The sequence below is a fragment of the Moschus berezovskii genome, chromosome 8 (genome assembly GCF_049115385.1).
Source record: "Moschus berezovskii isolate FMDL1 chromosome 8, NW_MosBer_1.0, whole genome shotgun sequence".
NCBI lineage: Eukaryota > Metazoa > Chordata > Mammalia > Artiodactyla > Moschidae > Moschus > Moschus berezovskii.
In genome coordinates this window covers 106,972,726-107,109,030 of record NC_142467.1, presented here as the reverse complement: position 1 = coordinate 107,109,030, position 136,305 = coordinate 106,972,726, and the positions used below count along the sequence as shown (strand labels likewise).

General features: G+C 53.2%; 8 protein-coding genes, 2 long non-coding RNA genes and 1 pseudogene across 31 annotated transcripts in view; 6 read left to right on the top strand and 5 right to left on the bottom strand.

Moving 5' to 3' along the window:
- PDE4C (phosphodiesterase 4C) overlaps positions 1-6,721 on the top strand; it is a 13,146-nt gene extending 6,425 nt beyond the window's left edge. For all 3 annotated transcript variants that reach the window (XM_055430682.2, XM_055430680.2, XM_055430681.2), the window contains exons 8-15: positions 1-84; positions 282-380; positions 804-968; positions 1,055-1,154; positions 1,746-1,900; positions 3,290-3,412; positions 3,663-3,845; positions 4,374-6,721. The exon at positions 1-84 is cut by the window's left edge and continues 80 nt beyond it. In XM_055430682.2, coding sequence (XP_055286657.2) covers positions 1-84; positions 282-380; positions 804-968; positions 1,055-1,154; positions 1,746-1,900; positions 3,290-3,412; positions 3,663-3,845; positions 4,374-4,763 — 1,299 coding nt within the window. In that variant the 3' untranslated portion in view covers positions 4,764-6,721. The remainder of the gene's footprint in view (positions 85-281; positions 381-803; positions 969-1,054; positions 1,155-1,745; positions 1,901-3,289; positions 3,413-3,662; positions 3,846-4,373) is intronic.
- A 3,364-nt stretch (positions 6,722-10,085) lies between these two features.
- RAB3A (RAB3A, member RAS oncogene family) lies at positions 10,086-15,691 on the top strand. The gene is made up of 5 exons (XM_055430701.2): positions 10,086-10,227; positions 11,329-11,556; positions 12,650-12,768; positions 13,768-13,892; positions 14,845-15,691. Exons 2-5 carry the CDS (start codon positions 11,329-11,331, stop codon positions 15,033-15,035), a joined length of 663 nt encoding a protein of 220 aa, XP_055286676.1. The 5' UTR covers positions 10,086-10,227; the 3' UTR covers positions 15,036-15,691.
- On the bottom strand, positions 15,201-19,373 carry MPV17L2 (MPV17 mitochondrial inner membrane protein like 2). Of its 3 annotated transcripts, XR_016038115.1 has the most exons (6): positions 18,671-19,369; positions 17,852-18,022; positions 16,771-16,847; positions 16,514-16,642; positions 15,852-16,224; positions 15,213-15,522 (listed from the first exon to the last, which is right to left on the bottom strand). XR_016038115.1 is itself a non-coding variant. In XM_055430700.2 (5 exons), exons 1-5 carry the CDS (start codon positions 18,900-18,902, stop codon positions 15,454-15,456), a joined length of 678 nt encoding a protein of 225 aa, XP_055286675.1. In that variant the 5' UTR covers positions 18,903-19,373; the 3' UTR covers positions 15,201-15,453. The 3 variants fall into 3 exon arrangements, 2 of the variants coding, with proteins under 2 accessions (XP_055286675.1, XP_055286674.1); XM_055430700.2 differs by lacking the exon at positions 15,852-16,224 and having other exon boundaries at positions 15,201-15,522; positions 18,671-19,373; XM_055430699.2 differs by lacking the exon at positions 15,213-15,522 and having other exon boundaries at positions 15,740-16,224.
- Positions 19,374-41,006: 21,633 nt separating this feature from the next.
- On the bottom strand, positions 41,007-44,383 carry IFI30 (IFI30 lysosomal thiol reductase). The gene is made up of 7 exons (XM_055430694.2): positions 44,201-44,383; positions 43,029-43,211; positions 42,864-42,938; positions 42,523-42,615; positions 41,552-41,704; positions 41,372-41,425; positions 41,007-41,282 (listed from the first exon to the last, which is right to left on the bottom strand). Exons 1-7 carry the CDS (start codon positions 44,327-44,329, stop codon positions 41,220-41,222), a joined length of 750 nt encoding a protein of 249 aa, XP_055286669.2. The 5' UTR covers positions 44,330-44,383; the 3' UTR covers positions 41,007-41,219.
- A 2,485-nt stretch (positions 44,384-46,868) lies between these two features.
- PIK3R2 (phosphoinositide-3-kinase regulatory subunit 2) lies at positions 46,869-59,844 on the bottom strand. Its single transcript, XM_088839192.1, has 16 exons — positions 59,710-59,844; positions 57,153-57,897; positions 54,338-54,430; positions 53,962-54,003; positions 53,723-53,854; positions 53,416-53,632; positions 52,842-52,927; positions 52,583-52,691; positions 52,131-52,224; positions 51,805-51,990; positions 51,556-51,681; positions 50,153-50,295; positions 49,743-49,919; positions 48,719-48,790; positions 48,378-48,548; positions 46,869-48,050 (listed from the first exon to the last, which is right to left on the bottom strand). Exons 2-16 carry the CDS (start codon positions 57,472-57,474, stop codon positions 47,843-47,845), a joined length of 2,178 nt encoding a protein of 725 aa, XP_088695318.1. The 5' UTR covers positions 57,475-57,897; positions 59,710-59,844; the 3' UTR covers positions 46,869-47,842.
- LOC148777186 (uncharacterized) lies at positions 50,193-60,046 on the top strand (annotated as a pseudogene). Its single transcript, XR_016038117.1, has 2 exons — positions 50,193-50,307; positions 59,526-60,046. The product of XR_016038117.1 is annotated as an uncharacterized LOC148777186 (transcript).
- LOC148777187 (uncharacterized) lies at positions 53,587-55,195 on the top strand. The gene is made up of 3 exons (XR_016038120.1): positions 53,587-53,656; positions 54,220-54,293; positions 55,070-55,195. It is a non-coding gene; the product is annotated as an uncharacterized LOC148777187 (long non-coding RNA).
- A 1,999-nt stretch (positions 60,047-62,045) lies between the features above and the next one.
- Positions 62,046-108,395, bottom strand: MAST3 (microtubule associated serine/threonine kinase 3). 15 transcript variants are annotated; one of them, XM_088839184.1, is made up of 29 exons: positions 108,253-108,395; positions 107,618-107,754; positions 95,467-95,498; positions 84,053-84,141; positions 83,898-83,970; positions 83,690-83,710; positions 83,093-83,171; positions 82,482-82,642; positions 82,207-82,282; positions 81,698-81,907; positions 81,486-81,587; positions 81,077-81,209; positions 79,511-79,578; positions 79,018-79,103; positions 78,033-78,241; positions 77,203-77,341; positions 72,808-72,940; positions 72,495-72,660; positions 71,539-71,640; positions 70,737-70,859; positions 69,538-69,647; positions 67,567-67,706; positions 66,816-67,060; positions 66,164-66,370; positions 65,462-65,688; positions 65,111-65,233; positions 64,235-64,371; positions 63,939-64,120; positions 62,046-62,988 (listed from the first exon to the last, which is right to left on the bottom strand). In XM_088839184.1, exons 2-29 carry the CDS (start codon positions 107,651-107,653, stop codon positions 62,456-62,458), a joined length of 3,942 nt encoding a protein of 1,313 aa, XP_088695310.1. In that variant the 5' UTR covers positions 107,654-107,754; positions 108,253-108,395; the 3' UTR covers positions 62,046-62,455. The 15 variants fall into 15 exon arrangements, with proteins under 15 accessions (XP_088695310.1, XP_088695314.1, XP_088695313.1 ...); XM_088839188.1 differs by having other exon boundaries at positions 83,898-83,967; XM_088839187.1 differs by having other exon boundaries at positions 95,467-95,495.
- Positions 86,362-93,104, top strand: LOC148777185 (uncharacterized). Its single transcript, XM_088838420.1, has 2 exons — positions 86,362-86,426; positions 92,579-93,104. Exon 2 carries the CDS (start codon positions 92,655-92,657, stop codon positions 93,102-93,104), a length of 450 nt encoding a protein of 149 aa, XP_088694546.1. The 5' UTR covers positions 86,362-86,426; positions 92,579-92,654.
- A 75-nt stretch (positions 108,396-108,470) lies between the features above and the next one.
- IL12RB1 (interleukin 12 receptor subunit beta 1) lies at positions 108,471-127,625 on the top strand. 2 transcript variants are annotated; one of them, XM_088839191.1, is made up of 16 exons: positions 108,471-108,633; positions 110,024-110,086; positions 110,972-111,089; positions 111,474-111,643; positions 114,102-114,220; positions 114,632-114,665; positions 115,383-115,508; positions 116,270-116,352; positions 117,442-117,679; positions 120,862-121,029; positions 121,708-121,845; positions 122,345-122,500; positions 124,088-124,222; positions 125,384-125,489; positions 125,783-125,864; positions 126,601-127,625. In XM_088839191.1, exons 1-16 carry the CDS (start codon positions 108,573-108,575, stop codon positions 126,970-126,972), a joined length of 2,169 nt encoding a protein of 722 aa, XP_088695317.1. In that variant the 5' UTR covers positions 108,471-108,572; the 3' UTR covers positions 126,973-127,625. The 2 variants fall into 2 exon arrangements, with proteins under 2 accessions (XP_088695317.1, XP_055287146.2); XM_055431171.2 differs by having other exon boundaries at positions 108,472-108,633; positions 114,081-114,220.
- Positions 127,626-127,685: 60 nt separating this feature from the next.
- LOC148777184 (uncharacterized) lies at positions 127,686-129,651 on the bottom strand. Of its 2 annotated transcripts, none has more exons than XR_016038118.1 (3): positions 129,153-129,651; positions 128,672-128,757; positions 127,686-127,817 (listed from the first exon to the last, which is right to left on the bottom strand). It is a non-coding gene; the product is annotated as an uncharacterized LOC148777184 (long non-coding RNA). The 2 variants fall into 2 exon arrangements; XR_016038119.1 differs by having other exon boundaries at positions 127,690-127,811.
- Between the last annotated feature and the right edge of the window lie 6,654 nt (positions 129,652-136,305).

Sequence of the window (136,305 nt, the reverse complement as noted above, 5' to 3'; positions counted from 1 at the left end):
GGACTTCCCCACAGTTCCAGTCTTTCCACAGCCACTGTCCCACGCTTTGGGGTCCAGACAGATCAGGAGGGGCCACTGGCCAAGGTGGGTTTCCAGTGGGAGTGCTGCAACCCAGGCTTGGATGCGTGCTCTGTGTGGGTACCCTATTTTGGTCCTCAGTTTGCCCACCTATATACTGACCAGGTGGGGCTCACGGTGGGACCTGAGGCCTGGGGTGGGGTCGAGGCTGCAGAGTCTGTGGAAGTTGGGCTGGAGTTAAGCTCCAGTCCTTCCTGCTTTAGGAACTGGAAGACACCAACAAGTGGGGGCTTGATGTGTTCAAGGTGGCAGAGCTAAGTGGGAACCGGCCTCTCACAGCCATCATGTTCAGCATCTTTCAGGTACCTCCCCTGCCTGTGGCTTCTGATACCCTGTGTCTCCTTCACTTCTTCCTACCTCAGGGGCTCAGGGGACACATAATCCTCAAATCCTCCCTAACATGTCTGAAGGGGGTCATTTGAGTAAGGGCATTGAAGGATGGATAGGAGTTCATTAGGTGTAACAGTTCATTGCTGACTATTAACAAAAGTCAGCCTTGGGCCAGGCCCGAAGAGACCCAGTCTGGAGGGAACAACTGTGCAGTCAGAGATGAGAAAGAGGGGAAGGACAGAGACCAAGGGAATTCAGAGGGAAAGCAGGGAAGGCTTCCTGCAAGAGGGGGCACTCAAGAGATGGTTAGGGATTCAGAAGGAGAGAAGGCATAGGAAGAGTGTGTGCTGCCACCCAGAGGCCGAGGCCCTGACTAGGGGCCTGTGATGGACCAGGAACGGGACCTGCTCAAGACATTTCAGATCCCCGCAGACACGCTTGCCACCTACCTACTGATGCTGGAGGCTCACTACCACAACGATGTGGCCTACCACAACAGCCTGCATGCTGCCGATGTGGCCCAGTCCACACACGTGCTGCTCGCCACACCTGCGCTCGAGGTAGGGGCCTGGGGCTGCAGGCGCCTCTGCTGGGTGCAGGGCACAGAGGCCCTGGCCCTCACCCGCTATGCTCCATGCCCACTCAGGCCGTGTTCACAGACCTGGAAGTCCTGGCTGCCATCTTTGCAAGTGCCATCCATGACGTGGACCATCCGGGGGTCTCCAATCAGTTTCTCATTAACACCAGTGAGTTAGGGAGCTGTGGGCCCTGCCACTGCCTGTCAGTCAAGTGATGTTAGGTGGTCCCATCCCTGCTCTGAGTCTCTCTGTTTGTGAAACAGCTGCCACAGTCTTCCCTCCCTCAGGTGCCAAGAGCAGCCCTAGATATACAACAGATACCCAGTAAATGAGAGAATAATACATGTGGCAGAGCTGATGTGAGCCCACTGAGATTCTAAACTTTAGGATCCTTTAGGAGGTGTAAGCAGTGGTTAGGTACCTCTTATATATTGATACATCCCTGGAGAGGTGGAAATAAAGAGTGGAGCCCTGACTCAGTAGTTCATTCAACCAGCACTCAGCACTCTCTCCTGCCATGCCACGTCTCCAAGGAGTCACCAGTCTCAGGGAGGCAGAGCTGAACACACATGCCCCCAGCCCTGAAGAACCAGGTCAGGGCCACGGGGAGAGACAGGGTCCCAGAAGGCTTCCTGGAGGAAGGGGGCATTAAAGTTGGGGCTTCAATGCATGAGTAGGAGTTTGCCAAGACTTCACAGAACCAGCCTTTGGGTGGTGTGGTTGGGCGTGTGGGTCTTGAGACTCTCCACCCCCCTGCAGACTCAGAGCTCGCACTTATGTACAATGATGCCTCCGTGCTGGAGAACCACCATCTGGCCGTGGGCTTCAAGCTCCTGCAAGCAGAGAACTGCAACATCTTTCAGAACCTCAGCACCAAGCAGCGGCTGAGTCTGCGCAGGATGGTCATTGACATAGTGAGATCACAGTGATGGGTGGGAGGGTGATTTTGGCACGGCTGGGGGTTCAGTTGGATGAGGGCATCTTCCCATTCTGAGCCTGAGCTTCCTGGTTTTGTAAAATGAGATGATGACTGTCCAAGCCTTGGGTGGGACTGACTGGCCCTTGGTTAGGCTGATCAAGTCTTTGATGCAATTCACATGCAAACTATGTGGAAACTCTTTCTATCTGAGAAACTCATTCTTTCCCAGAAACTTTTCTTTCTGGGATTTCGGGTGCAACTTTATCTGCATTTGATATTTTTCAAGTTGGGAGACACCAGTAGGTTTTGTGATCTTATGTCTCAAGTCATTTATTTAGCTAGCATTTATTGAGCATCTACTGTGTGCTTGCCCTTTGCCAGTGACCATTAGAATTCTTCCCTTCACGAGACTTACGCTCTGTGGGGGAGATGGACACATAGGCAGAGCCACAGTGGGGGCCCTGTAGACAGACCCTGTGATAGAGAGGCGCCCAGGGTGGGAGGACTTCCCCAAGAGGGTACACTGAAGCCAGGGCCTGCAGAGTGCAGAGGATCGTGGGATGGGGAGGAGTGTTTCTAGCAGAGGGAACAGCATGTGGGGAGGGCTAAGAGGAAACCAAGGCTGCAAGTGAAGAAGAACTAAAAGTTTGATAAGGGAGAGTGGGAGCTTTGGGCAGTAGGCACCCCCAGCAGAAGCATCATTTGGGCCAGATGGGAGGTTTGGGGAGAAGATTTGAGACTTCTGTCTGATTCTCAGAGAAACCCGTGGGTCATTCCTGGGCTGGGCCTGTAGGGGTACAGCTAAGGAACTTTTAAACAGTTGTGTTCAAGGCTGAACTCCCCTTCTAATGGCTGAAAACAGTCCTCCCAGCCACGCAGCAGCCACAGAGCAGTTTGGGGAGCACCAGGTACACCTGTGACTCCCACAGCCCTCTGGATAAACCCCCCACTCCCCCCTGAGGCCCTCCCCACTCTTATCACCCTCACTTGCTCCTCTGTTGCTCCTGCACTCATTTGTTCCAGGCACAACTGTCTCCTCTGTGTAGCCTCAGGGCCTTTGCACTGGCCGTGTCATCAGTGGGGTCTCTCTACTGCCCTCAGGCACACTCATCTCAGCCCCCAGGTTTAATCTCCTTCCTTCATGCCCTGTCCCACGTGTGGGATGCACCCCACAAGTCCAGCAACCTTGGAGAAGGGACTGTTGACTCAGCCTCTTTGTGAACTGGTTTTGCAACGAATCTCGTTACATGCCCCCATTTCTCAGGTGAGGACACTGAGGCTCAGAGGGTTGAAGAACCAAGTGGGTCCAGCGTCTGTAAGGTGGGGAATGGGGATGAGGCAGGCATTATCTTCATACCTGTCATCTTCCCTCGCCTGCCTCCAGGTGCTGGCCACAGACATGTCCAAACACATGAACCTCCTGGCTGACCTCAAGACCATGGTGGAGACCAAGAAGGTGGCAAGTCTTGGTGTCTTGCTGCTAGACAACTACTCTGACCGCATCCAGGTGTGTGGCCAGGCAGCCCTGGGCTGATTTCCACGGCTCTCCTTTAGCTCCATGTATGAAATGCCAACTGAATGCCCAACTTGAAGAAACAGAGGCACCTATGGCCTTTGTCTTAGCCACCTCTTCCCCTTCCTGGCCTCAGTTTCCCCACCTGTAAGATGGGTGTGTCCATGGCACCAGCCTCTTTAGGGCAGGTACCAGGCCTGGGGGGTGGCCTGGCCTGAGCCCTCCCGAGCCTCGATCTCACTAGGTCTTGCAAAGCCTGGTGCACTGTGCTGACCTCAGCAACCCCACCAAGCCGCTACCACTCTACCGCCAGTGGACAGACCGTATCATGGCCGAGTTCTTCCAGCAGGGCGACTCTGAACGGGAATCAGGCCTGGACATCAGCCCCATGTGTGATAAGCACACAGCTTCAGTGGAAAAGTCCCAGGTCTGAGAGTGACTGATTTGAGCTGGTGGCACTGGGGAGAGGGGAGAGAAAGGAGTGGCTGAGCTGACCCTGTGATTCCTGGCTTGACCCCAGGCTGGCAGATGAGGCGATGTGGCCTAAGGGTTTGCACTGGGCTGGGTCTGATGTGCCCTGGGATATATTCCCTCTGGGATGCTTTAAGAGAGATATGCACTTACTTGTGGAGTTTGGAAATGCTTGTTCTGGGTGATATGGAGTATTTTAGAAGGGGTCCCAGTCTGGGGGCACATTCATCAGCCCTGAGGAGTCAGGAGTCAGGGCTAAGGTGGATGGAAAGACTTAGGTGTTGGAGAAGCCTAGAAGGGGCAGGGGAGGCGTCCTAGAAAAGGGGTTTTTTGAAGAGGATTTTGAAGGATGACTAGGAGTTGGGAAATGGCATTCCAGGCAAAGGGGAACAACCTGGGCAAAGGCCTGTCTGGACTGGGCTTAAGTTCCACAGTGACTCAACATTCAGCAACCGCTACCCCCTCAACTTTGTATTACCCACAGGTGGGTTTCATTGACTATATTGCCCATCCACTGTGGGAGACGTGGGCTGACCTGGTCCACCCAGATGCACAGGACCTGCTGGACACTCTGGAAGACAACCGCGAGTGGTACCAGAGCAAGATCCTGCGCAGCCCTGAGGACCCCACCAGCCCCAAGCAGGGTAGCCCTGACAGATTTCAGTTTCAGCTCACTCTGGAGGAGGCAGAAGAAGAGGAGGAAGAAGAGAAGGAAGCATTGGATGGGGAGGCCTCAAAGTCACCTGACACTGAGCTCCTATCCTCTGAGGCCAGCCCAGACCCTGGGGCCCCACAGCTGGATTACCAGAGGACTGTGGGCAAGCCCTGCATGGACCATGAGGGCAATGCAATGGCTGAGCCTTTGGGCACCTAATGGCCCCTGATGGGTGGGTGGACTTTCCAGGAAGAGGTCCCAGGTGGCCCCTGCTTTGCCTCCTCAGGGAGACAACTGGGCTTTTTGCTACAGGCAGGTCTCAGGGTTGAATCAGAGGCACATGACTGGGGTCCACTCTGACCCTGGGATCGGCTGAGAGCGCTCTCCAAGGAGCTGGGCTGGTGGGGGGGCAGCCTCTTCCAGGGCCCTTGTGTTCTCCCTCCTGGACTTCCACCCCTGGTGTAGAAAGGGAGTGTCTGCCAGGCACCTTTGTCCATCTTGTCCAGTGGTCATTCTTGAGCCACTCCGTCACTTTATTCTTTCATGCTTTATCAGATATTTACTGGGCGTGTACTGTGGCCAGGCCTGTGCCTGTTATGTGCCTCTGGGGTACTTCTGCACGAGTAGATGGGGAATTAGTCTCCAGGAGATGACCCATCCCTTAGACACCTCCCCTAAGTCTAGCAGGCAGCTCACTGAAAGAGAACAAGAATTTGAATGGGGAGTTCTCAGCATCAAACTTCATCTGGCTCTGGAGATCTGGTGGTGATAGGGGGTGATGGTAGGGGCCAAGGAAGAGAGGGCTTGGTGTCAGGAACTGTCTCTGAACGTTGATTTGGCCTTCCCTGCTTGTGCACTGGATGCTGCTTTAAGTTGCTGTGGTTTCTATCTTCAGGTCTAAGGATCCTGGTTTTCCCTGGCCCCAGGGCCTCCTGCTGGCTCCCTCGTATTCTCTCCCTTTTCGAGAACAGTAACAAAAGTACAGAATTCTCCTTCAAGGAAGGTTCTCTCCATCTTCTGATTCCGAGGCTGTCTAGACTCCCCATAGGGAAAAGGAGGTCTCTGACACTTCCTTGTGAGTCATCACCTCTTCTGGGCTTCCGTTTCCCCTCTACGGCCTGATCCTGGTACTTGGGTAAATTTTGGTTGGAGAGTGATGTGTGTGACCTCCCTGAAATATCTTAGAAATATGGGGCATTTGCTTGGATTAAAATAAACTTTATCACACAGAATTAGTACCGTGCCCGTTTCACGAATGGGAAAACGGGAGCGGAGAGTCTGCCCTATGCTCTCAGGGCTCAAGGCCATGCTGCTGACTCCAGACGTTAGCCAGCGGCGCCCCCTGGTGGCAGCAGGCGCAGAGGGGAGGCGGGGAGAAATCGGGGGTCCTCGCCTTGCAGGAAGTCTCTCCGCGCCCCGCTAAGTGGAGTTCATCCTGAGGGTTGTGGGCCTGGGGCAGAGCCGGTGAGGTGGCTCTGTGCTCAAGTCTCAGATTCAATTTTCACTTCTGGAGTCCTCAGTATCCCCCAACCCCCATCCCCCCCACCCCGCTACCCTCCCTCCCTGCGTGTCTGAAGATTTATACATGACAGAAGCCATTACAGAGCAGCAACTGGCTTCAAGAACAGCTGGCTTCAATCCTAAATAATTTCATTAATAATTCCATTCCATTGATAATTCATCGTCATCACAATTAATCATCTAACTTCACCGAGGGAAAATTAAAGGGCATCTGGATCATAAACTTGGTACATTTCTTTCCAGGCTTTTAAAAGGCAGAGATTTATGGGATTTTTATTTATAATTTTTTTTATCCTTCCCCCTTTACTTGCAAGCAATACATGGTAACTGTAGAGAATTTTCAAATAATGGAAACATTTAAGAATGAAAATAAAATTCTGCTGTAACCTCACCCCTAGATCATCTGCCTTCAGCATTTCACCTTATTTCTGTTTTTTTCTCCCCCTCATTCATAAGAACATTCATATGTTCTTCAGTTTGGGCCACAGCTATTCCTCCCTCTCCTCCTTACTGTGAACACTACGCATGCTGGCTTTTCATACCCCAAGCACAAGGCCACCTCAGGCCCTTTGCACATGCTGTGCCCGCCACCTGGAATATTTCTGTGCCTCATCCTCACCCTTTGGGTCTCAGCTCAGCATCCCCTCCTCCAGGAAGTCCTTCCTGACTCTGCCCCTCCCACTCCAGGTTGGCAATAGTAGAAGCTCTCTGGGATTCTTTGCTTTGTTTCTACCACCCTCTCCAGACTGAGATCTTCAGACTCCCCCAGAGACTGACTTTGACAACTGCAACAAATCTCTTAACCTTCCTGAGCCTTTGTCATTTCACAGGTAGAATGGACTTGCTTTGGGCATGTATGTGTGCTAAGTCGCTTCAGTCATATCTGACTCTTTGTGACCCTGTGGACTGTAGCCACCAGGCTCCTCTGTCCATGGGATTCTCCAGGCAAGAAAACGGGAGAGGGTTGCCGTGCCCTCCTCCAGGGGATCTTCTCAACCCAGGGATGGAACCGCGTCTGTTGTCTCCTGCATTGGCGGGGGGGTTCTTTACCACTAGTGCCCTCTTTCTGCTCTCCATTTCACAGAAGTAGGAACTGAAGATCATGGTGGGGGGGGGGGGGAAGAAGTCACTCGCATGCTCCAGGTCCCCCATTTTCTCCCGTTTAGGGTCTTTTCTGGGGGACACACTCTTTGCCTTTGTGGCCCACCCTAGACCCAAAGGAAAGGAGAAGTTCTTTAGGGCCCATGGGAACTTTCAGGCCTTGACTCTAGGACCTGTTTGCCCTCTGTTTAGGGAGAAAATATTGCCTGGCCCCCCTTACAGAGCTGAAGACGGGCTGTCCCTTGAGCTTATTTAGTGAGTTCCAGCCTCAAGGCCTTTGCGCTTGCTGTTCCCTCTGTCAGAGCACTGTCCCCCAACTTCTGCCAGTGGCCAGCTCCTTTTCCTCTTTCAGATTTCTGCTTAAATGTCACTTCCTCAGAGAGGCCTTCCCTAACCTCAGTGGCCAAAGTCACCCTCCCTTCAATCCTTCATTGATTCATTCATATCAATCATCACAGGGTGCCTACTGTGTCTGCAGGTGTAGGTGCTGAGGACACCAATCCCTGACTCTCAGCGCTCACAGCTGGCTATTGAATAAAGGAGTTAGCATGACATTTCTGTTGGGGATGTGTCAGGAAGGAGAAATACATGACATGATAGGAAGTGACAGAGTGAAATCAGAGCTTCCAGAGGGAGGGGGGTGTTGACTGGAGACCTGAAGATGATGAGAGAGCCAGGCACAGGGAGAGCTAGGGAAACAGCTCAGGCAGAGGAAACAGCAGGTGCAAAGGCCCTGAGGCAAGATTGCATCTGGAACCTAAAATACGGAGTGACTCACCAGAGGAGAAAGATGAGTTAGTGTGGAGGTAGTGGGGTGGGATCTGAGAGAGTTTGGAGCCCTTCTCCCCGCACCCCCGCCCCCCTACCCCAGCTCGGCCCCCGGCTATGTCTCCCTGGCCACATAGGACACCTCCCCTTAAGTCTGTAGCGCCCACCTCCAGTTCAGCCATCCCTAACTCCAGATCCTTTTGCTGATTCTTAACAATAAAGTCCTTCCATTATTTTTACTTTACAATACCAAATACATTTGGGCAGAAGCTGGTGCACATTGTTGTGAGCTTTTACCCTTTGGGGAAAAAATAAGTGGGTATCGCCGACTGTTGCCCGAACATGCATCTGGGAGGTCAGGGAGCCTAGCAAACTCGCATGCTTTCACCTCCCCCAGGGCAACGCCTGGAGACCCCACTCCCCGCCCCAAAGTGGGAACTCGACTGCTGGTCTTCCAGTGGGGAGAGTTGGAGGTGGATTTATATTTATATTTAAAAAATTTTCCCAATTCGCCGCAGTGGGTTTGTGATACTTTTATAGTCCGAGTGAGGAGGAGGGACAAAGATGTTATCCTTTGGAAAAAATAGATATCCCAACTGCAGGGAGAGCGGGAGGGGCTTCTCCGCACTTCCGGGGCGCTGGGGGCGGGGGGGGGCGGCCTCCAGGCGCTAAGTTATTCTGGTCTCTAGGCGCCTCTGCAGCTGGTGAGCTTTTTATAAACAGGACCAGCCCCGCCCCTCGTCTCCAGAGGAGGAATCAGGGAGATCAGAATTTTCCTGGGGCCACACGCCCCCTGCCGGGTGTGGAGACTGGAGCTGGGGCGGAAGGTAGCGCCCTGCAATGGAGGCCGAGGTCTCGTTCTTCCGTGCCAACCCCCATTTCACATCAAGATCCTTGGGGGATGACGGGTCATCTTGGACCCCAGAGTCTCCATCTCCGAGTCTAGTTTTGCCAGGATGGTGGAGGGAGGGGTCCGGCAGGAGTACAGCATCTCCCCCCACCCCACTCCTTTATTGCAGGGTCTTTGAACCTCACTGTTTCCTGCGTTGTTTTTTGTTTGTTTGTTTTAACCGCAGACTTTGCGAGATTAGGGGACAGGCTGTTTTCCTGCCCTACTTCCGCCATTTGAATTTTTCTCTGGAAAATGGGGCGCAGGAAGGAGACAGGTTCCCGGAGCGTCCGTCAGCCCCCTCTTTTCCGGAAATTGGTGGCAGAGGGTGGCTCTCTTGATCCCGATTTCTCCTTTCTTCATCTCAGAAACAGGATGGATCATCTACTAGCCCGACCCCCTTCAGGGGTCCTGAGTGTGTTAGTTGCTCAATCGTGTCCAGTTCTTTGCGACCCATGGCTCCACCAGGCTCCTCTGTCCATGGAATTATCCAGACAAGAATACTGGAATGGGTAGCCATTCTCTTCGCCAGAGGATCTTCCCAACCCAGGGATCGAACCCAGGTCTTCCGCATTGCAGATTCTTTACCGTCTGAGCCACCAGGGTACATATCAGAAATGAGACGGGGTCTATCTTGATCCCTATTTCCGCTACTTCTTCTTTTATACTTACTTTGAACCCCGTAAATAGGAGATATAGACCTTTTTCTCGAACCTCGCTTCCTCTTTTCTGAAATTGGGAATGAAAGTGAAAAGTGAAGTCGTTCAGTCGTGTCCGACTCTAAGCGGTCACAGCACCTTGGACTGAACGGGGACCTCCTGAGACTAAGACCTGGGGTGCGTGGGGGCGGGGAAGGGGAACGCCCCCAGAAGACTCAGGCTCAGTTGACGCCTCAACCTCTGGGCCCTTCAATTGCCCGGAAACCACCATTGGACAGGAGGAGGGGGGTGGCAATCTTTGACTGGTTACTTACCCCGTCGCTCGAGCACTTAAGCCAGTGAGAAGGCGCTGCGCAGCCCCGCCTCCCTTATACTGAAGAGAGGCGGAGCCAGCAAGCGATTCCTCCCCTCCTGCACCGCTTCTGCTAGCTACTGGATGCGCCCTCTGGGCCCCGCCCCCTTCGCGCGTCAATCTGCGCAAGAGCCCCGCCCCTCCCGGCTCTGCCTGCGACAGCAGACCGTATCTCCATCCGTGGCTCCGCCCTAGAATGGCATCACGGCCGTATCTGCATGTGAGGCCCCGCCCCTCCCTTTGCAGGTCGTCACCGAGGACTGCAGGGGCCTCAGCCGCTGCCGCCGCCTCCGCTGCAGCGCAGCCCCACATCAGCACACCGGGGGCCCGGTCACCGCCACTGCCAAAAAAGTCGCCGCCGCTAGGGTCGCCACAGCATCAGTGCAGAACGAGGTGAGCTCCCAGGCCTCCAGGTGCGCTTCCGCGCCGAGCACCTATATAACCTTAATTTGACTGATGGTCTGGTTGGGATAGGGGTCGAAGTTGGCCGGCCTTCAATGAGGCAGAAAGATGCGGCGGTCGCGAGCCTGGGGAGGGGGAGGGCCTCGGCTCCCTCTACCTGCCCTGTCCTCACCCCCATCCCCATCCCTCCACCCCCGGCTCTGCGGTGGAGGGGGAGGGGAGATGAGGCGAGTGCCTTGCGGGAAGCGTGCGCGTGCGCGTGGAGTGCACACGCATGTGCGCGCCCGCCTGTGCAAGGGGGTCTGTGTGTGCCCTTGCTAGTTGACCAGAGTATCCTCGTGCATACCTTGCGGATCCCGACCCGAGACTGAGAGTGTTACAGGCATGTGGAGGCAGACGCGTGGACTGCGCGTGTGCGTGCACAACAATGTGCCTATGTGCACAGAGATGTGTGCCCGTGTGGGTGACGTGTATTGGGCTGCATGGGTGGAGGACGCAGTGCGCACGGGTGGGTTTGCACATTTGAATATACATGTTGGCGTGCACACAGGTGTCTGGCTCTTTCCGGTGCACCGAGCGTGTCCCAGTGTGTGCCCTGCTGTGTGCACGTGAGCGTGTGCACGCCCCGTGCCTATCACGTGATATGGCTGTCACAGCTCGCGCTCTCCCAGCCTGGGAGTCTGAGAGAAGGACGGCGGACACGCGTCCCCGCGGTACCGTACACGCGTGTGCACGTGCGCCCGCTAGGCTCAGTTCTGAGGAGCATGAATGATTGATGGGGGGCGGGGCCGGCCGCCGTTAGTCACCTCTCCTGGCGCAGCTGCAGGGCTTAGGTTACAACCGGGCCAGGGGCGCAGGCCTGCTGGAGGGGGCTGCAGGGTGTCTCCATCCCCTTCGCTCTGAGGTCCTCCCTGGAACCTCAGGCCTTTCAAGGTCACGGCCCGCCCTCTGCGGTGGGGCGCGCCGTTAGTACTGGGGCTCCTGATGGGATAAGAGTAATCTCTGTCTCTCGCTGGGAGCTCTCTAACCTGAGCCTGGGCGTTTGGGGACGGAGGGGGATCCCTCACCTTCGCTTACGCCCCGCACCCCCAGATGGCATCTGCCACAGACGCTCGCTATGGGCAGAAGGAATCTTCCGACCAGAACTTCGACTACATGTTCAAAATCCTCATCATCGGAAACAGCAGCGTGGGCAAGACATCTTTCCTCTTCCGCTACGCAGACGACTCCTTCACGCCTGCCTTTGTCAGCACTGTAGGCATCGACTTCAAGGTCAAGACCATCTACCGAAACGATAAGAGGATCAAGCTGCAGATCTGGGTGGGTCCAGCTGGGGGGCCTTCTGGCTCCGTCACTCTCCCTCTCAGGACCAGCAGCCCCAGCTCTGCCTGTTTCTTTCCTGTCTAGATTCACTCATTACACACTGAGCATTTATGAGGCGCTTACTGTGTGCCAGGGGCTGGAGGCACAGAAGAGAGTGCCCCCTCTCTCCTATCAGCGCTCTCCAGGGGTGGGGAAGGGGCAAATGCCGGGTCCTGTCCTACCCCTGACATCATCAGATGCATCGCTTGCTGAGTGCCTCAGTTTCCCCGTGTCCAAGTTCCTCCACCAGTGTCTGGATGTTTCAGAGGGTTCCTGACCCCCCAGCCTCATTCCCTGGGCCAAGAGCAGGCTCCTCCACCAGGGTCTTCTGGCCACCTCCCTCAACACTTCTGGGTCCTAAAGGAATCTGATAAATCCCAAGCCAGAGCTGGTTGTTCCCTGCTCACAGTCCTTCCATGGCTCCCACCTCACCTGGTCCGCCCCTGTTGATCCCTCATCTCATCTGTCTCCCTCCATCTCCACCTAAGCCCCTTTATTGTTCCTCAAATGTACCAGACCCAGTCCCACTTCAGGGCGTTTCCCTAGACTTTCCTTCCCCTGGCCCCCATACGACTCCCTCCCTCATCCTTCACATTTTAAAATTGTCCCCCAACCCACACTGCCCATCCTTGCCTGTTTTTTTTTTTTTTTCTTCTCCTGTCTCATTGCTTTCTGACAAAATGATCTGAGGATCCATTTTCTTTCTTGTCTTGGGTTGATTCTCTGTTTCTTGCACAGAGCCGTCAGTTCCCAAAGGGCAGTGATTTTGGCCCGGTTTGTTAATAACTGTGTCCTCAGTGCCCAGCACAGGCTGCGGCACAGGTCCATGGGGTGGAATGAATGAAGGGATGATGCTGCAGGCACCTTGGATCACTGGCACTACGTCCCCTGGGACAGGCAGCCGACTCACTCTTCCTGACCCACTGTGCCTCTGGGCAAGCCCCTGCTCCTCTGAGCCTCCAGGGGGCTGGGCCCCACCATCTCAGAGTTCACGCCCATGCTGAGGGACTCCCATGCGTCTCCTCTCTGACACCCCACCTCTTCTTCCCAGGACACAGCAGGGCAAGAGCGGTACCGGACCATCACGACAGCCTACTACCGGGGCGCCATGGGCTTCATCCTCATGTACGACATCACCAACGAGGAGTCCTTCAATGCGGTGCAGGACTGGTACGTGCGCCCCCACCCGCCCTCTTCTGAGCCAGGTTTCGTAAAGCCTGGGGTACAGGCCGAGTGCCAGCCCCTTGGCATAAATGTAAATAACAATATCAGGGTCCCAGCTCTGCTATCAATCTATAATCATTAAAACGATGTGGCATCAGCTCAAAATAATGGGAAAGAAAGACTTAGGTAGGAAAATGAAACTATAAACATATAAGGGAAAAAAAGTCTGGGAGGGACAGAAAATATAAAGATAGCTTGCAAGTTTTGAAGGTATAAACATTTACATTGTCTGCTGAGAGTAATGATAAATTTTGAGAAAATGTTTGAATTTGTTCAAGCGGGAGAATTCTCCTCTGGGGGTAAGGGATCTGGGAAGGGTGGGAAAGACTTCTTGAAAGAGGGACTCTCAAGTTCAGGAACTGTGGGAACAGGCCCCTGCAGAGAGAAGAGTGTTCCTGGCAGGACAAAGGCAGGAGAGACTGAGCTTGCCCTCCTCAAGAATTAATGGGACAGGATTTCCCTGGTGGTTCAGTGGGCTTCCTTGGTGGCTCAGACGGTAAAGAATCTACCTGCAGTGCAGGAGACCCAGGTTCCATCCCTGGGTCAGGAAGATCCCCTGGAGAAGGGAATGGCTTCCTACTCCTGTATTTTTGCCTGGAGAATTCCATGGACAGAGTAGCCTGGTAGGCTGCAGTCCATGGGGTCACTAAGAGTCAGACATGGCTAAGCGACTAACACTTTCACTTTCCAGTGGCTAAGACTTTGCACTCCCAGTGCAGGGGGCCCAGGTTCCATCCCTGGTCAGGGAACTAGATCCCACATCCCACAAGGAAGATCAAAGATCCCGTGTGCTGAAACTAAGACCTGGCATACCCAAATCAATAAATATTAAAAAGAGAATTAATGGGAGGTGGGGCTTGAACAGGATGAGTGACAAGGAGATGGGGGAGGGGGTTGGTGCTGATTCTCCAAGTCCTAACCTTCCTCTGTCACCACCGCCTCCAGGTCAACCCAGATCAAGACCTACTCATGGGATAATGCCCAGGTGCTGCTGGTAGGGAACAAGTGCGACATGGAGGACGAGCGGGTGGTGTCGTCAGAACGCGGTCGACAACTGGCAGACCACCTGGGTGAGTCCCCAGTGACGCCGGACATCACAGGCTAGGAAAGGGACGCTGAGGCCCTGAAAGGGGGAGACACACACCCAAGGCCTCACAGCTCAGCCAAGATGCAGCCCGGGTTTGAATCCCGATAACATACTCTCTGCAAGCTGGCCTTTGACCCAGGGGCCATTTCAGGTGGGTCCTGAGGGGTGTCTAGGAGCTCACTCTGCAAGGAGGTAACGATTCATTCTGATACTGTCACTGCCCAGACTAGTGCTGGGTGTTGCTGGGCCTGAGAGGCCTCCAGATTTGTGGGAGAGGGAGGGATCGGGGCTGGTGGAACTAGCAGGGAGCCGGGCTCTGCTTGGCATAGGTAAGGCTTCCTGGAAGTGGGGCACTGGAACTGGTATTTGAAGGAAAAGGGTGATCTTCAGACAGAAGAAACACTGTGACAGGATGTGGGAAGGATCTTTTTGGCAAATAGTCTTACATGACTGGAACATGGGGATCACTTGGAGGAAATATGGTTGATCGTGCAGGACCTGAACTACCAGCTGGGGAGTCAGACTCTTCAGAGGGCAGTAGGAAGCCACGGAGTTTGTGTGAGCAGGAAAGGCCTGGATCTGTGTCAGATGCTACCAGGACCAGGGCTGGACCGGATGGTGGGAGCAGGGAATTAGCCCATCACCCTATTTATTATCGTAGCTATTTATTTATTGGAGATGTCCCCCAGGGGCTTGGGCACCCCCTTGTTCCATGCAGGGGCTCTGGGGACAATGAGAAGAGGAGAGTTTTAGGGGGAGGAAAGGAGTCCAGGAAATAAAGGCTGACTCAGTCCACTGTTGCTTCACCATGGGACTTGTCCACGCCTTTAACATGCATCTGGCACTGGGAAACTCCAGGTGTTACCTGTCCTCAGCCAAGTGTGTCTGGGCGCGGGGGGATCCAGCGTCCTCACCCCTCCCTTCCCCGACCACAGGGTTCGAGTTCTTTGAGGCAAGCGCCAAGGACAACATTAATGTCAAGCAGACCTTTGAGCGCCTTGTGGATGTCATCTGCGAGAAGATGTCTGAGTCATTGGACACGGCCGATCCCGCAGTCACCGGCGCCAAGCAGGGCCCACAGCTCACGGACCAGCAGGCGGCTCCGCATCAGGACTGCGCCTGCTGAGAGCCCCCCCCGCCCCGCCCCATCCTGGCCCCGCCCCTGCCCGCCCCCTGGGCCTGAGCCAGGGCCTCTACTGGCCATGGGCGTGAGTCCCCTGCCCCGATTTAGCCCATCACCCTATTTATTATCGTAGCTATTTATTTATTTATTGGAGATGTCCCCCAGGGGCTCGGGCACCCCCTCCTCCGTGCCCTACCCTGTACATACAGCCCTGTTCTCGCTCTGCAGTGGCGTGTCGTGGCCCCGTGAACTCACCGCTCACTCTTCCCTCCAGACCCCACCTTTTTATAAATTCACCCCCATCAACAGTTATCAGTTTCGGAGAGGGGGCCAGATGAAACCCCAGGGAAGGCTGGTAGGGTGATGGGAGGTAGCCAGCCTCCTGGCTGTGGCGTGGTGGGTCCAGGCGGCTGCAGGCATCTCAACGTGGACCACTGGGTAGGTCAGAGCCAGGAAATGGTCCACCTGCTCTTCGCCCCCAAGGCTGTACCTTTTATGGGAGGAGGGTGGGGGGACTGCTGCAGATATGCACCACCCTGGGATACCACTCCCCACCAGACCTGTTCTGACGTCGTGAGTGTCAAACATGCCCCCCAGCCCCCCAGGAGATGTCATGACAACACTACACACACCCAATAAAGTGAATGGATGACACAATGTCCCTATGAGCACCGGCCTGATAACGCTGGCTCTGTTCATCCACAAGATTTTCAATTACAAAGAGAATTTAATGGTACTTTACAGTCCATGACTAGAGGATGAGACTGGAGGCTCCAAATTCTGGGGCCTGGCTCTAAGGGGATGGGCAATATCACCCACCTTGGTCCCAGCAGCCAGCCTACAGTAGTGTTGAGGGCTTGGTGCTGGCTGGCTGAAACCCCAGAGCTGAGGATGGCCCATCACAAGTCACTTGAAGCTGTCCCAGAAAGGCTGAGGTACAACTGTCCATCTTCATGGTTGTGTTCCAGAGGGAGAAACTGAGGCCTGGCAGTGGGCTTGGCAGGGGCAGCCCAAGCAGATGCCCAGGAGTTAGGGTGTGGCTAGGACTTGGCCTAGGAGTCGGTTCCCCTTCCCGCCCAGGTGGCTGGTCAGCAGAGACTCAGTCAGTTTTGCCTTGCTGTCTGGCATCTGGGGGCTCAGTCTGCATGGTGCCCAGGGCCACACAGCCTGGGGGTGTCAGGGGGCCTGGGATCTGACCGCACAAGAGCATCTGGTTACATGTACTGTTCATCCCCCTAGGCACCCCACTGAACCCTCCTCCAACCCCTTGGCACTGGGATCAGCTTCGCTGGACAGATGCGGGCTTGGTGCTCACCTCGTTGGTGATCAGCAACCTGCCCACCCACCACGGGGTGCAGGCAGGCTGTCACTGGCACAGGCAGCCTCACCCTGAAGGGTAGTTGTACTGCCATTTGGGGCTCACACATGTGCCCCCCTCCCCCAGGAGTCCCCTGGGTGCTTGGTCTGCCCACTGAGCTCACCCGGTATTTCAGGTAGGAGAGGTAGGTGTCCCACCCTAGCGTCAGGCCGTTGATGTAGGTGACTCGGAACTGGGGGGGCACGAAGAGGAAATTCACCAGCTGCGCAGCCGGCCACACGCACCAGTCAGCCTATGGGGAGGGGCGGAATGTAGTGAGGGGCGGAGCCAGGAGGGACTTGGGTGGGGCCTGAAAGGAGGGTCAGAAGCAAGATGAAAGAGAGGTGAAGGGATAGGCGGGGCCTGGGCAGGCATGCCCACCTTGTAGAATTCCCAGAACTTGTCCCGCAGCTCCTGACAGCTCTCGTCCAGGGTCTGGCCCTCCAGGCAGCCAAGGCCTAGGAAGGAAACCAAGAAATGAGAGTGTCAGGGGCTGGGGAGTATGGAGTACAGTGGTAAAGCGGGTAGGGTAGAACCCATGAGGAACAGAGCTTCCCCAATGGCTCAGCAGGTGAAGAATCGACCTGCAGTGTAGGAGACACAGGAGACTCGGGTTTGATCCCTGGGTCAGGAAGATCCCCTGGAGGAGGAAATGGAAACCCATTCCAGTATTCTTGCTTGAAAAATCCCATGGGGAGGAGTCTGGCAGGCTACAGTCCACAGGGTAGCAAAGAGTCAGACACAACTGAGCGACTAATCACCACCCCAAGCAGCGGAACAATGTCCCAAGCAGAGGAACCGGGACATTTAAAGACCTTGCAGTGGAAAGTGGGGCACAGCAGGGAGGCTGAAATGGGTAAACAAGAAGTGAGAGGTCTGTCCTGTATAAACTCGTACCCTGTGGGGTGGTGACAAACCCTTGATGAGGCGCTTTTATTACCAGTCCTGTACCTTCCTTTACCTTTACAGATAATGAAATGAAACTGACCCAGGGTGGCAAGGAATGAACAACTCTCCAGAGCCAAGGGTTAGGATGATTGTGCCCTGTCAACCTCAGTCTCACCTCCCCTTCCTCCAGCCTCAGGGCCTTTGCACCAGCTGTCCTCCTCCTCCGCTCCCACCCCCCCACCTCCCTCCCGGCCCTCTGGCTCCTTCGTGTCTCACCTCAGCATCTTCTCCTTGGGGAAGTTCTCCCAACCATCGTCCAGGGCAGCCCCCTCAGACACTGTCTTCATCCTTCCTACACGCAGCACCACTGTCTGTGATTCCGCCATTCACACCTGACTCCACTGGGGCTGTCCTGTCACCACTATACCCCAGCCTCCAGTCCCGGGCCACCCACACAGGAGGTGCATCGACAACGCATCTCCACATCCTGGACACAAAACTGGCTCTACCCGCCCCCACCCCTACCCCGGCCGGATCCAGGTGGGACCAAGCCCAAGTTCACAGGACTCCTTACCCAAGAAGTACCAGACGCCAAGCATAGGAGAGGCCACCAGTTGGTCAATGAGGACCTTCTTGAGGACGTTTGGGAGGCCAGGGAAGCCGGATGCAGGGAGCAGGCGGTCCAGCCAGAGATACCAATAGTGCAGGAAGGGGCCCATGCTGCAGCCGACTGCAAACATGCTCACTGTGGACAGTCCAAGAGTTAAGGGGGGCACGTTAGGCCAGCAACCTTCCCCCACAATCCACTCCCTCCCTGGCTGAGACCTGGGTAAGCCTGACACCCTCCCAGGGCCGAACCGAATATTCTTCCATTACTAGCCCCACCGCCAGGTACCATTCCAAGAGGTGCTTTTGCATCTTCTTCCCTCATTCCCTCACTACCCTATCAAAGGGTACTACCATCGCCCCGCTTTCCGAAGGAGGAAACAGAGGCACAGCTGATAGGGAAGTGTGGGACCATGGTGAGACCCAAGGCTGGCTGGCAGCCAGACGCTGCTGTGCCTTTGACTACCCCGGGTGCAGCATATCGTGCTCAATGGTCTGTCAGTGCAAGAGAGAGGGTAGCAGATCAGGGGGTGGGCGAGGACCTGACCGTCAGGAAGGCAGCGGACAGAAGCCCTACGTATTGGAGATGAGATGAAGACTCGAGGGGGAAGGGACGCGGAGAACGGGGAGGGGGTGTATAGGGTGCACGCTGAGGTCAAGGGTCTTGCCAGGAACTGAGGTCACGGGACACAGTCACGGAGCTCAGGTCCAGTTCACAGGTCTCCGGATCTGAAGCTGGGGGCAAAGACTTTCTGGGGTGAAAAGCCAGAAGCACCGGGCCCCTTACCTGAGCGCCGCGGGTCGAACTTCTGGCCGGGCCGGGCGCGAATCTCCCAGGACTGGCGCGCCCCATCCCCGGCCGCCATGAGAACGCCGCATCCCAGGGTGTTGGTGACGAGCAACGCACGGCCTTGGAAAAGGGGCTGACCGGCAGCCCAAAGGCCCCGCAGCCAGCGCCAGCCGCCGGACGGCATCGTCCGCGGGACCCAGGAACCGGCACCCCGGGCCGCCCCGCCCATGCCGGCCAATCCCAAGTCGCCGCCGAGTCCCGGGTACCCGCCCCGCGCGGTGGTACCCAATCGAACGCTTCCTTCGTGATTTGTATGCCCGCCCCAAATCGCTCTAGACAATCGCCGACTGCTTCGAAGCCTCACACCGCCTTCCGCGCCTTACGGACCAATCACACAAGGCTTCGCGTCACACCGCGCACGCCAATTACTGACGTTTCACCCTCGTTTTCCCGCCCCTTTCTGCTCTGGCCTATGGGTAACCGTCGTCACACTCTTAGACCGCCCAGTACCTCACAGACCAATCACTGACTTTAGGCTGGAAAAATCACAGCCCTTGTCCTGCCTCCCGCATTGAGATGGTCAATCTACGGCAGTTACCGAGTTCTCCCGTGTAAATTATCCTCCGGATTTCCAGATTCTCCCGCAATTCCTGAAAAGTGATGGCTACCGGAGAGGAAATCCAATCCCGCAGAGATTTGGGGACGTGGAGGCGGGGCTCCAGTTCTGCTGCGCGCGCAGGCTGTCGGGATTCCTGTCTGGACGTTGACCTTGGTCCTGACTACTGCTGGGCATCTGACCTAAGTTCCACAATAATGATGATACTTAAAACGCTACGCACTGTTCTGGGCACATGATGTGCTTTAAGAAATTTGACAGCAACTTTGTGTTGCTGCAGTGATAATTATATCACCACATTACCTCCTGTGTTCCTGTAGGGGAAAATCTGAGTTTCAGTGGAAACTCAGTAATCTATTCATTACTTACAGGAGCAGGGTGTCTGGAACCTGTGGGCCGAATTCTGTCGCCACCTGTTTTGGTGAGGTTCAAGAGCTAAGAATTTTCTTAACTTTTTTTGATTGGTCGATGAAAAAAATCCAGGTACTGTTCTGGGACGTGTGAAAATCGTATGAGATTCCGATTTTCGAATCCATGCTGCTGCTGCTAAGTCGCTTCAGTCGTGTCCGACTCTGTGCAACCCCATTGATGGCAGCCCACCAGGCTCCCCCGTCCCTGGGATTCTCCAGGCAAGAACACTGGAGTGGGTTGCCATTTCCTTCTCCAATGCGTGGAAGTGAAAACTGAAAGTGAAGTCGCTCAGTCGTGTCCGACCCTCAACGACCCCATGGACTGCAGCCTTCCAGGCTCCTCCATCCATGGGATTTTTCAGGCAAGAGTACTGGAGTGGGGTGCCATTGCCTTCTCCGTTTCAAATCCATAATTAAAGATATATTAGAACACAGCCACGCCCATTTTTTATTGTCTACTCTCAAATACAATGAGAAGTTGCAACAAAGATTGTATGATCTACAAAAACTAAACTTTTATTCTTTACAAAAAAAATGTTTCTTTTTTCTCTTTGTTAGAGGACACTCTTCAGTTTTCTGATTTTGATTCTATGGGAGATATTTGATAAACCCCGTGGTTATAACTCGGGGAAGGCAATGGCAAGCCACTCCAGTAATATTGCCTAGAAAATCCCATGGATGGAGGAGCCTGGTAGGCTGCAGTCCGTGGGGTCGCTAAGGGTCGGACACAACTGAGCGACTTCACTTTCACTTTTCACTTTCACGCATTGGAGAAGGAAATGGCAACCCACTCCAGTGTTCTTGCCTGGAGAATCCCAGGGACGGGGGAGCCTGGTGGGCTTCCGTCTATGGGATCACACAGAGTCGGACACGACTGAAGTGACTCAGCAGCAGCAGCAGCAGTAGTTATAACTGAAAACATCAAAAAGTAATTCTTACTTATAGGCATGCAAATGAATTCTGCCAAGTAAAGAGGCACTTACCCCCCGTTTTTTTTTTTTTGCCTTTATTTGCACGTTCATTTTACACTTCCTGTTCTGTCTCTTTGAAATGGTTTTAACGCCTGACAAATTCCCTTTATTAATAAGGAGTTAAAAGTAGTTTTTAACACATGCTCATTTTTATATCTGCATGAGAGGTGTGATTTTAACTTTTTGGGGAAAATGATCCTTCAAACACTTCTTATTGCAGTCAAGTACCTCATTCTGGTATTCCAGGCTCCAGATTTTACTGCATTTTGGTGGAAAACCTTCAAAATGGTTTAAAGAGGGGTAAGAGTCAAATTATGGTTCACAAAACAGAGTTAGATAAACTTTTTCCACGGGAAAGTATATTTCATAGTAGCTGAAGCCCTGGCAACTCCAAATGAGTAAGAGAATTTTGCTGTTTCTATTTTTCTCATTTCTGTTTTCCTTTCTCTAAATATGATTTTGATGCCTTTGAAACAGGAGTGAAGGAGGCATAACACAATCTTTGAAAGAATGACATAGCCCAAGGATACAACATAAACTGATTAGAACCAAATGGGTTGAAGATGGTGGACAAGACAACTTCTACTAGACCTTGAGCCTCAGTAATATGCTCACTGTGACACATCACCAGGCTAAGTGACACAGCCACAGGCACCATGACGGTTCCAAGGCAAACCAAAGATCAAAACGTGGGCAGTGACCCAATTCCTAGAAATTTCTGCCCGCTTCCCTAAAATAGTTGGAATAATCCTCCTGTGTATTGGTTGATGAAATTACCCAACCCATAAAAGCTAACCACAGTACATTTGAGGCTGCACTCACCGTCTGCCACAGCCCACACTCTTTGTCTTTGGAGTATGTTTCTCACTCTTGCCTTCTGAGATGGCCTACAGTCTGTCTGTGGAGTGTTTCTCTCTGGATAACTCCACTTCTTACTTATCACTTTGTCTCTTACTGACTTCTTTCTGGAATGAGACATCAAGAACCTGAGTTTCATTAGGTCCTGAAACCAGGCACCGTGGGTTTTAGCTGAGTCTGTGTCCCAGCCCCTTGGGTTTAAGTTCCAAGCAGGATCTTGGCCTAGTTCAAGTCCTGGCACATGAGTTCAAGTCCCAGTCTGAAGTAAATGGTTTTATCTGGCAACCACAAAGGGAAAGTGAAAAGGCAAGAAGAGGTTTAGAGTTAGGCCTTGGTCCTATAGAGGCCCGTGGGAAACCGGGAGCCAAGTATACAGGAGAGGACCTTTTACTGTTGTCTGCTCATTTCCCCACCCCTCCCCCAACTCTAATCCTAGGTTTATTCAACACAATTACTTTACACAACAAAATACAAACAGAACATTATCTCAAATGCTAGTGACTAGTGAAAGTTGCTCAGTCGTGTCTGACTCTTTGTGACTCTAGGCCAGAATACTGAAATGGGTAGCCTTTCCCTTCTCCAGGGGATCTTCCCAAACCAGGGATCAAACCCAGGTCTCCCGCATTGCCGACAGATTCTTTATCAGCTGAACCACAAAGGAAGCCCATCTCAAATACTACAAAGTTACAAAACTCAAAACAGAGAATTTATAGTACAATAAAGCCACCAGGGCTTTCCTGGTGGCTCAGACAGTAAAGAATCTACCTGCAATGTAGGTGACCTGGATTCAATCCCTGGGTCAGGAATTTCCCCTGAAGAAGGGAATGCCTTCCCAACTCCTGTATTCTTGCCTGGAGAATGCCATGGACAGAAGAGCCTGGTGGGCTACAGTCTATAAGATTGCAAAGAGTCAGACACAACTGAGTGACTAAACATGCACACACATATAATAAATATCAAAAAAGCAATGGACACGCTGCCAAGGTAACCTTCACCACTGCCGTGAATACCAACACAATGATGGTTTCAGTGATGATCTAGATTTAAACTCACAGTTTCAGAGAGGGTGGAAACGTGTGTGTGTGTGTGCGCGCGCGTACACGCGTGTGCATGCACACATCCACGCATGCACATGAATACATGGGAAAAGAACTCTTGGGGCAGATAACATCTGCTCAGTTTTGACCTGGTGGGTAAAATCCATATGCTTTTGCACATCTGTGAAATATTTCCTGCCGTAGGGGCAAGAAATGTCACAGCTATCCGATATTCTGAATTTCTGAGCCATGCGGACAAGGGCAAGTGGTGCCATTTCCTGCACAAAGAACTCAAGGATGTCACAGTCATCGTGACTACAGCCCTTCAGTGTGACCTAAGGGAATTCAAGAAGAGAGGAATCCTGCTATAAAAGCACAGGGTGCTGGCCCCAGATAGCTGAGACACATATGAAAGGAATCCCAGACTCTTGCATCTCTCCATGCATCAGTTCAGTTCAGTCTCTCAGTCGTGTCTGACTCTTTGCGACCCCATGAATCACAGCACGCCAGGCTCCCTGTCCATCACCAACTCCCGGAGTTCACTCAAACTCATGTCCACAGAGTCGGTGATGCCATCCAGCCATCTCATTCTCTGTCGTCCCCGTCTCCTCCCACCCCCAATCCTTCCCAGCATCAGAGTCTTTTCCAGTGAGTCAACTCGTCGCATGAGGTGGCCAAAGTATTGGAGTTTCAGCTTTAGCATCAGTCCTTCCAATGAACACCCAGGATCGATCTCCTTTAGAATGGACTGGTTGGATCTCCTTGCAGTCCAAGGGACTCTCAAGAGTCTTCTCCAGCACCACAGTTCAAAAGCATCGATTCTTCGGCGATCAGCTTTCTTCACAATCCAACTCTCACATCCATACATGACCACGGAAAAACCATAGCCTTGACTAGATGGACCTTGGTTGGCAAAGTAATGTCTCTGCTTTTTAATATGCTATCTAGGTTGGTCATAACTTTCCTTCCAAGGAGTAAGCGTCTTTTAATTTCCTGGCTGCAATCAGCATCTGCAGTGATTTTGGAGCCCAAAAAAATAAAGTCTGACACTGTTTCCACTGTTTCCCCATCTATTTCCCATGAAGGGATGGGCCCAGATGCCATGATCTTCGCTTTCTGAATGTTGAGCTTCAAGCCAAACTTTTCACTCTCCTCTTTCACTTTCATCAAGAGGCTTTTAAGTTCCTCTTCACTTTCTGCCATAAGGGTGGTGTCATCTGCATATCTGAGGTTATTGATAGAAGAACTCTAAATTCCTTAACCTGATATCTGTTTCCCTTACTTAACAGTAATCTTCGATGTTCGGGCTGCTTGCCCCCGTTGTTGCAAACTTGTAACTAGTCTGACTCCCTCTGCTGTCTGCTTGGAGCAGTTTTACAGGCCTACGGAGATACTGTCTCTGGGGCTTGGAGTCCTTAACATTCCCCCAAAGTGAAATAACTCCCTACTTTCAGGTTACGACTGTTTTTTTTAAGTCTACACATCCAACAGCAGGTCCAGGGCAGATTTGTTGATATCTGCACTCTTCTCAACGCTCAGGTTTTGCTCCTGCGTTCTTGCTTTCTTGTTCACTCCTGCTCCACTTCTTTTTCCTTCTGTTAACCCCAGAACACCTGCGTGGCCACCAAGGTGTCCCGTTTTTATTTCTGCTCCCCTCCCTCTAACCCTTGCAAGAGCTGACTCTTCGTGTTTGTTGTTTGGCTGCTCAGTCATGTCCGACTGTTTGTGAACCCATGGACTGCAGTACGCTAGGCTTCCCTGTCCTTCACCATCTCCTGGAGTCTGCTTGCTGTAGCCACACGTTCTGGGAAACAAACTCACTCAGAAGGACGATGCGGATAGCGGAGTGCAGTTTATTACACAGGTGGGCCCAAGGCAGAGTCTCCTCTTAGCCAAGGACCCTGGCCAGTTTTTGTGAAAACATTCCCTGAAACTAGTCTGAACAAAGGAAAAAGAAAGGTACAATCAAAGTTAACCCATGATTCGTATGCCTTAAGCCTGGGTAGGTAACAGTGGACAATTATCAATAGGGCTGTGGTCATATCCCAATAAGCATAATAGAATGTATGATTCTTTTTGGTTGCACAGATACAGCGCAAAGTCCACAGTCCGGCCCAAGATGGAGTCCTGCTTTCAAGACAGAGCCTGTTCTGTTTTCTCCTTCATGCTCACACGCTTTTCCATTGAGTTGATGATGCTATCCAACCATCTCATCCTCTGTTGCCCTCTTCTCCTCCTGCCCTCAATCTTTCCCAGCATCAGTCTTTTCCAATGAGTCAGCTCTGTGCATCAGGTGGCCAAAGTATTGGGGCTTCAGCTTCAGCATAGCCCTTCCCATGAGTATTCAGGGTTGATTTCCTTTAGGATTGACTGGTTTGATCTCCTTGTTGTCCAAAGAATTCTTAAGAGTCTTCTCCAGCATCACAGTTCGAAAGTATCAGTTCTTCAGGGCTCAGCTTTATTTATGGTTCAACTGTCACATCCATACACTACTAGAAAAACCGTAACTTTGACTAGCTATAACTTTGTGTCATCTCTGCTTCTTAAGATGCTGTCTAGGTTTGTCATAATTTTTCTTCCAAGGAACAAGCGTCCTTTAATTTAATGACTGTAATCACTGTCCGCAGTGATTTTGGAGCCCAAGAAAATAAAGTCTGTCACTGTTTTCATTTTTTCTTTATTTGCCATGAAGTGTTGGGACTGGATGCCATGATCTTTGTTTTCTGAAAGTTGAATTTTGTGGCAGCTTTTTCACTCTCTTCTTTCACCTTCATCAAAAGGCTCTTTAGTTCCTCTTTGCTTTCTGCCATAAGAATGGTATCATCTGCATATTTGAAGTTATTGATGTAAGGCCGGACCCCGGTGGCCATCTTGGCTTCTCCTCCCCGGTGGCCATCTTGGCTTCTTCTCCCCGGTGGCCATCTTGGCTTCTTCTTCTTCTCTTCTTCATTTCCCGCAGGGCAGGAAAAAGTCCCACCAAACCGCTGAAGAGCCTCTGAACAACAGCTCTCGACGGAAATCAACTCTCCCTCCTAACCTCCAGAGCAACCAACCCGGTCTCGCCACCTCGACTAGCTGACTTATGAGAGACCACCACACCAGACCTCGCCTTTTTTGGGAAGAATTATGCTGCTCCTTACTGAGAGGCTATATAAGTCATTCTCTGCCTTTGTTCAGTGCAGACCTCCCCGACCTCACTCTGTTAGGTCTTGGGGTCCCGCCCAGGGGCGCCTAGCCAGTAAAACCTGTTACACAATCTATTTGACATCTGGGTTCTTTTATTTAACATCATTGGGCCATCTCGACCTTACAATTGATATTTCTCCCTGCAGTTTTGATTCCAGCCTGAGCTTCATCCAGCCAGCATTTCGCATTATGTACTCTGCATGTAAATTAAATAAGCAGGGTGACAGTATACAGCTTTGATGTACTCCTTTCCCAGTTTGGAACCAGTCCATTGTTCCATGTCCAGTTCTAACTGTTGCTTCTTGACCTGCCTACAGGTTTCTCAGGAGGCAGGTCAGGTGGTCTGAAATTCCCATCTCTTTAAGAATTTTCCACAGTTTGTTGTGGTCCACACAGTCAAAGGCTTTCCCATAGCCAATGAAGCAGAAGTAGATGTTTTTCTGGAATTCCCTTGTTTTTTCCATGATCCAGTGGATGTTGGCAATTTGATCTCTGGTTCCTCTGCCTTTTGCAAATCCAGCTTGAACATATGGAGGTTCTTGGTTCACATACTGTTGAAGCCTAACTTGAAGGATTTTGAGCACTACTTTGCCAGCATGTGAAATGACTCCGATTGTGCAGTAGTTTGAACATTCTTTGGCATTGCTCTTCTTTGGGATTGGAATGAAGACTGACCTTTTCCAGTCCTGTGGCCACTGCTGAGTTTTCCAAATTTGCTGACATATTGAGTGTAGCACTTTCACAGCATCATCTTTCAGGATTTGAAATAGTTCAACTGGAATTCCATCACCTTCACTAGCTTTGTTCGTGGTGATGCTTCCTAAGGCCCACTTGACTTCACATTCCAGGATGTCTGGCTCCAGGTGAGTGATCACACCATCATGGTCATCTGGGTCGTGAAGATCTTTTTTGTACAGTTCTTCTGTGTATTCTTGCCACCTCTTCTTAATATCTTCTGCTTCTTTTAGATCCATACCATTTCCATCCTTTATTGTGCCCATCTTTGCATGAAATGTTCCCTTGGTATATCTAATTGTCCTGAAGAAATTTCTAGTCTTTCCCAGTCTATTGTTTTTCTCTATTTCTTTGCATTGATCGCTGAGGAAGGCTTTCTTATCTCTCCTTGCTATTTTTTGGAACTCTGCATTCAAATGGGTATATCTTTCCTTTTCACCTTTGCTTTTTGCTTCTCTTCTTTTCTCAGCTATTTGTAAGGCCTCCTTAGACAACCATTTTGGCTTTTTGCATTTCTTTTTCTCGGGGATGGTCTTGATTGCTGCCTCCTGTACAATGTCATGAACCTGTGTCCACAGTTCTTCAGGCAGTCTGTCTATCAGATCTAATCCCTTGAATCTATTTGTCACTTCCACTGTATAATTGTAAGGGATTTAAATATCAATAACCTCAGATATGCAGACAACACCATCCTTGTGGCAGAAAGTGAAGAGGAACTAAAGAGCCTCTTGATGAAAGTGAAGGAGGAGAGTGAAAAAGTTGGCTTAAAGCTCAACATTCAGAAAGCGAAGATCATGGCATCTGGTCCCATCACTTCATGGGAAATAGATGGGGAAACAGTGGAAACAGTGTCAGACTTTATTTTTGGGGGCTCCAAAATCACTGCAGATGCTGATTGCAGCCAGGAAATTAAAAGACGCTTACTCCTTGGAAGGAAAGTTATGACCAACCTAGATAGCATATTAAAAAGCAGAGACGTTACTTTGCCAGCCAAGGTCCGTCTAGTCAAGGCTATGGTTTTTCCAGTGGTCATGTATGGATGTGAGAGTTGGACAGTGAAGAAAGCTGAGCACCAAAGAATTGATGCTTTTGAACTGTGGTGCTGGAGAAGGCTCTTGAGAATCCCTTGGACTGCAGGGAGATCCAACCAGTCCATTCTAAAGGAGATCAATCCTGGGTGTTCATTGGAAGGACTGATGCTAAAGCTGAAACTCCAATACTTTGGCCACCTCATGCGAAGAGTTGAGTCACTGGAAAAGACTCTGATGCTGGGAGGGATTGGGGGCAGGAGAAGGGGATGACAGAGGATGAGGTGGCTGGATGGCATCACCGACTCTATGGACATGAGTTTGAGTGAACTCCGGGAGTTGGTGATGGACAGGGAGGCCTGGTGTGCTGTGATTCATGGGGTCGCAGAGAGGCGGACACAGCTGAGCGACTGAACTGAACTGATCCAGTCCTTGTTCTCTCCACCCATTTAACCTACAGATGTCTGTTCTCCCTCTCTTTCTTGCTTAACTGCACTCTGAAAATGACTGCCGTCTAGCTACACTTGATGTTTATCCTCCCAAGACAACACTCCCTAACAGTCCTTTCCTCTGGGCACATTCTTCATTCCAGAAAGAATGTTACAGGAGGATGACCTCTAAGACTACCAGAACCTGTCTTGGAATCGCATGATGCCTTGTGATCTCAGTGGGCCCAGGAGGAGGAGAATGTAAGACCACAGAAACTCTGACACTTATATTCAGCCTTATTTTCCATCCTAGAACTCTAAGGCCTCTTCTAACATCCCAGGAGGTGGGGCATGGTCTTGAAAGCATTAGCTTGCTGCTGTCCCCCTTTGCCTTGCAAAGTGATAAACCTATTCCTTTCTACTCCTCCAAAACTCTTGTCTCCATATTCATATTCAGCATCGGTGAATAGAGCCCAGGTTGTTTTGTTTTTGTTTTTTTTTTTGACACAGTGGCATCAGTTCCACACGAAGATGCTGGCTATGTGGGGGTTCCAGTCCATACGGATTAAAACAAGGAGCTGTCCTGAGCCGGGGCCCCTGGGTCAGGTATCTGGAGATTTTTACTCGCTAACAGGAGTGTCCACACCCCTATTCAGCCTTGAAGCAGTTACAGAAGATATGACCGTTGTCCTTCTGTTTCTCATAAGAACACGGGAGTAAAATCGCTGAGGGGAGAACGAAACAGGATGGGAGGAAACAGGGCACAATTTCTGAAAGAATGACATAGCCCAAGGACACAACGTAAACTGATTAGAATCAAATGGGTTCAAGATGGTGGACAAGCCAACTTCCACTAGATCTTGAGCCTCAGGATACGCTCACTGTGACGCATCAACACGCTAAGTGACACACTCGCACACGCCATGACAGTTCCAAGGCTGACCATCAAAGATCAAAAGATGGCGGCCCAATTCCTGGAAGTCTCTGCCCCTCCCCAAATAGCTGGAATGATCCTGCTCATTAACTTGTGTAATTACCCAGCCCATAAAAGCTAACCACACCACATTTTGAGGCCACACTCACCCTCTGCCACAGCCCACACGCTTCTGTGGAATGTGTTTCTTTCTAAATAAATCCACTTCTTACCTATCACTTTGTCTCTCACTGAATTCTTTCTGTGATGAGACAACAAGAACTTGAGCTTCATTAGGTCCTGAAACCGGGTGTTGTGATCTCAGTTGGAAGACTGGGATTTGACTGTGTTCCAGTCCCAGCCCCATGGGTCCAAGTCCTAGTCTGAGCTGTAAGTGAAGTGAAAGTGAAAGTGGCTCAGTTGTGTCCAACTCTTTGCGACCCCACGGACCCCCTGCCAGGCTCCTCTGTCCATGGAATTCTCCAGGCCAGAATACTGGAGTGGGTAAGCCGTTCCCTTTTCCAGGGGATCTTCCCAACCCAGAGATCAAACCCTGGTCTCCCACATTACAGGCAGATTCTTTACCATCTGAGCCACCAGGGAAGCCCACAGTCTGAGCTGATGGATGATGTCATTGGCAGGGCTTCCCAGTTGATGCTAGTGGTAAAGAATCCACCTGCCAATGCAAGAGACACCAGAGATATGGGTTCAATTTCTGGGTGGGGAAGATCCCTTGGAGGAGGGCATGGCAACCCAATCCAGCATTCTTGCCTGGAGAATCCCATAAATAGAGGAGCTTAGCAAGCTACAGTCCATAGGGTCTCAAAGAGTCGGACACGACTGAAACAACTTAGCACACACACACAAGATGTCATTAGGGAGTGGGAATTTGGCTTTATCTGACCATTTGGCATTCCCTATCAATGGATTACTGATTTCTGGTTGAAAAGAGATGGAAGATCCATTAAGGATTTAGTGCCCAGAGACTAGTTAGGGGCTTCTTTGGCCATCCAGTGGTTAAGATCCTGTACTTCCACTCCAGGGAGGTTGGGTTTGATCCCTGGTCAGGGAGCTAAGAACCCACATGGTGTGGACAAAGTTTTTTTTAAAGGTTAAAATGTCAAAAGAATTCAGCCTCCATCAGGAGGAACAGCTCTTGATGTCTGGACCAGTGATTTTGGGTATTTCTGTTGAAAGAATTCAGAACATGCCACCTCCCCCCCCCCCCCCGCAATATGCTACTCTAGCAGATTGATTATTTTGAGTTCAAGGCATTAGTATAACAGCAAGATGCAAGAAGGGCTCTGGGAACTTCCTTTTTCTTCCTGAAAGCAAGAAATAAGCTTCCCATGGGAAAATTTTCTTCCCTGTACTGGGAGGAAGAAACCTTTTATCTTCAGAGACAGAGTCAGATTTTTCTCAAAAGATTTTTTTCCGTGAGGAAAATCCGTACCAACAGCTCTTTTGAAATAACTTATCTTCCTTGTCTCCCCCGGTATTTCAATAGCTTTTCTGTAGTTGCTCCTCTGTTCACCCTAGCAAATAACAAGTCTTTTGGTCTTCATTTTCTTTCTTTTTTTTTTTTTTTGGCAAAGATTCCCACATACACATAAATAAATTTTGTGTGCTTTTCCCCGTTAATATGTCTTGTATGTCACTTTCAGTTGGAGACCCTAGAAGGTGGAGGAAAATTCTACATCCACTATGGTTCTGGAGACAAGAATGGGCTAGCATTGGCAGGGACGCAGCTGACTTCTGGGTCTGCAACTTAGAGATCCAAGGACCAGGCTGGAGCAGAAGCTAGAATCCTTACCATATCTGTCTCCCTGATTGCTGTCTGTGGTACCTCGCAGAGAGAGGATGGTAAACAATTTTGCTTATCTTTTTCTTTCCGGTGGACTGGTCAGAGAAAAGCATTTGTAAGGATTAGTTCTTTGGGTAGTTAACTCTTGTGAACTTTTTTCCTTTTTTGGCCATGCTGTAAGGAAAGCAGGATCTTAGTTCCTTGACCATGGATGAACCTATGCCCCCGGTAGTGGAAGCTCTGAGTCCTAACCACTGGATCATGAGGAAATTCCCAGAACTCTTGTAAATTTAGTGTGGGGTACCCACTTGTTGATGCTTTCCCTCCCAGGGACAGCTATTTCCTCTTTATTTCCTATTGTGTGCTGAGAGGTTGGCTTGGTTCTCTGTCTGCCAGGACACGCCGGCATGTTTGGTCCTGAGTGTCAGACCCTCAGGTGAGAACCTTGAGAATATGCTGATGGCCACACACAAATGTATATTGTACCCCATTTGTGGGTAGGGTCCTACCGACCACTGGGCCCTGTTGCCAGCCTCTGAGGGAAATTGTCTAAGTCTTTCTCTCTTTTGGTCATCTTTGAGGGAGGGTCTGGATCTTGAAAGGGCTTCCCAGGTGGCACTAGTAGTAAAGAGCCCACCTGCCAATGCAAGAAACATCAGAGATGTGGGTTCGACCCCTGGGCTGGGAAGATCCCCTGGAGGAGGGCATGGCAATGCACTCCAGTATTCTTGCCTAGAGAATCCCCTGGACAGAGGAGCCTGGTGGGCTACAGTCAATGGGTCCCAAAGAGCTGAACACGACTGAAGTGATTTAGTGTACTTGCTGGATTTGAGAGGGTACCATTTTTTGCACTCTTTGGGAAAATCGCATGCGTCCATGAGAGGGCTTCTCTGGTGGCTCAGATGGGAAAGAATCTGCCTGAAATGTGGGAAACCTGGGTAGGGAAGATTCCCTGGAGAAAGGAATAGCTACCCATTTCAGTATTCTGGCCTGGAGAAGTCCATGGATTAGGAAGCCTGGTGGGGTTACAGGCCATGGGGTCACAGAGTCAGACATGACTGAGCAACTAACACTTTCACTTCAGTTCATGCACCCATGGTTTAGTCACGGGAGATTGACTGATTTTGAATCACTTGAAATAAGTATGCTTTTGGTTTAAAAAAAGTAGAAAAAAAAATGAGTTCAATACCCTTGGGAAATTTTACTGTTTCAGCTGAAACCAGATATTGAAAGGATTTTTTTTAAAGGAAGTCTATGGCTTATTTCTTGCCAACAAAGGTCCGTCTAGTCAAGGCTATGGTTTTTCCAGTGGTCATGTATGGATGTGAGAGTTGGACTGTGAAGAAAGCTGATCGCCGAAGAATTGATGCTTTTGAACTGTGGTGTTGGAGAAGACTCTTAAGAGTCCCTTGGACTGCAAGGAGATCCAACCAGTCCATTCTAAAGGAGATCAATCCTGGGTGTTCATTGGAAGGGCTGATGCTAAAGCTGAAACTCCAATACTTTGGCCACCTCATGCGAAGAGTTGACTCACTGGAAAAGACTCTGATGCTGGGAGGGATTGGAGGCGGGAGGAGAAGGGGACGACAGAGGCTGGATGGCATCACCGACTCTATGGACATGAGTTTGAGTGAACTCCGGGAGTTGGTGATGGACAGGGAGGCCTGGTGTGCTGCGATTCATGGGGTCACAAAGAGTCGGACACGACTGAGCGACTGAACTGAACTGAAGTGATGGCTTATTTGGAGAAATTGGCTTAATTGGAGATATGTTCAGAGTCGGATTGGAAGGATAATCAAGGCCTTCTCTCCTAAGCTAAAATGGAATTAAATATCAGAGGGCTATTTGGAAACATACTGGGAAGCAAAAAAGTTTTAAAAGTCTTTTTTCAAGGCCTTCCCTCGTGGCTCAATGGTAAAGAATCCCTCTGACAACGCAGGAGACATGAGTTGAATCCCTGATCAAGGAAGATCCCACGTGCCTTGGAGCAACTAACCCCATGTCCACAACTTCTCCACAATGAGAAGCCTGTCAATCTACTAGAGAATCAACTAGAGAGTAGCCACCACTTTCCGCAACTAGAGAAAAACCCTTGCAGCAACGAAGATTCAGCATGGCCATAAATAAATAAATAAAATTATTTTTAAAAAGCCTTGTTCACAAATATTAGTAAACTTTTCCATCTGCCAGAAACACAATTTGCATCCAACTATTTTTTCTTAAATAATGAGTTTAAAATTCTTGTATCTGCTTCATGGCTAAACTTTAAGAAGAAAAGCTGCAAACTCTGTTTGCTTCCATCTCTATGATTGTTTGTCTGTGTATCTATGTTGTTGCGCTCCTTTAATGGACCGGAACCTGGTGGTCCAGAGTCGATGATAAGAAAGTGAAAGAGAGAAAAAAGCTAGTATTTCCTGGTTTATGCAGAGAACCAGTAAAACCCTAGAATAGGGCTTGCACCGCTCACGAAGGCACAGGGCATCCTCTCAAGGAGATCTTGAAAGACCGGGCAGGAGAGTGAGCTTGGCGGGTTTCCACACTCCAGAGAGTTAGCTGGAGGGAGAGAAAGAGAGAAAGATACAGGGATCCAAGTCTCTGGTGGAGCAAGGATGCTTTAATGATTTTTCTGTGAGTGTATATAGGCTGTTATGCAAGGAATTTCTTTTGACAATGATAAAGATCAGAAAACCAAACGTACAGCAACTGTTATCAAGAAAACAAGGAATTAGCAATGGTCATAAGGTCAGAAGACAATCTATATCTCAAGAAAGAGGGTCACGACTAAGCAGTTTTGTAAGGAGAATGTTTACTGAAGGAAATCCACACATGTGTTTTATCTCATGACCTCAGTCCTGGGAGCAGCATGCCGCTCCACTCGTTCCCGTTATCAGGAACTGATAAGGAACAGAGGATTTATGAGAGACAGGAAACAGCACACAGGAATCCTCCTGTTAAACGTTTCCTGACACTATGTTACATGTGTGTAATATTTTTCTACCTCTAAGAAGTATTGCTAAAAATTAACTTGTAAAAGAGCTCTATTTAGTTGGCTTAAAAAAAGTACTTACATAAATTGCTTAGTCAAACAAACAAATGTAGTTGTCTCAGCTAAATGTTTAAGATTTTAAAACCATAAACTCAACTTAAGGACAAAACAGATGATGAAAGTGAATTGCTTGACATATATCAACAGTAAATTTTAAAATAACAGAAGTCTGGACTTGCCTGGTGGCACAGTGAATAAGAATCTGCCTGCCAGTGCAAGGGACACAGGTTTTATCCCTAGTCCAGGAAGATCCCTCTTGCTGGGGAGCAGCTCAGCCTGTGTGCCACAACTACTGAGCCAGTGCTCTAGAGCCCGTGCTCTGCAACAAGAGAAGCCACCACAATAAGAAACCCGGACACTGCAGTGAAGAGCAGCCCCAATTCACCACAACTAAAGAAAGCCTGTGCACAGCAAAGAAGATCTTGCAGACCTAAAAATCATCAATCAGTTAAAAAACAATATAAAGGAAGTCATATATTTAACTTTTTACATTCTTTGCTTCTGTGATTTTTGACACTTGCCTGATTTATCAACAAGAAAAACAGTGTAAGATTATGGCTAGCTATTTAATGACTCATGAAAACTTCACAAATAATCTAAGTATAATTGTTAGAAAACAAATAATACATATAAATGAGATACACGTTTATAAGTGAGCTTTTCAACAATAATTATGTGTTACAATATGTGTGCTTAAAAATAGCTTCCAGTATCATTATGGAAACTTGAAACCTTGGAGTTACACTAAGTAAAGAAATGATGGATATTCATTGACTATCTAGATCATTTTCAAATAAGGGAAAATACTACAATATTAATTATTAAGCATAAGCTTATCTCCTAGGCTTCTTAATTTTTACAGAGGCACTAATGATGTTTAGATTACTAATGTATCCTTTGTCACATCAAAGAATTGTATTATAAGAAAGCATATGCCTCTACAGATTATTGAATGATATATTCATAATTTTGTGAGTCTACTGCAGAATACTGGGATAGACATTAGTATAAATGTTGGTATGGCCACAGACAGTTTACAATTGCTTGCTTCCTAGTTTTCATTGGAAATTAGAGTTACTAATTACTATACAGTCCATGGAATGCTCCAGGCCAGAATATTGGAGTGGGTAGCCTTTCCCTTCTCCAGGGAATCTTCCCAACCCAGGGATCTTCCGCATTGCAGGTGGATTTCTTTACCATCTGAGCCACCAGGGAAGCCCAGGAATGCCGGAGTGGGTAGCTTATCCCTTCTGCAACTGATCTGTCCGACCTAGGAAACAAAGCAGGGTCTCCAGCATTGCAGGAGGATTCTCTACCAGCTGAGCCATAATCAAGGTAAGCAAATAAAAAAAGAAGAAGAAGAAGACAGGAGTTTGAGCAAATTCTGGTTGATAGTGAAGGGCAAGGAAGTTTGGTGTGCCGAAGTCCCTGGGGTCTCAGAGTCAGATACGACTTAGCGACTAGATAACAACAAAAGTAAATGAAACTTCTAGGAATAACAAAAGTACGGAAATGACCTTGTATGTGAAGTATGTGAGGAGAATAAGGTACGTTTCTGTTATGAGGTGTGCAGGATCATTCTTTTTTTAGTATTTGGGAATTCTGTTTTATCTTTGTCTGCTCTGGGTCTTTGCTGCTGCGCGCACGGGCTCTCTCCAGCTGTGCATCGCGGGGGCTGCTCTTCATTGCGGCGCACCGGCTTCTCATCGCGGTGGCTTCTCTTATTGCGGAGCATGGGCTCTAGGGCATGTGGGCTTAAGCAGTTGCGGCTCCAAGGCTCTAGAGTGCAGGCCCGGTAATTGTGGTGCAGAGGTTTAGTTGCTCTATGGCATATGGAATCTTCCCTGATCGGGGATTGAACCCTCGTCCTCTGCGCTGGCTGGCTGATTCTGAAGTCTGAAGGATCAGGGAAGTGTGAAGGCTCATTCTTAAGAAGGAAAAAAGAACAATGATTTTATCCTTGTTTAAAAGTATTTAATGATTGTTTCAAAATACAAAAGAGGAAAATAAAAAAGATGAAACCTAAATGGATTTAGACAGGGGAAGAGGAAGAAAGAAGAACTCTTATCTAGTGTGGTCAAACTGGTGAAAAATAAATGGATTACTATAAGAATTTTAACAATGAGCTTTATTTTTTTTAAATTTTATTGAAATGTAGTTGATTTACGATGTTGCATTAGCTTCAGATATACAGCAAAGTGATTCAGTTATGCATATATATCCTCTGTTCTTTTTTAGATTCTTTTCCACTGTGGGTTATCACAAGATATTGAGTATAGCTCCTTATGCTCTACAGTAGGGCCTTGTTAGTTATCTACAATGAGCTTTAATATCAACAATGTGACTATGCAAAACACGAATTTGATTTTCTTTCTCTACTAAAAGGACAACATTTTCTTGGATTACTGTAAAAGATTTTTCTTTACCTGTTAAGTAATTCATATTGAAAACAAAGATTCTGTTTTTATCCAAATGTTGTCTTTATTGGATCTCTAGGAAAACTGAGTCATCTCAAAGTTATAAGACCTGGAACTTTTTCTTTTATTATGTAACTTACTGTATTTGCCTATAAGATCTTTTACTGTCACTTTGGTTAAACAGGTAACTAAGAAAGTTCATAGTAATCTATGAACTTATTTAAGCAAGTGTTCAAATCTTTGATGTTTTGGACAAGCTTCCCAGAATCAAATTCTAAATTTTACCTCCCATATGCTGTCCCCTCTTGACCCACAGCTGAACTTTATGAAGCTATAAACTCTGGCTGCATGCCTGGTTATGGTTTAGTCGCTCAGTCGTGTCTGACTCTTTGAGACTCCATGGACTGTTGCCCATCCAGGCAAGAATACTGGAGTGGGTTACCATTCCCTTCTCCAGGGGATCTTCCTGACCCACGGACCAAATCCGGGTCTCCTGCATTGCAGGTGATTCTTTACTGAATGAGCCACCACCTGCATGTCTGCTGCTGCTGCTGCTGAGTCGCTTCAGTCGTGTCCGACTCTGTGCGACCCCATAGACGGCAGCCCACCAGGCTCCCCCGTCCGTGGGATTCTCCAGGCAAGAACACTGGAGTGGGTTGCCATTTCCTTCTCCAATGCATGAAAGTGAAAAATGAAAGTGAAGTCGCTCAGTCCTGTCTGACTCCGAGCGACCCCATGGACTGCAGTCCACCAGGCTCCTCCGTCCATGGGATTCTCCAGGCAAGAGTACTGGTGTGGGGTGCCGTTGCCTTCTCCACCTGCATGCCTACCAGTCTGTAATTCAGCGAGGCCTTCACTTCTCACTGTGAGTATATTTTTCTGTATCAGTAAGTGTGAGAGGCAGCATTCTAAGAAATGGCCCCAAGATTTCTGCCTCAGATGTACATCTGTACATCCTCCTTGAGTGTAGGTAGAACTTGTGAATATGACAAAATGCGAATACGATATGATGTTGTATTTCAGAAGGAATTTGTAAAAAAATTTATTTTACTCAAGTATGGTTGCTTTACAATGTGGTGTTAATTTTTAGAAGGGATTTTGTACTTATAATTAATCAGTTAAGTAAAAAGGAACTTAACTAGTGCCCTCCCTGTGACATATTTCTTTTTTTTCATTGATGTATCGTTGATATATCATAGTATATAAATTGGTTGTACAATATAAAGATTCACAATTTTTGGCATTGAAACACGTATATTGTCATATGTGAAACAAATCACCAGTTCAGGGTCGATGCATGTTATAGGATGCTCGGGGCTGGCGTGTGGGGATGACCCAGGGGGAGGATAAAGGGAGGAGGGAGGTGGGAGGGGGGTTCAGGAGGGGGAAGTCATGTACACTCGGGGCGAATTCATGTCAATGTATGGCAAAACCAACCAATATAATATTGTAAAATAATTTGCCTCCAATAAAAAATAAATAAATTTAAAAAAAAGAGTCACAATTTTTAAAGGCTACACTCTATTTGTAGTTATTATAAAACATTGGCTACAGTTTCCATGCTATACAATATATCCTGTAGCATATGTGTGTTGGTCGCTCAGTCTTATCTGACGGCAACACAGAATTCTCCAGGCAAGAATACTGGAGTGAGAAACCATCCCCTTCTCCAGGGACTCTTTCTGACTGGGGGAACCAAGTCCCAATCAGGTTCTTTACCGTCTGAGCCTCCAGGGAAGCCCATCCTTGTAGCGTGTGTGTGTGTGTGTGTGTGTGTGTGTGTGTGTGTTCAGTCACTTCAGTTGTGTCCGACTCTTTGAGACCCTAGGACTATAACCCACCAGGCTCCCCTGTCCATGGGATTCTCCAGGCAAGAACACTGGAGTGTGTTGCCAGGCCCGCCTCCAGGGATTCTCCTCCACCCAGGCACTGAACTTTAACCTGCTTCCGTGCCCTGCACTGAGGGCGGCCTTTACCACTGAGCCGCCAGGGAGGCCCTCTGCAGCACGTCTGTGCCTCGGAATTCCTGGCCTCTGCGCTGCCCCTCCGCTTCTCCACTGTGACCACTGTTTCGTGCTCTGTATCTGGCAGTCTGATTCTTTTTTTGCTACATTCACCAGCAGGCTGTAGTTTTTAGCTCTGCGAAACATTTCTATGTGGCAATTCCTGAAGGGGCATTTACTGATATTAGGGAACCACAGGACAGACTGAAGTGACTTAGCAGCAGCAGGGAACCACAGGACAGACTTAATCAGTCCTAATTCCAGTTATTTGTTCAAATGTAAACTTGGCCATGATCCCACCATATTGCATTTAGTTATCCCTCTCCTTAGGCTCCTTCGGTCTCTGGTCTTTCTGGGTTTTTTTCTTGTCTTTCAGGGTTTTTTCTTGTTTTTTATGACCATGACACCTTTGAAGAAGACCGGTGGGGCATTTGGTAGAATGTCCCTCCATCTGGGTTCAGGTGCTGTTTTCTGGTGGTTAGATTGGGGTTCACAAAGGTGGTGTCCTTGTGAAAGCACGTGATACTGTGTGACTTACTCCTGGTGACGCTAGCCCAAAGCATGTGACCCTCACCTGGACCACATGGTTCAGGGGCTGTCTGCCTGCTGTTTCTGCTCCACTGTGAGTTACATTTCTCACTTTCCCTTCTTTGGAATTGAGTCCCCAAATCCAGCCCATTCTCAGGGTTGGGGTGAGGAGGTGGAATTAAGCTCCACTTTCCGGAAGAGAGACCATCCCCAGTTAGGATTTCACCAACCAGTGTCAAGAGATTAAGTCGGACTTTTGGGAGCAAGTTCTACAAAACCCTCTCAGGAAAGCTGGCTTGTCCCTAGCTTGCAGGGTAAGCCTTACAGATCCAGCCAGGCCAACCAAGATCCTTTGCATATTTCGGGGACCTCAAAGAAGAGCCAAATTCACCAAAAGGCATAGATACAGCAGGTGAAGCTCGGGAGCTTATCTTCAGTTAGCAAAGGATAGAGGCTTTTGGAAGTCCACTTTGAGATTCCTTATGGAAACTTCCAGTAAAGCAAGCAGAACTCTTGCTGTACCTGTATAAAATAATCAGGGCAAATTCAATGAGACCTGGCAAGGAAGGTCTTTCTTTGAGATTATTTTTAACAAAAGGGACAGCTCAAATAATATTTAGTCATAAAAAAACAGAAGGAAATCCTGCTATTTGTGGCACCGTGGATGAAGCTGGTAGGTGTTATGCTAAGAGAAATTAGCCAGACAGAGAACGATTAAAATCTGCATGATTTCACTTATGTGTGGAAGTTAAAATAGCCAAACTCACAGAAACAGAAGAATGCCGGTTTTCAGGAGCTAGGGGATGGGTTGAGGAATGGTGTGATTCTGGTCAAAGGGGACAAACTCTTACTATAAGCCCTGAGGATCTAAGGTACAGCATGGTGACTATAGTTAGAGTGCTATATTGTTACATGTGAAAGTTGCTAAGCAAGTAAATTTTAAGCATCCTAACCACATACACCAACTGCAGATCATGTAGGACTGTATTTATTTGGGGGAAAAATCTGTGTAGGGTGTTTCCCTGGTGGTTCAGTGATTTAAGAGTCCGCCTTGCAATGTATGGACACCGATTCCATCTCTGGTCTATTAAGACCCCACATGCTGAGCAGCAACTAAGCCCATGCACCACAATGACAAGCCTGTGCTCTAGAGTCTGTGAGCCGCAGTGAAGCCTGAACGCCTTCAAGCACAACGACAAGCCTGTGCTCTAGAGTCTGCGAGCCGCAATGAAGCCCGAACGCCTTCAAGCCTGTGTGCGGCAACAGAAGCCACTGCAAGGAGAGGCCCATGTACTGCAGTGAAGAGCAGACCCCAGCTCGCCGCATCTAGAGAAAGCCTGCATGCAGCAAAGAAGATCCAGCTCAGCCAAAAAGAAATAAAATTACTCTACAAAGTCTGTGTAGAAGCAGACCCACGCAGGTCAAGCCTGTGTTGTTCAAGGGTCAACTATTAAAATTATAAAAAATCATAAAACTGGGTGCAAAAAAGGGAAAGCTGATCATTTCTCTGCCCCTGTGAGTCAGTTTTGCCCAATCATTTCAATATTCCTGATCTATAAACCTGTTTGTTCTTTGAATATCTGACCAGTTACCCCTCATAAAGGGCTTCCCTGGTGGCTCAGATGGTAAAACGTCTGCCTGTAATGTGGGAGACCCAGGTTCGATCCCTGGGTTGGGAAGATCCCCTGGAGAAGGAAATGGCAACCCACTCCAGTATTCTTGCTTGGAGAATTCCATGGATTGAGGAGCCTACACTACCACTCATAAATCATGGAATAAATAAAATCTTTAACATAAATTCATTTTACACCAGCATGAGAACCATGACTTTTCCCCCTTCTTTGAAAGTTACGCTATAACATGCCCTGTTGTTCTTAGATGCCTCAGCCTGGCACTCTAACTCCAGATCTTGTTGCTGTCTGGGTCTTTTCACACTTGTTCCCCTTCCCTGGATCTCCATGACTTCCCCCCAGTGAACATATTCTTTCAAACTCCCCAGACAAGGTCACTGCCCCACCTGTGGGCTTGCATGACTCCAGTTACCACCTTCTGTCTTAACCCATAACACCTAGTGTAGGGCAGCGAAAAAGAGTAGCTAGGGATGTGTGTTGATGTAACAGATATATTTTCTGCCTAATGAACTCCTAGTCACCCTTCAAAACCCCAGCCCCAATGTCCCTCCTTCCTATGAAGAACCTTCACTTCTCCTCTGAGCTCCTCTAGTACTGGTGCCTCCCACTCTGGCCCATCCCTGCCCCATGGGACTAGGGATATCTGTCTGGCTCTTCATCCCTAGGACAGGGAGGTTCTCAAGGGTCCCAGCATTGTGCATATCTGGAAAAAGGAGATGTGCTGAATCACAAAATCCAAAAGTGTTTATTAAGTGAGTTTTGATGTAGCACCATTCATGGTGAGGCAAGATTCTTGATCCTGGGGCAGAATTTTGAGTCTGGGCTTCGTAGAACAGATAGAAGCAGTGGCTTTGCTGAATCAGGGATCAAAAAACAAGGACAGGTGTGATTTCATTTTTCTTGCAGCAGTTCCCTCCCAGGACACTGGTTGTCAGTCACTTGAAGTGGACTTCCTTGGACAGGTCAGCTGTGAGTTGGCAGACATCTGGCTTCTGGCCCTGGAGAAGGTGACCATGAGTTGGGGTCCTGAAAGGAGACGCTACCCTATCCCCACCAGCCAGATCCCTGCATTCCCTGCTTGGCTTACCTGGTACAACCGACAGACAAGGTGTAGGAGATGTTCTTCGTCTTCCATGTGTTCCTGAACAAGCAAGACAGGGGGTTAAAAGTTCCACTGGCCCCCAGTCTTGCCCTTGCCTCCTGCCTCCCAGATCAATGTACATGCCCATCAGCCTGGGCCCTGCCCGGGGGCCCCAAGAGTTCTTACCCCATTGACGACGACCCAGGGCACGTATTTGTGGGGTGGCCGCAGCGCGTCCGTGAGCTGAGCATTGATGTGCAAAAGCTGCATGCCACGGTTCCCCATAGCACACTCCATGATGGAATCCAGGGACACCTTTGGCGCATAGATCTGCAGGCACTGAGGGCAGATGGGGAGCTGGTCAGCAGGGGCATTGCCTCAGCTTCCTCCCTGTTATCTCCCCAACGGTCCTCCTTCTAGCAACCCCCACTCCCCCAAGCCCCAGTTTCTGCTTCCTCACTGACAACAGGAGACAGTCGGGTTTCCAGGGATGCAGCGAGGCTCCTAAACAGCAAGTGCTTAATACATGCCTGAGTGGAGGCCCCCAGGGCAGGGGTTCAGGCTGCTTCTGCTCAGGCTGTCTCCCATAGGACCAGACCTGCAGCCCCACCCCAGCAGTGTTTTATTTTCCCCAGAGCATCCGTACTCGCTATTCCCTCTGCCAGGAACACTTTTCCTCCTCCTTCCTCTGAGTCTCCTGAGTGTTCCCTCCTCCTTTGCACACCTCCAGCCACACCATGACTCTGCAGGGCTTGGAGGTGTCTCAGGGTGGCCCAGATGCTTGATGAATAAATAAACAATCAGGGCAGATGAGTCACCCTTTTGGGAGTTCTTTTTCGTAATCCTCCAGGGAGGGAGGTGGGCCAGGTGTGTCATTTCCATGCCCCAGAGAAGGATCACTGTCTGTGTCCCTGTATACTCCTGTTCAGCCAAGCCCAGCTCAGAGGCACCTCATCCAGGAAGCCCTCCCTGATCTACCAGGCAGGCCCACAGAAGATCTTGGTTCTCTCCATTCAGACACTGAATCTTTGAGAAAGGAGGCTGTATTCCTGGGGCTGCACAGAGTGGCAGTCGGGGCCAGGACTTGAGCCTGGGTCTGTCTGGATGCAGGGAGGCCAGGGCAACCCAGCCCAGGCTGAATGAGGGGTGTTACTCACCGGCTTCAGATTTTGCTCCATGTCATCCATTTCCTCTAGGCAGACAATGGTCAGGATGGCCATTTTCTGCTCCAGCTGGTCCAGCAGGCAAGCCTGGGGGTGGGGGCAGACAGGCAAGGATGTGAGTGGCTCAGAGCACCCTCCACCCCAAGGACCACTCCAGGAATATCCACGAGGTGTTCACCAATCAAGCAGAGAACAAAGACACGATTAAATGGAGGCACACAGGCAAGGGACAGAGCTGGTCGCAATCCTGAGTCTCGAGTTCACCTTCCTTGTCAGGGCAGGTGCCCGGCCTCTGGGCCCCTCCCTTGGGAACTGGGGGGAGGGGAGCTGCTCACCTCCACTTTGTTAAGCCTGCACTCCCGCTCGCCGTGCTGGCACGTGAACTCCCACTTGCCGCTGACATTTCTTTCCTGAAAAGCAACGAGGTGAGTGCTGGCTGCCCCCTCCCCCAGACCTCCTTCCCGTGGCCACGTGCCTCCATTTCCCCGGTTCCCAGGCACCTGAGCATTCCCATAGGGCACCAAGGTGACGTTGAGGATTTCCCACACCATCAGCCACGTGGGGAAGAGCTCTCGGATCAGGAATTCCCGGCAGCCAGGGCACAGCGCCTCATAGTAGAGGCTCACGTTGACCAGGGGAACATCAGGCCTCTGGGGAGATGCCTGCAGGCACAGCTCACCGACCTGCACGGGAGGAAGGGGTGTGAGTCAAGTTAAACCCTCGAAGGAAGGAAGCCTCAGACAGTAGGTGTTCCATCTCACACTCCTTCCCCACCTTGCCGGGTGGGAGTCTGATGCTGAGGCTTCACCGAAAGCCTTAATCTTCCTAAATATCAGTCAGATTGCAAGATGGATGTGACACAGATTTGCAAACAGTAGGCAGTTAATGGAGGTACAAGGCTTGCTTTCCTCCAGGAGATGAAACTTCTAACCCAGGGGGCAACAGGGTGGGAGAATTTATGGCCTTCACCCGCCTGGGTCACTGCGGTCAGGCCTGACTTCCGGTGGTCTGTATCACCACCGCGTGCTCCTTTGTGGCCACTTCATCCCCCCGAGCCATGGCCCCGGCTGAGCAAGGCCCTACACCTCACTGACTCCTTATTTACTCTTCCTCTCCACCGGCCCACTGAACTCCTCCCAAGGCTACTGCAGAGGCGGCGCCTAATAGGTGCTGACTTCCGGCTCCAGCTAGGGGGTGGCGGGCAGCCGTGTCTGTGAGCAAGTGGTTCAGCCTCCGGGGCATCTGTTTACTCCGGACCAGAAAAACGCGCGCTCTTCCCGGAACGAAACGCACCCTCGATGAGTGCCCCTGGCCAGGGGCCGGCAGCTCAGCTAGTCTGGGCTTCCTTCCTCCGGCCTAAAAGAGGAGACTCTGATTCTCGCTCCAGATGTACACAGTTGGTGCTCAATGCACCTTGTGGGGAGGAGGGAGTTGCGGGAGGATGGGGCGGGGGACAGCTGAGGGACTTGGACTTCAGATAGGAAAGCGAAAGGGAAAAGAAAGTATGGCCAAAGTGCCGGATTGAAGGGTGGGGTTGGGAGGGGGTCGCCACACCCTCCCCGCGGGTGGCATCCTCTCGGGACCCCGGTGGTCCCTTCGAAGTCGGGGGGTGGTGGGAGGAGAGGGGCGGCCGGCCCCCAGCCTGGCCCGCCCGCCGCGTCGCCGGCGCTACCTGGCAGGGGCCCGCCCCCTCGGGGAGTGCTTCCAGCGAGGACCGCCGCTTTGCCGCGGGGACCTCCGGCGGCAGCAGCAGCAGCAGCAGCAGCAGCAGCGGCAGGAGCAGGAGAGGCGACGGGGCCATCACAGCGGCGGCGAGCGCGGCGGCGGGGAGCCGTGGCCCCGGGAAGAAGCCGCCTTTAACTCGGCGGTGGCCCGGCCCCCAGGCGGGACCCGCCTCCCGGTGCCCACGCCCCTCGGGGGCGCGGGCTGTGCCTCTCGGTGTCTCTACTTTTCTCTCTGGGTCTTTCTTCCCATCCCCACCCCACCCCAGCCCCAGCCCCCCCACCCCCGCCAGGTGCTGGGCCCCCCAGTCACCTGAACAACGCGCTGCCCTTCGGTCTCCCCCAACCCTTCCCCGCCATCAGCCCGGCCCATCCCTGTGAAGCTGAGGCTGAGCACCTCGAGCAGAGGTGAGCTGCGGGCTTAGAGATAGGGAAACAGAGAGATCGAGACATAGGAGGTCTCCATGCGCCCACGGAGTCCTTGGGGGCCGTTAGAGCAGTTCTGCCCCGCCCGCACCCCTCGGTCCTAGCCCATGGACCCGACTCTCCGACCTCCCTGCCCTGTGTTCCCATGGGAGGTGATCCCTTGCTCCGGCGCGGATAGCCAGGCCCCCTCTCCTAGCTTGGCCCATACCCCCTTCATTCCCAAGCTTCAAGCTTCCCCCTCTCAGGCTCCCCAACCCGGACAGCGTGGTCCCGTGGGGCTGACTCAGGCTTGACCACAGCGCGGCCAGAAAGCAGAAGCCAGTGCAGGGAGGGGCACTTCACTTCTCTTGGCACCCCCACCCGTGGCTGGGGGTGGGAAAAGAAAGCTGGTGTTCCTTCTTGCCTCTCTCCCGGGCTTGAGGAGAGGTGCACCCCTGCCCTCTGCCAGCTCCTTTGCTAGAAGAGAAGCCTGGGTTGGAGCAGTCATTACCTGAAGCCTGTACGATGTATTAATACATGGGATGCGGGACTGGCCCTGTAGGACCCAAAGCCAGGGGAATCAGGCAGACCCAGGTTTGCTCCAGGACTGTGCTGGACACCTCAGGTGATGAAGCCCCAACTTCTCCTTCTATCAAGTAGGAGAAGTGAGATTTAGGGACTAAAACTATCGTGAAGGGCTCAGAACAGAGGGAGCATTGCCCCGGGCTGGGGGTAGGCTGGAAGGTGTTTGCAGGACAGCAGACTGGGCAGAGAGAATAACCCAGATAAAGGCTTGGAGGCTGGGAGTGTGGGGGAAGTAACCAACACACTCAGACTTTGCAAGGCAAAGATTTGGGCCCCATGGGAGGAAATGCTCCCACCCTCGCCTGGAAGTCAGCCCATGTCCCCCTCCAGTGCTGGGGAAACCCCAGCCCGCATGGCCACAGTCATAGCAGCAGGTTCACGAGCTGGGGTTCCCCTGAACTCCCCATGGCCGGATGATCCCACCTCATTCTTTTGAACCCTTCGCAGAACCCCTTTCCCTTGTGAAGCCTCTGCAAGGCTACGCGACACAGCTTTGGGGAGCTTAGTCTGCACTCCATCCTGTACTGGGCTGAAGAAATAGCAATAAATATAATTGCTACAATTTTCCCAGTGGGTATTAAGCACCAGCCTTGTTTGGAGGAATTCCTGAAGGCAGTCTCACCCATCTGAGCATGAAATCCTCAGAGATGCCCAGTGGCGGCAGCAGTGGACTGTTGGCCCTACTTGCTAAGAGGAAATGGGATTGGAGACGGGAGGTGACGTTCCCAAGGAGACACAGTTGGTCGAGCATGGAGACCAGCTAGAAGTTATGTGGGACGTTCTCTTCTGTACTCAGGCTCCACCCGGCTGGGCTCACAAGACTGAGAGGTGAGCTTTACCCTGCTTCCACTCACGCCGTGGGTGAAGCCCTCAGTGGGGGCAGAGTCTGGGCTGGAGTTATTTAGAGGGTGCCTCCTGACTGGTCATTCACTCAAGTGGGGACAGTGCTTGGGGAGGACCGCAGCTCTGAGGCCAAGGAAGGTAACTCCTGTCCTTCTGAGAGCCCGGGGAGAAATGGATCAGACAGCAGCTCCTTCATCCCCCGGGGGCTGTCTCAGCTGGGTTGGGTCCTGACAGGTGCGGTGGGCTGGGGGGGGGGGCGGGGAGAGGAGGCTCCCCACCCTGGGGGTGTGTGAGGGGAGGGCTGGGACAGGGTCCCTGGGGAGAGTGGCTGGCAAGGGTGAATATAAGTCCGGGTCAGTGCCACCATGAGGATCCAGCTGAGTGGCCCAAGAGCCATGGCAGGCTGCACCGGGCAGGTGTGGAGAGAGGGGCTGTCACTGAGGGGATCCAGGACACGGGAGACCCCTCTGGGTGGCATGGGAGCGGGTGTGACAGTCTTTTCTGCTTGGCCATGAGGAAGCTGCATTTAGAGGGGTGGCGATTTTCTGGGGCCAGGGATGGTGGCTGAGTGTCGGAATTCAAACCTGGGAGCTATGGTCTGGGGTCCCTGCAGCAGAGGTTGGGGCCTGAGCCTCTGCTGTGTGACCTCAGGCAGGTCTCCATTTCTCTGCGCGTGAGCACTCTAAACTGTGATGGGGAGGGAGGTGGGGGAGGAGGCAGGGGCCAGCAGCCTTCATTCGGCGGCCCAGAGCTAAAGAAGCCCGTCACTGAAAACAGAAGCATCCACCGAGTTCAATGTTTTATATCAGTATCAACGTACCGTACAAAACCCGCCTGCCAGCCTAGCCAGACGGGCAGGAAAGGGGGGTGGGGTCCGTGGGTGCCATAGAAAATCAGGGCTCTCGTCCCAAAAGAGGAGAGAAAAGAGGGCTTTAGGTACACTTAAGGAAAAATAAAATCAGAGCCCAACATGATGGAGAAGCCTTGAGTCTGCGTTGACTAGGGTGCTGTGGGCAGCGTTATGTGCCGGCTGCCCCAGAGGTGCTGGTGGCCTCAGTTCCTGGGAGGCCTGGGGTCAGCCTGTGAGTTTATTTTTAATTATTTTCTTTTTCAGGGGTATTTCTTGGCAGCAGCCCCACGGTGGGGACAACCCGGGGCCGGGTTTCACTTTAGGGTCTGAAGGGGAAGTTGGGGTCTATGGGGCAGGTCCCGCCTGGCCCCAGACGTCACGGCTGAGGTTCTTGGAAGTGGCCAAGCGAAGTTCCTTCCTGCCCTGACCCCAGGTCTATGGCTTAAAAATCAGGGCACCCAGGCGGGGGCCACGCAGCCCAGGGGCCTCTGTAAACATGGCAGGTACAGCCAGGTGGGGCTCTGCGGACCCCCGGAGGCCTGTGGGGGACAGGGCACAAGGTTGTGGGTGGCCAGAGCCGTTGGAGGGCAGTGACTGTGGGGGCAGGGGCTGTGGAGTTGGGGAGGCGGGACCCCCAACACGGATACACAGAGACGGGGAGGGGGAGAGACAGAGGACGGACAGATGGAGCCAGAAAGAGAGTGACAGCAGGAAAGAAAGAGACTCGGAGAAAGACGGAGAGAGAGGCAGACACAGAGAGACTGAGACAGCGCTGCAGAGAGAGAAAGACGAGCAGACACACCTGGAGAGACTCGCGAAGAAGAGGCAGACTAGAAAGACAGACTCCAGAGGCGGCGGCCACCGCAGCCTGCGGCCAGGGGTGCGGCGCCGCTCCAGGCCAGCGCCCAGCTCAGCGCGCGGCGGGCGGGGGCCCAGGCCCGGGGGCGCGCACGGGATGAGCGAGCGTGACGGTCAGCGCGTCGTTGTGCTGCACCAGTGAGGCGTGCTGGTAGTGGAGCACGAGCTCCTTCAGGGACCCGTACAGGTTGTAGGGCTCCGCGAAGCCGAAGCCCGTGGCCGTGCGGTAGATGACGCAGTGCTTGGTATCGCCGTCCACCCTGCGGGGGCGGGCCACGGGCTGGGTCAGAAGGGCTCCCGCCCTCGCAGGCTTTCCCACCGCCGCCCCACGGCTCCTCTCAGGTGACCCTGCCTGGGACCCCTACTTCCCCACCTCCTGGGTACTGGCTGCCGACCTGGCCCCTACCCTGCTGTCTCCTGCTTTGAACCTGCCCCAGCTTCCTCCCTTCCCCAAGAACCCAGGGCTTCTTCCCTGCTGTCTCCCAAGGCCGAACATACAGACGGTGCTCAATGAGAGCCCTCAGAAGGAATGGGTAGATCCCCCTCCCAACATTCAGCCATTCTCGGTTCCCTGGTCAGGCACTCACACCACAGAACAGGCGTAGCAACCCCGCTGGCTGCTCTCACGGATGAGGAAGGTACCGTCCCGCTTGCCACTCAGCATTTCCTCAGCTTGGGTGCGGTTGATCTTGCCTACATACCATGTGCGTTCCTCGTGGTGGGGAAGGTCATCCTCATCCTCCATCAGCGAGTACTGGCTGTGGGTGAGGCAGGGAGGAGCCCTGGTCACTTACTCACCAGCCTCCAAGGTCCCCCTGTCACCCGGACAACGCTCCTTCCCTGGTGAACTCCTATTCACCCTGCAAAACCCACACAAAACGGCCCCTCCTCTAAGAACACCCCTCCACCCCCCCAAGTGGTCACTCACTCCTCAGTCTCGTTCTTGATCCCCAACCATTCATTGATTTTCTTCTGCCGGGCACCTTTCTGAGTGAGCCACCTGGAGGGAAGAGGAAAGGTGGGCTCCTGCTGCTTGGCTGGGAGGGGAAGAGGCTGCAGCACAGGAAAGGCAAGCCTTCCGTGGTCCTGGCCAGCCAGGCTGGAGGCAAGGGCTGACCAGAGGAGGTTCTGGGTGCAGTACCCCCGGTTGCCACAAGGGGTCAGCCTCGGCCAGGGCAAGGACAGCTTCAACCCAGGTGGCCTCCCCAGGCTCTGCCAGGGAACCCCCCCTCACCCCGCCCTATTTATTATGTTTCTGTTAACACTTTTTGAGACCCCAGACTGTGCCATCGCAGCAAGGTGTTATCACCATCAGAGGCTCAGTCCAGGGGGCTGCACGGTAGTGCGCCTCTGCACATGGCAGCTGTCTGTTCTGAACTTTACTTTCCCCCAACTCTAAAAGGGAAACTTTACAATATTTCAGAGGACCAAGTGAGCTAATGTATGCACGGTGCTCAGCACACACTGGGTGCACATAAGCGTCAAAGGCCCAGGTGGGAGGGGAAGCCTCAGAAACGAGATCTTGGGCTCAGGTTGGGCACTGCATGCCGGGTCACGGAGTTGGCATTCATGAAGCGGATCCTGTCAGGGGCTCCCAGTGACTCAGCTGTGTAGGAGCAGTGCTCCCATTCCACAGCTGAGGCTGAATGGAGCTGCTGTACAGGGAGCCCTTTTTTTTTGGCAGCACCATGCTTAGTTCCTCGACCAGGGATCAAACCCGTGCCCCTGCCATGGAAGCACAAAGTCTTAACCACTGGATCACCAGGGAAGTCCAAGAGCCTTTCTGAGCAGGCCAGGAGGGGCCTGATTGAGAGGGAAGGCGGCTGGTGGACAGATGTGGGGGTAGGGAGGTAGATGGGACTACCTGGTGGAGAAGGAGAGTGAAATGCATGCAAAGGTCACCGCTCCAGGTGAGGGGGACCCCACAGGCGAGCGCAGGGCCAGGCACTCACACAAGGTACTGATCTCGGATCTTGCGCAACTGCATGAGGTCTGGCTTGAGGCTGTTCATGCGCTTGTCGATCTCTCGGTTGTCAGAGGCCTGTGCCCGCAGCTCCTGCTCCAGCTTTGTGCGGCTCTCGTGGATCTCGGCAATGCGAGACTTGAGCCGCTCTGAGTTTAGCAGGATCCTGTGGGAGGAGTGGCTCAGAGGCCTCAGACTGGCTCCCAGTCTCTAAGCCTCTGGACAGGCTGCTTCCCTGAGTTCTCTTTCTGGCAAACTCCTCTTTATCCTTCAAAGTCCATTTCAACTGACCCTCTCTGCCCCCTTGAACCCAGGCTGCCCACTCTGTTTCCTTTCTCTCCCCGCTTGTGTTGTGCCGCATCAGGGTGCAGTAGGGCAGAGAAGGGGAACCGGACTCACCTCTGCATTTCTTTCTCATTGCCCTCACGTCGGAAGCGCTCCAGATATTCCTTGCTGCACTTCTCCTGCGTCTGGCCCTGCTCTTCAAAGATTTTGATGGTCTCATTGAAGGCTTCGATGGCTGTGCGCTTCATCTGCAGTTCCTGGAGGAGGGGGTAAGTCTGAGGACCTCCTGGGACTCCTGGCAAGTCCCTCTTGAGAGGTAAAGGCAGATCCCAACTCTGATACGGAGACATTGCTCAAGCTGGTCCCTCCACCAGATGCACTGTTCCTCCAGCTCCAGCTGCACCAAACGAACTCCTGTTCAGCCTTCAAAGCCCACATACCCCAACCCACTCTTCTTTTAGATTCTCCTTTGGGCATCTTACAAAACAACTGGGTGAGTGAGCACTGCTGACAATTAATGATAAATCCAGTTGCTACAATTCATGGGGCTCCTTCTCAGGGTAGATGCTGCACCAAGCCCCTTTCATGCATCCTCTCATCGAACTTCCCAACAGCCTATACAAAGTCAGAATTGTTAATGGGGAAACTGAGGCTCAAGAGGCCTAAGCCATTTCCAAGGTCATGATGCTCCTAACTGATCCCAGAGAGTTGTCCTGTCCACTCAGAACCTCAGGTAACCTTGTCTCTAGAAAGGAGACAAGAAAGAGACTGCTCAGAGATTACAGGGGAGACACAGAAACTCCCTGATGGAGATGGAATGTTCAATCTGAGTAAGTTGCACCTCAACGTACAAAAAAAGTTTATTAACACAGTCCTGGAGTAATGAAACCTTTCCCCACTTGCCTGCTTTTAAAAGATACTGCTCTTTCCCATGGCCTCCTGACCCTCTGTCTTAGGCAACTCTTGGCGAGGTGGTTGCCATCATGTTGATAACATCCAGGTTGAAGGGGATGGAGAAGGGAAGGAGCTGAAACTCAAGTTTCCAGACGGGGAGGCTGAGACCCAGAGGCTCAGCCAAGACATCTCCCGTGGCTCAGCCGCCTGTGAGGCTGCGTGGTGCCTCCTCATCTGTGTTTTTCTTTTTTTTTAGAATCACATATATTGATTTCTGGACTTCCCTCATAGCTCAGTTGGTAAAGAATCTGCCTGCAATGCAGGAGTCACGGATTCAATTCCTGGGTCGGGAAGATCCCTTGGAGAAGGAAATGGCAACCCACTCCAGTATTCTTGCCTGGAGAATCCCATGGACAGAGGAGCCTGGTGGGCTACAGTCCATGGAGTCACAAGAGTCAGACACGACTTAGCAACTAAACCACCACCATGTTGATTTCTATGTTTTCAGGGCAGTCCCTGGAGCTAAGAGCCGGCTCTGTGACCTAGAAGTGGATGGCTGGCACTGCGACCTTAGCACTGCCCTCCGGGCCTAGGCCTCCTCGGGGTGTGCTTGCCCGCGGTACCTGGGAGGTGCGCGTGTACTCCTCGTAGAGTTGGTCGTACTCGCGGCTCTTGTCCTGGTACTGCTGGTGGTAAACCTTGAGCTGGGCACCCACTGCCTCCACGCTGTCCTCCTTGACGATCTGGTCCTGGGAATACCCGGTGCCATCAGGCAAGCTACCTGGGAAACTGAGGCCCAGTGCCAGCCGGGCACCACCAACCCCCACCCCCAGCACCCACCCCCGCCCCCAGCGCCCACCCCAGCCCCCAACCTGTTGGTACTTGGACACTGGGTAGAGGAGCCGCGTGTCCAGCTTGGCATTGTATTGGGCCAGTGACTCATGGCGGTAGTGGGTGATGAGGTCCACGACAGAGCAGAAGGTGAGCGGCTCTGAGAAGCCATAGTGCCCGTCTCGGTGGAAGACCTTGATCAGCTTATTGTTTCCGCCTTTCCTGAGGTGGGTGAGAGAGGGTGTCAGTGCCCAGCAGCAGATCCAATACGTGTCACATTGCCTGTGCGGCCCACAGCCCTCTGACCTGGGTGTCCCCTCCCACCTCTCAACCCTGGTCTCCCTGAAGGGACAGGCCCCCACCTGAGGGTCAGTGTGTACTCTCCCTGGATCTTGCTGGAGGCATCTCGAACCAGGAAAGTGCCATCAGGTGTGTCCCGCAGCTTTTCGTTTACCTCCTCCCTGTGGAGACAGAAGGCAATGGCAAGCCACTCAGTACTCTTGCCTGGAAAATCCCATGGATGGAGGAGCCTGGTGGGCTGCGGTCCATGGGGACGCTAGGGGTCGGACACGACTGAGCGACTTCACTTTCACTTTTCACTTTCACACATTGGAGAAGGAAATGGCAACCCACTCCAGTGTTCTTGCCTGGAGAATCCCAGGGATGGGGGAGCCTGGTGGGCTTCCGTCTATGGGGTCACACAGAGTCGGACACGACTGAAGTGACTTAGCAGCAGTAGCAGTGGAGACAGCTGGGATGGGGGCTGTCTGCTGGGAGACCCTGCCCCTCAGGTTTTGTGGCCCTGCCCAACAGTCCTACCTGGAGATGTCACCCCAGTACCACTCGGCATCCTGCAGGGAGGGCGGGCTGCCCCCATTGGCCAGGCCTGTGGGGGCTGGCTTTGTCTTGGGGGGTTTTGGTGGCAGTGCTGGGGGACAGGAAAACAAATACACATTGAGCACCAACTGTATACCAGGGTAAACTCCCCTGGCAACTGAGCCTGCTGATACTGGCAGGGCCCCGAGTCAGCATTTTCATCCCCAACAATAAGAGCTAATCCAAGGGGGGTGGGGGTCACCTGGGGGGGCAACCTCCTGCTCCTCCAGATGTTCCTGAAGCAGCTTCTCCACCAGCAGCGCAGGAAAGTCGGGGGTGGGCTCGGTCCTAGGGGGAAGGGGAGTGTGGTGAGTGCTGGTGTGTGTGTGCTTGCACACCTGGCAGGGGGTAAGTGTGAAAGCACGCGAGTGGAAGACTAGATGCTGCGGGCAGGCGTGGGAGATCCACTACTGTTTCTGTATAAGCAGCAAGCGATGGGTAAGTGCTCATACAACAAACAACAGGAGTCCAGCGCGTGGCGCGGGGAAGTAGAAAGGAGGTCCAGACACAATCCACTTGCCTCTCTCTGGTCCAAGCCCCTTCGCCTTGTCCCAAGCCCTGATGGAGTCTTCTTGGAGCTCAAGTCTCACCCCCAGTTATCTTTCCTAGCCCGCCCATCACGACAGCTCTGGCCTCTTCTCCAGGGGGCCCTCAGCCACACTCCCCTCTCCTTTCTGGACCCCTCCCTGGCTACGTCTCCAGCCACACCTTCCTCTAGAGCCCCACCACCCCTTTCTGCTCCGACTCATTCCCGCCCCCCAGCATCGGCCTCTCACCCGTCGGGCGCGCCCCCTGGCGGCGGAGAGGGCGGCGGCGGCGGCGCGCGCAGCAGCAGCGGCCCGAAGGTGGCGCCCAGGGCACGGACCGCGGGGCCCGGGGCTGGGGCGCGCCCGGCCACCCGGCCCAGGTGCTGGAGCAGGAAGCGCAGTGTGAGCGCATGGTGCAGTGGCAGCGTCGGGGGCTCCAGCGCCGGCCCCACGGGCCCCGCAGCCTCTGCGGACAGATGGCCAGGGTTGGGTGAGCCAGGGCCCGCGCGCGCCTGCCCCAGTGCCTTCCCCAGCCCGGGCTTCCCGCCAGATTTACCCCGCAGGGTTCGGTGTGCCTCGGCCGCGGCCTCGGGTGTCACGAGGGGCGCCGGCAGCGCCAACAGGAAGCCTTTCACACCATCTGACAGGGTTGCCGCATCCCACTGCTCCACGTCACTCAGGGACCAGTCTGCGGGTGCAAGGGGGATACCTCGGTCCAAGGCGGGCGCAGGGAGGGGACACATACATCCAGGGCAGGTTCCTTTCCCACTCTCACCCACTGAAGCTTGCCCTCACCTGTGCGCACGGCAGGTGGCTCAGGCCTGTAGCTGTCCAGCCCTGGGGGAAGGGATGGGGTAGGTCAGCGTCACCCTAGGTGCCAAGGCCAGCTCTCAAATGCTGCCTCTACCCCATGTGGGGTCTGGGGTAGCTACTCAACCTCCTGGAGGTTAAGAGCTGAAGGAGGGGAGGGAAATAGTAGCAGAGGGCATGGCACATGCTATGAAGGGGTCCACGTTCCCTAAGGAGTTATTCTTTCCCCAACTCAACGTGGAGACCCAGAGCATCCAGACTCAGCCTCTCCATGCAACCTGAGCCCAGGGAAGAGGATGAGCTGCCCATCCCCAGAGGTAAGCAAGCAGAATCCAGGGGCTGCAGCCAGGCCAAGGCTCACCTGTCCGTTCAATGGCCTCCACCAGCTTCACCAGGATAGGGGGAGCCACATCAGGAGGGGAGAACTGCTCGGATAGGTCAGGGAGTGTAAGGCCTGGCAGGAGGGGACACAGTGTTGGCAGGGTCCCGAGAAGGACCCCAGTCCCATCTTTGCCTGCTGCATCTCAGCCCAAGGGCCTGGCATCCGGACCACCACCCTGGGGGAGACAGAAGGCCCAGCTGGTGCAGCTGGGAGGGCTGAGTTGGTGGGAAACAATGTTCTGGGTTAAAATATCAGTTCACACAACTTCAGACATGAGGTGGAGTGGGTTGACCAGTGTCAACCAAATGGGATGTCCACTTCCTAGTCTCTCAGGTATAATTAAGATAAGGATTTCACGATGAGACCATCTTGGATTAAGGGTCCTAAACCCAAGGACTGGTGTCTTTATAAGAGAAGGCCATCTGAAGAGAGAGGCAGAGATTGGGGTGATGCCTGGAACCCCTAAAAGCTGGAAGAAGCAAGGAAAGCTCCTCCCTTAAGGTCTCTGGAGAGAGCACAGTCCTGCCCACACCTTGGTCTTAGACTTCTGGTCTCTAGAACCGTGAGAGAACATGCTCCCGTTGTTTGAACTGCCACTGGTTTGTGGTAGTTCATCAAAGCAGCCACAGGACACTCATGCAGCAGGTTTAGGACTCTGCCATTGCTTGCTGGGCAACCTCGGGCACAGGACCTACCCTCTCTTTGCCTCAGATCCTGCAACTGAGAAACTGGTCAATGGCATCATCTCTCCTTTCTTAGCGGGAACAACAAAGCAGTTGAAAAGAATAAAAGGAAAATATCTCATTGGGGTCAGGCCATCTCATCCCAAGAAAATTTCTCCAACTTCTAAGTCATTTTGTTTTTTTTTTTTAAAAAGCCCCCCCTTTTAAAAATGCTGACCCCTTCCCTGTCCCAGCCCCTCCTGGCCCCACGTTTTGCCCCACCCGACCGTTTGTGTTCAGGCGCTCTCTGCCGGCACATCCACCATTTGATGCAGCTTTGGCCCTTGGCGGGGACGCCCTGGCACACAGCAGGGGCAAGCCAGGGCCTGTGGGGCCTCCCTGAGTGATGGGCCAGGTGGTGCTTGAGCTGCAGAAAGGCCCAGCTGTGTCAAAAATGCAAAAAAAAAAAAAAAAAACAGCAAACAAGGGGAGGTGGGTGACATCCAGCTGGTAAGGGGGCCACAGTTTCAAAACTCCACTCTGAAATTTGCCTGTTTGCAACACAGGGAGGGAGGTCCCATTAGAACAGGCGTCATCCCCCATTTTACGGATGACAAACTGAGGTTCAGGAAAAGAGCAACCTCCCCTGGATGCACAGGCCGGCGGGGGCCCAGGTGACATCAGGGCTCAGCATGCAGCTCCCTGTGCAGAGCTGCATGGAGGGAAGGCAGGCAGCTACAGCGTGTTGCTCCGTGGTCCTCGGAGAGTCAGGGTTTAAACAAAAGGACCAATACCTCCCCATTTCCAGATGAGGAGACCGAGGCCTGGAGAGGGCTGGACCTAGCCCATGTCACGTGGCCCTGGGAGATTGGGAGGGCGGAGCTGGGTGGCCGCCTGGGAGTGGGGATGTGTGTGGTGGATGGAACCAGGCCAGGCAGAGGAGGGAGGCGGCTGTTACCAGGGGGAGAGGCAGACTCTGGCGGGGAGCCCGGATGGGGCCGCCTCCTGCTCCTCCAGGCTGAGGCGGGATGCAGGCACAGGCCCTGGAGACACCAGATGCTGCAAAGCCCAAGCCTGCAGCATGCCGCCTCGGCACCCCGCCATCCCACCCCATGCCGTAGGGACTCTAGGCTGACCCTCTGGGCATCAGAGTCCCTTGGGCACAAAACCAGGCGAGCCATTGGGTGGGGTCATGGTACCACTCAAGGCTTTGGCCTTCACTGGGTGACTCCCTGAGCGAGTGGTTCGACTCCCTGGCACCTTGGTCTCCCCATGTGTGCACGGGGCCACGCTGGGCCACCACGAGTGTCGAGGCAGACCGTGCTGGGTGCTCAGTACTCGTTGGCCTCCTTCCTACAACTTGAGCCTCGGTTTCCCTGCGCAGCACACAGCCCGGCAGGCAGGCACAGTGTACGTTCAGTGCCCTGCTTCTCCACTCCCAGCATGCTCTTTGGAGGGAGGGGTGGCCGAGGGTCTCTCTGAAAGGGATGGAGCATCCTCACATGCCACTGTGCTGCGTGGCCTCGACTGAGGAGCCCACCTTTGGGCTTTTTGGCTCCCATCATTCTGGAAATCAGAAAACCAGGGTTACAACAAAGGGGCGGTGGGTTTCTCAAGGGATTCTGTCTGCAAACCACAAGATGAAGTAAAATTGAGCCTCTGAATCTTAGTGGACACTCCCTATTGTCTCCAAAATCAACCCCATGAAACCCAAGGTGAGGACTCTGCCGCTTCCTCACTCTGCTCCACATGTCAGGGCTGGTTCCCTGAACCCGCTGTGACATTCCCTCAGGGCCTTTGTCCTTGCTGTGCCTGCTGCCTTCTCCCCCTACTCTCTGAGAGGCTTCTTTCTCTCGGCGTCTGTCATCACTTAATCACCTTCTTCTCACTTCTGGAACCAGAAGCCCCATCAGAGCAGGGTGAGGCCAGTGTGTCCGCCTCTGGGTGCCCAGCCACGAACTGCACCCAGCCCTCTCTAGCAGTGTAATTGATACCTGCCAACCAATCAGATATCCTTATTTCTCCTCTCCGGGGAGAAGCACCATTGCCTCATGGGAAAGAAGAGGAAGCTGAGGGTCTGAGGGCACTCCCGGTTTCCCTCATCCCTGCCAGGGGCCCAGTCTGCTGCTCACCTGGCTCAGAGGGCCCATCTCGGGGCCTGGCGGGCAGTGGGCGGGGGCCACGTGGGCGAGGGCCAGGCCGGGCCAGGGCCACAGGCCCCAGGAACTCCACATAGGTGCCAGGGAAGTCACCGCGTTGCCGGGTACGCTCATTGAGGCCAGGCATCCAGCCGACGCTCTGTGGGCAGCGCTCATTGCCCTCGGCCACGCCCAGCGCCTGCAGGGCGGCCCTGCTCACCACCAGCACATCACCCGGAAGCAGCTCCAGGTCCTCCGGCCGCTCCCGGCGGAATGGGTACAATGCACGGTATTGGAAGCCCTCAGGGCCAGCCATGGCTGGCAGGGTGGGGTCTGGATGGTCAGGTGGCTGCCTGGGGCCCCAATGGCCCCATCAGCCCGGGGTGGGGGGCCGGGACGGTCCGCTGGGTGGGCTTGGGGACTCAGGCTTTGATTTTTGCCAAGAAGTTACAGGTGACCACCGGAGATGCTCACGCTTTGCTTCCCACCATTATTTCACGACCCTAACAAGGGTCACTTGTTGCTTTTCCCACCATTCGTCAACTGGTGGGAGGGGGTCGGCAGCCTTATCTCAGGTCACTCAGCTGCTGCGTCCCCCCTCAATCCGTAGGGCGGGGCCAGGTCGCTCACTCCCTCACGTGGGGGGCCATCGGCTCCCGAGGCTGGCGGCTCTTCCAGCTGCGCCAGGCGAGGGGGCCGAGGGCACAGGCTGTCACCATGCTCGGCTTGGGACACCGACCTAGGGGGAGAGGGGCGGGGCAGCATGAGTCGGTTTGAACTCCCACCACCCTCAACTCAGAGCCGAACCCAAATCCCAGGTTAGAACCCCCTGACTAACTGGGTACCCTTGGGTCAGTCCCTGCATCACTCTGGGCCTCCGTTTCCCCAGCTGTAAAATGGGTGAATAGCCCTCCCTTGGGGTTGTTGGGGGCAGAGCTCCCAAGAATCTGCCCTGCAAGTTCAGTAAACAAGCTCTTCATCGCCCCTGTTAGAGATGGGGGAACTGAGGCTCAGAGCAGGGAGGTCTCTGTTGGACCATTCAATGGGCCAGGAAGCCTGGAATGAAAAGCTCAGAGTTGCCCAGTTTCACAAGGCCCAGGATGCATCTATCCCAAATGGCCAGTTAGAATGCTCAGGGCGTAATGTGCAGGGTGTACTGGGTGATGATGCTCAGCGTGCTGTGGAGCCCTGAGGAGGGGCTGGGATGGCTGAGAGCAGTAAGAGGCGGCAGGGGCCAAAAGGGATAGGGAATGAAGTCCAAGCAGATGTCATAGCACAAGCAAAGGTGAGTCCAAGCAAATGGATCTCTGATCTCTGCAAGGGGAGGAGAGAACGGGGTGGGTGGGTGGGGGGGTCCCTGACGTGTCTCAGCTTCCGGCCCACAGTAGGTACTTAAAACAGAAGAGGGCTGGTGGGAGGCCAAAAGGACCTTAGCCCCAGAACAGACATGGAGCTGGGAAAGGGTAGAAGGAAGGAGGGCATTGCAGCTGCCAAGCGGGTGGTTGCTGTATGCAGGGGCAACGATCACCCCCAAGGAGTCACCAATCTCGGGAAACACAGCCCAGCACAGGCACATTCTCAATCACAGCCCTGCAGGTTGGGTCTTCCTGACAGATTGGGGTGGAGTGGGGTGGGGGAGCGGTCCTTTTCCAAAAGGCGGGTCCTCACAGAGGACAGGAGGAGCACTGGTCAGAAAGACTAGTACAGGCAAAGGCTTGACAGCAAGAAATACTTGTCAAGAGTTCAGGGTGGCCTTAAGAAAGCCACAGGCCATGCAGGGCCTTGGGCGCCAGGTAGAGGGTCAGGCTTTATCCGTCGACCACGGGAATCGCAAGAGGTGTCCAAGTACTGGGCACAAGCTCCACATTCCAGGACGCCCCAACTTATCCGCTCCCTGGCCCCTGCCCCCTCCCATTCTACAGATGGGGAAACTGAGGCCCAGCGACAGGGACGTCCAGAAAATCGCCTGAATCCTCTTGCCTGCCCGCCTCCGCGCCCCGCCGTGCACACGTTTGCACACGCCCTGGTGTACGCGCCTGGGAACCAGCGCTCCCCGAATCCAAAAGGCGGGGTGGAGGGGCCAGGCCTGGCTGGGGGCTTGGCGGGGGACGCAGGGCCTGCGCGCTCACGCGTGTGCAGACGCGCACTCGGGCCCGCGTGGACCCCGAAGCCCAGTTCGGGGGCCGGAAGCGCAGTCGACCCTCCACCGTCTTGCACCCCACCACCCCACTACGCCCCACACAATGCCTGGGCGCCCCCTCTTTACTGCTCGACGCCCCACTCCCGGCAGGGCCTCCCTCAATTCAGGGCCGCGGCTCCAACCCCTTATCTCTGCCTACCGTTCGCCGTTCCACCCTCATCTTCCAGGGCAGACTGCACCAGAGCCAGGTCGAGCCCGAGGCCTCCCGCTCCCTGCGGCCCCCAGTTCCCGCGGGGCCCGATGCAGCCCTGTTCGCGTTCCGGCTTCCACCGCGGCCCCCTACTCTGCCTGGGCGCCCCGCATCTGAGCGCACCCCCAACCTGGCCTGCCACGCGGACAGCTCGGACTTACCTGGTCGTGGCCGCCACCGCTGCCGCCGCGGCCACCGTCACGCCGAACCGAGCCAGACCCGTGGCTTCACCGCGGCCGCCGTCGCCTCAGCCGCGGGATCCCCGCCTCCGCCGCTGCGGCCGCGGTTCCGAACCGTCGGGCCCGCCCCCCGGCGGAAACGGCCGAGCGCATTCGGGCCGGGCGGGTGTACTGGGGCCGAGGCGGGGCCAGAGGACGCTCGAGTGCTTCCGGAAAGAGCCGAACGTACTCCCGCGGGACTGGAGGGTAACGTGGGGGGAACGTGCCCTGAGACAGCCGATCATTTCCGGAAACAGTCGAGCACAATCGGGTCAGATGAGTCATTCGGAGGCTGGGCTCGGCTCGGCTCGGCTGTACTGAGATGCCCGAGATTCCGGAAACGGTCGAGCGCTCTCCAGCCGGACCTGCATAACAGGCTGGGCCCCGAAACTTCGGAAACTTACTGGAAAGAACCAAGTGTGCTTGGCCCCAAATGAGGCCCTGAGAACTTAGATCCAGAGGTGACTACCCACTTCCGGAAACTGCCGAGGCAGGGACGGCTCCCGAGAGCAAGTAAGGTGGCCCTGAGCTCAAGGAATTGAAGGTGGCATTTAGGAGGAGAGGCCTCGCCACAGAAAGCTGAGCTTTTCAAGAAACAAGCTGAAGGCCGAGAAGGGATCAGGCTTCAAAGCCGGGGTTTCCATGGTAGGCTAGAGCGTCTAGAAACAACTGAACTAACCCAATGCTGGCTCACTGGCGTACGACTGTTTCCGGAAATAGCCGAAGACACTCGGAAACGGGCGTGGCCAAAGCTTTCCGACCCTTCCGAACACTTCAGAAGTAATCTGAAGGCGCTCAGGCTGGGTTCCGACGTGGTGAGGGGAATTGTAGGGCACAGCCCAAGCAAAGACCAGTATAAAAGGGTCACAAAGATGGTTTGTTTGTTTATTATCACAGCTTCAAGGCCCAGACGGTGTCTGTATGAAGGCTTTTAGGGACAGAGCCCATGATAGGTACTTAATCGGGAGAGGGTAGCAGGAGCCCTGGATCAGACAAGGAATCAAGGATCTCAATGGTGAACTCCCAGCAGCCTTCAAAACCCACTTCAGGCGACTTTGAGCCAAGGGTCTATTTTCATCCCACCACCACCCCACTCTTCCCTTACCCTTTTCTCAGCCCCTCAGAAATCCAGACATCGGACCTCCTCTTTGTAAATGTGAGCTTTTATTCACTGTCAGCTCCAGGATGGAAGGCGGGAGCAAAAGTCATGCACAGCCTTGATCTAGCTCCAACACCAGGCAGTGCTGTGTGGGTGTCTCCGGAAGGAACGCAGAGTGGGCTGCAGAGCCTGGAAAGTGCCCTTACAATGTGGGACACAGCCATTACATTAGCCATCTCCCAATGGAAAATGGAGGCTCTGAGATGCCCGGTGGGTCACACAGCATTTTAGGGGAGAGGGTTGGAGTTGGAGTCTGCTGTATCTGACCACAGATTCTCCACAGCTCCCGTCACAATGCCCAGGACAGGGGCTGGCTGTATGACTCTTAACAGGAAAGTGTGGGGCATGTCTCCGCCCCTTGCCAGGCCTTAGTTATGGGGAGGACACCACCACCTCCAGCCTTCTCAAGGCTGACTGAGGGAGAAGCCACAAGTAAAAGCGCTTGGCATACAGTAGGTGCTTAATAAATAGTCATTAGTATTAGTTTTGTAAACACAAGGAAACTGAGGCACAGAGTGGGGAAGCCATTTTCCTAGAGCCAGTGAAGCCAAGATTTCAACTTGGGCCTCACTGCCCCCCAGCTGGATTTTCTTATTCGGATTTCATCCCAGCAAGGCTCTGACATATCGAGGGCACTTCCCAGGGGGTGTTTCAGACACATCATGGTCAAGTTCTCACCCTGGTAGGCAATGAATACAAAAAAATCTTGTCCAGGGTGGCATCTTCCCCTACCCTGGCAGTTCCCATTGAGGCCTCTGCCTCCTGGGGCATCAGTGTCTGCCTGTGAAGTGGATGACTCGTCTGTCTATATTTGGAGAACTTCTACTCATACATCAAAGCCCCAGTTCCCACAACCCCTAAGTCTACAGGACTGGAGGCAGACTCTAGCAAGGCTGGCCTAGAGATGGAGGCCATGATGGTGGGAAGTGGGCTGCAGAATCCAGTCCATCATCAGAATTACTTTGTTTTGTGGTGGAGGGGAATTGTTTACAGACTCTCCAAGTCATCCAAACTGGGCTTGGACTGATAAGCTAGGCTGCATCCCTTCAAATGTATAGGTCTTGAGTCAGGGATGGGATCAAGTAACACACACACAAAAAAAACTTTAGAAGAACAGAGAAACCATAAAACATGAACACGTGTTGACTTGTCCAAAGTGCTTCCTTCTCAGCCCAGAGGGGCAGGGTTTACAAATGGGTCCCAGGTGCCTGGGGCAAGACCCGGGCAGCCGCCTTAAGGGTGGCGACTCAGTCTGACTATCGCTTATAAAAAGTAATAAATTAGTTGCAGGGATTTGCTGCTATTTACAATGCCACCCTAGTCTCCCATTCCTGCCCCTACGGGCCCCTGGTTGACCAGCTCCAGAACATGAAGGAGGCATTGTCTACATCTTCCGGCAAGAACTGCAATGGCTTCTCTTCTTTCAGGTGTCAGAGGCTGGTGGCTCAGTCTCCATCCAGGTGTCAGTTTATGGAAAACACATTCCATAGAAAATGCATTGACTGCCAGGCCAGGGGGAGGCCAGGTAGATTAGTCTTTCCCAGCGGGTCCAAGGGCTCCTGACACAGCCTCAGCGCCCTCCACGGCAATTTGCGGCACCAAGGTGGGTGGCCCAGTGGCTTCTTCCAGTGGCTCATCAAAGCTCACCTCCTGCACAGCCTCCTGCTTCTTGAAGGAGTCTCGGCGCTCAGACAGATGAAGCCGTCGCATGATCACCAGCTCAGAGTCTGGCCCGCGGCTGCGGCGCCCCAGATCCCCGTCCAGTCGCTCACCTGTACCCAACTTGTCAGCTGACTGGCCTCGGCGCAGCCTTGGGGATCGGGCAGGTACAGGCGGGTGCCCCGGCAGGGGTGAGGGTGAGCGGGGTGTGGGCCCAGGCACAGGTGGGCAGGCCAGTGGGGAGGGTGGGATGCTGCTGGTGGACTTGCGGCGGCCGGCTTTGGGGCGAGGTGGCCCGAGCTTGGCGGCCAGGCCATGCAGGGAGCTGGGGCGGGTGTGGCCAGCGGCAGCTGGAGATGCAGGGCTGCTGGAGCTTGGGGATATACTGGGTGGAGATGCTGTGTCTGTGGGTGACAGGGGAGGTACCAGTCTCAATGTCCCAGCCTCAAGGTGGGGCCCTGGGATTGACTGCAAAGCCCATATCATTTCCAGGCATGTGGTCACCTATCAGACCTGGTTTTCCGTTTGTTTCCACAGGTTCTTCCTTGGGCTTAGATCTGGTAAATTCCTATTCAACCATCAAAGACCTAGCACCTTTTCACCCACTTCTTATCTAAATGTCCCACCAGATCATTTGGCCAAAGGTAACTGCCCACTGTCCATCCCATGAGCCATCCACCCACTGGTTCAGGAAGTTATCCAATAAGGGCCCTGCCTCTGCCTGTACCCACTCTCCACTCCTAGGCCTCAGCCTCAGAGGATGTTTGGTCTAGAGGGAGAGACAGCAGTGGGGTCCTCAGAAGTCAGGGAGGGCTTCCTGGGAGAGCAGCTCTGTGGCTCTCCTCCAGGATGCCCTCCTCCCCCTGTGGATTGCCCCAGCCTGCCTCTCTCTCTCTCTCTAGACTGATGCTAACCCAGTAGAAATAGGGGTGGCCGTCTCTGGCTGTCTCTCACAGACTGGGGAACCTCAGGGCTGGACTAATTCACCATCCTTCCTGCTCTAGAGCTATCCTTCCATATCCTCTCTGGCTCACTCACGTACTCTGTGGCTCCCTATTGCCCCCCCCAGTTTAAGCCCAGCTCTTTGGCTTGATCATCCCCCAATCCCCTCTCCCTAGCCTCCCTCTAGCTTTCGCATCCCTCTTGTCTAGACCCCCGTTGCTTATGATGTTCCCTTCTGCCGGACACACACTTCTCTGCCCTCACACCTGCCCTGCCCACCCCAGGCTGCCTTTGAGGCTGTCATTCATCATGTCACTCCATCCTTCCAACTCTGTTCGCCCCCCACCCTGGGCCAACCACTGCAGCCTTATGTGGCCCTTCTTCCCAGGGTGGTCCTGAGAGGTGCACCCACCTGCTGGGGCATCGGGAGCCGGGCTGCGGCAGGGTGTGGTGGGGCTGGGGGACAGGCTGTGGGTGGGGGAGCCTGGGAGGCTTTCGCTGGACGACAGGGACTGGTGGAGGCCAGAGGAGAAGCTGCGGCTGGTGTGCAGCACGGACGACTGTTTTGAGATCTTCTTAAAGAGCGACTTCCGCCTAGGTATTAGAAACCCAGATTCTTCACAAGTCCCGCCCCCCAGTGGCCGGGGCTGCCCAAGCACTCCACGCATCCTGCATCAACCCTCCACAGGGGGCTGGCCCACTGCTCACCGGTCCTGTGTCTCCCGCCTTCGGCTCCGCTTGCTCCTGCGCGCCATGCGGCCCTTGGTCACGTTCTTCCGTGCGGGGCCCACCTTGATGGACGTGTTCTCCAGTGCTGTGGTCCGAAGGGCGATCTTGTTGCCACTCTGCAGGAAGGATGGCAAGGGGTCGCCAGTGTGCCTGCTAGCCAGTGAGCCCTCTACCCACCTACCCAAAAACCCTGAATCCTAACCACCCATTTCTCAACTAATGACCTCCCCACTCACTGGGCCAAAGACGGATGTGTGCCATCTGTCCATCAATCCAATGAGCCATCAACTCACCCACTGGTCCCAGGAGCTATCCAACCAGCGGCCTGCCTCCTCACTTGGGCCCACCTTTCCTCCCCCGGGCCTCAGCCCTCGGGGAGGCAGGAGGCAAAGATGGCACAGATACCAACCCCACAAGGTGAAGGTGGGCCAGAGGGAAGGTCAGGAGTGGGGCCCCCAGGGGACTTCCTGGAGGAGTGGCTGTGAGGGGTGATATAAGGGGCTAAGGAAGGAAGCTGGGACTTTCCTGGCTGTCTAGTGATTAGGACTTGCAGTTCCACTGCAGGGGGTGCGGGTTTGATCCCTGTTCAGGGAACTAAGATCCCGCATGCCACTTGGCCAAAAAGATAAAAAAGAAGAAAGAAAAAGAGAAGAAGGAAGCAGAGGGGAGGAGGAATCCAGGGCCCAAGTGGAATGCTGTGGTTGGAGGGGGAAAACCACACAGAATCGGCAGCTGAGACAAAGGGGAGCAGGGCAGGAAGATGAGGGTGCTTTGAGGATGGACCGGGGTGGGGGCTTAGAGCCCTGTGGGTGGGCCGGGGTGGGTGGTGGGAGTGGTGGGGGGAGAGGGCTGCACCTTCAGCAACAGCTCCACGACGTCCATGTGCACCAGTCCCAGGACGGACTCCCCGTTGATGTGGGTGATCAGGTCCCCAGCTCGCAGGCCTGCCTCCTGCGCGGGGCTTCCTTCCTCCACACTCTGGGGGGGGTAGTGGGGGGGTGGGGGTGTCAGTGGTCCCGGCCCCACAGACAGAGACCGCAGCCCAGCTGAGTCAGCCTCGGGCCGCCAGCAAGCTGTTTCCACACTGCCTGGTTTCCCAGCTTTCCCAGACTAACAAACGCAGCTCCGCAAGGGGAGCCCCTCACCAGGGCAGAGCCGGACTCCAACCAGGTCTGGATGTTCCTGCCCATCCTGGGGCCAACTTACCCACACCACGTGGTGCACAGCGTAGACGTCACTGTCGCCCATGTAGACGCGGATTGCCCGCAGGTTGAAGCCATACTTCTTGCCTGAGCTGTGGATGACGATGGGGGGCCGCAGGCTGCCACACACAGGGGAAGGGTCTCGGCTTGGAGAGGAGTCGCGGGACGATGGGTTAGAGGACAGGGAGCGCGGGGACAGGGGGCTCATGAGGGGGCCACCGCTGCCATCATCTGCAGGGACAAGGTTCAGGGAGGGGGTCACTGCCTTGCGGGGCACCTTCCCCTCCCCCAGCACACTGATCGCTGTTTAATGTTTTTGTTTTTGGATCACACCATGTGGCCTGTTGTATCTTAGTTCCCTGACCAGGGATCGGACCATGCCCCCTCTAGCGGGAGCACAGAGTCTTAATCACTGGACCACCAGGGAAGTTCCCATACTGATCACTCTGGCTGCTTTGCTGCTGTTTCAATGCCCCCAGACATCTTCTCCCTCCCCTTCGAGTCTTGGCACATGCAGTGCCCACTGCCAAGAATGCCAGTCCCCTCCCCCTGCTGCCTCCCCTCTCCTGGGCTCAGCCCTGAGCAGCAGCCCCACGTCACCTGGAAGGACCCCTGCCAGCTACCGCTGGCCCAAACTGCCTCCACCCTGTGGTTAAAAATGGACGTGGGCAGGCACGTCAAGACAAGGCTGGGCCATGGGCGTTACCTGCTGTGATGATGAGCGACAGGGCGGACACCGAGGCTGACTTGGGCACGCGGCCTCCGCTGGGGGAGGTCCTGGATTTCTCCGGGGCAGAGTCCCTTGGGGTCCCGAGGCGGCGGCCCCGGCCAGCATCCAGGGCCCGTGGCGTGGAGTGTCGTGCACCAGTGCTATTGCTTCGCAGGCGCGCATGGCTGAGGGCGGCGGTGTCAGCTGTGAGGGACAACAGGGTCAGGGGTTAGTCTGCCCCACCCTCCAGCTCACCCACCTCTGCCCTCAGGTCGCAAAGCCCCTTCCTTCCTGGTCGGCGTGCACACAGTCCAGTCTCCTGGCTGTTATGCAGGCCGTTCTTTATTCTTGCACACCTTTCCTGCACTACTTTCCCTGGGAAGCTCCATTCTTCAGCTCCCCTCCTTCACGAAGCCTTCCCCTCACTCCAGTTAGATCCCTGCTGCCACTCTCAGAGCTCCCCAATTCAATTCCTCTCTCCTGTCCTGATCCACTGAAGCTGAGGTATCATCCCTAGACTGAGGCCTTTGTTAGACAAGTCAATGTTCTCTCTGGAGAACTCCTACTCATCTTTCAAAACCCATCTTAAATAGTCCCTCCTGTGGAAAATTTGCCATAAGACTACCCCCCTATCCTGGATTCTACCTACCAGAAAGACTGGAGGGCTTGGATATCACTGGGGTGGCTTCTGGGGGAGCATCGGGCTCCCCCAGAATGAAGACAGGCCTTTTGGGGCCCACAGGACCAGGGCCAGCTCCCTCATCCTCTGATGAGAAGGCAAACTTGGGCATTGTGTCCAGGCTGATGGTGTTCAGGAGAGATGGGCTAGGGCCCCGCTCAGGCTGGGAGGAGGATGAGTGGCAAGATGAACCAGAAGATGTGCAGGATCTCAACCTGTAGTGGGGAACAGCCTGTGTCACATGTGCCAGGTGCCCTCACCCCAGAGCACCCAGTCTCCTCTAGGCATCTTACCCTCAGCCTAGAGTCAGAGGTAATCTATAAAGACAAAGCGAGCTCCCTGTGCCCACTCCATCCTCTGTAACTGCCCAGAGAACTCTTATTCATCTTTTAAAACCCAGCTTCCAATGCCCCTCCTCAAGCAGACATTGATTACTTGTGTTGAGTCTGGACTTTGACAGATGAACGAGACTTCGTGAGCATGAGCAAAGGGCAGAGGAAACAAGCAAAAGCCCAGCTGCATGATGGTGTATGGCTGCTGTTACCTTTAGTGTGGTTAGGGATGCAAAGCCAAAGGGAGTGATGATAGAGGTCAGGTTGGCAGGGTGTGACAGGCTGGCCAATATGTTTGACCCTTTTCTACTGGGCCACTGGGCAGCTCTTTCCAATGTTAGGCTTGGTGGCTCCACCTCCCAGCAGGCTCCACTCCCCAGCCCACCTACCGGACCTCAGTGGTGCTCAGCCGGCGCCCACAGTCCCCCTCATTGCTGCGTTCCCACCCTTCCTCCCGGTCCTCACTGAAGCTCCGTTCAGCGAAGGTTGGGGTGGGCTGGGCAGCCAGGAACTCAGAGCTGCTATAGACCTGGGAAGCAATTAAAAATAACAGTCACAACAACCGCATCCCTGGGGGATGGCTTAGTTGAGTGCTTCCTACATGCCCGATGCTTCTCTCAAGTCCTTTCTCGCCACTTCTTTAAAGACACAGTGTCTTTAGCCCGCTGTACAGATGGAGAGACTGAGGCTCTGACAGGCCTGGTTACCAGGGGCCACAGCTGAAGTTTCCCATCCGTGGGGACCAGGCCCATAAGCAGTGCAGATTTTGAGGGGTTTTTTTGGTCATGCTGCACGGCATGCAGGCTCTTAGTTCCCCCACCAGGGACTGAACCCATGCCCCCTGCAGTGGAAGCTTGGAGTCTTAACCACTGGAGCACCAGGGAAGTCCCTGTGCAGGTTTTTTGAGCCAATTATAAACAAAGGAAGGAACTTAAGTGAAGCTAATGACGTTATAAAATAACACCCAGCATAGCGGGTCTGTTCACAATTGCCCCGAAGTGGAAAAAACCAAAATGGCTCATCAACTGATGAGTGGATAAACAAAACTGTGGTCCAGTCACACAGCGGAATATTACTCAGCCACAACAAGGAGTGAAGCGCTGACACGCTGTCACATAGATCAGTCTAAGAAGCCAGAAACAGGGGATTCCCTAATGGTTCAGTGCTTAGGACTCCGAGTCCTCACTGCTGCTGGGTTCAATCTCTGGTTGGAGATCTAAGATCCTACAAGCCATGCAGCGAAGCAAAAAAAAAAAAAGCCAGGGACTTGGCTGGTGGTCCAGTGGCTAAGACTCTGAGCTCCCAATGCAGGGGCCCGGGATTTGATCCCTGGTCAGGGAACTAGATCTCACGCACTGCAACTAAAAGCCCACACAGCCAAATAAATAAATATTTAAACAACAACAACAAGAAGCCAGACACAAAAGCCCAGAGTGTATAGAGTAGAAACATGTGGAAAGCGACCCCGGAAGGAATCTCTCCTGAGGTCCTGGGGTTTCTCTGGGTGTTGTTCTCAGGATCCAGCAAAGGGAAGATCAGGGCCTAGGTTCTAGTCCTAGCTTGGTTCCACTCTGGGCTCTTAAACAATGGCTGGTTTTCCCCTCCCATCTTTGTGGTTCTGCGCTGGCCAAGTGTGGGTTCCTAATTGGCCCGGGGGATTGTGGTGGGTGGGGGCCAGCAGGGCTCAGCTGGCCCTGTCTGCAGGAGGCGCCCACGAGGCACAGCAGCACCCCTTCTTCTGGACGCGGGACTGGGTGATACATGATATGTGTCACACACACACACAAAGCATGTATGTGATATGTCCAGAACAGGTCAATGCATAGACATGGAAAGCAGATGCCTGGTTGTTGGGGGTGAGGGAGGGGGAACAAGGAGTGACTGCAGACAGATACAAAGTTGCCCTTCGGGCATGATGGAAATGTTCTGGAATCAGATAAATGTTGTGATGGTTGTACAACACTGTGAATGGACTAAATGTCACTGGATTGTACAGTTTAAAAAAGTTAAAAGTTTATTTTATATGTATTTCACTACAATGAAAACAAAAATTAAAAAAAAATAACAAACCCAAACAGAGACTCCCCTGATGGTCCAGTGGTTAAGAATCCGACTTGCAATGCAGGGGGCATGGGTTTGATTCCCAAGTCGGGGAACTAAGCTTCCATATGCCTCAGGGCAACTAAGCCTGTGAGCTGCTGAACCCTTGCGCCTCAGCTAGAGATGAAGCCCACAGGGCGCAGTGACTATTCCACATGCCGCAACTAAGGCCTGACTCAGCCGAAAGAAACAAAACAACCCCAAACAAACATCCTGCCCTGTTTCCTGAGTGCCAGCTACACCCGGGGTCCCAGGCTCACCTTGCTGAAGCGGTGGGAACAGGACGAGAACTGGGGGATCTCTGTGGATGACTCCTCATCGTTAGTCTCGTCATCTTCAGAGCCCAGGTGGCGGTAGCGTTCCGAGCGGGCTGCAGGAGGGAAAGGCATCGCCCACCTGACGCCCTGAGGCGGACCCAGGGGCTGTGGGGTGATGTGGGGAGGGCTCCCGGGTGGGGAGACACTGTCAGGGCACAGACACTGAGGTGGGACTATGCCTGGTATCTTTAGGGACAGAGGAGGCTTGGGCGGCAGATTCAGTTGCTGTTTAGTTGCTAATTCGTGTCCAACTCTTTACGACCCCATGGACTGTAGCCTGTCAGGCTCCTCAGTCCACAGGCTTTCCCAGGCACGAATACAGGAGGGGGTTGTTGTGCCCTCCTCCAGGGGATCTTCCCGACCCAGGAATCAAACCCACGTCTCCTGAATTGGCAGGAGGATTTTCTGCCTGTGAGCCACCAGGGAAGCCCTGGCAGATTTAGTGTCTGGGAATAAATTCCAGGTGTGTCCCTAAAAGTTGTGGAGCCATGGATGGGAATTCCTGTGTCTCAGCGTCCTCACTCTTGAGATGGGTCCCCTAGAGCTGGGTAACACTGTGCAGCTGAAACATAAAGGCTGTTCCTCATTTTACAGAAAAGGAAACAGATGTTCACAGAGGACCTCTGACATGCTCAAGGTCACACATCCAGTTCTGGAGGAGGCGCTGGAAGCCAAGGGCATTTATTCTGGGATTGGCCAGAGCCCCACGTAGGGAGAGGGAGATTGGTCTGAGCCCACCTGAAGTGCTTGAGGGAAGCACCTCCACCCAAGCTGAGCGAGGCAGCCCACCCTCCTGAGTGACAGGCAAGTTTCCATGCCTGGTCAGGGCTGAGACTCAGGAGGCCGAATCTGCTGGGGGATCCCAGAAAAGGGTCTGCCACCCTAAGTAGCTTGGTCCCCTCCTGCAACTCGAGGGGGTGCTGCAGTACCTGAGCTCAGATGCAAAGGAAACCCTAGCAGGGGGGTGGGGGTGGGGGTGGGGCAGCCAGCACACACATGCCCAGAGTCCTGGAAAGCTCAGGAAGTCAAAAGCTCCAGGCCCAGGGTGAGGCGCTGAGCCGGGATGGAGACCCCGGCAGAGACCCCATGCCGCCCTAGGAGAGTGCGGGACAGCAGAGCCCATTTCCTGGGCCCCCGCTTACTGTCGAAGTAGCTGGTGTCATCCTCCGCTTCCAGCTGCGGCACGAACTCGGCCTTGTGTCGCAGAAGGCCAGCCCAGTCCAGTGTCCAGAAGAAGGGGTGCTGCTTCACCTCATGGGTGCCTCCTGCAGACAAGGCTGGCTGAACCCTGCTGGTCCCTGCCCCCTACGACCCCAGGCCAATTATGAACCCACACTTGGCCAGGGCAGAGCCACAAAGATGGGAAGGGAAAACTAGCCATCATTTAAGAGTCCGGAGGGGAACCAAGCTAGGGCTAGAACCTAGGACCTGATCTTCCCTTGGCTGGATTCTGAGATCCCAACATCCAGAGAAACCCCAGGACCTCAGGAGAGATTCCTTCCAGGGCCCCTTTCCACATGTTTCTAGCCCAAGGAGCAGAGCTGAGTGCACAAATGTATCCTGTTCCCCAACCTCAGCCCTCGTGGTCCTCTCCAGTGGCCAGGTTTCATCCTGAAAGTGATCCGTAGTGGCCACATACTGGGTGGCTGCATCAGTATTAAATAATCCTTTTATCACCATTTTGGTGGCTGGGGAAACCTGGACAGTGGGATCCACCACGCTGGTCCTTAGGGACCTTAGGACACAGCCCACGGTGACCTGGCAGGCTCCCATACACAGCCTCAGTGTCTGCACTAGACCCAGCTGCTTTCAAAGTCTTATGCAAGTTCCTAGTGAGCTCATGCGCATCTTTCCAAACCGCAGCTTCAAGTCCCCTTCCTCTATGCAGCCTCTCAAATAGAGCTCATGCGTACTCCAGCCTCCAGCCCACCCACAGCAACATACCAGTGCCCAGGCGGTCCAGTGGGCTCTGTCGGAGCAGCCTGGTGATGAGGTCCTGGGCATCGGCTGGGAGGGCCTCCTCTCCCTCTGGCCACATGATCTCGTCTGAAATAAGAGGAGGCAGTGAGGAAGCGGGGGTAGTGCTTCCTAGCATCTGCCAGCCCTTCTGCTTCCTGCGCGCCAAGCCATCAGCCTGCTCTGCTCCTTCAGCACTGCAGCTGTGGCCCCTCACAGCCTTTGCTCTGGCCAAGCTCTCTGCCTTGAGCACCTTCCTTTCCTCCATCTCTTGCTCCTCTAAAGCTCTGCTCACACGTCACCCCAGCGTTGTTCTCTGTGACTCTTGTAACACAGCTCCTCTACCCCACACCTGGGGCTACCCCCACTGCAATGCAGGAGACCCAGGAGACTTAGGTGCAATCCTTGGGTTGGGAAGAGCCCCCTGGAGGAGGAAACGGCAGCCTACTCCAGTATTCTCGCCTGGGAAAATCCCTTGGACAGAGGAGCCCTAGGGTTGCAAAACAGTCAGGCATGACTGAGCGACTGACCACCCCACACCTGCCACCCCGCGCTCTCCCTTCTTCCTGCTTCTTTTCCTCCTCTGCATTTTGGCCTCTGATTGTTCTACAGTTTTGTTTTTCTTTTTTGGCCACACCAGCGGGGCCTTCGGGATCTTGGTTCCCCCCGAGAGGGATCGAACCCCACACCCCCGGCCCCACACAGGAAGGTGGAGTCTTAACAACTGGACCACAAGGAAAGTCCCTCCATAGTTTGCTAATTTATCTATCTTACTGTCCATCTTGCCCTTGGCTGTATCTCCAGTGCTCAGCCAGGGCCTGGCATGCCAAAGGTGCCCAGTCCATCCACACATGGGGCTGCTCCCCTCCCCGACACAGGCAGAGGGACCACTAAGCAGAGCCAAAGCCGGGATTAAACATGGGACATGAGGGTGGGGAACGCACCACTGACCACCTGGCCAAAGAGTTCCTCGGGGGTATCGCCGAAGAAGGGCACGCAGCCCACCAGGAATTCATACAGGACGACGCCCATGGCCCACCAGTCCACTGGCTTCCCATAGCCCTGGCGGAAGATCACCTCGGGGGCGATGTACTCCGGCGTCCCGCATACCTGGGCCGGGTGGGACAGGGAAACAGGATGGCTCCAGCCGGGGAAGGAAGGGTGGGGAACATCACGGGAAGGGTTTATATGCGCCTTTCTGCTGCAGAGTCTCCCCACGGCCTGGGGCTGGGCTTTGGGCGGGGGGAGGCTGCACACCTGCTTGTCCACGAACTCCCGTGTGTCTTTCTCGATGTGGCCTTCGTAGAGGTTGGTGGCCATACTCATGAGCCCAATCTTAGACAGGCCGAAGTCAGTGAGCTTGATGTGGCCAAGCGAGGTGATGAGCAGGCTGTGGGCAGGTGGGTGGGGTGCTCAGGGCTGGGGGGTACGTGGCTGCCCCTGCCTCCCCCCATCATGAACTTCGTCCCATCCAAGGTGGCCCAACCCCACCACGGATTGGATCGCATGTCCTATGCCTGATTACATTACTGAAAGAAACAGAAGTTCTTGGGGAACATTACAAATTTGGCAAACATCTCTGTGCACCTTCTGGGTGCATCGGGTATTACTGTTGAGCACCTACTGTATACTTTGCTGTGCAAAAATTAAGTTCCTGAGAATCATGGCATTTCCTCACTGGGCAATGAAACATCTCCTGAACACCTCCTAGCAGGAGATCTATAGCATATTTTTGTACCTACAGCCATTATTTTTAACAAACTAAATATTGTGCAAGCACCTACTGTGAATATGTCTTCGGCACCTATACAGAAATATTTGTGCCCCTCATGGGTGCCCCAGTTGTTTAAAACTCACACACCTATCATGTACACTGCTGTTCACGTTCTCTTGTAAATTTAAATATAAAAATATTTTAAGTGATAAAAATCACATGCATCAGCTTTATAAAGTCATGTTTTCATGCACCTCCTGGGTACGCCTGCCCATTTAAAAATAAATATCTGCAGGACTTCCCCAGTGGCCCAGTGGTTAAAACTGTGCTCCCAGGGCAGAGGGCATGGGTTCAATCCCTGGTCTGGGCGCTGAGACTGCGTATACCATATAGTACAACCAAAAGTAAATAAATGAAATGAGAAATAAATAGGGGCTTCCCTGGTGGCTCAGTGGTAAAGAATCTGCCTGCCAGTGCAGGAGACACAGGTTTGATCCCTGGTCCAGGAAGATCCCACATGACACGGAGCAACTAAGCCCGGGCGCCGCAACTATTGAGCCTGTGCTCTGGAGCCCGGGAACCGCAGCTGCTGAAGCCCATGAACCGAAGAACCTGTGCTCCGCAACAAGAGAAGCCACCACAGGAGAAGCTTGAGCACCGCAACTAGAGAGGAGCCTCCGCTCGCGCAGCTGGAGCACGGCCCACGCAGCGACCATGCTCCAGCACAGCCAAAAATAAATAAAGAAATAAAATTATTTTAAAATAAATAAAGAAATACATTTCTGGAGAATTCACCATCTGCATCCAAGCTGTCTCAGGAGTCATTTATTTGACACCTACTGCGTACCCCAACTCTAGAAAGAAACAATTCTGTGCGCCCACCCTGTGCCTCTGCTGGTTTTTGTTTGTTTTTTAAAAAATGATGCTTCTTAAGCAACTACTGTGTATATCAGTTGTGGAAGAAACACTTTGGTGTAGCTACCAGCTAAGCCAACTCCCTCCAAAAACCAAGGCCTCGTAGCAGGCCTTTGGCCATCCTCTGATAAGACAAACCAATATTTCCTGAGCACCTATGGGTATGTCCCTGCCTCAAAGACGTTCATTTCCTGGGACTTCCCTGGTGGTCTGGTGGCTGAGACTCCACGCTCCCAATGCAAGGTGCCTGGGTTCGATCCCTGCTAAAGGAACTAGATCCCACAAACTGCAACTAAGAACCGGTGCAGTCAAATAAATAAAATAATAAATAAATCTTTTTTAAAAAGTTCATTTCTTGAATGTTGACTATATGTGGTATTTAAAAATTTTCCTTGCCACAGAGAAAATGAGACAATGCCTGGAATTTGTTTCAACTCACCCAGTGGGGAGGACTGAGAGGCCTGGGAGGAAACAGGACTGGAGAAACATTGGGAGCTGTGGGGGTGGGGTGCTGTACCCCTCTTTCGTTATGGACTGAACTGTGTATCACCCAACTTCACACGCTGAGCTCCGAACCCCCAGGAACTATGATGTGATCTTATCTGGGGACGGGGTCACTGCAAATGTCATTAGTTAAGATGAGGTCATTCTGGAGTACACAGCTAGCTGCTGTGCTGTGCTGTGCTTAGTCGCTCAGTTGTGTCCAACTCTCTGAGACCCTATGGACTGTAGCCCGCCAAGCTCCTCTGTCCACAGGGATTCTCCAGGCAAGAATACTGGAGTGGGTTGCCATTCCCTCCTCCAGGAGATCTTCCTGACCCAGGGATCGAACCTGCGTCTCCTGGGGCTCTTGCATTGCAGGCAGATTCTTTACCCGCTGCGCCACCAGGTGATTTGGACACAGATTTGCATGCAGTGGGGGACACCACGCGAAGGTTAGAATTATGCCGCCACAGCCCAGGAACTACCAGAAGCCAGGAGAGGAGCCTGGAATACACCCTTCCCTGTACCTTCGAAGGGAGCCGACCCTTTGATCTTGAACTTCTAGCCTCCAGAACTGAGAGCATAAATTTCTTTTTTCAAAAAATTTTAAATTAATTAATTTACTTTTGGCCACACTGTGTGGCATGTGGGATCTTAGTTCACTAACGGGGGATTGAACCCAAGTCCACTGTACTGGAAGTGCAGGGTCTTTAACCACTGGACAGCCAGGGAAGTCCCAAGAATAAATTTCTTGTTCTTTAAGCCCTTAGTTAGGGCAGCCCTAGCAAATGAATGTACTTTCTCTTGACTTGGAGTGTACTTGAAATTTTCTGAACTGCAAAGGAAAAATTATTTTTCTCTAGCACCAATTGTGGGGGCCTATCCCTCCCTGAACCCTCTGGGGCTGGACCCCTTCCCATCCCGTTTTGCAGATGAGGGTCGTAAGCATGGGAGGGGCCAGTCCTGCCTTGGGAACACTTGGAAGACCCCAGTCCAGGATGATTCCAAAGAGGCCTGATGGGCACAAAGCAAGCAGCCAGAGAGCATGGAGCACGGAGGCCCAGGTATACAACAGGTGCCAACTACACGTTTGCTCGTTTCCTAAGCCAGGGGTCCCCAACCTCCAGTATCTAATGCTTGATGATCTGAGGTGGAACTGATGTAATAATAGAAATAAACTGCACAATATATATAATGCACTGGAATCATCCTGGAACCATTCCATGCCACCCTGGTCCGTGGGAAAATTATTTTCCATGAAACAGGTCCCTGGTGCCAAAAAGGCTGGGGACCACTGTTCTAAGCCTCTGGCAAACTACAAGATGCCCTGAAAACATGCAGGGCTCTTAAGGCTCAGGTTCACAACTCCACATGGCAAGTACCTTCACTGGAGAAAAGGACCCCTGCCCCAGTATACAGCAGGTGTTCATTCCATGCTGACCTCAACATAAAAACTTCATATAAAAAGACAGGTGCAGTGTTCAGGGCCTGACACACAGTCCTTGCTTAATAACACAGTTATCAGGCAGAGGCGCTCTGATCACCTCCACACAGCTGGTGACCAATAAATACAGACCAGCAAAAAAAAGGCGCTTTATAAACTCAAAAATCATCGGTGTGTGAGGAGTCAGTTATGCTGCCATCTGGGCTCCTTACGAGAGCACAGGGCCAAGGTAGACAGCAAGTGCCAAACACATGTGCTTTGTTTTGTAAGCCACTTGCAAAATACAAGATGGCCTGAAAACATGCAGACTCTCTTAATTAACTAATTATTGGCCACACCACGCAGCACAGCACGTGGGATCTTATTTCCCTGGCCAGGGAATGAACCTGTGTAACCTGCACTGGAAGTGCTGTGTCTTAACCACTGGACCAAAAGGAAAGTAAGTCCTAAAACATGCAGACTCTTGATGCTTATGTTCACACCTCCACGCAGCAAGTACCTGAGAGCTCACATGTCCTGCCTGATGTTCAGAGGGTACCTGATAAAAGAACCGCCCTTTCCTCTGTACACAGCAGGTGCTCAATTAATGCAGGAGGAGCGTGCTTTGAAAATTACGGAGGGGTTACAAAGCCTGAGGGGTTATTCACACTCACACTCGTGTTTTCCAGTCACTCACAGAGGACCTGGCACTCAATAGATGCTTACTAGATGCTAGAATAAAATAAACAGCCCGAGACTCTCTTCCCTACACAGCAGGTGTTCAAGACACGCACAGTCCCTTTCTTCACACATGAGGTTTTGCAAAGTGCATGGTCCTGCTCTCTGTATACAGCTGGTGCCTCATACGGTCAAGTTCACTTCCGTTACGTTGGAGCGGTGCTCTGAGTGCATGGTCCTTTCCCCTGTCTGGTCTGGGCACCCTCTTCGCCAGAGCACCTCCCTAAGTGCACTGTCCTTCCCCTGCACACAGCAGGCGTCTGTTAATTATCTGCTAGCCGCTGAGGCCCCACGATGCCAGCAGGATCCAGATAATGGTGCTTCAGAGCAGCCCCAGACCCACCCAGAGAGCCCGCCCCCAGAGGTGCCCGTCACTCACTTGTCAGGCTTGAGGTCGCGGTGGACGATGCCGTAGTTGTGCAGGTACTCCAGTGCCAGCACCGTCTCGGCGAAGTACATGCGGGCCATGTCCACAGGCAGTGGGCCCATGTTCTTCAGGAGCGTGGCACAGTCGCCACCTGCCAAGGCATGGGCACGCTCGCACAGATCCTTGGCTCTGCAGCTGTGCCTAGACTTGTGCCTGCCCGCCCCCACCTCCACCTACTGCACAGTGTCCCCAGTCAGTCCTGAATTGGGGTGGGGAGCTGGTAGGGGTGGGAGGGTATGCAGACCCTGCTTTCTGACTTGCCTTGGGCAGGGCAGCAGCTCTGTTAAGTGCACAGTCCCTTCCCTTGTACAGAGCTGGTGCCTCCTAAGTGCACGCTCCCTTTCCTTGCCTGGCAGCTACCTTGGTAAATGCTTGTCCCTGCCATTACCTGAAGACACTATTCTTTCCTGAGTTGGAAACATGATCCTACAACTCCTCAGCCTGGCCTCCAACCATCCTAGTCCTTCCAACCCAGGCCTCCAGCCCTCCCTTGCTTTTATTCTAACCTCCAAGCTTCTGCCCACCAGTCCCCTCTGCCTAGGCTGTCCATCCTGCCCCTACCCTATACCCTAGGGTTCTGCCTTCACACTTGTCTTTGGGCTTCCCCATCTCCAACCCCACTGCTGGGTCCCCCACTGCAGACTGAGTCCTTCCTCACACCAAGGTAGGCTGGAACCCCATGGAGGACAGAGCAGACTCTAGCTGGGTCAAAGAAGAGACTGTCTCCTGGATAAGGGGTGAGCTCCCCATTGCTGGAGGCAGGCAAGCCCTCGTGACCACACCTTCCACATACTCCATGACCATGCACAAGTGGCGCCGGGTCTCAAACGAGCAGAACATGCTGACCACGAACGGGTTCTCGGCAAAGGTGAGGATGTCGCGCTCCACGAAGACCTGCTGGATCTGGTTGCGCAGCATCAGGTTCTGCTTGTTGATCTTCTTGATGGCAAAACGCTGCCTCGTTTCCCGGTGCCGCACCAGGTAGACGGCCCTGGGGTGGGGTTGGAGCACGGGTGGGGGGCCTGCTGAAGCCCCGGCAGGCACCGGGACCTGACCTGGTTCCAGAACCCCACATGCCATGCCTTGGCCTGTGCCCTCCACCCAGGCAGCCACTCTGAGGGTTTAAGCCACACTCCCTGGTGTCATATAAAGTGTCAAAGATGACTCCTATGTTGTTTATTTCTTCACAGCTGACTTGAGACCCGTTAGTTCAGAAGCCTCGCTGACACAAACTCAAATTGTGTTCATTATAACTCAAATAAGCAGATTTTTAGCCATTTAGAGCCTGTTGGTTTGGCATACCCTCAGATAACGTAAATGCTGGGGCTATGAAAACCCCAAGCTGCTTCTACCCGATGGAGCTCTCTGACTCAGAGACTCCCCACCGCATTGCTGACACTTAAGCCTGGACACAGAAGCCCCCTCTGTAATTCCCCCCTCCACCCTCCCCCACATGACAGTCTTATGCTATGAGAGATTCCCCCCACCACCTCCGCCAAAGCAAATCTGTCAAAGTGGCATTTAAACAATGCTTGCTGCACACTACTGCCACTGCTTGCTCAGCCCCCAAACTCCCAGAACCCTACACTCGGGGCGAGTAAGGGCCAAGACCATGGATGAGCCCTCCCAAGCCACGTCCCTGCTGGGCTGTGCCTTTACTTCCCTCTGCAGGTCTATCTCTCTGTCTACATACTCAGGGGCTGTGTGGGCTTCAGTCATCCCCAAGGGCGTCTGAAAAATGGGTCTACAGGGGACCCAAAGACTCACCCATAGGCCCCATTGCTAATGAGTTTGATAGTCTCGAAGTCGCTCTCACATGGCTTTCTCCGTGAAGGGCCGACCAGGGCACGACTCTGGAGGAGCAACAGGGGTCAGGGTCCTGCCCCAGCTCAGCAGGCTGTGCTCTTCCTGCCCCCAAGTCCCAACTGGCACCTAATGCTACTTCTCCTGTACATACTTCTCAAACTCACCCTCCAAGTTTGAGATTTTAGCTGAAGCCATGCATGCCCTCCTACCAGGAAACTCCTACACAGCCCGCAAAACCCCACTTTCCAGTGCCCCCTCCAACCCTCCCCTGCCCAACCTTCTCAGCAGGGCAATCTCACCTGCCCCCACCTTCCCCCAAAGTCACAGGCATTCATTAAGCACCGACTATATGCACAACCTCAGCAAATGGCAAACCTAGTTCCTCTCAGGGCCACCTGGTCTACCATCAGAAGAGCAAGACAGGCGGGGGCGCCAAAGCTCTGTGCTGTCTTACCTCAGGGGACTCCTCCGCTGCTGGTGGTTGTCCTTCATTGTCATCAAGGTGACTCAGAGGCACCATCTCTGCAAAATGTGGGAGGAGCCTCAAATGGGGTTTCTGAGCTGGCCGCGCCACCAGCCAGAGACTTCCTGAAGCCTCCAGGGCTCATCTTGGACTGGGGAGAGTACCTCCCCTGACCAGCTCCCATGATCCTGTTGTTGAGTCCCTACTGAGTCCAGGTTTTGGTCAAATCCAGGAGGCTGGACTGAGCAATGACGGAGGAACCTTCTGGACAGGACAGTGGGAAGCCCAGGCTCTGATTGCTCCGGCTATCTTGAATCCTAGCTCCAAGTCTCGGGGCTGTGATGCAGGCCCTCTAGGCTGACACGCTCCTCAGCTCAGGGCAGGGCCCGGGAGAGCCCCCTTAGTTTCCAGCCTCAGCTGGGGTTTAGCAGGGGCAGTCTTGAGTGAGAGTGAGCGGCTGGTGAACATCAATGGTGATGGTGACCATGAAGACAGTGTCTCGTGGTCATAGAGCAAGGCTGAGACGGGGCAGCACAGCCTCGGGTGAGCAAGGCCCAGGTTTGCATGCAGCCCCTCCTGCTCTCAGAGGGCCCCCTACGGCGCTGGGCGGGTGATCTGTACTCAGCCTCAGCTGCCACCTGCCTGCCTGGCCACTTCCTGTTTCCTCTGACACTGGGGCCCCACCCCCGCCACAGCCCTGCCTGCGGAGCACAGTCTCGGCCAGACGGCTAGTCTGAGCGTGATCTGGCCTTGGGCACGCCTGGACCTGAATCCAGCTCAACGGCATAGAGCCTCAGTCTCTGCAACTTTAAATGGGACAATGGCAGCCTGGTCCCCGTGGGTGCCAGCCACTGCGGCTGGGTCCTGCTGACCCAGTCACCCCTTCCTCAGCCACACCCCTTTCTCACTGCTCTTCCAAAAGGCCAGACACACACCCATCTCACGGCCTTTGCCTTCACCACTTTCCCTGTCTGGTTCACTTCCTCTCTCCCCCAAATCTGCATCTGGTCACTTCTCCACCCTCCTGGCCCCAGTTTGAATATAATCTTTCCCCAGAGCTCCCCTGACCACCCCGAGACCAGGCCAGGTTCAAATTCAATGCTTCCCTCAGCACCATGTCTTTTGCCCTGTCCTGACTGTTTGGGGGAGGTTCCTGGCCATTTCAGTTGTGCCCATGGATTGCCCTGTCTGACTCCGTGTCCCACTTCCCAGGCCACAGTCAGAAGAAATTGGGAAAGTGCTTTGGAATTCGCACGACAAGTGAATGCCATTGCTCACAGTGGTTCCCTGGTACCCTGGCCCAACTCGATTTAGCATTTGAGGACGCTGAGGCTCCAAGGCAGCTGGCAGGTCAGGGGATCCAACTTGTGCCCACCTTACCCTGGAATCCTGGGCACCTTACCCAAAATGTGCCCTGCAGGTGGCTGAGGACAGGGCCAAAGAGAGGGAAGGGCAGTGTGGCGCACTCTGGAGTCACATGGGCAGAGGCTGGAACCCTGGCTCCTCCCCATGCTCACCCCAGTTTCCTCTTTCGGCCCCACCCCCACTCCAGCTCACCCTGGAGCGGATCCTTAGCCAGGCCCAGCTGCCCAATGATGTACTGTGGCAGGTCAGTCTTGATTCCCTGGCCCTCTCGGGCCTGGCCCTCGGCAGCCTCCAGCAGGTGGTAAAACTCCTCGGGGTCAAACTCCTGGGGATGCAGAGGGATTGGTCAATCGAGGCCTGGTCCTACCTTCAGGCCTTTGCACACCCGCCTCCCTCCGTCTAAAACATTCTCACCAGTGGCTCCGACTCGTCCCCGGGATCCTAGCTCCTGGTCCCTCTTCTGGGAAGCCCACCCGAGTCTGGTGGCCCCCGGTGTTCCTCTCAAAGCCCTACATGATGGGGACTGTCTCTTTTTAATCTCAGCAGGACTGCTGAGGGCCTGGTCTGAGCCTTGCACCCGGCCATGTGCCAAGACACTCACCAGGCACTCAAGGAGCCTCGCTGGCCGTGAAATGATGATCAGCAGCTTCCGGACAAGCTGGACAATGAAGCCAACTTCCTCACTGTCTGAGCGCTCGTGGGCCTGGGAGCAGATAGGTGGTAGCATCATACACCAGCCCCCGGTCCCGCCCTGCCCTGCCCAGGGACCCCGAAACCCTGTATCCACTCCCCACCTGCCCCACCCCCACGCACATCCTGCAGCAGCCGCTCCAGCTTCTCCTGCATCTCCAGGAAGTAGCGGGAGGTGACAAGCGCCTCTCCAGACTTGGCCAGGCAGTCACGGGCTAGCTCAATGATTTGGTGGTGGATGAAACCCAGGACACCGTCAGCCAGTGCCAGCCGGGCGCCGGGTGAGAAGGCAGCCAGGAACTCCTGCAGACGGCCCTCCATCTGTGCTGTGGCCTGGGCAGAAGTGGGGGGTGGGGGGAAGATGGGGTGACCTGGTCATTGCACGGGGCCTGGGAGCAACATGTGCAGACGGGGGCGGGAGAGAGAGATGTGACGATGGGGTCCAAGGATCGGAGGGGGAGAAGCGATGTGTACAGACGCGAGAGGGGGCGGGGGTGCAGCGTGAGACACAGTGACAGGGAAAAACAATCGCACAGATGGGGGCGGGACCAACCAAGAGGACAGCGCGCGCCACGCAGGGACAGCAGCGAGGAGCGGAGCTGGGGCTGGTCCAGCCACCAGGTGCTGCCCACCTTGGGGAATCTCTCCCGGTACACATGATTCATCATTACGATCTCATTGTCGAAGGTCCCTGTGGTGCGTCCAGGGCTGAAGGAGGGGACAACTGGCTTAAGACATGGGACCCAAAACACAGCCCAGGGAAGGGTGGCTGAGCTGGGACTGAGGGCCCAGGGCTAGTGGCCGGGCTTGGGCAGGGTCAGGACCGGAGGTGGAGGGGGAGCCACGCGGTGGGTCCCAAAGGCAGCCCAGGGAAGGGCCGGGGCTGGGGTCAGAGGTGGAGGCCCACCTGAGGCTGCGGGAGCGGGGGCGGAGGCGAGGTGAGCGGTGGCCGCCCTCCTCATCAGCCACACTGTCTGAGCTGCGGAAATGCTTGGACAGGAAGCAGAGCTCGTCCGGCGTCGGCTGGAAAGGAAGCTGGTGGAGGCGCTCCCGAGAGGATGAGCTCGACTGGCAGGAGGGGGTATCAGGGCCATGGGTGCACAGTCAGCACCGCAGCCAGGACCCCAGCATTATCCTAGCTCTCAAGGCCCAGTCTGTTGGTCATCATGGTAACTCTCCTGCCTCTCTCTCCTGTGCATCCTTCAAAACTCCAGCTTTGATGCCCCTTCCTCCAAGAAGCCCTCGCAACTCCAAGACCCCCTCTAACCAGACCTTCCCTGACCCCACAGGATGCAGATATCTGTGTACACCCGACCAGAAGCCCTTGGGGCCAAGGCTGGGTCCTTTCAGGGACCCCCACGTTGCTCAAAATGGAGCAGAGAGGGGGGAAGCCAGGATGTTTTACTGACTAGACAACTATTCAACACCTTAAAAAAACCAAACCAAAACAAAGATGTGTCTCCCCCACCCCCAACCTGGCACTCCCTGGTCTGCCTGCCAAGGTAGGACTATGGGTACCGAGACAGTGGAGCTGGGCGTGTTGGTTCCATAGCCAGAAGACGGGAGCGACGCGAGGGACCATCTTCTGCCGTCGGCCCTGGGGAGGAGAACGAGAAGTTGGAAGGGAGGCATGGCCCCTGAGGTTTGTGGGGACCAAGGGCAGGTACTACGGCTGGCAGATCCTGGCCCCGCCAGAGGAAGGACCTTCTGCAAAGGCCAAGAACAGGAATACAGGGTGAGCAAATCCACTGTGTTTCTCTCCTTGTTCTCCAGATGCCTCCTCCAGGAAGTCCTCCCTGATGCCAGCTGCCACCAAAGCTGCTCTTTGAGTTGCAGCTGCTGGGGTACATGCTGGCCACTCCCACCAGCCTGAGGATGCCCTGAGGGCCAAAGTCCAGCCTCCCATTCCTCAGCCCCCCAGCGGAGGGCATGGCACCCAGCAGGAATGCAATAAACGTTGTTGAATGAATAAGTGACATTTAAATGCCTGGCACACAACAGCTCCTCTGCCAGTTCTTGTTAGGTGAATTAATAACTTTCAGTGAGTGAGAGATTCCTGGACCAGGCCATGCCATCCCCGCCCCCACCCCCTCCCCAAGGGCTCCTAGAAATTACCTGTCTGTGCGTGCGATGTGGCTGTAGGAGGTCGTGCATGCATGCGTTTGCCAGGGGCGGGAGCCAGAGGGGGGACCACCGCAGGGCAGAGGCCAGGGGAGGGGGAAAAGGCTGATGAGGAGACAGGTCCAGCCACCAAGCACAGGCCCCTGCCTGGCCCCTTGCCCATGGCATCAGCCACCATCCCCCAAAACTGGCAACCACTCACCTCCGTGCGAAAGGGAAGTTGACAGCAGAGGCAGCTGAGAAATTCCGAGGACTGTCTAGGGGGCTGCTACCTGCTGAGGAGGAGGTGGGGAAACTGAGTCAGCGGGAGAGGAGACAGCACACCTCCACCCCAACCCGCCTGCCCCCTGCACTCACCTGTTGGGATGGACAGCGGTGACAGGGGCCGGGAAAGGGTGGGTGAGGGTGTTCCTACCACCAGGCTCTTGCGGTTCCCGCTGCGGCAGCTATTGGGGGAGGTGGGGATAAGGTCAGACCCGGCCTCCTGGCTCAGAGAACTACATGCCCAACCTGGAGCCATGGGTGGCAGCTTCGGGGGCATGACCATGCCCTCTCTGCTCCCCAGGTGGACTCCCCCATGGCCCTGAGTTCAGCCCGGGAGCCCCTGGCCCTGCTTCTCCAGCTTCCGTGTTCACAATCCCACTCCCAGAGCCTTGCCAGGAACACTGGCAAACAAGACAGAGGGTGGAGAGGACCCTGGAACCCACTGGGGGGTTGAGGCAGACCCCCTACTCCATATTAAGCATCTTTTCCCAGGACCACGGCTCCAATCTCCTGGCCAATCCCCTCCCCCGAGACCCCCCCTAAAATGCCAATTTGACCCTTGGAAACCCTAAAGCCGGCATCATGCACAGTTGCATCTTGTTCTGCCAAACTTTGGCCCACGTGTTTTCCTCCCTTCATCCCAGCTCCTTCCTGGCCACCAGATCCCTGGCCCAGGCCCCTCCCTCCTGCCCTTTCCCAGTTTCTCCCACCTGGGCCCTGGCCCCAGCCCCCGCCCTGGCATAGGGAAGTTGGGAGCAACATGGTTCTCCCCGCAACCCTGGCAGTCGCCTGGCAACGGCTCTGCTCGCCCGACAAGTGCCTCAGCCCACGCAGCCAGAGCTGCCAACGCAGCCCGGCCTCAGCAGAACTGCGTAGAGAGGGAGAGATGAAATGCTGGGGCCTCACAGGGCCAGGAACGATGTCCCAGGCAGAAGGCACAATACAGGCCAAGGAAGGCGAGGTCAACAACCCACTCAGGAGACTAAATGTGCAGGGGGGAGGGGTTCAGCCTACCCACTGCTCTGCTTGCCACTGCCCCTCTGAGCCTCGGTTTCCCCATCTGTATACCTTGCAAGGTGCATACACAGTACTCAGCTTTGGGCGGGGCACAGGGTAAACTGTGGCAGGTAGGTATACTGTCATCTTTCTCCCGACATTGCTCACAGGGCTTGGTACATGGTGGGAGAGAAGGCAATGACTCGCCAGAGAAATCACCAACATTCACCAGTACCAAAAAGCCCAGAGGAGGGAGAGACCGGCTACACCCATTTCCCAGCCCGGAAAACTGAGGCCACGGATGTCACCAGCCACAGTGATAGTCCTTTAGTCTGAGGTGCAGAAGCAAAAGTGAAACCCACAGGTTCCTGCAAAACTTCCTGTCAACCCCCCACCCCAACACACACACACTCCACAGTCCACATCCTCTCCCAACCCCTCACCGGACTCCATCCCGAAGCATCATTTTTCACTTTCAACAGCATTTGGGAAAAACACTTGGCCTCCTCCCTCTTGCTCTCAGGCAGGGCCTTCTCAAAAACAGCTACATCTGAGCTCTCAAAGGGGAACTGGCCATCGTATGTTCAATTCCTGAGCATCTATTGAACACCAACTGTTTGCTCAGCCCTTCCTGGAGAAGGCTCAGGACCTCAAGAAGCCGCCTAGTTTTTCCAATAATCACCCTTGTGGTTCAACAGAGACTGAGAAGTATGTCAGAAAAGAGGGGCCTGAAGTCAGTTTCCGGCACCTGATCCCTGAGGTGCCCATGAGCCTTCTACAGCTCCCCGGGTTCTGGAAGAAGAGCCAGAACCCTGAACTGGGCATTCAAGGTCCTTCAGCAGCTGGTCCCATTCCTCAGCCTTTGTCTGTGTTCTCTCCTGGAATGCCTAGACCAAGCACTGGTGAGACACTTAAGCACAGAGAGGTTAAGGAACTGCCTGAGGTCACATATCCTGACATTGGCTGAGCTGGAATTTCCAAGCAGGTCCAGCAGGGCTCACAGCCCTCACTTAGCTTCTCTGCTTTTCAGAAGGAGAAACTGAGACTCCACTTTGCTCTGTATAGAACAAAGCGATTTTTCACCCCCGATAACCGACATGCACACCAGCCTCCTGCAGCAAATATTTACTTCTGAACCAACATTTCCGCTGACTGGGCCCCAAGGACCAAAGAGCCTCAGTTTTTCCAAGAAGCTCCTCCCCAGGTCTGGCCAGAGGACTGACCCAGGTTCGAATCCTGATTCAGTCCCAAATCCCTACAGCCTCTGTCACCACCTGAGCTGACCCTGGCGGACAGACACTCTAGTCTGGGTAAGGAGCGGTGAGAGGAGGGTACCTGGGACCCGAGGGGATACCTAGATCCCAAAGCATCCTCCCACTTCCCCTTACCGCCGCGCACTGTGGCCCTCCCCGCGCTGCCGAGACGCACTTTCGGCAACTCGTGTCTGCTCGATCGGCCGCTGCGCCACTCGGTAGGTCCGCGCGAAGCCCCCTACCTCTTGGAGCGCTGCAGCAACGCGCCCTTGGCCAGGCGGCTCCGGTGGCCGGGCGCCGCCACCGCCGTCCAGTAGCTGGGGTCGGACATGCTTCTTCCCTTTGTGCCGCCGCCGCCGCTAGAGGCCCGAGAGGCACGGGGGCGCAACCAGCGGCGGCGGGGCGCGAACCTTCACCGTGGAATCTGCTCCCGGAGCCCCACGGTGAGGGGCGGGGGGCGCGCCGCGGGGCAGTGGGTATGGGGAGAGGAGGAAGCGCGCGCCCGGGAGCGAGGCCGGGAACCCCGCCCAGGACCGCGCGGGGGCGGGGCCTGGCCTGGCTGGGAGGGGTGAGCGACGCGGAAGCCAGGCCGGCGGACTCGCGTGCTGGCGAGTGGGCGTGGTGTTACCATGGCCGCGGGCGGAGGGGCGGGACGTTGCCAGGGCCGCGGGCGGAGGGGCGGGACGTTGCCGGGGTTGCAGGCGGCGGGGGCGGGGCGTTGGCGGTACCTTAGACCTTGGCTCTCTTTCAGCAAAATGTAAATACGACCGCTTCTCCCTCTACCCACTCCCTAGGCGTTAAGCCCTTCGAGAGTGTGGCACTCAGACCCATCCAGTGGCCTGGTTCAGCTCATGCTACCGCGCCCACGCTGGCTTTACTCCTAAGAATGCCTTTCCTGTCTGGCGAAATCCAGTGTCCCCTTCCTCCAGGAAGACTTCTCTTGTGTCTGTCCAGCTCTGTCTTCCCCTGGCTTGGGCTTCTTTGTCCCCGCATCTTCCAGTAGTGGGCGTGTTTAGCAAACTGAGTCAGAGCACCTGATATGCTCTTCCTGTCTGTATGACAGGAAAGGCCATCAGCCTGGCTACTATTGGGAATCAGACACCTGATTTAACTTCTCAACCCTCAGTATTCTCAACTGTAAAATGGGAGGAATATTGGGCTGACACGAAGATTACTCTGTGTCTCCAAGAGCTCTTGGTAAACATTTGATAAATGGTAGCATTAGGTAAACTTCCAGGCCTCTGTTTCCCCATCTACACAGGTCCATTTGTGAAAATGCAATAAAAGAGCTGATTCACTGGAAAAGACCCTGATGCTTGGAAAGACTGAAGGCCAAAAGAGAAGGGGGCAGCAGAGTATGAGATAGTTAGATACCATCACCAACTCAGTTGGACATGAATTTGAGCAAACTCTGGGAGACAGTGGAGGACAGAGGAGCCTGGTGGACTACAGTCCATGAGGCCCCAAAGAGTCAGACAGGACTTAGCAACTGAATAACAATGAAATCAGAGGCACAGAAAGTGCCTGGTACAAAGCTGGGGTACAGAGTATCTTCATTATGTAATGCATCACACAGTAGACTGAATTAATGCTTCCTACTTTCATGACAGCCCCCCCAGGAAATCAGGGACAGTGTCATCCTGAAGGCAAACCCTCCACAGGCCATACAACACTTTGGGAACTAGCCCAGGCAGGACTGACCTGGAGCCTGACCCCACATCTGAGAAAACCGAGGCATACAGAGGGCATTGCTGGTACACAGCCCTAACCCTGCGCATCCATCATGCCACTGATTTTGCTTCTCTAGTCTCTCTCAGACTCCCCACCTTGCCCCCTCCAAGCCTGGTGTCACCTTCAGGTGGCCCAGATATTGCTGAGTGTCTCCCCAGGCCCTCCAGACTGAGGCTCAAACAACCCAGACCTAGCCACTCGTTCACTTAAAAAAACACCCTTTGTACTGAACACTGGGGATGCAGGGCACAAATAATCCCTGCAGGCAGGGTCCCTAGTCTGGGAAGGGAGGCAGAGAGTAGACAGGAAACAATTACATGAACAAGTTAATTTCTGAAGTCAAGGAAAGCAAAGAACAGGGGTAACACTGACAAAGGACAACTTTAGCCTTTCTGAAGTGACACTGCAGCCAGCCACACACTGAGAAGCCAGAGGGGCCAGCCATGGAGAAAAAGCATCTCAGGCAGAGAGCACAGCTCATACAAAGGCCCTGAGGCAGGGCTGAGAGGAAGATACCAGCAAGACTCTCCACACAGGCCTTGTGGGCTGCAAGGAGGATGGCAGTTTTATTGCAGGGGCAATAGGGAGCCATGGAGGATGTGTGAGCAGAGGAAGGGTGTGATCCGGAGTATTGTGAAACATCCTCCCTCATGTCTGCCATGGGGAACAGGAGCTGTTGGGGCAGGAGTGGAAGGTGTCAGGAGGCTAGTGAGGAGCTGTAACAGGGCCTATGAGGGGGATACTGAGGGCTGGCCCAGGGTGGGGCCATAGAGTGAAGTGGGTAAATTCTGGATGTATTCTGAGGCTAAAGAAGAGGTGCTGTTAAGGGGTCAGATGAAGAGATGAGGATAAGAGAGGTTACCCTGGATCCTCAGGTATTTAGCCAGAGCCACGAACAGGAAACGGAGGCTCCTGCCTGGGAGGAATTTGCGGTCCCATAGGTCTAGGAACCCAAGTAGGGATGAAGTCATGGTCTCATGCACCATACGCTAACACGCTATATCCACAAGCTCCTCCCTGCCCCCCCATCACATGTGCCAGGGACACTTCTGCACACAGTTAGGAAAGGAGCTGCCCATCATTCCCAGCCTGCACTGCCTGCCTGCCTCCCATTACGCCCACAATGCTGGCATCCCCAGCAGCTGCTTCTCCCACGCCCATCTGGCCTCAGTTTCCTCCTCTGCAGACCAGGCTACAGCTGGCAATTCAGGGGACCCATGGCCATGGCAAAGACCTCCCGTGAAAGGCTAGCTGAGCCAGTAATCTCCAGCACCAGCCCACCACCCACCAGATCAAGGTTCTCCCCTGCTCACACACCCTCCATGGCTCATCATTTTACAGCAAATCCGCACTCCTGGGTTAATCCCTTTCCTAGGGTTCAGATCCTAGCTTTGTGCCTAGGGCTTTGCCTCTCTCTGCCTATGCCAGTAACCGTGTAAACATGAAAGCCCTCGGTGGACATACGGACATTCCTGACCCCACATCGGTCAGACCATTGCATCCCCTTCCACCTGCCCATGAGCTGTCCACACCCCTCCAAGCCCCATACCCTGCAGGGTTCCCAGTACCCTCAGTAGAAAATCTAAACCCTTACTGTCCTTGGTATCCAAGGCCAGAGGGAACCCTCCTTTGACAACACTGTTCCTGCTTGGAACAGCCTCTCTGTTGTCCCCTTGGCCATATGGACCCAACTCAAGACCTTCTCTTCAATCTGCTCCCTGCACCCCAACATGGGTGGCGCCCTCCCAGCCGCTTCCTATTTGTGCCCCAAGCATTAACTGAGCACCTGCTGTCTACCAGGCTGTGCCTGAGGTTATAGGATGACCAGGACAGATGAAGTCAGGCCCTCAAGGGGCTCCCAAACCTTTGCGTGAAAAAAACAACCCCATAATCACACAAGAAAACATAGAGGGACTTCCCTGGTAGTCCAGTGGTTGAGAATCTGCCATCTAATGGAGGGGACAGGGGTTCAATCCCTGGTTGGGGAACTGGGATCCCACATGTTGTGGGGCAACTGACCCCGCCCTAACTACTGAGTTTACATCCTAAGCCCGAGTACCACAGCTAGAGAGAAACCTGTGCACTGCAACGAAAGATCCCGCATGCATCAACCAGGAGCATGAGTGCTGTAACTAAGACCCACCGCATCACACTCATGGTGGGGTCAGGATGCAAAACATGAATGTAAGTGGGGCTTGGGGCCCTTATGGTGGGGCAGGGGTGGGGAGGCGAGGAAAGGCTTCCTATCTGAGATCTTGACAGAGACTTGACAGATGAAGAAAGGAGTAAATGGAGAAAATGGAGCTCTAGGCAGTGGAGGGGGGCAGCAAATGCAAAGGCCCTGAGGCTGGACCAGGTTATACTCTGGCAGTCCGGGAAGCCACATGAATAGTCAGGTGAGCTCCGGAGAGAGACGGATGGGCGGGGGTGGAGGGGTGCTTCAGTGTCCACCTAACTCTTTCCTATTTACACAGTTACTGGCACACTGTGGGCTGGACCCATAGGGCTTTGGAGGCTGAGGGGACAAGTGTGGGCTTATTCCTAAAGTGCTCAGAGCAGAGACAGGGACCGGTTCTTTGCCTGGCCCAAGCCAATGTGGCTCTGCTGCCCCCTGGTGGCGAGAAAGGGGACCAGCGGACTCAGCTTTGGCCCCAAGCTCTCTTCCTCCATTTCCTCCTGGTAAAACTGGCTTATCTGCTTTCAACAGGTCCCTCCTCATCCGGTCCTCACCTGGGGTTGAGGCCAAAGACTCAAGAGTCAGATCTGGCCTGATACTCTCTCCCAAGGTGCCCCTGGACAACACAGAGGTCCTAAGCTGTAATCTCCTCCTCTGCTAAACAGGGGGCGACACCATCTCTGCCTTCCATTGAGGCACCCCAGCCTGGTCCAGATCACACCATCTCCTACCTGGATGTTGCCCTAGCCACTTCCCTGCCTCCGTCACCTCCATTCCTATCTCCTGTCCCCAGCCAACCTTTCTTCCCCCAAGGTGGCCACAGAGGCTTTAAAAATCTTGGTCCTGAGACTTCCCTAGTGGTCTAGTTGTTAAGACTGTGTGCTTCTACTGCAAGGGGTGTGGATTAGATCCCTGGTTGGGGAACTAAGACCCCACATAGTGCGGGGAGCGTGGCCATAAATAAATAAATAAAAAAATAAGTCTTGGTCCTGTCTCAGGACCTCTGCAAGTGCACTTCTCTCTGTTGGTGCCTTCCTTCCCCTAGCTCTGTTCAGGCCTTGGCTCAGACACCATCTCCCTCTGAATGTGTCTTGTTTGCCCATGCCACTGTTCATTGCCTACTGCCTGAGAACTGCCTGAGAGCCCCATGAGGAAGAAACTATGCTCCTCTGGTTCACAGCTATGCCTTTAGCCCCTTGCACACAGTAGATGCCCAGCACCTTGAGTGCGCTCCAAAGTGTTCTCTCTTCTCTCCATTAAAGGCCCAGGGAAAGAGTCTGAGCAGCTCATTCATACTAAGGTGTAAATGGTTGATATGCCATCAAATTCTAGACATCACTGACCTGTACCTCTGTCACCTCCCTAAATTTTGCCCAAGCTGTGCGAGGAGCCCATTATAACCTTGATGTTCTTTCCTGTACAGGGGCAAGACCCTGAGATGCCCACTTCTCCAGTTACTGAGGGTAATTCAAACTCTTAACAGACTCTGATGCAAAGCTGGTCCGGACACTTAGACCCCAGACATACTGAACCAGGAGAACTGATGTCTCCTCTCTGAACCTCAGTTTCCTCTGCTTGGAAATGGGATCAGAAAGGGCGCTTCTCTCCCAAGGTTGTGGAGGGGAAAGAAGGCATTTGGTAGAGAGCTGGTGCTCAGTCAAGCTGGTTCTTTTCTCCCTATACCACTCTGCCTGGTTTAGTTCAGTGCTGGGGCTCCAATGGTGGACTCTCAGCCTTAGGGGTGAGTGAGTGAGTGAGTGAGTGTGTGTGTACATTCAGAGGGAGGAGTTTTCAGGCCAGCTTCTGCTGGGTCACAGCCCAGGAGGCCAGGCCAATTCATCAAGGGCCTGAACAGGCTGGGAACCCAGCACCTGTCTCGCCCTGGCCATCTGCCAGAAGGGGGGCCTGCTGGCTCTGACTGAATATGGAATTTTCCCATCATGGTCCTAGTGTGGATCACAGTGTCATTTTATGGAGGGGTAAACTGAGGCCCGAGAGTCCCTGTCACCAGCCCACAGTACCTTGGGGGAGGGAGCTGGATCTGGGCGGCTTCCAAGTCTCTGGGGTGCCAGGGCAGTGTCCGTGCCCGCCCGCCTGCACTGCCACTTACCTCCAGGGGTGCAGGCCCAGCGAGGGGCTGCAGGGGCTGCAGGGGCTGCTGGGACTCAGCAAGGACGGGCTCTGGCTGCTTGGAGACAGACTGCAAAGAAAGAGGCCGGGGACGGTGAACCTGGCAACGGCCCCTGCGTGAGGTTGGAGACGGGACCAGGGCGTGGTTCCCTTAGGGAGAAGGGGCCTGAGGCTGGGGATACTGGGTCTACCGTAGGCCACGAGGGCGGGGCCAGACCGATGACCCGGGAGGGCTCCCCGGAGGCGGTGGTGCGATTCGGGGCGACTTGAACAGAGACGCGGAGGAAGGGTGGTTGTCACCCTGCCCCTCTTCCCCTCCCTCTCCCCTTCCAGGGTCAAGCACTCACTCGAGGGTCAGCGCCGGGATGTGCAGCTTGTCCCTGCGGGACTTCATGCCGAGGCCGCGCCTATGAGACCGCGACCGAGTACTGACGCCCCCTTCGTGGCCGCCCTGATCGTGTCGCAACCGGACGGACAGACACAGGACGCCAGGACAGCACGCCTAGCAGGCGAGGCGGACGCGGAGTGGGGGCTGGGCTGCGGGGGGCGGGGAGGGCGGGCTCTCTCCGCCCAGGGGCGGGGCTCCGAGCCCTGCACCTACGCGCAGGCCCAGCCTAGCAGGAAAGATCGGATTGCCGGAGGCAGGAGGCAACGGTGCCACCTTCTCCCAGGAAGGACCGGCGAGGGTGCCGGGCTTCGAGTCACTGAGCTGCACAGTCGGAAAGGAAGGGCGGTCACTGCCTTCTCAACCGGGTTCATTGCTCCATCAACTGGCCCCGCCCCTTCCCGGCTGAGACCCGGCGCTCGCCCAGCCCCGCCCTCGGTGCAAGCGGCGGGGTGTCTCTTGACCCGGGATTGAGCGTGCCCCGCCCCTATCCTCCCACTGGCCACCGCCGCCGGGGCTCAGCCCCGCGTCCCTAGCCACCCGCAGCAGGTGTCAGCATCTCCCGGCACACCGGAGGCCCCGACCACGCCTCCGGGCCTTTGCTTCCCTGGGTTCCCTCTGCCAGGGCCGTTATCGCCCTCATTCATATCCGAATTCGGCCCCACCAGCCCCCCTGATACAAGTGGACCTCCGGCGCTCCGAGCCCCAGCCTCCCTCCCGCCCAGCCCAGATTCCCGAAAGTCTGGGGTTGTCTATGTCTGGCCGCAGCCCCCCAGAAATCCTGGTTAGAACAAGTCAGGCACACCGCAGGTGGCTAAGAGTAGGCAACCTTCAGGGAGTGTTTGTCCTGGTCCTACGCCGTGGTCCCGGACCTTGCCCTCTGCAGTTTGGACTGATTCACCGCCCACCACCCCGCCCCCAGCCTGAGCAAAGGCTGGGGACAGTGCCGGCCTTCCGGGCGGCGTCCAAGCCCCGCCCCTACCGGGGCCCGCAGGTCCCTCCCCACCTGCTGCACTACCCGCCGTCCAACAAGAGAGGGTCTGGACTTGGGGGCTACTCTGACACCAGCCCCACCACCAGACTTCAAACTCTCATCCAGCCCCCAGGATCTACCCCTTTCCCTCTCTCTCCAGTCCTGTCTCCATGCTGTTTCTCCAGTAGTAAGCTAGTTCGCACCTCAGGACCTTCGACCATGCAGTTCTCTCTACCTGGAATGCTGTTCCCCCTACCCTTTCCCCTGGCCTCTCTCCCTCCTCTTCCAGATCGAGTCTCAAATGTCACTTCCTCTAAAGCCACCCTCCAGCCCCCTCTGTCCGCTTCTAATTTCTCCCCTGTATAACATCACTTCCCAGGTGCCACAGTGGTAAAGTATCAGCCTGCCAATACAAGAGACCAAGAGACAAGGGGTTGAATCGCTGGGTCAGGAAGATCCCCTGGAGTAGGAAATGGCAACCTGCTCCAGTATTCTTGCCTGAAAAATCCCATGGACAGAGGAAGCTGGGAGGCTACAGTCTATGGGGTTGCAAAAACCAGATATGACTGAGCGTGCACGTAAGCGCGCGCGCACACACACACACATGCTATACATGCTATAGAACATCACTTCATCATTTTGTCGAAGAGAGTGCAAGCTACATGACAGGGTCCAGCACTGACTTCTCACCCTGTCGCCTGTGCCTGGAACAGAACCTCGTACACAGTAGATACTCAAAAAGAAGTTTACTGAGGGAGTGATTTCACTGAGGCGCAAGGGAATTCCCACCCTCAACTCAGGCAAACGCAGCTTCCAAGCCTCCAAAGAGGGAGTGTTTGCCGTCACACTTCCCCAGACCACCAGCACAAGGCAAACTCCTCCCCTTCCTGGACTTTGGTTTTCCCACCGGTGCTGCTAAGTGGCTTTGCTCGTGTCCAACTCTTTGTGACCCCATGGACTGTAGCCCACCGGGCTGTCTGACCATGGGATTTCCGGGGCAAGAATACTGGAGTGGGTAGCCATTCCCTTCTCCAGGGGATCTTCCTGACCCAAGGATCAATCCTGCGTCTCCTATATTGCAGGCAGTCTCCTGCACTGCATGCGAATTCTTTATCAACTGAGCTACCAGGGAAGCCAACATAAATAAACCTATGTAAACCTGGGGGCTTCTCAGGTGGCTCAGTGATAAAGAATCCGCCTGCCAATGCAAGAGACACAAGAGACACAGATTCGATCCCTGGGTCAGGAACATCCTCTGGAGAAGGGCACGGCAACCCACTCCAGTATTCTTTCCTGAGAAACCCTATGGACAGAGGAACCTGGTGGACTACTGTCCAGGTGGTCACAAAGAGTGGAACATGACTTGGCGACTAAACAACATCAACAAACCAGTGAAGACACTTAACAAATCTTCTTTGAGTTTGAGGGATCTCACAATGCCAACCACCGGGAACATTAATGTGACCCCGAATCCTATGATTTTCCACCGATGTTCCCTGAAATAGAGTGAGCTTTCTGTCATGGGAGGCATGCAAGCCGATTCCAGGACACCTGATTGGAATTCTATAGTTTGGACCCTGGATACCACCCTTTCAAGTTGGGTGCTTTTGAGCCAGTGATGCAACTCTTATGCATTTCCGGCTCCCGTTTGCAAACTGGCATGATCTGCACCTCACCTCCCAGCCTGCGGTGAGGTGCCTGTGAAGTACTTTGCAAACACCAGCGGGGAAGGGGGGCAGGGCAGGATCAAGGTGAGAAGCTTTGTAGTAATTATTAAATAACACAATTCAGATGCTGCCGCTGAAATATCTGTGCCCAGGACCACAGGGCTCCACCCAGCCAACTGGCCCCAGGTGAACTCACCCACGTCCCCGGCGTGGTAGGCTCAGCTCCTTCTGAAAAGAAAACAGGAGTCATTCCCAAGGAGACAAACCCCTCGTTTCCCTAGCCTTCCACTCACCTCATCTCCCAGTTGGCCCCTTGTTCACCCTGTTCTAACCAGTGCCTCTTTTCTGCTCACCCCATACACTGAACTCAGCCCTGCCTCAGGGCCTTTGCACCAGCTGTATCCTCTGTTAGGACCACTTTCCCTCCCTTCTGGTGCTAGTTAATTGAAGTTCATCCCTCAGGTCTCAGTTCAAACATCCTTTCCTCCAGGAAGCCCTCTCAGACTCCTTACATTAAAAATAACTTCATTATTTAAAATAAATTAGTTGATTTAACAAAGAACTATATCAGTAGTGGTTAAATACTAATATTCTACTGAGGAAAGTAGACTGAGAGCAGAAGAACTGATGCTTTCAAATTGTGGTGCTGGAAAAGACTCTTGAGAGTCTCTTGGACTTCAAGGAGATCAAATCAGTCATTCTTAAAGGAAATCAACCTGTGAATTCATTGGTGGGACTGATGCTGAAGCTGAAGCCCCAATACTTTGGCCATCTGATGTGAAGAACTGACTCATTGGAAAAGACACTGATGCTGGGAAAGATTGAGGGCAGGAGGAGAAGGGGGCAACAGAGGATGAGATGATTAGATAGCATCACTGACTCAATGGACATGAATTTAAGCAAACTCCGGGGGATAGTGAAGGACAGGGAAGCCTGGTGTGCTGCATCCCATGGGGTCGCAAAGAGTCAGACACAACCTAGCGACTGAATAGCAACAATTGAAGAAAGGGAGATTCCTGCATCATCCTTGCCCTGTGCCCTCCCAGCTCTGAAAGCCATTTCTGCTCACCCTCTGCAATATCCAGGCAGGTTTGGGTCCTGGTCATCAATGGGTGCACAAACCCTATTGAAGATGCAGAACTCAGCAAGCTGATCTGCACCAATCCTGGGTGTCCCTACCATATACAAGAAATCCCTATGCTTGGGGTCCACTGTGATCCCAGAGTCCATCCTCAAATGTGGTTTGCCCAAGAGGACTTTTTAATTCTCAAAAGGCTGTGTAGCACAAGTTTAGAATCCGAGGACACTCAGACCTGGGTCCAGATCTATTATCTCTTCCTGTCTGTGGGACCCTGAGCCAAGTGGTTGGTACCCCCTGTGCTTTGATTTCCCCATGTGTAATGTGGAGATAATGTAAAGTGGGGTCTGGAGTAAAAATGATCAGAAATTATTACCGTCGCCTGTTGTTGTTGTGTTATTTTTGAATTTAGCAAGGGCCTTCGCAGACTATCACAATACTCGCTAAATTTTACTCACATTCACTGAGCCTCTACTACGTACCAGGAGCTGAGGCCTTTTTACAGGCAGGGTAACTGAGCGCGGAGGGCAGCAGCTGCCCACATCTCTTGACTGAGGTAGGGTCGGGAATCCAGGTCTCTGGACACCACACACAAACACACACGCTGGGGTGGTAGCGTCGAGGATGCACAACTATTTTTATCTCGGTGGGTTCAGGGCTGCCCACATCTAGAGTTGGGCGTTCGTCATGGCAACAATGACGTCATCAGCCCCCGCAGCCAATTGGAGGGGGCCGGAAGCTGCTGGGCCCGGAGATGACAGGGCTGGGAAGGGTTGACAGGGTGTCCAGCAGAGGAAGAGATGGATCTGCAGGGGTGGGGCGAAGCCCCGAGGCTGGACCCCCAACTACCTTGAGCTCAGAAAATCAAGTCAGAGCCCTTCAAGATTGGAGGAGGCTCACCTGCCAACCTGAGGTCTCCTTGTTTGCTTGAATACCTCCAGGGATGGAGAGCTCAGTATCGTGCAGGGCAAACAGTCCCAGACCCACCACCATTAGGGGCTCCACTGGCCCCCTCCAATTGTTGTGAGTTCTTATGCCAGCTTCCTCCTTCCCCTACTAACCCACAAAACAGTGAGGAGCTGGGATCTGAGCTCAGGGGTTTTTGCTGTGCCCACACGTGTACACACACACATACACCATCACAGCCATTTCCTTCTAAGATCCTGACAGTTCTTGGTTCCCAGTCTGGCTCCCCAATCTGGGCTGTATGATCTCCGCCAAACAACTGCATCCCTCTGAGCCTCAGTTTCCTTGTTTGGAAATGGTCCAGTTACATAGGGCCCTGAAGGAGTCAAGCAGCAGGCTCAGGGCCTGATGCTGGGGGAGGCTTTGATAAAAGGAAACCAAGACAATTGTTTTGTGAGGTTGGTAACTCACAATTAACCCACAAATTTTAATTTACTTCCAAAATACAAAAAGATGTGAAGTGGCAAAGAGAGATGAGGGAAGGTCAGTAGCCCCCTGCATAGGCTCAGCGGAATGCTGGGCCCACATGGAACTCTCCCGGAACCACCCCCGGACCCTCTGTTCCCTGCACCATCTGCTTCTGCCTTCAGCCTCCTCTTTGCCAGCTGTTCCTCAGGGAGTGGTTCTCGCCTAGAAAGGGGGTGGAGGTGGAGGGGGGGTCCAACCCCCTGGAACCGCCCTTTAAAGATAATATTTATGGTATCCTCTTCTGGACTGGGTGATGCTGCCTCTTCACCAGAAGCCTCAGCTCCACCTGGAGGAATCCCCAGTCTGAAGGAGACAGGGGAAGGCATGGACACCCCCACACTGGAGGCACTAGCAAGGACCCAGAGGAAGAGAAGGGCCTGGAGGGAGTGGGGAGCCAAAAGACTTCCTGGAGGGGTCTCCAAGTTAGACCAGCAGGCTAGTGGGAAACACCAGGGTGGAGGTGGGATGCAGCCCAGTGGGTACCAAGTCTCATGGGAAGATGGCAGCTGGAGTAGACAGAGAGATCAGTAGGGACCGCATGGCACCAGCCAGAGGACTTCCTGGAGGAGGAGAATAGTTGGAACTGGGCCATGAGAATGCCAGATGGTCCTTCCAGGGAGCTTCCCCAGCAGCAGCAGAGACAAAGTCCAGATGCAGACTGGCCAATTTCTCTGTCCCCGCGTGCTCTGTTTGGGGATCTGGTGTTATAAAATTCTGTCATTTGTGAAGCAAAGGGCCTAATGGGAAATGAAAATAATGATAGAATAACAGTGGTAGTAATCCTAGTAATAACAGCTTATGTTAACTGGCGCCGACAACCGCTAAACAGAAGGCTGAGCTTAACCCAAACCAGGAAAAGCCAGTCTCCTCTTCCCTTTACCCATAGCCAAGGCACACTGGTGGCCCACGGGCCAAGTCAGGTCCTATTTATGACCTCCAAATACTCAGTCAGGCTTCCCTGGTGGTTTAGCGATGAAGAATCTGCCCACCAATGCAGGAGACAAAGGCTTGATCCCTGGGTGGGGAAGATCCTCTGGAGAAGGAAACAGCAACCCACTCCAGTATTCTTGCCTGGGAAATCTCACAGACAGAGGAGCCTGTTGGGCTACAGTCCATGGAGTTGCAAAGAACTGGACACACTTATCAACTAAACAACAACAAAACCACTCAGCTAACAGCATACTCTGCATCACCACAGTCAGATTGGCCAGGACACCTCCATGTATTGTCTGGACTGGCCAATAAGCTCATGACTTTCTCAAACTTTTATGAATTGACTCTTTGACCTGTGGCAAAGATTAGCCTCCAGGATAAATGATTGACTCTGATCAGCAGGCTGACCCTGATTTGGGGGGCGGGGTGCGCGCTCAGGGCTCCAGTTAAAAGAATATGTGACTGATGCCCCAAACCGAAATCCTCAACATCTTTGCACTCTCAAGTGCCAGACCAGTTAGAATTTCAGTTCTGACTTCCTGGCTGTTAATTTCCCTCTCTGAGCCTCAGTTTCCCCCTCTGATAAATAAAGCTAATAATCCCCTGGGCTGTTGGAGACTTAAATGCATGCATTTAGCATTTTTAGGTGCCCCATAATGTGAGTAGTTATTTACACTTCTACTGTTATTTTTAAAAATATTTTCATTGTATCTCCTACTTGGTCCTTTACTGTAGATGCTTTCCTTGTTTCTGGCTCTATTTTAGACCTCCACCTGCTCCAAAGGAGTCTTTCAAAGCTCTCAGATCTGACATGACCTCCCCTGCTCCAGCACCTTCCACAGCTCTTAATCACCCTCGAAAGAAAGTCTAACCTCTTCAAAATCAGTGCTAGAAGCCCTGGAAGTAGATGAGTCCATCTCACATGCCCAGTTCCAGTGCTAAGAAATGGCCTCTGGTTGCTCCATAGACACATATGTTTGCATACATCTGAGCATTTCCACATGCTGTTCCCTCTGTTCAGGTTGCCCTCACTCACCTGGGCAATACCTACTTGTCCCTCCACCTCCTTAGATGGAGTCCTGCCAATGTGGGGTTGGTCTGGAGGGAGAGCCAGGTCTGTGTGGGTTCAGATCCTGACTCTATTACCCACTGGGACACCTGGACAGAGCCTATGATTCTATGAGCCTTAGTTTCCCCATTTGTAACATGGGATTCGTCCTCAGGGAATGGGTACCTCCTCCCATGGAACAGGCCCCCACTTTCTGACGTCAGTTGCACCCCCATTCGCCTACCCGAAGCCAGTTTCTCTATTTTAAGAGGCTGCGGGTGGGGCTCAAATCTATCTGGGGCTCTGGGCGGGGCCTGGTTCCCCAGTGCTCACTGGTCCAGCTGCATCCCTTCGTCTGTGCTCAGGGTCCCCTGATCTTGGCTCAGGCAATGACCCCTGCCGTTCTCCTGCCCCCTCCTTCCCCCTGCCATCAGGGTCTCTGCCTTGCAGCTCTACCCACACCCTCCCTGTTCCCCAACCCAAATCCAGGTGACCGCACCCCCCTTCACCTTCAGACAAGTTCACGGGCTGGAAGCCAGGTTCAAGGCCTGCCTTTCCCCATTCTCCTCAGCTTCAGTGCCCATTTCCCCACCCCTGTCCTTTCTGGCTTCTCTCAGCCTCATTCATTCCCCAAACACCAACCCCCTGCCCTGCCACCAGGGGCTGCCTTCTCTGTCCCAAAGCCACTGGCAACCATCAGTTCAGGTACCATCTCCAGGGGTGCCTGAGGGTGCCCCAGGGCACCTGACCTCTAGGCGGGGTCACCGCTGCTCAGGCATTCATCTCCCCCAACAGGCTGGGAGATCCAGGAGGGCAGTTCCAGGGGTGAACACCCCTCACCACCACTGCTGCCTCTTGGAGCCAGGAGACTAAAGGAGGCACTCAATAAATGTTTGTTGGGTAAATGATGAATCCCAGTTTCCCCACTTGCAACTGGTGGCTTCTACATGTGTGGTCTAAGCTCGAGGGAAAGGGCTAGATTGTCTAAATTCCCATTGAACAGACGGGGAAACTGAGGTCCAGAGAGATCAAAGGAGTTGCCGCCAGAGGTCACCCACACTGGAATGTCAGCCTCTGCTAGCTGTGATGCCTTTTTTCTTATCTCCTCGTGGCGCTGCCTCCCCAACACAAACCCGAGGCCAGGGGTCAGAAAAGGAGAGCCCTTAGAGTGAATGGGGAAACTGAAGTCCGGAGACGCAAGAGTGCGTCCCACCGCCCCTGCCCCCACTCCCCAGGCCACGCAGCCAGTTGGCAGTGGCCGGTGCACCAGAGAGCTGGTTAAGGGTGGGCAAATTACATGCCGCTGGGCGACCTCGGGATTGTGACTTTCCTAGACTGGAGCCTCAGTTTCCTTGTCGGACGAAAGGGCTGCCTGACAGCCCCAGCCTCCCCATCTTTCCTTTTGGGTGAGCTGAGACAGGGATGTGATGGCGCTGCGAAAGCACGAAGCACGTATTAATACACATTAATTAATATTACTATATCCCTAGTAAAAAGATTCATACAACATATCACTAGTTAAAGGATTAACACCAACGACATGAACATACGATGAGCGCTCAAAGGCTGTCGTTGCTCGTATTATTAGAGCTCCTGGTGGAGAGAGCGAAACCCTCAGCCCCTTTCCCCCAAGGAGCCTCAGTTTCTCCATATGGCAAATGGGCAGACCTTCTTCTCACCTAGCGGAAAGCACTTTGAGATGTGAGTGCACAAGCAGGAGCCCCCGGAGCGCGCCCCTCCCTCTGCCTCGGCTTCCCCCTCGTCGGTCCAAGCCCCGATCCCGCACCCAGGCAGGTTCACTCCACCAGCGATCTCTGCCCGCTCCCACGGGGCCTCACCTGGAGCCCACGGCGCCGCAGGAGGCTCGGCTCGTCCATCGCCCGCTAGTCCGCACTGCCGGCCGGCGCCCGGCCCCGCCTCAGCCAGCCAGGCCCCACCCCCCCCGCGCCATTGGCCAAACAGGTCAGCTGACGAGGCCTGACCCCGCCCCTCTCCAGGAGCCGGTTACGAAAGGCCCGCCCCTTTCGGTAGAGCCTGCCCCGCCCTTCCAGGCCCCGCCCCGCCCCTAGAGCCTACAAGTAAACACTTTGCAATACATCTTCCTAGAAGAGAGAATCATCCCCATTTTGCGAATGAGGAAACTGAGGCTCAGGATCCATGTGCCTGGGGCACACAAAAAGGGTGAGGTGGGTGGGGTATTCACTGCTGTTCAAAATTTAACAAGGGCTCACACAGAAAAAAAAATCCTTAAGATACACAACATTTTAAAAACAAGAGTATAAAGAATCAAAGCTAACGCAAAAATGCATGATGAACTAGACATCAACATTCTAAATACAGGATCAGACTCTGCCCTTGCATGACTCTGAATGCTTGCCTCACTCCAATCCTGGCCCTTGTCCCAATAAAACTTTATTTAGAAGAATAAGCAGCCACTGTAGTTATCAGTTTCTTTTTTGATGATGACTGCCTTTGCTGAGTGTCAACTGAGCACCCAACTAAATGCTTCATGAGGACCTCCCCTCAAAGGTATCTGATGGTAATTGTTCACCGTGACTTTGCAGAAGGGAAAGGGAGGCTGGAAAAAGCCTAAAGTCCCAAGGTGGCATCTGCATTCTCTCTTTCCCTGGAACTCCCGCTGTCTCTGCAGCTGCAGGTTCCTTCTTTTACCCTAATGTTCCACCTGACATGACTACATCCTCAGGTTGGAGGTGACCTGGCTGATCGTCTGTGAGGTATTGTAAGATCCCACCAAGCTATGGTAGCCAGACTGAGCACATAAAAAAATATAGGTTGTTGTTGTTTAGTCGCTAAGTTGTGTCTGACAATTTGCAACCCTATGAACTATAGTCCGCCAGGCTCCTCTGTCCATGGAATTTCCCAGACAAGAATACTGGAGTGGGTTCCCATTTCCTTCTCAAGTGGATCTTCCTAACACTGGGATCAAACCCATGTCTCCTGCATTGACAGGGGATTCTTTACCACTGAGCCACCAGGGAAGCCTGTAAAAAAAAAATAATACAGGACTCCAAGACAAAATTTGTTTTTCTCATACATGTGTTGAAATTGGCATATAATTTGCCTACCCTAAAGCTTACCTTTTTAAAGTGCACAATTCTGTGGTTTTTAGACATATTCACAGAGTTGTGCAATCAGCACCACTATCTAACTCCACAACACTTTCATCAACCCCAAAAGAACCCCTACACTAGTAAGCTGTCACCTCCCCATCCCCCTCCCCTTGGCCCCTGGTAAACACCAATCTGCTTTCTGTCTCTGAGAATTTGCCTTTCTGGACATTTCACATGAATAGAATCGCACAACATGTGGTCTCTTGTGTCTGATTTCTTTCACTCAGCACGATGTTGTCAAGATTCGTTCACATTGCAGCAAATGCCACTTCTTTCCTTCTTAGGGGTGAATAATATTCCACTGCATGGATAGTATTTTGTTTATTCATTTATCCATTAATGGATATTTGAGTTATTCTGCTTTTTGCTTCTTGTGAAGAGTGCTGCTGTGAACATTCATGTATCACCTGTATTACAAGTTTTTGTGTGGACATGAATATGCTTTCAGTTCTCTTGGGAGAGTAATATACTTAGGAGTGGAATTCCTGGGTCCTATAGTCACTTGTGCTTCCAAGGTGGTGCTAGTGGTAAAGAACCTGCCTGCCAATGCAGGCGATGTAAGAAATCCAGGTTTGATCCCTGGGTCAGGAAGATCCCCTGGAGGAGGGCATGTAACCCACTCCAATATTCTTGCTTGGAGAATCCTGTGGACAGAGGAGCCTTGGGGCTACAGTCCATGGGGCCACAAAGAGTCAGACACGGCTAAAGGGACTTAGCACGCATGCGTGGTAACCCTGCTGTTAAATGTTTAAAAAAACCACCAAACTGTTTTCCAAAGCAGTCACTGTTAGGGGTTGATTTGCGTTCTCCCCAGATTTGTAAGTTGAAATCCTCATCCCCCAGTACCTCTGAATGTATTTGGAGACAAGGACTTTGAAGAAGTGATTAAAGTAAAATGAGGTCATATGGGTGGGTCCTAATCCAATATGGCTGATATTTTTATAAGAAGAGGAGGTTACCGGCTTCCCTGGGGGCTCAGACTGTCAAGAAGAGGAGATTAGTATACAAATATTTATGAGGAAAGACAATGTGAAGACAAGAGGAAAAGATGCCATTTTCAAGCTGTGGAGAAAGACCCTGGAAGAAATCAAACCTGCCAACACCTTGATCTTAGACTTCTAGCCTCTAGAACTATAAGGAAGAAAATTTCTGTTGTTGAAATCACTCAGACTGTGATATTTTGTTATGGCAGTTCTACCAAACTCATATGGACACCTAGTTACATTTCATTTCAGATAAACAATGAATAGTTTTTCAGTATATTACTCTCCACAATAATTGGGATGTAAGTATGCAAAAAGCTCTCTATTATTTGATTCCCTGATAGTTGATACAGAGTCTGCCTGCAATGCAGGAGACCCAGATTTGATCCCTGGGTCAGGAAGACACCCTGGACCAGAGAATGGCTACCCAGTATTCTTGCCTGGAAAATCCCATGGACAGAGGAGCCTGGGGGGCTACAGTCCATGGGGTTACAAAGAGTCAGACATGACTGAGCAACCAACACACACACTTTGTATGTATTCTTTAAAAAAAAAAAATTGAATAAGGGACTTCCCTGAGGGTTCCAGTGGCTAAGACTCCATGCTCCCGATGCAGGGTGGCCGGATTTGATCCTTGGTCAGGGAGCTAGATCTCACGTGCAGCTGAGTTCACACGCTGCAACTGAAAAAAGACCCCACATGCCGCTACTTCGCCAGGTGGCGCTAGTGGTGAAGAACCCGCCTGCCAATGAAGGAGACGCAAGATGAGACGCAAGAGACGCGGGTTTGGTCCCTGCGTCGGGAAGATCCCGTGGAGGAGAAATTGGCAACTCACTCCAGTATTCTTGCCTGGAGAGTCCCACGGACAGAGGAGCCTGGTGGGCTACAGTCCATGGAGTCGTAAAGAGTCAGACACGACTGAAGCGACTTAGCAACACATACATGCCTCTCCGTTCCGTTCAGTCGCTCAGTCGTGTCCGACTCTTTGCGACCCGTGGACTGTAGCCTACCAGGCTTCTCCGTCCATGGGATTCTCCAGGCAAGAGGAGTGGGTTACTGTTTCCTTCTCCAGGGGATCTTCCCGACCCAGGGATCGAACCCGGGTCTCCCGCATTGGAGGCAGACGCGTTAACCTCTGAGCCACCAGGGAAGCCCAATACATGCCTCTACTAAGACCCATCACGTGCTGTGCTTAGTCTCTCAGTCGTGTCCGCCTCTTTGCAACCCCAGGGATTGTAGCCCGCCAGGCTCCTCTGTCCATGGGATTCTCGAGGAAAGAATCCTGGAGTGGGTTGCCATTTCCTCCTCCAGGGGATCTTCCCGACCCAGGGATCGAACCCACGTGTCTTATGTCTCCTGCGTCGGCAGGCAGGTTCTTTACCTGCTGGTGCCACCTGTGTCTGCTAAGCAGTCTGACATCATAGACTGTAGTCCGCCGGGAGAAGCCCACTAAGACCCAGCAGAGCCAAATAAATTAATGTTTTTTTAATTGAATAAATATTGACCTACAGCATTATATCAGTATATAATATATATATAATATACATTAGTTCAATATTTCTATACTTTACAAAATGGTCACCACTATGTATCCTTCAAAACATCCTCAAATGATCCTCTAGAGGCATCAGAAAGTCCTGGCTGAGTGAATGAAAAATGCTCTTATTGGTGAAAAAATGTTCTTATTAATAAATGTGTTTGTTAAATGAGCTAATGGATCGTTCCCTTGCCAACTCCTACTCATCCCTCAAGATCCTCCTTAGATACCCCTCAAGGGCATCAAATCTCTTGACCATACGGAAGGCAGCTCAGTTCTTCTCAGGCTAAAGGTCACTACCCACCCTCCCCACCGAAGACGGAAGCTGAGGGGGTGGGGAAGTTCTGTGGTTCCTCCTGTTACCATTTCCTGGGCAGGGGGAGCCTGTGACCCTATCCTTCCTGCCCCTCCTCAGTTTGTGGGGCATCTGAAAGTGGGACGCCCTGGGGACGTGTCTCAGTTGTACTTCTGGGGCAGCTGGGAGGGCTTCCTGGAGTAGGTGGCAGGCAGGCCAAGAGAGGTGGGTGTACAGAGATTTGACACAGGGAAGGTGGGCTGCGGTGAACCTCAGGGTGAGCCTCCACCTGTGACCTCAATAAGGGGAGAAACAACACCGCACACGTGGCTGCAATCCTGCTCACACTGCTGCCGTAGTTCCCCGGGAAAAAGCCCAGCCCTTCAGCCCAGCCGTCAAGGCTCTGGTCCACTCTACCATCTTCAGCTCTCACATGGAGCCCCAGACCTGCCAGTTCATCCTGGTGTTCCCCAAAGCGCGTCGCCCAGACTTTTGCCTCTCCTTTGACCTCTGTTGGGAAAGCCCTTTAGCTCTACAAAGCCAGTTTAAGGCATCCCTTCTCTGGGCAGCCCACTCTGGTCCTGCTCAGAGCCCCCCAACCTCTACCTCTCCCTGCAGCCGGCCCCTAACCCTCAAGGAGCTGGGAGCATCTGTGTCCAGCTCTGCTCCACCCCTTGGTGGTTTTTCAGTGGCTGCTCTAACTCTGGGGGGATGGGAAAGAAGTGTGATAAGAGCAGAGGCCCCTGAGAGCCCCCAAAGAATGACAAATTGTACTGGCTGTCTGGTCGGCAGCAACCCTTGTGTATCCTTGCGCTCAGTTGGGCAGTCATGTCTGACTCTTTGTGAACCTATGGACTGCAGCACACCAGGTTCCTCTATCCGTGGGATTTTCCAGGCAAGAATATTGGAGTGGGTAGCCACTTCCTTCTCCAGGGCATCTTCCTGACCCAGGGATGGAATCCATGTCTCTTGTGTCTCCTGCCTTGCAGGTGGATTCTTTACCGCTGAGCCCCTGGGGAAGCCCTATTTATCCTCACTCTAGCCCATTTGCAGATGAGGAAGCTGAAGCTTGGGAGGCCTGACTTTCCTGGGGATAGGAGGTAGCCCTAGGGCATGAGCCTTGCTCATGGAAGCTCAGCCCCACTGGGTGGGGGGCTCTGCCTCAGGGTTTGCATCTATGTCTTTACCTCTAGCCAGGGCCCTGAGTAGGCTGAGTGTCTCTGGACTCAGTTTTTCCATCTGTGAAATGGGGCACCTGGAGTAGGCGTCTCAGGATCGCTGAGAGGGGCCCATTGATTTCCCCACCTCCAGGGGTCTCTTCCATCTTTAAATTTCTCTCTCCTTGTGTCTCTCAGCTCTCTCTCTGTCTCTGCCCCTCCCCCAGACCTCACAGCTACTCCGCCCCTGGCCTGGCCTGGGCCCTGCTGCCAGTGAAGGCTGTTCTGTACAGGATCACAGGGTCCCCGTCCCCACTGTGCCAGGCCTGGAACACTGCCTCTTTGTTCCAATGGCTCTGACTTCATGGCCTGCTGGGGGCCTGACCCTGGCTGGCCCAGCTGCCTCTCAGAAGTGGCTCTCAGAAAAAGTGCTTCCTCCCACCCACCCCGGGCCTCAGTTTCCCCAGATGCTTTTCCCCAGGAGAGACCCTTATCCTGCTTTTTGTCCACCTGGGTTCTGAGAACATCTTTTTTTTTAAGGTGAAAATCACACAACGTATAATGAACTGTGTTAATATATACAATTCAGTGGCACTTAGAACATTCACTGTATTGTACGATGATCACAACTATTTAGTTCCAAAACATTTCCAGCATCCCCAAAGGCAACCCCATCCCCACGAACAGTCGCTCCTCACCCCTCCCCCAGCCCCTGGAAACCACTATTCTGCCTTCTGGCTCTGTCATTTACCTGTTCTGGACGTTTCATGTACACAGAGTCGCACATGTGGGCTGCTGGGCCTGACTTTTTCCACTCAGGATGTTGCTTTGGGGGTGTTATCCCCTTTTTGTAGCGTGAATCAGCTCTTTTCCATGGGCATTTCGGACCTTTGTTGACAGTGGGAGAGAAGATCAGAAACTGAGACAACTCCCTCCCCCCCAACCCCCGCCCCCAACCTCCCCATCTCTGGCTGAGAAACAGACACAGAAAAAAGCCTAAGTTGAATCTGAAGGAAACAAGGATATTCTTCAGACGCGGGACTCAGGTTTGAGTTTGGGAAACTATGAGGTGGACGTTTTGGGGGTGTCCAGGCTACAGAAAGCACTGCATAACAACTTGTCAGAAGAGTGAACTCTGACGTTCAAAGGCCCCGGCCTCTCATGTAGCTCCTGGATCTCAGAAGTGGGCCAGAGAAGGCTGGCTGCTTCTGTCAAGTCGCTTCAGTCGTGTCCAGTCGGACCCTGGAGACGGCAGCCCACTAGGCTCCCCCGTCCCTGGGGTTCTCCAGGCAAGAACACTGGAGTGGGGTTCCATTGCCTTCTCCGAGAGAGGGCTAGAGACCCAGCCAAGTACACAGAGCCCCAGGCCACCCATGGGGCTCTCACCTGGTGTCTGGCTCCCGTCTGGAGTCAGCGGAGAAGACCCCAGACCCTCAGGGGGTCTAGCTCTGGGTCTAGCTCAGAGTCTAGGGTTCGGGTGGGTTTGTGGCCTAGGTGAGGCCACTACCCACAAGCTAACTTCCTGGGTTTCTCTTTCACTTTGACTTGCCCTGGGAGGGACCGTGTCTCATAACTTTTTTTTTTTAACCTCTTTAGTCTTTCTTTATTAGCTTCAGCGTGTTCCTGGGTGAGGAAGGACCTGGTGGCTGGGGCCTCACCGGCAGCACAGAAGTTCGTCTGGGGCTGCTGCCCTCTTCAAGGACCGGATGGGGCAATGGAGGTTCAGGCTGGTCGCCCTCCTTCTCCTCTTGCTCCACAGGCAGGGCGGTGAGTCCCCTACCCTGACAATTCACCTCTTCTGGGGCTGGTGGGGCTGTGTGTGTGGAGGGCTGTGGACTGGGTGCCAGGGCTGGTTCTGCGTCTCCGTGCCCCAGTCTTTCCCTCTGTCAATGGGACGTTAGTAATTATGACTCCCAATGTCAGACTGGGCATCTCCTCTCCGGTCCTGATTTCGTCTTCTGTACTTTGTGCTCAGTCACTCAGTCGTGTCCCACTCTCTGTGACCCCATGGACTGTAGCCCACCAGGCTCTTCTGCCACTGGGGATTCTCCAGGCAAGAATACTGGAGTGGGTTGCCATGCCCTCCTCCAGGGGCTCTTCCCGACCCAGAAATCGAACCAGGGTCTCCTGAATTGCAGGCAGATTCTTTACCAGCTGAGCTACCAGGGTGGAGTGGGATAAATCTCTGAATCTTTCCCACTCCCCAGAGTTCAGTGGGGAGTAGCGAAGGAACGGATAAAGAGCAAGTTCGGAGAAGGCAATGGCAAGCCACTCCAGTACTCTTGCCTAGAAAATCCCATGGATGGAGGAGCCTGGTAGGCTGCAGTCCGTGGAGTTGCTGAGGGTCGTACTCGACTGGGCGACTTCACTTTCACTTTTCACTTTCACACATTGGAGAAGGAAATGGCAACCCACTCCAGTGTTCTTGCCTGGAGAGTCCCAGGGACGGGGGAGCCTGGTGGGCTTCCGTCTATGGGGTCACACAGAGTCGGACACGACTGAAGTGACTTAGCAGCATGTATATAATAGTTATGGATCTAGTGTATGTAACATACACACTTTCTCTCCATCCTGTGGAATCCAACCGGAAAGGACTCAGCCCTTTCTAACAGCCAAGGTTGGACTCTTATCCCAACTCTGCTGTTGCATAAACTTGGATAACTTCCTTGTACCTCAGTTTCCCTCTCTGTAAACTGGAAATCAGCAAGGCTTCAGGACTTTTGGAGGTCAGGCAGGTCTAGAGACCAGCAAAAGGTAGGGGGCAGAGGACACTGAGTTGCTTTAGAGGAGCAGCCTGAGAAGCAGATGGGGGAATGGATGGGCAGATGAGTGGATGGATGGGATGATGAATGGATGGGAGGATGAGTGGATGGATGGACGGATGGATGATGGACAGATGAGTGGATGGATGGATGGATGGACATGTGAGTGGATGGGTGGATGGATGATGGGTGTGCGGGTAGATGGAAAGACGGATAGATGGCTGGATGGATAGATAAGTGGATGTGAGGATGGACAGATGGATAGAAAGGTGGACGGATGGGTGGGGGGTGCATAGATGGGAAAGTGGACAGGTGTGTGGATGATCCCTGGGTGAGCTCCTCTCCCTCTGCAGTGAAAGGCTGAAACCGCCATTATCTCTTAATTGTCTTTGCAGCTGAAGCCTGCAGTACCATCGGATGCTGTTTTCAGAGCCCACCATACCCAGATGCAGACTCAGGTCTGGGCAGTTCCCCGTCATGGGAGGGAGGGCTGGTGCTGGGCTCTGACTGACCCATCCCTAGCAGCCCCTCCCTTAGATCCTTCCTGCTCAGCTGATGACTGGGGCCTTGGGAGCCCTGGCCTGACAGCCTGTCCTCATCAAACTCAGGGCAGTCATTCACCTCTGTGAGCTTGTCTGCTCCCTAACAGAGTCCAGGGCTGTGTCTGTCCTGACTGGTCAGCGTGTAGGGTTAAGCAGCTGCTAAACATTTTGCCTTCCCTGAAGCAAGCATTGCTGGAACACTCATGCTTATAACAAATTCACTAATCTGCCCCTGGGCAGGCGTTTCATCTATTCTTTAGTTCAAGAAATATTTACTGAACAGTTATTATGTGCCAACACGGTCCTGGATGTGAAGGAGTCAGCTGTGAACCCAGTTGTGTTCCTGGGGTCACAGCCTAGAGCAGGCGGTGGACAACAGTCACCCTAATGCATATCCTGTGCATAATGATGAGCTATGAAATAAGCAGAACAGAGTGGGTGGTGGAGAGGGAAGGGGCTGCTTCAAATAACCTAGTGTTTGAGGCGGTGACTCTGAAGGAGAAACTGGAATGTGACGATCTGGAGCAAGGGCATTTCAGGCAGAGGGCACAGCACATGCAAAGGCCCCGAGGTAAGAGTGAGTCTGATATGGTTGAACACCAGGCTGAAGTGGCTGGAGCAGGAAGTGCAGGGGAGATGGCAGGAGACAGGTGGGAAGGGCAGTGGAAGGTGCTGGAAGCCACAGCGTGTTTAAGCTGAGGTCATACTGGGTTACATAAGTGTCACAAAGATACCTCCCTGAGTTGTGTCAGTCTGGGGACACCCCCTCCCTGACACTGTAGCCTATTCTCAAACCTCCAGGCTCAGCTTCAGGCCCCCGGGACCTGAGCTGCTACCGGGTATTCAGCAGCGCTGGTTACGAATGTTCCTGGGAGTACGAGGGCCCTGCAGCTGGAGTCAGCCACTTCCTCAGATGCTGGTGAGGAGCCTGCCCTTCGCTCCGCAGCCCCCGCCTCTGCTCTCAGGGTCTGCGCCCCTCCCTGGCCTCGGCTGGGACTCCGTGTTGTGGGCGCTCAGTACGGGTGGGTGCCCAGTGCGGGCGGCAGTGAGAACCCCTCTGTCCTTCCGTAATCCTCGCCTCGCACTCACTCATACTCTGTTCACTCAGCCACCCATTCATTTCTTCCTTCCCTCCATGACAGGCCTTGTTAGGAGAGTCTGGGGTCCTCCAAAACCCTTAGTCCCAGGCTGACCCCCGAGAAGCCCCCAGGCTGGGGAGGAGGGGAGAAAGGGGCAGGAGAGGACAATGGGATGTGATGTGCGTCACCCACGAGACTCGGCACCAATACCTTCCTTCCCGCAGCCTCCAGTCTGGCCGCTGTTGCTACTTTGCCACAGGCTCAGCCACCAAGCTGCAGTTCTCCGACCAGGATGGCATATCCGTGCTCCACAATGTCACTCTCTGGGTGGAATCCCGGGCCGCCAACCGGACAGAGAAGTCCCCCAACGTGACCCTGAGCCTCTACAGGTCAGGTCAGCACCGTGTTCTCCCCACTACCCTCTCCTCACCCAGAGAAGCTTCTGGTCCCCAAGCCAAAACCTGGGTGTGTGTGGGGGATTCTGGGTCCCTGGCAAGGGGTTGGATAGTGCCAGCTGTTTTCCCATCCAACACTGCCCTGTGACTTGGCAGAGTATTTCATGGTCCCCTTACCGATCTCCTACTGCTGGATATTTAGGTAGCTTCTGGTTTCTCCTTGATACTGTAATGCTCCCAAGATCCTATTGGGTCTTTAAAATCTGTTTTTGTTAATCAACAACACACCCTTGGTTTAGATGTACTGAGCTGCTACTGTGAGCCATGCTCAGTCATAAGGGACATGCACAAGGCCAAAGGAGGTCGAAGCGAAGGCTGGGACGAGGCAAGGGTGAATGAGGCGCCCTGCTTGGCCGCAAAATTTAAAGGGGGGGGGCAGTGGCGGAAAACCTCAGTAGTCAAGATAAACAGGATCATGATGCAATGTTTAAAAAAATCAATATTGATGCAAAAAAAAAAAAGCCATGACGAACAAAATATCAAGATTTTAAATAAAGAGAGGATCTGACCCTGTATTTGTACAAATCTACCTCACTCTCCTCACCCTAATCCCAGCCCTATCCCTGCTTCATGGAGCCCAGATTCAAGTAGGGTGATGAACAAGGCTTCATGGAGGCCAGATTCAAGTAGGGTGATGAACAAGGCTTCATGGAGGCCAGATTCAAGCAGGGTGATGGACAAGGCTTCATGGAGCCCAGATTCAAGTAGGGTGATGAACAAGGCTTCATGGAGGCCAGATTCAAGTAGGGTGATGGACAAGGCATGACCGTTACTCATGATGAGATCCTGCTGGCAGATCAGGAAGGCTCCTGGATCAAGCTGAGTCTTTGAAGGATGAAAAAGGTCCAGTAGGAATAAAGATAGGGAAATGTGGTCCAGGCAGCAAGTGCCAAGGCCCTGAGGTAGAATCAAACACCATATGACCTAAAGACAGGAAGGGTGACAAATGTCTCTCCTTAGGTCAGGCTCCCTGAAGTGAGTTTAAAAAGTTAGTGAGAGTTCCCCAATAGTCCTCCAGAAACATCAGTTCAGTTCAGTCGCTCAATCGTGTCTGACTCTTTGCGACCCCATGAATCACAGCACGCCAGGCCTCCCTGTCCATCACCAACTCTCGGAGTTCACTCAAACTCATGTCCATCGAGTTGGTGATGCCATCCAGCCATCTCATTCTCTGTCGTCCCCTTCTCCTCCCACCCCCAATCCCTCCTAGCATCAGAGTCTTTTCCAGTGAGTCAACTCGTCGCATGAGGTGGCCAAAGTATTGGAGTTTCAGCTTTAGCATCAGCCCTTCCAATGAACACCCAGGAATGATCTCCTTTAGAATGGACTGGTTGGATCTCCTTGCAGTCCAAGGGACTCTCAAGAGTCTTCTCCAGTACCACAATTCAAAAGTATCAATTCTTCGGCGCTCAGCTTTCTTCACAGTCCAACTCTCACATCCATACATGACCACGGGAAAAACCATAGCCTTGACTAGACGGACCTTGGTTGGCAAAGTAATGTCTCTACTTTTTAATATGCTGTCTAGGTTGGTCATAACTTTCCTTCCAAGGAGTAAGCGTCTTTTAATTTCCTGGCTGCAATCAGCATCTGCAGTGATTTTGGAGCCCCAAAAAATAGTCTGACACTGTTTCCACTGTTTCCCCATCTGTTTCCCATGAAGTGATGGGACCAGATGCCACGATCTTTGTTTTCTGAATGTTGAGCTTCAAGCCAAAATTTTCACTCTCCTCTTTCACTTTCATCAAGAGGCTTTTGAGTTCCTCTTCACTTTCTGCCATAAGGGTGGTGTCATCTGCATATCTGAGGTTATTGATATTTCTCCAGGCAATCTGGATTTCAGCTTGTGCTTCTTCCAGCCCAGCGTTCCTCATGATGTACTCTGCATATAGGCTAAATAAGCAGGGTGACAAGATACAACCTTGACGTACTCCTTTTCCTATTTGGAACCAGTCTGTTGTTCCATGTCCAGTTCTAACTGTTGCTTCCTGACCTGCATATAGGTTTCTCAAGAGGCAGGTCAGGTGGTCTGGTATTCCCATCTCTTTCAGAATTTTCCACAGTCTATTATGATCCACAGAGTCAAAGGCTTTGGCATAGTCAAGGAAGCAGATAGAACTGGTTACAGAAGTATGTCTCACCATAGCTTTGCCAGCAACGAGTGCTAATATTTTAAAGATATTTTTACTAACGGGATCCTGTGTATAAATCTTAACTCTTTGACTCATAGAGTCCCAGGCGTAGACGGGTCTTGCGAGGGTGGGCCTTGGGGGTTTCTCTGGACCAGGAGGCTCATGTGCAGGTTTTCTGGGATTTTCGGGACCCACAGCTCACACACACGCCTGCTTCCCTTCCCAACCCCATCTCTGCTTCCAGTTAAATACGACCCTCCCCCAGGAAACATCAAGGTGTCCAAGTCAGCAGGGAAGCTGCGTATGGAGTGGGAGACGCCAGCCCGCCAGGATGATGCTGAGGTACAGTTCCGGCACCGCACACCTGGCAGCCCGTGGACGCTGGTGAGTTTATTCCCCAGACCAGCGGTCTGCACAGGGCACAGGGCACCTTCACATTTCCCCCATCAGCTTTGCAGTCTCTGTACCTATCACCCCTTCCACCTGGCCTCCACTCTTGCCCCATATTTAGCCTCTGGGATCTGTCTCTGACTTGAAGATCTGATTATGACTACCCTTGCTCACACAGACCAGGGATTGAACCTGCACCCCCTGAGTTAGAAGGCAGGTTCATAAGCACTGGATCACCATGGAAGTCCTTCATTTGCTTTTCCGAGGATGTCCTCTCGCTGTTCCCAGATCCAATCCAGGGTTCGATGTGGCATTTAGCAAAATAATTGTTGAAGATTTCTGAAGAGCTAACCAATATTTTCAACACCAAATGTAAAATCATGTATATATATGATCTCATTTTAGGGTGACTGTGGACGTCAGGATGATTCTGGCTTTGGTAAGAATAACAGCAGCAGCAAGTTAGCATTAATTAGGCAACCACTGTGTGCTAGTGCTAAGTCGCTTCAGTTGTGTCTGACTCTTTCGACCCTATGGACTGTAGCCCACCAGGCTCCTCTGTCTATGGGATTCTCCAGGCAAGAATACTGGGTGGATTGCCAAGCCCTCCTCCATGGGATCTTCCCAACGCAGGGATCAAAACTGCATCTCCTGCAATTCCTGCATTGCAGGCAGATTCTTTACTGCCTTGCCACTGGAGAAGCCCCCACTGTGTCGTAGGCCCAGTGCTAAATTCTTTGTAGACTTTTTGTGCCCCCTTGTAGTTCAATATTGGATGATTCCCATTTCACAGGGGAGGAAACATAGGCTTGGGCTTGAGAAGCCCAATAAGGCCAAGGTCACATCCCAAGGAATGGTATTGCTGAGACTCGAACCCCAGACAGTTTAAGACGTGGGTGATCCTTGAGGTCCCAGAGCACAAGACCTGGCCTATTCTGACTGTTCTTGTCCCCAGGGTCTGGCACGCACTTAACTCTCAATAAATGCATGAACACAGTTGGCACTCAATAAGTGCATGGACACAGTTGATGCTCAATAAGTGCACATACAGTTGGTGCTTAATATGTACATGACGGCTAAGTGACTATCCCAAGCTCTGGGTACTCCTAGCTGTGGGACAGCCCCTTGGCCTGAAGTTTGTTCTGCTTCTCCTCAGAGTCATGCCTCTGCCCCTTGGAGATGGACATGGCCCAGGAATTCCAGCTGCGGCGGCGGCGTCTGGGGCCAGGGGTCCCTGGAGGTCCCTGGAGCAGTTGGAGCAGCCCTGTGTGCATCCCCCCTGGTGAGAAAACCCTGGGCCACAGGAAGGGATATGGGCATCTGAAAGATGGTAGTTGGATCAGAAATAAGGTGGTGAGTGTTAGCAATAAGGTACTGGGTGTTAGAAATAAGGTGGCGGGAGAAATTAGGGAAAACTGGTGCTAGGCGACAGGGCAGTGAGCGAGTTTCACTTTATAAAATGCAGCCAACCCGTAATCTAAAAAGAAAACATTTCTCAGTCCTTCTCTCCTTCTGGTTAGTTTGGTGCGTTTTGTTCTCTGAAAGCTGAACAAGGAGTTGATGGGTGCATGTAGCTATGTTTTGAAGATGGATTTTCCCAAACAACACAGGAAGCTGGAGCCTGGGCAGTTCCAGAGTGGAGATGTAGCCCAAGGTGGGGGTGCAAGGGAGAGATGGGGTGACCGTCAATGTTTGGCCTCCACCCTTTGAACTGGCGCTTCCTCCTGCCTGCCCAAGAGTGTATCTGCTGGGAAACAGCTCCAGTAGTTGTTTCCAGATTTTTAAAAAAATCTATAGTATTTAAAAAAAAAAAGGACATGATATAAAATTGACCTTTTGAACCATTTTTAGCCAATTGCATCAAGTATATTCACCCTCATGAGGCGGATCTCCATGTTTGCAGATTCTGAAAACCCTGTAACCCACAGAATGCTGTGTTACATGGGAGGGAGGGAAATGGCCCCATGACTCCATCCAGGGTCTGCAGGAGGTTGTGAGTGAGGGCACCACCCCCAGTGTCACCGTTTTGCTGTCTCATTGCAGAAGCCCCTCCACAGGCTGGGGTGAAGTTCTCAGTAGAGCCGCTTTGCCCAGATGGGAGGAGGCAGGTGACCTTGCGTGAGCAGGTAACATGGTTGTCATTGGGCTGCGGGCTAGCCTGGGGAGAGAGAGAAGGAAACCAGAGGCTGGAGTGGAAGTGTGTAAAGCTCAGGGATATGAACCGTGAAGGTAATGAGACTGGAAAGACTGTGGGTTGAAATCTGAAGGTAATGGGGAGCCATGGGAGGTGTGTGAGGGCAATGGCAAGCCACTCCAGTACTCTTGCCTGGAAAATCCCATGGATGGAGGAGCCTGGTAGGCTGCAGTCCATGGGGTCGCTACAAGTCGGACACGACTGAGCGACTTCACTTTCACTTTTCACTTTCACACATTGGAGAAGGAAATGGCAACCCACTCCAGTGTTCTTGCCTGGAGAATCCCAGGGATGGGGGAGCCTGGTGGGCTGCCGTCTATGGGGTCGCACAGAGTCGGACACGACTGAAGTGACTTAGCAGTAGCAGCAGGTGTTCACAGGCTCCCTCTTGTGGCCATTGGGAGAATAGATTGTGGGGGGCTCGGGTGGAAGCTGGGAGGCCAGGAAGTAGTTGACTGTGTTGGTCTGGATGGGAGATAATTGCTTTGAAGTCCCCCAAACAACTTATTAAGTATAGTCAAATGTACCTGTTTTATAGAGTAGGAAACTGAGGTGCAGAGGAAAAGTCTCCTGCCTGAGTCAGGGGCAAAAATATATGTTTCAACCCCTGATTTCACCATAATTGATTCAGCCAGATCCCCAATGACCTGTTACAGTAAAGTTATAGGGAAGCTCCTTTTCTTCCTAGGTTCCCTATAATTTGAATTCTTTTTGTTAGAAAAAATTTTCTGACTTGAGGTAACTGGATTCAAAGATGGAAGCTTTATTTTTTTCCCCACCTGGCTTTCAGTGGGTTTTGCCAAATTATTCCCCCCTTTCCCCAGACCAATGATCAGTGAATGTGTCAGTTTCCCAACAGTCTTGCCAGCACTGAGGTTTACTAGTTTGTAAATTTTTGCTCAAGTTATCACCTGGGCCTGTGGATGAGTCTGTGCTCATGGGCTGAATCCTGATATCAACCCATGGGGACAAGGAGATGTTCAGGTCTCCAAAAAAAAACCATCTCTCACACTCATGACAGCTGCCCCAACTGGAGCTTCCGGAAGGCTGCCTCGGGCCTGACTCTGGCATGGAGGTGACCTACCACGTCCACCTGCACATGCTGTCCTGCCCATGTCAGACCAAGGCCAAGAGGACTCTGCGCCTGAAGAAAAAGCTCTTCCTCTCGGGTGCTGCCTATGAACTGGCCGTCATTTCCCGGAATCGCTTTGGCCTCGGCCCCAATCAGACATGGCACATTCCTGCCTGCATCCACTCAGGTGCCTTTGACTGGATGGTGGGAGGGCCCCTTGGAGCTGAGCACATACTCTGAACCTCAGCTAGACTAGGTGAAGCACAAAAATTTAAGGGGGTGTCTAATTTAGGAGTGTATCAAAAGTTAGTAATCAAAAATGCATAGTGTTTTTAAAAAGGCATAGTGTTGTGATAGTTCAAAAAATAATCTCACGGGCAAACTACAGCTCAGGTCAAACATTTGTTTTTGTAAATAAAGTTTTATTGGGACCAGGGGCAGGATCAGGGTGTCAAGTAAGGCAGGGTTGTACAAGAACAGGGTTGATCCTGTCTTCATTTAAAATCTAGGCAATTTGCTCACTTTATATACAGGCATACGTCTATTAAGGGCTTTCCAGGTGGCGCTAGTGGTAAAGAACCTGCTTGCCAATGCAAGTTCAATCCCTGGGTGGGGAAAGTCCCCTGGAGGATAGCATGGCAACCCACTCCAGTATTCTTGCCTGGAGAATCCCATGGACAGAGGAGCCCGGCAGGCTATGGTCCATAGGGTCACAGAGTTGGACACAACTGAAGCATGCACGCAGGCACATACATATATTTACATATAATTAAAAAAACAGTGGTGATGATGTGGATGAAAAGGAATCCTTGCACACTATTGGCAGGAATGTAAGTTGGTGCAGCCACTAGGGAAAGCAGAACGCAGATTCCTCAAAAGCTTAAGACTAGATCTACCATGGAAAGTGAAAGTGTTAGTTGCTCAGTCGTGTCTGACTCTTTGTGACCCCATGGACCTGCCAGGCTCCTCTGTCCATGGAATTCTCCAGACAAAAATGCTGGAGAGGGTAGTTATTCCCTTTCCCAGGGGATCTTCCCAACCCAGGGATCAAACCCAGGTCTCCTGCATTGCAGGCAGATTCTTTACCAGCTGAGCTATATGATCCAGCAATTCCGCTTCTGTGTATTTATCCAGAGAAAAGAAAAGCACAATTGGAAACAATATATGCACCCCTATGTTCCCTGCCGTGTTATTCACAGTAGCCAAGATATGGGAACATCCTAAATGACCATCAGTGGAGCAAACTGCTCAGCCGTAAAAAGAGTGAAATGTTGGCGCTGGTGGCAGCCCGCACGGACCTGGAGGATACTATCCTAGTGAAATAAGTCAGGTGGAGAGAGACAGATGTGCTGTGATTTCTCTCAGATGTGGAATATAGAAACCAACAAACTGACTGACTGCCCAAATAAACAAATGGACAGAGCAGAGCGGCGCGCAGGCAGAGAGGAAAGAGCAGCGCTTACCAGCCGGAGAGCCGGGGAGGGGCGGGGTAAAGAGCATCAGCTCTGTGGTGACAGACGGAAACTAAATTTTCTATGTGCGCACACAGTAGGATATTCAGAAGCCGAAATATTATGCTGCACTCATGAAACATATACTATTATAAACCAGCTGCTGCTGCTGCTGCTAAGTCGCTTCAGTCGAGTCCAACTCTGTGTGACCCCATAGACGGCAGCCCACCAGGCTCCCCCGACCCTGGGATTCTCCAGGCAAGAACACTGGAGTGGGCTGCCATTTCCTTCTTCAATGCGTGAAAGTGAAAAGTGAAAGTGAAGTCGCTCAGTCATGTCCGACTCTTAGCGACCCCACGGACTGCAGCCTACCAGGCTCCTCCGTCCATGGGATTTTCCAGGCTAGAGTACTGGCGTGGGGTGCCACTGCCTTCTCTGGTATAAAACAGCATTACCCCAATAAAAAATAAACCTAAAATTTAAAAAATCAAGATGTATGTGTACGTAGATACACACATATTTTGCTGAGGAGAGGTTCACATGTCAAAATGAACCATTTTAACAAGCACACTTTGGTGCGCTAACCACACTCACAGTGTTACGCAACCACCACCTCATCTAGTTCCGGGCCGTTTCATCACCCCCAGAAGGAGACCCTGTCCCCATTAGCAGTGACTTCCCATCCCCTCCCCCAGCCTCTGATGATCACGGATCTCCTTTCTGTCTCTGGATTTTCCTGGGCTTTTTCACAGAAACTGAGCGTATGCTTTGTGATCTTTTGGGTCTGGTTTCTCTCATTCAGCCTGATGTCTCCAAGATTCTACCACATTGTATCACATTCTTTTTATGGCTGAGTAATATTTTGCTGTGTGGATGGGCCACATTTCCTTTATCTGTTTTTCCACTGATGAACATTTAAGCTGTTTCCATTGTTTGGCAACCCTGAATAGTGCTCAGTACATATTTTCCATTCATTTCTATTTTAAAAAAATATTGTGTTAAAAGAGCACTAATACTGGTGACTGAAGTCTTTGACACCTCCTTAAGTTTCATGCCCGAGATAAGTGCCCTGCTTGCTTCACCTTAGTCCTGATGCTGCTGAGCACCCAGCAGGTCGGTTACAACGATGCCCATTTCAGAGATGGGACAACTGAGGCTCAGACAGATGCAGCCACTTGCCAGGGCGGCGCATCACAAAGTCTGTCAGTTCCTGGTCTGGTTTGGGCCATGGCCTTGCTATGTGACCTTGAGCTGGTGGCTCTCTGTCTTTGAGCCTCAGTTTTTATATCATTGATATAATTCGATATGATGTGGCATGATACTGATATGATTTATATCATTGATCATGGTGACTGTACAACAGCCCTGGCCTGGTGCATGCAGTCAGAACTCAGTAAATGAGAGCTTTTCTCTCTAGAACTGGAAGCAGCACCCACCTGTCAGGTTGGTGCAGAGACCCTTGTAGGGAGTGGCAGAGATGAGCCCAAGAGGGCTGAGTGGGTGTGTCATCTGAGCGCTGGTCCGACAAGGAGGCCCCTCCCCCACCACAGCCACCCACTGCCACGGGGCGAGGCGGGTGGTGGGCGGCCAGGCATCTGCCGGAGCATCTGCTTACCAGCCTGGCAGGGTAGAAGTGGCAGCATAGGGAGTTCTGATGGTGGGCATCCTTGCATAGAACCCGTGGTCAGGCTGGGGGAGGACTCGATTCATTCAAACGGCCGCTGCTGTCCCCTTGGTGCTCAGACCCCAACTCGGCAGCCCCCAGCGTGGGGAGACAGAGTCAGATACAAACACTCCCGGCCCCTTGGGGGTTAGAGTTTGTCAAGAGAGTCGGATGGGGCTCTCAGAGCCTTGGGTGGGTGGGTGGGGGCGGGGCATAAGATCGCTGGTCTGACGCGCATCCCTTGTTTTCTTCCAGAACCAGGGCTTCTGAATATCAGTGCCGGAGCCAACGGGACCACCATACATTGGCCAGCCCGGGCCCAGGGAATGAGGTACTGCATTGAGTGGCAGCTCCAGGGCCAGGAGAAGAACCTTGCCACCTGCATTGTGACGGCGCCCCAGGACCCGGACGCTGCTGGAATGGGTACCGTAGTTTTGGTTACCCTGCATCCTCCATTAGAGCTCCCAGTCAACTCAGACCTATAGGCATCTTCCATGTGGGGCATCTGAGGCCCAGAGAGGTCTTGCTACTTGCTCAAGGTCACACAGAAGTGGGGACCTGTTGGACCCTCCTACTGGCACAAGTCTAGAGTTTCCTGCTGCAATCCTGGTTTGCCAGGGCTCAGCCCTGGGCAGGTTGCACCCTGGCAGGAAATGAGTCTCACGTCCCAGGGTGTTTGTTAAACACTCACTGGTGCCAGGAAAGGTGGCAACTAGCAAGATGCTAGTGGCAAATTAATGAGGCTTCTGGAGGGAAAGAGGGGGTGCTGAATGGCCCAGGCAGCCTCTTGCTCTCTGCCCTGGTCTTGGCTGGTCCCCCCAAATCCTCAGTCTTAGCTTGGCCCTCCAAGAGCTTCCAGGGGAAGACAGGCTGGACACAGATACCCCTGGCACCATGGTGTAAGAGCTGTGCTGGAGAAGGTGGGGATGCTTTGGGAGAGGGCAAAACGAAGGAATCCTGGAGGAATCCTGGAGGAAGGCACATTGATGCAAGGGTTTTGAGGCATGAGTAGAAGTGTTCTAAAAGTTCCTGGTAGATGGCACAGGTGCAAAGGTGGGGACACAATCTATTCACTTGCCTGGCCCTTGCTAATCCTTCCAGCAACTCACAGCTGGAGCCAAGAATCTGGGGCATTGGAACAGAAGGCATGTTACCGCATCACCATCTTTGCCTCTGCACACCCGGAGAAGCCAACCTCATGGTCTACAGTCTTGTCCACCTACCATTTTGGAGGCAATGGTGAGTGGCCCAAACCTGCAGGGTGGTCTCCTCTGGGGACTCAGCAGTGGTCCTTGGGTATAAGGAATGGGGAATACCATTTAGAGGCACCTACTGCCTATCAGGTGCTGGCCAAAAGCCAGACACTTAGCAGTCAGCTCAGTCAGGACATGCCTGGTGGTTCAGTGGTTAAGATTCTGCTTCTACTGCAGGGGGTGTGGGTTCAATCCCTGGTCAGGGAAATAAGATCCCACATGCCTCATGGAGAGGCAAAAAAAAAAAAAAAAGTCAACTCAGATTCTAAGACACCCCAAGAGGCACTGCCCCATTTTACAGGTAAGAAAACTGAGGCTCAGAGAGGGGAAGTGATGGTACCAGAGTAGTGCAGCCAGGATTTGAACCCAGGCCTGCTTGACTTGGAGGTCATGGTTCCCTGGGTCTCTGGACGGTACCAGCTGGGCAGGCAGAACATGCTGAGCCAACGCCGTTGGAAATGACCATGGCAATGGTGTGATTGCAGCCTCAGAGGCCGGAAGCCCACAGCACGTGTCGGTGAAGAAACTCGGCCAGGATTCGGTGTCTGTGGACTGGACACCATCTCTGCTAAGCACCTGTCCTGGCGTCCTAAAGGAGTACATTGTGTACTGCCAGGAGGAGGATAGCAACCAAGTATCTGGTAGGTGAGGCAGCACAGGCCTGGCTGGGGGAGGAAGGGGTCTGGGCTTGAGTCTGCCTTGCTGTGTGACCCTGGGCACCTCACTGTCCCTCTCTGAGCCTTGGTTTCCCCAGCCATAAAACGATAGACTTGGACTCATCGTTTGATTGGCCCTGACGGCAACTCCCATGGAGCAGGCATGACTGTCCCCATTCCACAGATGGGCAAACTGAGGCCTGCAGAGGGATTCACCTGCCCAAAGGTTAAGCAAGTCTGGATTTGAACTCAGGTGCCCCTTCCTGCCCCATAAGAAGGAAAGAAATGAGGATGTACAGGGCAGGTCTCACCGAGGCTGGCTCTTCCTGTCGTTTCCTGCACCGGGAGCCTCATTCTCCCACTGGTTAACACAGTCTTGCAGACACAGCCTCTTCCATCCATCTCCTGCAGCAACAGGCCAGGCCAGCAAGACCATGGGTTTACTTCCTGCCTTCTCTGCACAAACCCAGCACAGGGCAAGGCATGATGCCAGGGGTAGGGGAGGGGGGCTGGGGGGTGGGGGTGATGGGGGCTCTCCAGATTCAGACGTAGACGTCTGCCACCAGTTTGGTCACCCTGTGGTGTTTAGAGGGAGTGTGCATTCATGCACGCACTGTCAGTCGCTCAGTCGTGTCCGACTCTTTACGACCCTGTGGACCGTAGCCCACCAGGCTCCTCTGTCCATGGAATTCTCCAGGCGAGAATACTGGAGTGGGTTGCCACTTCCTGCTCCAGGGGCTCTTCCCAACGCAGGGATGGAACCCGCATCTTTTGCATCTCCATCAGGTAGATTTAGAGGGGAAATGAAGCCTAATGGGAGTTGGTGACATATTCCGGCACAGCCAGAAACAGCCCCATTTGCTGAAAACCGATTTGCCAAAAGCCAAATTGCTGAAGATTCATGCACCAACTACCCATTTGGCCAAATGTACCAACTTCCCTGAAATTTCTTTTGAAGAATGTTCCTCTTGGATGTTTACAAAGAATATGGATTTAGGGTTCTAGGAAATTTTTTCTTCTAGACAAACACCACCAATTGTATTCTCATTTTAAAGATTTTTATAAGGTGCTTTATTTTTTAAGTCAGCCCATTCCCAAACACTTGTTGAGGTCCTACTGTGTGCTGAGGTGCTGGGGACACTGGGGGGGAACAACTTAGACAAAGGTAACCCTGACCCTGACCTGAAAGACGGAAAAGAGATAAGGGAGGAGACCATGTAGCCATCTGGGGAGAGGGTAAACCCGGTCAGGGAGTCAGCCAATGCAAAGGCCCTGAGGTTGAGGGTGGAGCCTGATGCCTTTAGGGCATTCTGAGGAGAAGGCACATGTGGCTGGCAGAGAGTGGGCTAGGAGTGAGGGAAGGGTGTATTGGTCAGAATTTGAGAAAAACAGCATCATTTGCTGAAGATTTTGATGAAGAATATTTTTTCCAAATAAACTTGAGGTGAATGGGTGCATTTAGGGAAGAGTTTTCCACAAAATGACTGTGAGCCCCCACCCCCATCCTCACCTCCCAGGGTGGAGCCAAGAATAAAGGGGGTCTGGGGACTCACCGCTGCCTCCCGTTCACAGAGTTGCACGTGAAGCCCACAGAGACCCGGGTGACCCTCCAAGGTCTGCGGGCTGGCACAGCTTACAAAGTGCAGGTTCGCGCAGACACAGCCAAGTGGAGGGGCGCCTGGAGCCAGCCCCTGCGTTTCACCATCGGTGAGTGAGGGGGTGAGTGACAGTCACTCAGTCGTGTCCTACTCTTTTCAGCCCCATGGACTGTAGCCCGCCAGGCTCCTCTGTCCATGGGATTCTCCAGGCAAGAATACTGGAGTGGGTTGCCATGCCCTCCTCCAGGGGATCTTCCCGACCCAGGGATCAGACATGGGTCTCCTGCACTGCGGGCAGATTCTTTACCATCTGTACCACCAGGGAAGCCTGAATGGAGGAGGGTAGGGGGTGGACCTTGTATTCACCCAGCATGCATTGCCCCACACCCCACATCAACAAGCATTTCTGCCCTGACCTTCCAAATTTCCATCGCTCCCCATGAATCTCCCTCAGGAGCACGTCACAGGCTGACGTGCTCCCACCTCCTTCACCAGCTTCCTCTGCTGTTTCTTCCTCCCATAAACCTTTTCTCACACTCCCATGTTCTTGCCCTTGCAGGCCTCTGCCTAGAATGTTTGGTCTCCTTGTCAAACTCCTATTCACCCTTCATAACTCAGCTCAAAAGCTCACTCCTTCAGGAAGCCTTCCAGGCTTCCTTCTGGGGCATCCCCATCCCCTCCAGCTGTGATTGCCCCGCCTACCTGGCCTGACACCTTGGAAGCAGTTGGGGGTGTCTTTCTGGGCTCTGCCTCCCCCAACCTTGGAGCTCTTGGGGAGAGGGAGGGAGCAGGGGTGGGTATTTATTGAGGGAATGAATGAACATGAATGAACATCGCTCATCACAAACATAAGGAAGTCGGTGGGCCCTGTTGTCTTGGGTCATGTGGAAGTGGGAGATTTGGGGACCGAATGACCCCTGTTCTTGCCAGAGTCCCTACCTGTTGTCCTCGCAGTGAAATCTTGTTGTAAAAGCAGCAGTGAGTCAGACTAGGTGAGTGGTGGGCAGGTCTGGGTCCAGGGGGCAACCACACGAGCCCCAGCTGCAGGTGATCAGAGCTATGGTGTCCTGAGCACTTAGTGCGCCAGGGCTTTGTCCCATGGTCACGGGGCAGGCCGGGCCCCCTTCCCAGAGGAGGAAACTGAGGCTCAGAGCATCTCACATTGCACCAGGGTCAGCAGTGAGTTGACGGAGGGCCCGCCTCTCCCAGTCCCCTCCTCAATGAGAGGCAGAAGGTGTGTCTCCCTCAGCCCAAGCTCTTCTGCTCCTAGAAGTCCACGTTTCTGAGTTGTCCGACTTGTCCATCTTCCTCGCATCTTTGGGGAGTTTCATGAGCATCCTTCTCCTGGGAATCTTTGGGTACATCGGCTTGAACAGGTAACTTGCACCCCCTCCCCTGAGATGATCTGCAATGGTGATAGTATGAATAATAATAATCATTAACCCCAAATAGGTTTTTATGTCCACTTTCAAAATGAGGAAACTGAGGCCCAGATAGTCAGGCCCAGGGCATCCAACAGTGCTGGAATTTCAATCTGGGTCTGTCAGTTTCCCTCTCCTCTGACCCCTCAGCCACATCTTCACTCCCCTTATTGTAACCTAATGGAGATGAAAGAAATAGGTCAGAACAATCAAAAAGTAAGAACAAACCAGTTCCTCTCTCTTCCCAGGGCTGTAAGGCACCTGTGCCCACCTCTGCCCACACCTGGTGCCAGCACTGCCATCAAGTTCTCTGGCAGCCAGGGGAAGCAGGTAAGGGCCCCTCTTTCTAATTTCAGGTCTTGGTTATTGGGTCCATATATGGATTAGGGCTCTGAAGAGTAATGGCCATGCATGAACTCTCTTTATTCTTTCCAAACCATTGGTGCAAGGACTCAAAAAAAAAAAAACTACCCTATTTTATAGATAAGCAAATAGAAACCCAAAGTGACCTTCATGTGGATCATTTCCTAGTAGCAGAAACAGAACTCAAGTGACTTTACAACATAACCTGATGGAAAAAATTTATAAGACTGTGGGCCTCAGGCATGGCTGGATCCAGGAACTAGGATTCCATCTCTTTGGGGTGCTAGCTTCCCTACAGGCTTCTTTTCCAGCCAGGTTCAGCCTTCCTTGTGTGGAAACAGGGTATCGCTTTCTCCCATGAACTGCAGCAAAATTCTGGGCCATCACTGATTGGCCCAGCTTGGATCACATGCCCATCCGTGGGCCTATCACTGGAATGAGGGGGCTGGAATGCTCTGATTGACTGGGCCAGGATCACATGCTGATCCAGAACCAGCCTGGGGCTACTGTCCTGCCCAACCACATCACTCATCAGAGGAAGAGAAACAGTTTTCCAAAGAGAAATGGGGAGCCCTTCCTATTGATCTTCGAATTGGCCTCAGGATTTTAGCGAGTTTAGCCAGAAGGGACCTGGTCCACTCCATCCTGTGTGGATGAGAAATAAGGCCCCACCCACAGCCTTGACCCTGCCCTCCCTCTCCAGGTTTGGCAGTGGACCAGCCCAGCAGACTTCCCAGAGGAGGTGTCTCCACAAGAGGCCCTGATGGTGAATATATCCTGGGAAAAAGGCGTGGAAGCTGACATGGGCACACTTGGGACTCTCAAGAAGATGGAGCTGCCTCTGCGTGCCCCTAAGCCAGCCCTGGACACAGAGCTGCCCTTGAAGGACAGGAAGCAGATGCAAGGATGCCTTCAGACTGGGGCTTTGGGGCCTGGCTGGCAGGCCAGTCTGGAGGACAGCCTTGCCCAGGCGGCTAGATTCCCACTGCTGCTCCTGGGGGACCTAAGGCAGACCCCCAGGTTCGGTTCCCAGGGAGAAACAGGAGCATCTGCCTCCTCTTACAGAGAAGATTGACAATTGCCACCGCGATGGCGGGTTATTAAGTGTTTATTGCATACTCAACCTGTTCTTTCCACACTCACGTGATGCCCTGAATCCCTATGGCCACCTTGAGTGACATGGCTGTCTTACTGATCTATTTTAGTGAGCCTCAGTGAGGTTCAGAGAGGGCTAGTGACTGGCCTGGGGCCACACAGCACATGCAAGACTCTAATCCAGGCCGAGTGGCTCAGACTCCATCCTCACTCCGCAGGCTTTGGAGCCACTGCCCTCCATAGAAGCTGACTCTGCCCAGCACCAGCTGCCACAATCCTATGGTGGGAACCTTAAAAACCACCTTGAAACAGAAGTTGCTACCCAGGGCCATGACCTGGCATCCATGGAGTAGGGCGCTGTGGTTGGCCTGTTGGGGGGGTGTGTGGGATAGACTGAAGGGGGGCCCAAAGAGGCTCAGGCTGATCCCAGATCCTGGGCTGAGCATCCTGTCTGAATGGGGAATCTGGGCGCAGAATTCTGTGCTGCACTGCAGGGTGTCCAGGCTTGGATGATCCAGATGTGGGGAAAAGAAGGCTAAACATTCTGAGGGAGGTGATGGCTCCTCCCTGACCGCAGATGTCTCACCTGTAAAGTGGGGGTGAAAATATAAAATAAAAAAATAATAAAATGGGGAGGTCGCTGCTGCTGTCACTATATCTCATCACAAAACTGCTGAGCAGTTCCAGAGGTACTTGGAAAAGCAGGAGGTGCTGGACAAATATGAAGAACCAGAGAAATCTAATAATGCTTTGGAATTTTTTTTAAAGCATCACTCGGGAGCTGCTACCCCAGAAAATCCAGAAATAGAGCTGCTTTGTCTAGAACTGGAAAAAATGAAAGAGAAATATGAAGTTATTGTAAGAGAAAATGAAAAACTGAAAACAAAGGAGAAAATTCCATAAAGTTAGGGTGGAGAAGAAGAAACTACCTTGCTATAAGCCACAACATCTTTAGGAAGATCTAGATTACTGCATTAGCAAAGAGTGCAGTGCAGTCATGAATGGGAATTAAGTTTTAGTTTTCCAGTCATTTTAAAGGTTTAGATAAAAAGAGCTTTCACTAGATTTGATTGTATTAAATATTAAAAATCATTGAGTGGTTTTAAAAAGATAGAATTTTTAAAAAAAGATAGGATTTTAAACTTACTGAATCAGCAATTAAGTTTAATAGTTAACTGCTTTTGTTACTATTCGATTTTCTTACCCCATTTAGAATAACATTCACCCAAACTCCAAAAATTAAAACAAGAGTGATGATCATGTAGACCTCACAAGGTGCTGGGGCGGGGGCTGTCTAAGGCTTAATAAATAAATAACAGGAGGAGGCTTGGTTGCCCCCAGCCCCATTCCTCTGTCCAGGGCTCAGGCGGAGACCTGGGATTCTTCGCTCATCCTAACATCGAATACCGCAGCAGAACTTTTACTGCCCAGACACACCCTGAAACCACTGCTTCCTATACTTTCCCCACCAGACTTTCCCTCATTCTGGAACGAGTAAGTGCTGATTCCCTCTATGGCCACTAGGCGGCAGCAGCAGGGCGTGTCTCCCATGCCCAGTCCGCCCAGCCCCCTCCCACCTCCCAGAGAGTTTACAAAACACACTCTTGCGGTTTTAAACAGGGACAGGGTGGAGATTAAAACTCAGAACCACTGAATTTTGTGGCAAAAGAAGATGAGACCTCTGGCTGAAGAAGGTCTGGCAGCAGGTAGGGTCGAGAGTCAAGAGGTCCTGGCTCTTCCTCTTTGGGGTCTTCTGTTTCCCCATCTGGATGGGAAAATAGAAGACTTGGTCCAAGCACTCAACCTGCGCCCTCCTCTAGTTAAACCCTCCCCTAAAGATCAGCCCTCCTCTCTCCTGAGGGCTGGGCTGCATCTTGAGGAGGAGGCCTGGACAGTTGGCAGGACCAAGTGGACAGGATAGAGGGGGTGCTGGGTCAGCAGCCTCATGAGAAAGACCAGAGTGACCCGACCCCCAGAGGCTCGGAGCTGCCCACCCCGGGTCCAGAGTTGCCCTCTCCCTCACCCAACATACACGTGTGCACAGCGGAACCTTCAGGGAGCTAAATGCCCCCATGCTGGCCGTCCCAGTAGGGGACCCAGTACTGGGCCCATCAATAGCACAGCACCCACTTAGGTGGCCCTTGGAGTTGGCAAACTCACCTCCTGGGTCCATGGAGTTAGGAGTTTGGTATTCATGGAGCACCACTGGAAATTCTTGCTGAAATGAATGGAGAAAATGAACACCCTGCTTCTGTTCGAGGAAGGCTGAACATGCCTGGAAGAGAAGCTTGTGGAAAGGACAGCAACAGGGAGAGATGGCGTCCTCGTTCCTGGATCCAGCCATGCCTGAAGCCCAGCATTCTGGTTTTCTTGTTGTTAAAGGCATTCTGAGCTCTGTTTCTGCTGCTAGAAAATGACCCGTAAGGAGTTCCTCTCTGGGACTCTACTTGCCCGTCTGTATAATAGGAGAGGGTTCAGGGCACTGGCTTGAGGGCCCCACCTGCATGGGCTGGGCAATCCTCCTTAGCAGAGCCCTGGCCCAGTGGTAACTGAGCGCTTGCTGTGTCCTCATTATTCTGGGGCTTCTCTCACTGTCGATTCCTCAGCTGCTCCCAGCAGTGCCAGGAGTCAAGACTGCGGTAGACCCTGTTTCACAATTTCCTTCCTTCCTTGACTCAGGAAATCAGTATCAAGCACCTGCTCTATACCAGTTCCTGTTCTGCACAGGTCAGAACTGGTCTAGTCATGAGGGGCTCCTGGTTGGGTAGGGAGGACAGAAGCTAATCTAATCATCCCAAAGAAAGTTACAATAAACCTGGGCAGGTGACGAGTGAAAGTGTGAGGAACAGAAGTGAGGGAGGGCTTCCTGGAAGAGGTGGTGCTGGGGCCAAATGGTGAAGAGAGGCCAGAACAGCAGGAGCAAAGGCCCTGTGGCAGATGTGGTCCCTGGGGAACAGGTGAGGGTGGGGATAGAGGTCACAGCCTCCAGCAGCCTGCGGACCTAAGAGTTTTTATTCTGAAGTTTGTGGGGGTTGGAGGGGAGGTTCTGGAGCAGGAGAGGTGGAGGGTCTCAAGAGACAAAGAGACTGATCCCCCATGAGTTAAGATGCACGTTTCCATCAGAGAGGCTGCCTCAGTTTACCTCCCCAGATAGCCTGCTTCTTCTGTCGCCCCAGCAGCCTCTGGGTAGTTTGGTCATAAAGAGATGTTGTCTCTGCCTCTCTTGAGCCAGGATGGGGCTGGGCTATCAGGGATCTCTGGGGTGCAGGAAGTGACACAGAACAGCCCTGGCCTGGCCTGTTATGTGACCCTGCCCTCACCCTGCAGATGCCAGGCCCTTGGCCTGAAATGAAATGCCCTTCCCCTAACTGTGCATCTTTGCCCGTTCATTTTTGCTTTTTAAGGCTGTGTCCACATACCACAGTATTCACCCTTTCATTAAGGGCCTTCTCTAGCTGCAGTGCTTGGGGGCTGCTCTACACTGTGGTTCCCAGGCTTCTCATGGGAATGTTTTCTGTCGTTGCAGAGCACAGGCTGTAGGCACACGGGCTTCAGTAGTTGCAGCTCATAGGATTTTGTTGCCCGCGGCACATGGAATCTTCCTGGACTGGGGATCGAACCCATGTCCCCTGCATCGGCAGGAGGATTCTTATCCGCTGCACCACCAGGGAATTCCCCTTATGCTTTTAAAGTGAAAAAGTCAGTGGCATACACATTGTTGTGGAACCATTATTACTATCTAGTTCCAGAGCATTCCCACCACCCCCAAAAGAACACCCTAACCCCACAACCAGTCACCCTCGTTCCCATTCCCCCAGCCCCAGGCCACCGCTGATCTGCCTTCTGTCTCTGTGGATTTGCCTGGACATTTCATATAAATGGGATCATATAATACGTGACCTTTGCGCTTGTTCTTTTGTTAAAGAAACTCAGCTTGGTGTTTTGAGGTTCATCCATGCTGTCGTGCATATCAGAACTTCATTCCTTTTTTTTTTTTTTTTTTTTGCCTGTACTGCAAGGTTTGCAAGATCTTGGTTCCCAGACCCGGGATTGAATCCAGGCCAGCAATGAGAGCTTGGAATCCTAACCAACTGCCAGGGACTTCCCCAGCTCATTTCTTTTTATGGCTGAATACTATTCCGTTGTACGGATGGGCTGCATTTTGTTTATCCATTCATCTACTGATGGACACTTGGGTTCTTTCTACCTTTTGGCGATTGTGACTAGTGTTGCTATGAACCTTGTGTGCAAGGGTTGGTGTGAAGACCTAGTTTCAATTCTCTTCGTAAATGCCTAGGAGTAGAATTATTTGATCACACTGTAATTCTATGTTTAAATGATTAAGAAACTGCCAGATTGTTTTCCAAAGTGCCTGAACATTTTTCATTCCCATCAGACGTGTGTGAGGGCTCCTTATTTCCCCACATTCTCATCAACACCTATTATTTCCAAGTTTTGGGGTTTTTTGAGTCTGGTCATCCTGGTGAGTGTGAAGTGGCATCTCCCGGGCTTGATTTGCGTTTCCCGGGAACTAATGGCGGGGAGGGGGCTTGATTTGCATTTCCCCGGGACTAATGCCGGGGAGCATCTTTTCATGTGCATATTGTCATTTGTACATCTTCTCTGGGGAAATGTCCATTATTTTCCCGTTTTCACTGCGTTCACTTTTTATTATCGAGTTATGAGTGCTCTTCATACATTCTGTGTATTAGTCTCTTGTCAGATGTATGATTTGCAAATCTTTCTCCTGTTACGTGGGTTGGCTTTTTCCTCTCTTAAGTGTCCTTTGCCAAAGAAAACTTAAATTTCACGGAGTCCAATTTATGTGTTTTCCTTTGGTCCCTTGCGCTGTAGGTTCATATCTAAGAATTCTCCTTGTCTTTGACACCCCCAAACTGCAATACTTTCGCCACCTCATGCGATGAGCTGATTCACTGGAAAAGACTCTGATGCTGGGAAAGGTTGGGGGCGGGAGGAGAAGGGGACAGAGAAGGAGATGGCTGGATGGCATCATCGACTCTGTGAACATGAGTTTGAGTGAACTCCGGGAGTTGGTGATGGACAGGACGGCCTGGCGTGCTGTGATTCATGGGGTCGCGGAGTCGGACACGACTGAGCGACTGAACTGAACTGAACTTGCAGGCACGGGCTTCCCAGGTGGCTCAGTGGTAAAGAATCGACCTGCCAATGAAGGAGAAGCTGGAGAAGCAGGTTGGATCCCTAGGTGAGGAGGGTGCCCTGGAGAAGGAAATGGCCACCCTCACCAGAATTCTTGCCTGGGGAATCCCATGCACAGAGGAGCCTGGGGGTCTACAGTCCTGGGGTTGCAAAGTGTCGGACACGACTGATACACACACACACTTGCAGGTATCTCTCCCCATCCTCGCCGTGCGCAGCCTCTCCCTCCTGCCAGCGCTGACCTCCCCGCCGCCACCCCCCATCAATTCCGGTTGGGGCATCGGCCGTCCAACCCTGTCTCCGGACTGGGAGGCCTCCTGGCAGACACGGGCAGCTCCCATCAGTGCTTAATAACGGAGCGCTCGGAACCTTGGCAGCCGCGCGGGAAACCCCGCCCGCAGGCATCCGCCCCTTGGCCACATCGAGCGCCGCTCCCCCATGGCCACGCGTGGGAGCCCGCAGCTTGCCAGGCGGGGAAACCACGATTCGGAGGGAGCAGGAGGGAACCTGCCTGGTCCCCGGGTTGGGTTGATGGCGGAGGTCGCCCCCCTCACGCTGCTTCTGGCTCGGATCCCTGCCCTGGGCTGACCCTGACGGGCGGGAACCGCCGGCGGGCAAGGCGGTTCCGGATGAAACCGTAACACCCAGGAGCAGAGAAGAAAAATACTCTGCGGGCGGGCGAGCTGGGCTGGGAGGGGTGGGGAGGGGGACAGGCGGGCCGGGGAGGGGGGCGGGGCGGTTTCTTTACCAGCCTGGGTGTGCTTGCAGGTGGGAGGCGAGGGGTGGAGGTCACAGTAGACGGAAAACGTCTTACCGGTCCTAACCGAGTTCTGCTCTGCCTCCAGCTAGCTGTGCAGCCTGGGGCTCTCCAGCCTCAGTTTCCCCATCGGTGGGATGGGGGTAGTTAGTGGTTGAGACGGTAGAGAATCTGCCTGCAATGCCAGAGACTCTGGTTCGATCCCTGGGTCAAGAAAACCCCCTGGAGAAAGAAATATCTACCCTACTCTAGTACTCTTGCCTGGGAAATCCCATGGACAGAGGAGCCTGTTGGGCTACAGCCCATGGGGTTGCAAAGAGTCGGACACAACTGAGCGACTAACACACACACACACACACACACACACACACCCCTCCTGGGTGGTGTGAGAGGTGAAGAGGGTGCTGGCTCTGGAAGCACACACCTTAGGAAGCTGTCCCTAACCACATCCTCAATAATATGAAAGTCATGGTTTGTTCAAGAGCACTCGGAGATTAGTTCCACCCAGGGGGCCAGGCGGGGGCACCTGTATCTCCCTAACTGCCCTCCCCCCCTTTTGTCTCTGTCTCCCCAGCTCTCCCGTTTCTCGCCCTCCGCCTCCTCTTCCTACTTTTTCCTTAGTTGCCAGGTGGGATCTAGTTCCCTGAACTAGATCAGGGATCCCACCTGGCCCCCCCCACGCCAGGGTCCTGGAGTTTCAGCCCCTGGACCACAGGGGACGCACCCCCCTCTCCTCTGCCTCGGCGCTCCCCGTCTGCTTCTCTCAGCCTCGCTTCTCTGGCCCTCACTGTCTCTCTGTATCTCTCATGGCCTCTGCTTTCCCTAAAACCCCCTCCAGATCCCCTAGACCAGCCTGCATCAGCCGGCTCAGCCCAGGCCTGACCAGTGTCTTAAGCCCGCATTTCCGTGAGACAAGGTCCAGTCTAATCTCCCTGAAGCCGCCCCCACCCCCCGCCCCCGTGGCCTCAGGGTGAGGATCCAGGCAGCTTGGGGCCCTCACCTGCTGCCTGGAAAACCCAAACAGCTTAAGAGTCTCTCTCTAACCCCCAAAAGCCCAGCAGACCAAAACCCACAGTCTTGAGACACACCGGTTCCCCCTCCCCCATGATTCATTTAGATGGGGAAACTGAGGCCTGTATAGGGCTTCCCAGGTGGCTCAGAGAATAAATGAGGGAGACCTGGGTTAGATCCCTGCTTCGAGAAAATCCCCCGGGAGAAGGGAATGGCTACCCATTCTTGCCTGGGGAATCCCATAACAGAGGAGCCTGGCGGGCTACAGTCTGTGAGGTCTCAAAGAATCGGACAAGACTGAGTGACAGACTTTAAGGCCTGTATCATGAAGACTCTTGTCCAGAGCTGCCAGCTCCAGGGCCATCACTCGTCATTCTTGTCCAGCCTCTAGGGTCTCTGGCTCTCAGGCGGCCCTCCAGTCTCCCCTTCCCCCCATCCACCTCTTCACCCCCGCCCCTGGCCTGCCCCGTGAATGGTAATCTGCCTGGTTCCACCCAGACAGGCCAGGCAGTGGCACTCCCACCTCCCAGAGCTGGATTCCGGGTGGCAGACCTGGCCGATGGCCCGGGCTGTGCCCCAGCGTCATTGGCAGCTGCCCAGTGCCAGCTGGAAATGGGGACCGGAGGGTGGGGTCTTAGGTGGGTCCCACAGTGTTCCCACTCTTGCTGGCTTTCATCATGTTGTGTGTGGGAGTGGGGCATGGAGGGAGACACTTTTCAGACTGAGGGTCCTTTCTTCTGGAAGCATCTCCCGCTGCCTCCCAGTCTCCTGGGGACCCCCAGCTCTGAGTACATCCCTGTGGGCTGGCCTTGACCCTGTGGAACCATAGGTACCCCTGTAGGGGGTATCTGTGTTGGGCCGGGACTCTCTCAAGCTGGGGCCTTGAACACTGACCCACATACGGCAGGCACCTGACGATGGCCCGGTGAGCAAATGAGTGAACAAACACGTGATTTACATGGGTCCTGCAACCATAGAAACGTAGTCCTAAATATGGAAGCTGGAATTCTTAGCGTCCCCCTCCCCCCAGGGGCTCCCACTGTAGCCTGCATCTGAAGCCTGAAGTGAATAATACATTCCAGGGAGGGAAGGATATTTGATGGTGTGTGTCTGCACCCCCGGGCCTCCCACGTGACGCAATGATAAAGAATCTGCCTGCCAAGGTAGGAGATGCAGGGGACACGGGTTTCATCTCTAGGTTGGGAAGATCCCCTGGAGGAGGAAATAGCAACACAGTCCACTATTCTTGCCTGGAAAATTTCATGGACAGAGGAGCCTGGTGGGCTACAGTCCATGGGGTCGCAAAGAATCAGACACAACTAAGCATGCGGCACACATGAGCCCGTCTGTACCCTACTGCGACTCCAGCTCAGGTAGAGTGCAGTCCCAGGCCCAGGCTCTGGAGCCCCAAGTTACGGTTCACATCTAGCCTCTGTCACTCATTGACTTGGATCACCACTTTGATCTCGGAACCTCAGTTTGCCCATCTGTAAAATGGGAATGGTGCCCTGGTTTCAGGGTTGTTGGGGGAGTAAGTGAACCTGTGTGGAGCTGGGTCAGGCCTATCTTCAGCTGTGACTGGTAAACCTCCTCCTCTGACAAGGTTTGAAATTATAGAGATAAAATCAGAGACCAAAAGAGAGTAGTTGCATCAGAAGGAAGCTGGTACACTTGATTGGGAGAGGAGCGTGGGGTGTAAGTCTGCCTCCCAGACTCGGTTGCCTCTTGACTTCCTGGTGACCCTTTCAGCCTCTCCTTTACTCAGATCAAGAGCCTACTCAGTTCTCCATCTGTGAAATGGGACCAAGCGGGCGTCCTTGACTCTTCCTGCCCCTCCCCCATGCACCAGCGAAGTTGCTCCAGAATGCCCCCTTCCCACCTAGTCCAGCCCCATCACTGATGGGACCAGCGCAGGCATCCCTGTCCTCCCTGCTCCTGCCGTCTCCCCCTTTCATCTTTTCCCTGTGTGGAGACCTGAGTCAGATGCATCCTTCCTTTCTTCAGAACCTCCGTGACTCCCACCTCCCTCAAGGTAAAAGCCGAAGTCTTCCTTGAGCCCACAAGGCCCTGCTGGTCTTGCTGCTCCCACTTCCTTTCTCCTCTTAATCTTGATTGAGTCACAGTCATGTCCCACTCTTTGCGACCGCATGGACTATAACCTACCCGGCTCTTCTGTCCATGGGATTCTCCAGGCAATGATACTGGAGTGGGTTGCCATGTCCTCCTCCAGGGGATCTTCCTGACCCAGGGATTGAACCTATGCATGTCTCCTGCATAGACAAGCAGATTCTTTATCGCTGAGCCACCAGAGAAGCCCTGGTCACATTCGGCCTCCTCAAAACCCCTCCAATAAGTCTGGCATTTTCG

Bases quoted from the DNA above. Each gene is read 5' to 3' on its own strand.
- IL12RB1 (XM_055431171.2), top strand. From the start codon at position 108,573: ATGGGGCAATGGAGGTTCAGGCTGGTCGCCCTCCTTCTCCTCTTGCTC. The intron at 111,090-111,473 runs GTGAGGAGCCTG...TCCTTCCCGCAG, and splicing joins AGCCACTTCCTCAGATGCTG to CCTCCAGTCTGGCCGCTGTT. The intron at 114,221-114,631 runs GTGAGTTTATTC...ATCTCATTTTAG, and splicing joins CTGGCAGCCCGTGGACGCTG to GGTGACTGTGGACGTCAGGA.
- PIK3R2 (XM_088839192.1), bottom strand. From the start codon at position 57,474: ATGGCTGGCCCTGAGGGCTTCCAATACCGTGCATTGTACCCATTCCGC. The intron at 48,791-49,742 runs GTGAGTGCCTGG...TCTTCCCTCCAG, and splicing joins ATCCGAGATCAGTACCTTGT to GTGGCTCACTCAGAAAGGTG. The intron at 48,051-48,377 runs GTGAGTGCCTGA...CCGCCCCCGCAG, and splicing joins TGCTACGCCTGTTCTGTGGT to GGTGGACGGCGATACCAAGC.
- MAST3 (XM_055430669.2), bottom strand. From the start codon at position 92,639: ATGAAGTCCCGCAGGGACAAGCTGCACATCCCGGCGCTGACCCTCGA. The intron at 77,342-78,032 runs GTGTGGTCACGA...ATGCCTTGGCAG, and splicing joins GGTCATGGAGTATGTGGAAG to GTGGCGACTGTGCCACGCTC. The intron at 62,989-63,938 runs GTGGGTGCACCT...TGTCACCCACAG, and splicing joins GGCTCCCGATGCCCCAGCAG to ACACAGCATCTCCACCCAGT.
- LOC148777185 (XM_088838420.1), top strand. From the start codon at position 92,655: ATGAGACCGCGACCGAGTACTGACGCCCCCTTCGTGGCCGCCCTGATC.
- MPV17L2 (XM_055430699.2), bottom strand. From the start codon at position 18,902: ATGGGCGGGGCGGCCCGGGGTGCCGGTTCCTGGGTCCCGCGGACGATG. The intron at 18,023-18,670 runs GTAAGGGGCCCG...GACTGTCCACAG, and splicing joins GTTCGACCCGCGGCGCTCAG to TGAGCATGTTTGCAGTCGGC. The intron at 16,643-16,770 runs GTGGGCATGCCT...CCCTCCCCATAG, and splicing joins AGTTCTGGGAATTCTACAAG to GCTGACTGGTGCGTGTGGCC.
- IFI30 (XM_055430694.2), bottom strand. From the start codon at position 44,329: ATGGCCCCGTCGCCTCTCCTGCTCCTGCCGCTGCTGCTGCTGCTGCTG. The intron at 41,705-42,522 runs GTGAGTAACACC...ATCTGCCCTCAG, and splicing joins TGGAGCAAAATCTGAAGCCG to TGCCTGCAGATCTATGCGCC. The intron at 41,426-41,551 runs GTAAGAACTCTT...TTGCTTGTTCAG, and splicing joins CCTGGGTCGTCGTCAATGGG to GAACACATGGAAGACGAAGA.
- RAB3A (XM_055430701.2), top strand. From the start codon at position 11,329: ATGGCATCTGCCACAGACGCTCGCTATGGGCAGAAGGAATCTTCCGAC. The intron at 12,769-13,767 runs GTACGTGCGCCC...CACCGCCTCCAG, and splicing joins TTCAATGCGGTGCAGGACTG to GTCAACCCAGATCAAGACCT. The intron at 13,893-14,844 runs GTGAGTCCCCAG...CCCCGACCACAG, and splicing joins ACAACTGGCAGACCACCTGG to GGTTCGAGTTCTTTGAGGCA.